This window comes from Tamandua tetradactyla, chromosome 1 (assembly GCF_023851605.1).
Source record: "Tamandua tetradactyla isolate mTamTet1 chromosome 1, mTamTet1.pri, whole genome shotgun sequence".
In the NCBI taxonomy this organism is placed as follows: Eukaryota; Metazoa; Chordata; class Mammalia; order Pilosa; family Myrmecophagidae; genus Tamandua; species Tamandua tetradactyla.
This window is the reverse complement of record NC_135327.1, coordinates 114,296,224-114,440,402: the sequence shown is the minus strand read 5'-3', so window position 1 is coordinate 114,440,402 and position 144,179 is coordinate 114,296,224. Positions and strand designations below refer to the sequence as shown.

The window sequence follows — 144,179 nt, the reverse complement described above, 5'->3', positions numbered from 1 at the left end:
AGAACTGTAAACTAGCAACTCATTAAATTCCCCTTTTTAAAAGCCATTCCATTTCTGGTATATTGCATTCTGGCAGCTAGCGAACTAGAGCACCTGCTTTTGCTCAACTTAAAGAAATTTGTAAGTAGCTAGGTTATAAACACTGGTATTCAGTGGTATTCAAATTGGGATCAATTGGTATTCAAACCTCCATATTTGAATCTCATTTTACTTAGAGGAAAAGAATTCAATGACAGGAAAAATATGTGATATTGCACACAACAGAGAAAATAGTTTAAATATTAGATTAGCCTTAATATTCCAGAACATAAAAGATTAAAAATGTGATTATGAACACATTAGAGTATGAAAAATCAGAGAACAATTTGTTGCACACATACAGTTCAATTTTTAGCCAGACCCAGCATCTTCTACAGAGCTAGTTGGTTAATTTATCCTCATTTATTTTCTTAATATTTAAAATGGGATGGATAATAATACTTACTTCATAATTATAATAATTAAATGTGTTAATAATTGTAAAGAGCTTATAGGAATTCTAAGCATATATTTAGAGTTCTCTGAGCCCCCAATAAATAAATCTGATTATGTAGTTTCCTAAACTTGAGTGTGCCATAAAAAATTTCAAACCTGTCACAAAAACGAAAAGGATTGACTAAAATATTCACTAAGTTTGTAGACCAGTAGGTAAATCAACAAAGGATGACGAAAGCTGAAGAGGCAAAAAAAAAACTAGTAAGGTAACATGGAGATGACGGAGAAAACAAACAATTTCTATATCCCATATGCTGCTATGTCCAACATGTAAAGAAAATTGTTTACCTTGCTATAATTTGCATAAACAGCAATTGATGTTTGTAACTTCTTTTATGGCATAAAATTTTCAGCTGCTTAAAGAAGAATATAGGAGTCTTTTTGAAAAGGAAAATAAATATTACTGTGTTCCAAATGAAATATCAAATAAAATGTTGAAAAGGCTTCCTATCAAAGAAACTATTTGTGCTCCATTTAATAGCCAGGCAAAAAAAAGCAAAGAAATGCCTTGGTGTTTGGAGCACTAAGAAATTTAGGTTTGCATTGAAGCAGGATAATTTTATAACAAAGTACAAAATGTCAGCTTGGACAGTTTGCCACCTACTATAATTACTTTTAAAAGAACATGCTAAAAAATTCTTGATAAACACAATTCCAGACAAAAGACCATACACATAGACAAAGTATTCAAAAAGAAAATAAGGGGAAAAATGATACTGAAGAGAGAGACATATAACAAGATTGGGAGAAAAGAGATCCAGAAGGGTCTTGAAGCTATGTACCAGGAAGCTCTGAGGACAAGGGAGGTTGCAGATTCTGGAAGAATAGAGGAAATTAAGATTAAGATACCACATTAAGATACCACAGTTTTACCATGTATAGAAGGGAGAGTTTGGGAGAAGGGACATATTTACAGACGTCATAGAGATGGGGCATGTATATGTTATTACAAAGGCATAAATAATAGATGACAAGGAAATGTGCACAGGACATAAATTCATGCTCATTTTAGAAAGAGGATTTCATTATTTTTAAAAGGTGAGAAAAATATTACCAAGAAAAACTAAATATAAGATATTAAAACTGGAAGAAACTTAAAGTATTGTTCAATTCAATATTATTATTTTAGAGATTATTAAAATGATGCTCAGAGAAGTTCAATGACTTAGAGTACAGAACTAGTTAATAACAGAGAAGAACTTGGATCCAGTCTCTTGATTTACTGGCACAGTACTCTTTCCAATAGAGCCCTGAACCTTTCACAGCAGAGGGCTATTTTTCTTCTTCACCCAATAACCCTGAGTAATGTTATTCCCAATTATCCAGCGTAATGAACAGGTTCATAGCCATTGTTAATATGTATCAACAAAAATTCTGTAAATAGACAGTATTAAAATATTTATTAAAACAAAGGATATATTTTTCAAGTATAAATACTGTTATTTAGCTGTTTATTGTTAAATAAAAATTAACAGTCACTGAACTTGCCAGTTGAGATTCATAACACGAAAAAACATGCTGCAGCTAAAATAATTGTAAACCCTCAACTTGCTGCTCATTTACTCCACAAATATTGATTAAGCATTAATTACCATATGCCAGTCACTGTGCTAGGAAACAATAATGCAATAATTAACGCAGACACCTTCTTTACCAGTGGTGTGTTCTTTTAGGGAAAAGTCTTCCTTTGTAGTTCCTGTGGATTTCAGTGGCATAAATACTTTCAGTATGACTTATTTCATGCTAACAGCATAACATTATGTACATGAAGTTGGGAAGAGTTGTACAGTAACATACTCTTAGGTGATGTTTCCAGTGTAACAATCAGTGTTTACAAGCCTGTGTGACCTGGCTCTACCACAGCCCTGGACCTGCATGGAACATCTTCTTTGGGGAGAGATAGATAATAAAACTAACAAGTGAACATGATATTACAGATTGTGATGCAAGTGTTGTGAAAGAAAGAGCAAGTATAAAAGTTCGCTGGGGAAGGATTTCGTGAGGAGTGGATATGGAAAGCTCTCTGAGGACTTGATATAGGCACTAAAGGATGAAAATGAGGAGGGACAGCTTTCAAGGCAAGAGGAAAGCAATATAGAGGAGGACAATCAGGAAAAGCACATTTTAGAAAACCACCAAACCGTCTGTTAGTTGATCATTAATTCAAGTAGGGCCCAGTAAATTATGCAAGACACTTTTTCTTTATCCACCTTTTAATTCAAAGTTTGCTGAAGTTGTAGCTCAGAGCCACTTTCCTCCTCTCTTTCCCACCAAAATCACTGGCAATGTTCCATTTTCCTGTCCTCCAAGAGTTCGGAAGAAGTGATGCTCTCACATAGATAAAGGATAATACAAAGCAATTGATAATTTAACGCACATTTAATAAGTGTAAACAAGAGTTCCAAGAGAGTGATAGAAGAATCCCAAGAGGAAAGACAACCTATGCTGTGGACATGGAACTTATGGCATGGGGGTAACTTCCCACTGACACTCAAACTGGGTCCTGAGGAAGGTTTAGAAGTTTTACAGATGGATATTAAAGGGAAAACATTCTAGGCAAAATATAGAGAATGTATTAAGTTAAAGGGGATAGATAATATGGCTGGTTTGGTGAATTTGAAATAGTTCAGCTGAGTTATTGAATGAGGAGTGGAAGGAAAGGAGGCTGAGAAATAAATGGGAATCTTTGCAGGAAAATATCTTTATTCCATGAATTTAGAAAAGTGGAATATTAACTCTGTTTATAAAGGACTCTAGTAATCCAGATTGAAACCCAACCTGATTCACCCACCTGGCTGCTGGTCCCCCTGATTCATGAAAGCCAGCTGAACTGACTCTATCCTTTTGTTTTCTGGGAAATGACTAACTACAAAAAAAAAACAATTCTTTTCCCATATCACTTAAATAAAACCCCACTCCAGTCTTTCTCAGCACTTTTTTAAATCATGACTGACTTGCAAGTACCCTTCTTTCTTTTTCTTTGAGATTCTTCATCATTGAATATACTCCCTATTGTAATAACCTGAATAAAACCACCTCCTTACTTGTCTAGTGCCCTTTGTCTTTGTCAACCCTTAAAATAAATTAGATTTTCCTTTATATTAGGTAGGTATAGTTGGATCTTACTTTTCACAAGCAGGAACCTTATTGGTTCATCATTAATTTTGGATTATTCTCATGTGTATTAAGTATATTCATAGATCCATCATATAAATTTTAATATTTAAGAAGTGTGATTCTGTGATTGTGTGTACAAAACAAAATGTAGAGTGATATTTGAGCCAAACAGCTGACTTAGGGTTTGAGAATATGACAAAACAGTAAACTTTGAAGTTTTCACTAATATTTTTAGCTCAATTATTTTCCCCAGGATCACACAAGTGATGTGCGATCACATAAATGATATTACTACCAATAATTTGAAAATTAGCTTTTCTTTTTCTCTTTTTCTCTCTCTTCCCCAATTTTATGGATTTTTTTCCCATATTAGGAACTACAAACATCTATAGCCTCCTCATTTACTGTCTATATTAATGTGGCTTTACTAGTCAACTGTCTTCATTAACCTAACTTCTTTGCTCTAGGAAATATTTTCACAGGAAGATGAAGTTGCATTTAACTTTGTTGTCTGTTTCAGGAGCTTCCTGAAAATATATTTACCTAGACTATTCAACTTGCCCTCTTCAGGATACAATGGCTGCTTCTGTGGGAAACAGATCCCTCAACTGGGGTGATCAAATGACTGATTACTCTTCAAAGACTTCCTTTAAACCCTTGCTGTCCAACAATCCTACATTAATATATCAGAAGTTTGCTCTGTCCTATTTAGTTACCCACATAGATTCATGTGTCTTTAACCAGACCCTCAAAATATTGGAAATACTTATTTTTGAACTCCTCTGGAGAGACTATTAAGATCTAGGACATTATCAGGCAAACTAATATTCTCCTTTTCTACCTTAACCAACAAACTTGGCATTGCTTGGGCAGTTATTTTGTGATTTTTTTCTCTCAGGAAGTTTTGTTTGGGCAGAAATTTGATATTCTAATCAACAATATGGAAAACTAAACTTTAACTCTTGCTGCATGGGCTTATCCCTTCCCGGTCCCTGATGCCCTCTTCTTATCCCCATTAGTACTAAAGGTGGCGTGAGTTTCCAATCACACATACCAGTTCACATTCTCTCTAGAGATTTAAAATAAAACTTCACCCCTTATTATTTCCAGGCCCCACTATGATCCTGAAATTATGCAAATAGAAAAAAAAACAAGGTTGTATTCCTACTGTGAAAAGCAATCATGACAGTTAAATTACAGCAGCCATTAACTACTTACTCTATTATTTCATTCTTAAAATGATGCAGCATATTTGTGAGGGGATACACAAATACTTAAAGAACAAGGAAACAGAAGGTGAAAAGAGGACACTTTAAATTGCTATTCATCTAGAAGTAGAAACAGGAAAATCATAACTAATTATTAAATCAAATCATGTTAAATCAGCACTAGATAGTGGTAACTGCTTAGTAATTTGCTAGCAGAGCAAAGCAGAAATTACCTAATGATGACAGCTATTTACCCAGATGAAAAGTCACAGGGAATTGGAGCTACTACCACACAGCATTAATCAGGATGGCCATCAGTAATGGCCCCTTCAGGGTACCAAATCAGTCATGATTATTTGGGGTGGTTCAAATTCAAAAGGTTGAGAAGTCAGCCAACATGGCTCTCGGTACCAGGACAAGCCTCTGCTGCTCACCCTTCCACTGGCCTCAGAATTTTATGAGTGGTTAGAACATGGTTTGACAGTTGCTAAACCCTGTGTGGACTAGCTGGGTTTCTCCTACTTAGCCGTCTTTAAGTGAAAATAGAGAGTATTGAAATGGCTATATTTTAACTCAGCCAAGCCCAAATGTCTGCTTCAAAATGTAAAGCACATCACCCCTCACTGTCTCCTTGCCCTTTATGCCAGTCCTAATGCTCAGCTCATCCCTGAGCCTGAAGACTTCCTGATGCTCATTCCATCCTGGAACATCATAGCAACCAAGAATTTAATACTTTTCTTACCCCACTTATTTACTTCTGGAATAAGTCTGAGATTGAGAGATCAATCTGGTACATGTATTAACAAACCATAGAAGTAAAATTTTAAACTTAATGAATTATTTTTAAAATCATGTCAAAATATCTCTGAACGTAAATGTTCTAGACATCAAAATGGTTAACCAAAGTGACTCATTAAGAAACGATGTACCCATTAATGTAGTGAATCATTGTTTATAAAGGATCAAATGAAATATATAATAAAACACAGCACAAAACAGAAAATACAGCCTCTACTCTCAGTGCTTCAAAACTATTTTAGTCTATGAAGAATAGCACCTTTTCTTTTTAATTAGAACAGGTCTCTAAACAGGTTGCTATGACTACAGAAGCGCTCCAGTGGTCTGTAGCATACACAGATAGCATGGATTAGTATTCATAATCTCTCATCCAGAAGGCTGAGAGTCCCTGCTGGGCAAAATGGGAAAAGGTATAAAAAACAGGCCAGTTAGAAATGGCTCATTGGTTCCCTTCAATGAGAAGAAACCCCAACAGATGGACTAAATCTTGAAGATGGAGGTGAGAGGACACAAGAGTAACCATTTTAGAAGTGTTGGTTCTAAGTAACAAATATTCCATAGCTACTGCTGATTTATGTATAAGTAAGGAAGCAGAGAACCAAAACAACGTTAAGCACATTAATCCAAGAACAGAAATCAAGAAAGCTTTATGCATTCACTTATGTTACAAAAAGCTTTATGCTTTTACAAAAATAATTTACACTCATTACAAAAAGTTGGGGAAATAAAAATATGAAAAAAAATGAGCATATAAAAATTGTCCCAGAGTGGGCAATGGTGGCTCAGTGGCAGAGTTCTTGCCTGCCATGCCAGAGACCCAGGTTCAATTTCGGTGCCTGCCCATGTTAGAAAAAAAATGTCCACAGTCCAATTAATAAATATAAACATTTTGGTATATATCCTTTCAACATCATATACTATATTTAATGACTATTTAAAAATCAAAATGGAAATTTCATTTTTGTTGTAGAGGGCATTAGATACTCTGAAAGACTCTTCTACTCTAGAACAACTACATCATAGATTAGATTTTTCATGCAATTAGGAGGGAAAAAATCACCAACTAGTTGCAGAGTTCAGACTCATGATGTTTTGACAGACAGAAGCATGCAAATCACCCTATGGTTGGATTTTTTTTTGGGGGGGGTGCATGATCTGTGAATCAAACCCAGGTCTCCCATATGGAAGGTGGGCATTGTAACCACTGAACTACCTGTGCACCTCAGTGGTTGGACTTTAAAAGCAGCACTGTGAAAGAGATAAGAATCATAACCCAGTATCAAAATGTTGTTGACTTATTATAACTCCTAAACCAAGCCTTTCAAAGGCACCTGAAGTTTCCCAAGTTAGAAGTAACACCTGTAATTCAGCACAAATAGACAAAAACCACTCTGCAAGAAAAGGCTCCAAACTTAAGCACATATGATTTGCATCTTAGGTGAAGACCAAGTATGAACTCACAACCAAAGATAATTTAACATATTAGAAAGTGTTCTAGTTTGCAAGCTGCCAAAATGTGATATACCAGAAATGGAATGGCTTCTAAAAAGTTGCTAGTTTACAGTTCTGAGGCTGTGAAAATGTCCAAATTAAAGCAAAGCTATAAAATGTCCAATCTGAGGCATACAGGGAATGATACCTAGGTTCAAGAAGGCAGGTGATGTTCAGGATTTCTCTATCAGAGGGAAGGCACATGATGAGATCTGCTAGTTTTCTTTTCACTGGCTTCCTGGGGCTTTGTCTGTTCTATTGGCTCTGTCGATTCTGGTGGCTCTCGTGGCTCTAAAGCTTTTTCCAAAATGGTTCCCTCTTAAAGGGCACCAGGAAGCAACCCCACCTTGAATGGGTGGAGACATATCTCCATGGAAACAATCTAATCAAAAGTAATCATCCACAATTGGATGGGTCACACCTCCTTGGAAACAATCAAAAAGCTCCCACCCAGCAATATTGAACGAGGTTTAAAGGACAAGGCTTTTCTGGGCTATAGAATAGCTTCAAACCACCACAGGAAGCAAGTCAACCTGAGTGAAAATCAGGAAAAAAACAATAAACAATGAACTGAGATCCCCAATCAGAGCTGTTTGACACTGAATATAAATTACCATCTATGTCTTTGCTATTTAAATTAAATATACATTTTGTTTACGCATATGATACATTTTGAATTATTATTATTATTATTATTATTATTTTTTGGCTTGTACACGTTCTGGGAATCAAACCTGGGTTTCTGGCATGACAGGTGAGCATTCTACCACTGAGCTACACTTGCACCACCCTGATATGGAGTGAAGGAGTGAAGTACATATCAAGAATCATTTTTCCCATAAATATTGATTTCAGCCACATTGTTTGAAAATATTACCTTCCTAATTCAATAAATTTCACAAATTTTTCAAAAGTCAGTTGACCATATATTAGTGGATGCATTTCTGGAGGCCCTCTTCTAACACACTGAGCTGTATCTATCTTTATAACAATACCACATTTATTACTATGTAAGTTTCCTTAAAACTTAAGGAAAGTTTACTCCCACGAATACCATGAAATGGGTCAGCTTATACAATGAGAATTTATCAGTTACAGTTTTGAGGCCATGAAAATGTGCAAATGAAGGCATCATCAAGGCGGTGCTTTCTTCCCAAAGTCAGCTGCCAGACATCCTTGCTCCTTTGCCACGTGGCCAGGCACATGGAACCATTTGCTGGTCTCTCCCTCCTCTTCTAGGTTTCATCACTTTTAGCTTCTTGTTTCTGTGGCTTTTACCCCCCTCTTTCTCTGTATTCATTCTGCTTATAAAGGACTCTGCTTATAAAGGACTCTAGTGATAGGATTAAGACCCAATCTGATTGAGGTGGACCATGCTTAACTGAAGTAATCTCACCAAAAGACTCCTACTTACAATGGGTCCACTTGAATGAATTAAATTTAAGACCATGTTGTTCTGTAGTACATATAGCTTCAAACCACCACACTGTGGCTTTGTAGCAAGTGTTAGCAAGTATTAAATACACATAGTGTAAATCCTCCAACTTCTTTACCAAAATTGTTTTGCTTTTATTTGGTCTGTTACATTTCCATAGGAAGTTTTAAGTCAGCTTGTCAATTTTACAACAAAAAGCCTGCTGGAACATTGAAAGAAACTGAATTTATAGATCAATTTGAGGAGAGGTAGTAGGTTAAGAATATTGAGACGTTCCCTCCATGAATTTAGTGATTTTTACGTTTATTTAGGTCTTTGTACATTTTTTCAGCAATAATTTATAGTTTTCAGTGCATATCTTTCATTAAATGTATCCCTAAGTACATCTCAGTTACCACAGACCTCTGCAAAGCAAGGACACAGTTCTGATATGCATGACTAAGAGAAGCCAGTACCATGCAAAATGAGGACCATCTGATTTTCACGTTTTATTATTATTGTAAAAACTATTTTTAATTTCAATTTTCCAATTTTTGTTGTTCATACTGACCTTGTATCCTACAACTTTGATAAACCAACTGATTATTTTTAGTCACATTTTTTGTAAATTTCTTTGAATTTTTTGTGTATATAATATTTTTGTGATTAAAAATAGTTTATTTCTTTTTTAAAATTTATTCAATTTATTTGGAACCACCAAAGTACAATTATGGATCGAAGTGATGAAAGGAGACTTCCTTTCATAATTCCTAATCTTAGAGGAAAAAAACATTCAATCTTTTATCATTAAGTATAATATTAGCTGTAAATTTTTACAATGGCTTTTCATTAGATTAAAGAAATACTTTCTATTCCAAGTTGCTAAGTTTGTACTGGGTCTGCCATTTTATAATTTGTTTTCACTTAGTTATCTCCATTTTTGCTTTCTCTTTCTTGCCTTATTTTGGATTATTTTAATATTTTTATAATTTCATTTCAATTATATCTATTGTCTTTTTAGTTGTGATTTGTGTGTGTGCATGTGTTTATGTGTTTGCTACTTTAATCATAAGGAGAATAAATGTAGTAAAATATTTTCTATATTATCTTGCATTTCCTGGCACTCTTCTTTCTTTTTATGTAGACCGAAATTTGTATCTGATAGCATTTGTTTCAACCTGAAGAGATTCCTGATTCCTTTATAATAATATTTTATGCTGTTTTTTAAAAACATTGTGTTGTAAGGCTCCTGGAATAATTTTTTCTCATTTTTTTGTAATAAAATGTTATTACCTTCATTTCTGATGATATTTTGCAGGTATAGAATGTCATATTGACAATTTTATTTTTCAGAGTTTCTTCAGCATGATTGCCTAAAAAGTCTGTTGCAACTGTTATCATTTGCTCATGCTAATCTCTGGTTATCAGCAATTTAATTCATATGATCCCTAGTGTGATTTCCTTAATGTTTCCTGTGCTTAGATTTCATTAAGCCTCTTCAATCTGTGGGTTTATAGTTTTAATCAAATTTTGGAAGTTTAGGATCATTATTTCTTCAAATAGTTTTTCCTGTTTCCTTCCTTTTCCATCATTTTTTAGACTGTAATTGCATATATTTTATTGCTTGATATTATCTCATATATTACTGATTCTCTGCTATTTTTTTTTGCCTTGTGTTATCTCATAGCTTCATTTAGATAATTTAAACTATTCTGTCTTCAAGCTCATGAACTATTTCTTCTGCAGTGTCAAATCTGATATTAATCTCATCCTTGGAATATTTATTTCCCATTGTGTCTTTTAATCTTGGAAGTTGCTGTGCTGGCTTGAAACTTTATGTACTCCAGAAAAGCCATGCTCTTTTAATCCAATCTTGTGGGTGCAGACCTATTATGGGTGGGGACATTTTATTAGGTTGTTTCCAGGAAGATGTGACTATGCCCGTTCAAGATAGGTCCTAATCTGCCTACTGGAACCCTTTAAGAGAATGAGATTTTTGGATAAGGCATAGGCACTTGGAGACAGAAACTGCTTAGCTAACAGTTAAAATCCAGAGTTTTCCCTGGAGAAGATCAGAGAGAACTCACAGATGTTTAGAGAGAGAAATGCCCCAGAAATGCTAAAAGAAGATCCACAGGACACAGAGAGAAAACCGCTGGAATCAGGAGCTGAAAGCAGTGACCCAGGAGGACCAGCAGATGCCAGTATGTTCCTTCCCAGCTGACAGAAGTGTTTCAGATGCTGCAGCCTTTCTTCAGAGTCCAGGTATCATCCTAATGTCTTAATTTGGGCATTTTCATGGTCTTAGAACTGTAAATTTGTAACCTAATAAATCTCCTTTGTAAAAGTGCATCCATTTCTGGTATATTGCATTCCAGCAGCTTCTGCAAACTGAAACAGTTCCATTTAGGTTTTTTAAATATTTTCCTTTACATCTTTATTATATTTACATTTTCTTTAACTCTTTGAATGCATTTATAGGTTATCATAAGCTATAATAATGCAAACACATTTTGTTATAGCAGCATTAGCAAAGACACCCTGTAAAAGCTCAGATAAATTGTTTGACTTATCCTTTTCCAGTGATTCTCTTGTCTACCTTGGGGTATGTTTTAGTTTCCTATGTTGCTTAAAGGAAAGACTATGAAATGTTTTGACTTAAACAATGGGAATTCATTGGCTTACAGTTTTGATGCTGTGAAGATGTCCAGATTAAGACATCATCAAAGTGAAGCTTTCTTCCCGAAGGCCTCTGCCACATGACAAAACACCTGGTGGCATCTGCTTGTCTTTTCTTACTCTTTCAGGTTGCATTGATTTCAACTTTTTGCTCCTTTGCTTTTCTCTACCTCTCTCTACATATATAGATATAGATACAGATATATAGTATCTATATATATATATATAGAGAGAGAGAGAGAGAATATACATATATTCATTCTGTTTATAAAGAACTATAGTAGTAGGATTATGACCCAGTGAGATGGGTCACTGTGCCAGTTTGAATCTGTTATATGCTCCCAAAAAGCCATGTTTTAATCCTGATTTAATCTTGTGGGGGCATCTATTTCTTTTAATCTTGATTCAGTATAGTGGAGTGGAAACTTGATTAGATTTATCTCCACAAAGATTTGGCGTGTTGCATTTGTGAATGTAATATTTTGGTCAGATGGAGATGTGACACCACCCATTCAAAGTGGGTCTTGATTATTTTACTGGAATCTTTTAAAAGAGGAAACATTTTGGAGAAAACTCAGGGCCGACAGAAGCTTCAGAGCCAATGTAGACTTACGGAGATTGAGATGGAAATAGCCCAGATGCTAAGCAAGGACTCACAGAAATAGCCAGAACCTGAAAAGAAGACATTTCTTTTTCCAACAGACACTAAGCTAAGAGATAAAACCCAGAGTTTTGTCCTGGAGCAGCTAAGTGAATGCCCACAGACGCTTAGAGAGGAAACCACTAGCATCAGAAGCTGGAAGCAATGGAACTGGAAACAAGGACCAACAGATGTCAACCATGTGCCTTCCCAGATCACCCTTCTTTGAGTCAAAGATGTCTTTCTCTGGATGCCTTAGTTAGGGCATATTTTTGTATTTTTTTAGAACTGTAAACTTGTAATTTACTAAATTCCCTTTTCCAAAGCCATTCCATTTCTGGTATATTGCGTTCTGGCAGCTTAACAAACTAATACAATCACCTTAACTGAAGTAGCCTCATCAAAAGATCTACTTAAACTGGGTTTACACCCACAAGAATGGATTAGATTTAAAAACATATTTTTCTGGAGACTCTTACTGGGGTCCTTTATAAGAAACAGAAATTCAGATAAAGAAAGAAAAAGCCACAGAAGCAAGAAGCTGAAAGCAACAAAACCCAAAAAAGAAGGGAAAGATCAGAAGATGCCACCATGTGCCTTGCCACGTGACACAGAAGTCCAGGATTCCCAGCAGCCAGCCTTCAAGAAGAAACCATCATCTGATAATTCCTTCATTTGGACATTTTTCTCAGCCTCAAAACTAAGCTTGCAAGCTAATCAATTCGCCATTGTTAAAAGCCAATTCATTACTTTGTATTTGCATTTCGGCAGCCTACCTAGCAAACCAAAACAGTCCTACTGAAGTTTTCAAATCTGTTCTCTCTCTCTCTCTCTCTCTCTCTCTCTCTCTCCACCTTCCTCCTTCCCTCCCTCCCTCCCTCCCTCCCTCTCTCTCTCTCTCTCTCTCTTTCCCTGTCTCTGTTTCTCTCTTTCTCTGCAACCCCTTCCTGTCTGATACTCTAATTCACTATTTCTAGCTCCCTCAGCCTCCTAGAATTTGGATCCCTGTTCTTCTCAGTTCACCTGGGCTTTGTGTGGATTCTTCTTCCTGCACTGTACTCGGGAAATCACCTCCACTGGGTAACCTCTGTCAATCACAGGGTCCACATCTTGTGTTTCTCTTTTTTTAGAGGTCAGGCCTCCCTCTACCACTGATGTCTACTGCCAGAAAACTATTATTTCACATTGTTCCATTTTTCTAGATGTTTACAGTGGGTAGCAATTGCCTTAGCAGTTAATCCTTCATGAACAGGAGCAGAAATCTGCTTATTGCTTTTGGGCCTGACTTCTAAGTTTTCTGATACTGAAATCATGAAGCCTGCTTTCAGTTTTGGCTTAGATAGCTGTCTTGTTTATAGCCCATAGTTGCCTTTTTCATTGCAATCCAATTTGTAATTGTTTGTTATTTAATAGATGAGTTGAGACAATCCACATTTATTAAAATAACACATTTGATTTTAGAAGTTTTGTTTTGTTCTCATGGTGTTTTTAATAAAGTCTTTCTCATTTGGTCTGTTTTTTGTTCTTGATCTCTGTGCGCATGTGTGTGTGTGTGTGATTCTTTTATATATATGAAGTTTGTTGATGTTCTAATGTGACCAGCTCTATAACTTTACATGATGCCATTAGTCTTCTCTTTATAGAATAATAATTTTGTAGTACAAATAAGGCTAATATCATTTTTCGTCTTCATTCTTTCCATCAGACTCTCCTCTTCACCAATTTATATTAGTAAGAATTTCTTTCTAAATTTGTTACCTTTGAAACATTGATGATGTTTATACTTACATTGCTTGACTTGCCCAACTGAGATAATATATTTTGTATTTCTGCTATTAGACATGAGGTAATATACAAAATTATTTAATTGCCACCTTATTTGCCCCTCCTCCTACCAAATGTTGTTAGACATGTCATCTCTACTTTGTTAGAACATACAACACTTAATTCTATTCTGTCTTCCTAGTTCCTCATTTTGGTTGTAATTCTATAATTGAATAAATGTACTCAATGCCCATTGATAGACTTTCAGCCATAGTTTCTTTGGTCATATTTTGGTCAGTTTCTTAAAAAAGGATCGTGGTAAATATTCCCTAAATCTTGAATATTCAAAGTAGCACGTCTGTGGCATTAATAGCTAAAGAGCAGCTTCATATGCTGTATTTGTTTTCCTCATGTATATTTTTTCATTGTCTGCTGAAGTTGAATGTTGCTGAAAATAAATCTAAAGCCACTGGACATTTTGCCTTTGCTCCTTATAAGAGATTTGATATTTCTTCAAAGTTTTCTTTCTTTTTCTAGTGTAGCCCTGTAATGTTGTTAGAATATGTCATGCTGTTAACCTGGGTCAATTTACCCTGGTGCAAACCCTTTCTTATCTGTACATTTAGCTCTTTTATTTTAATAAAGTCTCTTCTTTAAAAAAAAAGCTTATAACTATTGGTACTATTTCATTATTTTATAATTCTTTGAGGATTTCATACATGTAGATTTTTTTTTTTTTTTTTTTTTTTAAAGGAAAGACAGAGAGAAGGAAGGAAGGAAGGAAGAAAGGGAAACATCTTTAAACATTTTCTTGTTTTATTGTATTCTGTTTCTCCGTTTTTGTTACATGGGCTGGGGCCGGGAATCGAACCGAGGTCCTCCGGCATAGCAGGCAAGCACTTTGCCCGCTGAGCCACCGCGGCCCGCCCATACATGTAGATTTTGGATCTCCTTTGCCTATCTTCATTGCTGATTGTTTTATCTCTATTTTTTTTTACAGTTTTTCTATATTGTCTCCCTTATCTCTGCTTCCAATTCCATGTTTATTTCTGTGATGTTTTTATTCTGTTCTGTTTTATGTTTCTTCTACTTATTTCCTGAAATTTGTCAGTATCCTTTTTATCTCCCTTGTTGCCTTTTATTGGATACTCTAGAAAGCAAACTCTAAACCTAATCTTAACTGCTTTATGATCATAAGAAAAAACTCTTAGATTCAATTCCTGTGGGAGAGAAGAGAAGAATACAGGATTGGGCAGATGGAGAAGTCAAGCTTCAGTATAAACAAAGCTGTCTTACTCAACACCATAGTGCTCTGGATTTGAAATGGCCCATCACAATTATCATATGTTGGGTCTAAATGCTCAGGTCTTTATACCTTCATCACATTCAGTCATTGACTATGGGTTGCCCAGAGAAGGGTTTGACCCTTTTGCAGAGGATTCAATTATAGAAGGGCCTGACAGCTGAAGGTTGTCTGCAGACATCATTCCCAGAAGCTGAGATACCCAGAACTTCCTTGAAGGAGAATTTGGGTACCTTATCTTTATTTCTGCCACAATCTACCACTTCCAATGCTTAGATCCATTTCTTATATGTTTGGGGAACCTTTCATTCATGGTTCTATTGGAACTCTCTTGGGGGGAAAATGTAGAGGAAAAAGTTTAATGGTATTAAACTACAGCTCTCGACACGGCAGCTGGTCTTAGGACCATAAAAACACTTATTTTCTCCATTATCTATTTGTTCTAGATTTGCCTCACCCTCAGTTAATAACTCTGCTGGTCTTACTAGTTTATCTGGTAGTATGTTCCAAACACTCTTCCAAAAGTGACCTGATCCTCTGGCACCAGGCTTTTCTCAGAACTCAGTTGCTAAACTTTTCCATTTACTATCTTAATTGGGCAAAGAACTACCTAATTGGATTACCTGGGTGCCAATCATATTTATCCCTGCCTTTATTCTGTAACAGTATCCCTATTTCCACCTGACATTGGGGCCAATTACCTCTGCTATGATGATGGCTCCTCTTTTTTGACTGCTGGTGCATAGACACATGAAGCCCAAGTTGACCAGGGCACAGCCATAGCTTATAGTGTCCCATGGCAGGAGTATTTCCACCTTGATGATGAAGACCTCTAACCCTATAGGCTCAGAGTTGTAGCGATAAGAATCACAAATTTCCAAAGAAGAACTTTGTGACTGAAGGTAAGTGGGACCATCTTTTGCTGTCTAAACCCACATATCCATTCTACTGAGGATACTGCGCCATATAAAAGTCTTTGATTCAAAGTATATACTGTCTCTAGAGGATGGCAGCCCATTCTCAAGTATTATCTCTGAGTATGTACTTCACTGTGCCTTTATCTGGCTATTCTAATTTTTATCAGAATGGCAACTTCTTATGGTGTGGTATTCTGTAGGACTAGAGGATATCATAGGGAAGGGCTCACTCGTGCCCTTCAGTAAAATGGGTCCCTTGGTCTGATGCAATGTTGAGATCCTACACCAGTGGAGTAAATACTCCATAATTGGTTGACTGCTGGCTAGGACACTACAAACAACAAAGGCAAACCTACACTGGGAATATGTGGCTTTCCTTTCAGAACGAATTGCTAGTTATCCAAGGGTGGGCCAAGTCATTTTGTCTACTTAGTTATTTAGTGTCTCCATGCTGTTAGTTGGACATTAATGTGACCTTCACACTTGGCACCCACTCCCATGTGTCTATCTACATGCTTTTAGACCAGATTTCCTTATCATTAAAAGTTTAATATTTCTCTTTACAGTTTCCTGGCTATCAGTACCGCCCAACAGTCCATTTGTAGGTTTATTTCAATTCATCTCTTTGTCCACACAAAATAAGTGACCAAGTACATTGCCTGAAACTCTATTTGGAGGATTTCCACTCACTTCTGTCTTTTAAGGCCACACTTGAATGAGGTTATATTAGAACTGCCACACATTTGCAGCTTGAAGCTACATACTAAGCACACACAACCCATTGATAAACCAAGCACAAGCTTTAAATTCCTTCATTATCTGTTCATAAGGGATCCCTCAGATGGGTGTGATATGAAGGAAGAGTGCTGGTACGACAGTCATGAATATCTTGTAGGTCTGTGATAGTTGCCCATGCAACTTGCTTTTATTCTCTAGTCATGCTCACACTCAATCCCAGATACACTCTTTTCATATTATGATGTGTTATTGCTTCGTCAGCCCAGCCTTATGGCTTATCCAGCTCAGGAACGGCAATCCAAAGTGCATAGTCGCTTGATGTCTCCTGGTTAGGTATTCTGTATTTATATCAATGCTAGCCTTATGACCTTGTTAAATGGTGCATCTTCCAGTCTAGTCTTTCCCATAGAACTTAATAATAAGGTGGACTTTTCAACATTACATAATATATCCACCCCAGCATGCAAATTTTCTTAAGTTTTTAATCACTTCTTCCACTGTTTTCCATAGCAGGTTGGGTATTGACCTCATTTAGCATGGTCATAACATGCTTTCACTATCTCCTATGGGTTTTGCCAAGTTGTTAAATCCTGTTATTTCAGGAATATCCTCCCAAATCAATAAATTCTCCGTAATTCAAGCCTATGCTCTGACCCTTTGGATGAAGCATCCTCAGAATCCAGTCCTAGGTGTAATCTTAGCTGCTGAAGTTAGGACTTGTAGTGCCTTTGGGGTGGAAACCTTTTTCCCCCCTTTATCTTTTGCAACCCTTGCTTACTTATGCTATGATCTTGTCCTGGTTATAGCACTAAGTAAGTTCAGGATACACTCTAAGAAGAATACAATTGTCTTCCCAGGTGGAGCCATTTGCATGACTTTTTGAAATAAGTTATTACAGTGTTAGATTTCTCTCAACAATTTAGGTCAGCCACTATAAGGCTTATGCCTTATTTATGCTGCTTTTGACAGTCTTTACAAGTACAGAATTTTGTCTGTTTATTCTTCATTCTCCTTTTTGCTTCTAAATATTTTCCAAGGAGAGAAGTTGAAGATGCTAGTTTATGCAAACAAATTCAATACAAAGTTCACTATACTGTTAAGTATTAACTTGGTTTCAAGCAATTCAGTAACCTTCGAAAAATATGCATTTGTATGGATATTTGGATGCTTCCATTTACTGTCAATGATTATTGATATCAAGAATTTTTTATATTTAAAAATTTTGCTGAATTATCTGAAATCCCTAATAAAACCACAGATAGCCCAGGGCATCTAATCACTATTGGTGATATTAAAGGGAGATAAATATTTTATTTTACAGTCTTTGTGGAAAATCATATCTCATTATCTTTTAAAATTAGAAGTATAGAAGTTTTTTATTTAGTAATCCTACTTTTGGGAATCCACTCTATAGAAATAAAATATACATGTATGAGGTATTTACTGAAGCTTTTCTTGTGATGACATCTATAATATCCAACAGTAAAAGAATGGTTTAATAAATGACAGTATTTCCATGAGTACAGCATGCAGCTTTTAATAGGAGACAGTTTTACAGCTATTTATTGGAAGAACAATAGTATATCATTAAGTAAAAAAAGCAAATTGTAGAGTAGTGTGCATAATATGATTCAATTTTTGTAAATATAAGTGTACATTTTAGTTTAAGGACAGAGAATAAAGAAAGACAGAATGGGTTATATTATAGAATGATACTGTAGCACAAGTGAATAAAATAAAGCATACATTATTTCTGTAATTAAAAAGATAATAAAGAACATGTAATGGATAAAATATAATTATAGGGGGTGGGCCATGGTGGCTCAGCAGGCAGAGGTCTCGCCTGCCATACCAGAGACCTGGGTTCTTTTCCCAGTGTCTGCCTGCCCATGTAAAAAAAAAAAAAAAAAAAAATATATATATATATATATATATATATATATATATATATATATATATATATATATATATATATATATATATATATATATATATGTATAATTATAGGATGTATTCCAGGAACATTTCAGGGAATATTCAAGTACCTACTCCTGGGACTTTAACAAAGTACCAGTGAAATTAGAGGAAGAACATAGTTAGTTGGCTTTAAACATTAAGCCATCTTCTTCACTTTCCCTATTTCTCTGTCATTTTCTGCATGCATTAATAACCATCTGCTATACCCTCTTCAGCAAACTGACATTACTTGGGATGTCTCAAAACCATAGAGAACATAGTGAAATTAGCACACTTGATTCTATGGCTGGGCTAGGGTATTTGGATTATCTTTGTCTTCTTAGAGGTTAGTTAAAGCAGGAGCACAGTTCAGTCAGTATTTAGTGTGAATAAAGTTTCCCTTCTCCTTTAGAACTCTTGAGAGACATTCCAATTCCTCCCCACCCTCATGGGGAAGGAACCAGAGCATAGATTGAGAATTAGCTCCTCTTAGATAAAGGACTGGATTACCAACATCCAATTCACCATTCACGGCTTAAATATTTTGTTTGCATACAGATTACAATGCTAATGCCTTATTTTAACTTAACTGGAGAGATGCAGACCCATTTCCAGGAGGAAAAGTCAATGAAGTTTAGTTGTATGTGACTTTGTGTTCTAGATAATATGCTAGATATGTATTAGATAATATAATATAACTAATTTAGACAATTACAAACTTCAGCCTCCCCAAAGTCCAGTTCACCCCGCCCAAGCTAGTCCAGTTTCTCTCTTTAGTCCCATTTGTTCTCAATTAAAAAACAGAGTTATGTGGATACCAAGTGTATAGGCTCATTATTTAAATCCCACTTTCACCACTCATAAACTATTTGACCATGGCCAGTCACTTAGCTTCTCTGTGCTTCAATTCCATCATCTGAAAATAGAAAGAATAGTAGTACATAACTCCTAGGATTGTTTTAAGGATCAAAAACTATATGTTAAGCACTTATATGAGAGTCTGGCACTTAGCAAGTGCTATTTAAAACTTTAACTTTCATTAATATTCTCAACCTCAGAAATACTTATTGAGCATCTAGCTTGAGAAAGGTATTAAGCAAAGAAAAAGAAGGATTCCTATCAAAAAGAAACTCACAAACTCCTCAATCTCTTCATTTCTGCAAGAGAGTTTGTGGGTGAATGTACCGAACCAAAAGAAAGCAGGAGATAATTAAAAGGGAAAATGATATGTTCTTTTTTATTACACTAGTCCCCTTTTTTCTTGTTGGTCCTGAAATAGGCATGCATTATTCATTCTACCAAATTTTACTTGGGTATCTTAAAGATAGGTACCTTCAGTGAAATTCACAAATTGCATATATATTCTCATCTCTAATGCTCAGCTTCAGCTTTGTCATATCTTTTTGAAAATTGATGAGGCTATTATAAGATTTTCAGTCTCACCCAGACCCCAGTGACAAACTTCACTTTTACTTCCAGTTCATCATTCCACAGATGCAAAACCTTTTGCTTATTTTACATAAATTAAATATTTAGTTATTTGATGTTTTAGTTAATGTTTGCCTCTTGGTCCACTCCACATTCGTAAGTTTAGACTTATATTTTAGTTTCATAGGCTGCTCAAAGCAAATACCATGAAACGGATCAGTTTAAACAATGGGGATTTATTTGCTTATGGTTTTGAGGCTGGGAAAATGTCCAAATCCAGTCACTGTCAAGGTGATACTTTCTTCTCAAAGACCAATTTCCAGGGCTGGCCACTGACTATTCTGGCTCCTCTTTCACATGGCAAGGCATATGACAGCGTCTACTGGTCTCTTTCTTCTCTTTCAGGATTTGTTGCCTTTAGCTTCTTGCTTCCTTGGCTTTTTTCTCCTCGTGTGAATTTCATTCTCTTATAAGGACTTCCATAATAGGATTAAGACCCTTCCTGACTGAGGTGGGCCACACCTTAACTGGATTAAATTTGAGAATGCGTGTTACTGGGGCATATACAGTTCCAAACCACCACACTCTATTTCCCTTATTTCTGCACAATACAGTTTTAGTGTGCCAGTCACATTATTTAAAAGTGACCACAACAGTGATGATTTTTAAAGCTCCATAGTTCTTCAAAGTTCTCATGATAATAATGAGATTTTCACATAATTAAATTTGCTGAATGTCCTGAACTTAAATTTACCTAGCCCAGGACTCATCATAGGTTTAAATACTTGCTGAATGGAATTAGTTTGTTCATAGGCTCAGGATATGATGGAACTGAAATCTTTCTACCACCTCTCAAGGACACCTAAAAACATCTCACTATTTCTTAGTGGCATGAAAACACATCCATATAAACTTTGCTCACATTTCAGAAAAAACTTATCTAACTCTTGTTTGAACATGTCTGCTTTCTCCCACAACTTCCCTAATGCTATTTTAAATGTCTGAAAATACTTTCTAAATACAATGTTTCTTTCTGATCTCTAAGCCTTTGTGAATAGAATTCTTCAAATTGGAATGCTTTCTTCTCAATTTTGTTGATCTGACATACTTTTAGTCATGCATCAGGACTAATCCAGATACCTTCTGCTTTAAGTGGGCAGCTCTGTCGTCTCCAGAAAGAGGCAGCCTAAAGCCTTCACATGGAACATCTAAATACCAAACTTATCACATGGCCATAAGTGCTTGTTCACCCAAGTATGAGAGGACATGAGGCAATGTCCGGGCTAGGGCAGGATTTATCGACCAGGTTTGGGTTCTAATTCAACCACACTATAATCCTAGGAAATTTATTTACATTTCCCCACCTACTAAATGGAAATGATAATACCACTACTTTGACTCCTTCATACACGTATTTAAAGTGTTGGAACAAAGCACTTAGAAGTTCATGGGGAAGGAGAGAATGTCTATGTAAGAGTGAGAGTGATAGCAAAAGAAATACTTAAGTTATATATTTCAATTTGTGTTTACATGGTAAACTAAGAAGATTAGAAGAATCTGTGTTTACCTGGTAAGCTAAGGAATTAGTTCTTCTAATCTATATCTAATGAAGAACAATCTAGTTGGTTCCAACTTCCTTCTAGCTACTGCTCCATTTCCTAAAGAATTTTGTAGAATTCTACCAAGTAAAACATGAATCTATTTTACTCTTGGAAACACAGAGAGAGTCATTATCTGGGGTTTTGGTTAAGTCAATTAAAAAAAAAAACTGGGAAAGAGTTTCTACAAAAGGTATAAATCATAGAATTTTTGTGAAGATTAATTTTATTTACTTCTTTTCTTCAAATTTATGTTTGACAATAATCTCCCTAGTATTCCACGATGTCTCCAAACCTGAAGGGAAGCAGTCTTAACACTAAAATGCCCTACTCTGTAATCACTGAATCTGTAACTGCATAAGTATGTTGGGAAATACTGTAAAATTGAGGAAGGATAATTATGAGTATGACCAACGAGAATGGCCTGGCTTAAATAATAAACTACTGTAACTCTGTACAAGATATGTTCTGAAAGCTGAAACCCTGCAAATTCAGAAGGAACTGGTATTGTGCTTTTCTGCTTTCACTCACATATACACAGAGACACAGAAACAAAAAATAATTATGTGGCTTGTTCAAAATAATAAGATAAGTCAGGAGCAAATTTAAGAATATGAATAGAATAACCATGGCATCACAGGGCCATTTCTTATAGAGCAAGAAAACTCTTGTCATTTTTTAATTTCAGTGAATCACAAGTCTTCAGATTGGGCGATGGAACTCCTAGATCTAAAGAACTCACAGAACACTTCTCAGAGCAAACGCTAACAGCTTTGATTATTTTGCTAATTTCTTCAATGAATACAGTGTTCTTTTTCTACCAGGCACAAATTCATTTACATTTCCAGGCTCTTTGGTTTTAAGTGTTTCCTCTTTGTCATCAGAGTTAAAAATCTAGTTCAAGCGCTGACTCATAAACTTTGGAAAGTTTATATTTGAGTTAATTATGTTAAAAAGCAAGTTATTGGCACATGTAATCAAACTAAGAGAATGGAGAGAGTTGGAATAACAATGGAAACCCCTCTGCATCCCACCCAGGGCTCTCTGTCTCGCAATCTCTCAATCTCTCTCTTGTTTCTGTATGTGCGGTCACTTCAGATCTCAAGTCAGCTATCTCCCTAATGCTAACACCACAACCAGAGAAATTTATGGACTCATAACCTGAAATACTGAAACTTGAAAGAAAAGAGCGCTTTCTCTCTCTTAAGTTTGGAAAATTACTGTAGAGAAACTGTAGTTTGGCTTATCATGAGATATATCCTTATCTCTTTGGAGGAAGGTTGAACACTGTGATAGGCAACCCCTATTAGTACTATTTAGATAGGAAGAGCAGAATTTTCCAAAGGATGGGTAGCACTGACATTTGCAATATGAGGATTGTTGTAAATGAGATTGTGAATCATTAGTATTAATAGTAATTTTACCTCATTGAATGTTTTGGAGATCTGAACTTGACCTCCAAATCCATGGTTTTAAAAATAAATGAAATAAAATAGAAAAGTCTTTAGCACAGAAATGGCATTTTTATGTCATAGCAATAAAAGGTTCTGCTTCTAATACAACGCCATCCAAAATACCAACTCAGGTTAACTAACACCTTCTATGTCATGGGATTGTTACTTTGTAAGCAGGAAAGCCTCCAGAGGACCATAAATGTTAATCATCAACGTCAAAACCAGAACATCAAGACCAGAAAAGAGAAGTTTGCACAGTCAGTTGTCATTGAGTATTGTTTGGCTATTCACAGGTCATTAGAGCCCTGGGACAGTAGCATCAGAGTAAGATGGCTTAATTATAAGGAAAATATATATATACCAGGCTCTGTATTATGTCCTTTATAAACTCATTCTGTCCTCACAAAACTTTGAGAAGAAAATATTACTACTCTATTTTAGAGAAATGGAAAAGGTAATCTTCCTCAGGTCACACAACTGTTACATGACAAAAGCAGGACTGAAACCCAGACTCGTTTGATACTTCTTTTTAGCCCCTGCAATATTGTCTCATATAGGATGCAAGAATCTTATAAATGGTGCTCATAAACCATGTTAAGAGAAAATATGAAATACAAGTCAGCTTCTCTTAGGTTAATGCTCTGTTAAAATTCCTTTTCGAGACCCTTTTCCAAACTTGAAGTCAATTGCATTTTTTACACTATTATAATCGCCCCCCTTGTACTGTTGGAGGCAATGCTGTGAAGACATTCTACAACCACTTTAAAGAAATGTCTACACATCTTCTAAAGAGGGACAGGATGTAAACCTTCAGAGAAGGAACTGGTTCACAGCATTAGATATCACTACCCAACAAATTTACATCAATTAAAGTGCTCAACTATTAAAAATTGCTGTCTACTCTTTATCTGTTCCTTTAAGCTGTTCTAGAATGCCCATATCTCTACCCAGAGATTTGGAATAAAAGGATTTCAGAATTGTTCACCTTTCAACCTAAGATATGTTTTAAAGCCCTTGTTCACACTTTCCAATTAAAATCTTTTTTCAGTGTTTGCCCATCAACTGCCAATTCACCTATTTTGTGGATTGAGAACATTTCAATTGAGGTAAATCATTTAGATTGAAGGCATCGTCTATAGGTAGATGGCTTTTACATCTGTACATTCAGTTCCAATCTATCGCCAAATGCTAGTTCTATATGTTTAACAGTTTTCTGGTCATTGTCTCCTAAATGTGCCATTAGTTTCCTAATATTGCTCATCTAAAACTGAAGCTTTTCATTTTTCTTTAATGTACTTTCTTCACAATGCCTTTCCTTTGGATTATAACTGAAGCTTGGAAACTCAGAATTTTTACTCCCTATATCAATCAGTTGTCTATAATTTCACTATTTATATCCTCCCTCATATTCATCTCTTCTTTTTCCAATATCCACTGTCAGTTTTATTCATATGAATTTTATTAATGGATCACCTTTAATAGCTCTCAAGTAGGTGTCCTTAGATCCAAGCATTCTTTCATGTGTATCATCCTTCACATCACTGCTAGATTAATTTCACAAGCAACTCTTTGATCATGACACTCTGGAGCTTGAAACTTTGTGCTGGCTTCTCATTGTCAATGCAAAGCAAGAAAAGTTATTTGCCATTCACATCCAAGCCCAAAACTACTACTTAGTTTTTCATCACTTTTTTTCTCATATTATCCTTCATGCAAATTGAATGGTTCACTATCCCATAAACATAACACCTGATAGAGTGAATAGCATCATCTGAAAATATTCTGGAATCTCCTAGTTGCCTAGTAATAAACTGACATGGACTAAAGTTTTTCTCCCTTCCACCATAAGAGGTTGCACCAAAACAAACACCAACTTCCAGTGCCATAGTCACCTTCCTTTACCAGCAGGAGGAACTACTATATTCTATAGTTACCAAGGTCTCCAGAGGTTACATAAATAGCTTTCCCAGTCTTCACAAAAATTGTCAGCACCTAAGCTTAGATTCTTTGATGGCTGAGCCAAAATATTTATTCCCCTATCAGTAAGACTGTTCTCATACTTCTATCAAATGAAAGTAGATGTAGTGTGACAGCAATGATATATCTAGTAACATCTGACTGGCACAAGAATCCCTTTCAATATGATGTCAAGAAATTAGGAGGCCACATGCTTTCCCCTGGGACTTTGTGGTTTATAAGCTCCTCCAATAACTACTTTCTCAACAAATATATTGTGATGTTATGAAAGTTGTCCTCACCCACCTCTTCACACTCTTACTTTGCTTTTACAGTGTCCTCAAGCCTGTACATGCTCCTCCTAATACCTTCTGCCTTGTTTTAGTCCAACTTCAAAAGCTACTTTCTCTATAATGCCTTATTCCCTTGTTCTCCAATCATAAGCCTCTCTTTCTTGAATTCCAGTATATTTATACTTTTCAATAAGCACCCCAAACTGCCTTTATTATCATGATACTAGTATTGTTTTTTACAGGGAGGAAATACTGTCTTTCTAACCTTATATGTATCACCACACTATCTATATCAGAAGCTTGAGTACAGCTTATTCTTGATGCTACAAAGGATAACTAAAGAAAATAGCAGGAATAACTGCTTTCCTGAAGGAGTGAAATTGACTCCTACTGGTCCACAATGGGACCATCTGGGTCCACAATGGGACCATTCGGGATGGTTTTTCCACAAAGAATTCACTGATGATTTCTTATAATCTGAATTAACCCGGATGTTTTGTTTCTGCCTGGTCAAGAAATTAAAACTAATGCAAATGTTATTTTTATGCTCCTAAGAATAAAAGGTCATTTTATCAAAGGTTCGCTTTATTATAATATTTTCTTATTGTTATTTAAATTGGGGGAAATTCAGGATGGAATTTTACAACTCAGAAGCCTAAACACATAAAGAAATACTGACTGAGATATAAAAATATAATAAAACAATTATCTCCACATTATTTTCATGATTTTGTTCATTTAAATGAAAACAGGAATTGACTTCCAAAGCCTTTGATTATTTTGATAGACTAGGATGAATTTTCATCCCATTTGGCTCTACACAAATGACTGAAAAAATCACCACAAAATTCAAGAGCTGACCATTTTTGCAGAGAGAAGAGCATAAAAGGCAATTTCTTATGATCTTGGGGGAGGAAATGTACTTGAAATACAGTGAGAAAGGTACTCATGATATTTCTCATTATAAAAGGTCACTGCTCAGCTCATTCATCACTACTTTATGGAAGAAGCAGAGTAAATCGTGTCTAGGTGGGAGCAGTGCTGCTGAGAAGAGTTTTTAAAAAATACCTGGTGTTCAGAGGGACAGAGAAATTACTCAGTGAATTGCAAAATCTGAAATATATTGCTAGTGCTAAAAATCAGAAATATTGTAAGACGTGAGAGGAGAAAGAGAAATCTATACTGAAGGGTCTATTTTCCTCTCTTGTAAATAACTCCTCTTGCCATAAAGAGGACTTATTCATAAGCTTAAAAATAAAAAGGATACTATACCCATGGGTACATTTAGATTTCAATTCTTCATTAGGGGTCACTGGGGGATAATATAGAGACACAGTGGACAGTAATAGAACAAAAAAGCATGCATCTATGCATAGATATAGTTCAACATTTCAGACCAAGTAAAATAGAGTTTATTCACTCTACATGAAGGATAACATATCTAATATGAAATGCCATGTGTTTCATCATTATGAAATCATCATAATTTGAATCAGTGCATAATACTCTTATGGCATGCCTGATAACATGGCAGGTATCACTCTGAGGACTTTATATGTTATATCTCATTTATTCTTTAATCCTCTAAACAAACTCATGCAGAAATTACTGATATCCACTCCATTTAACAGACGAGAAAACAAAGCTAGATCCCCTGTACTCTCAATTAATAAGCGATGGAGTTGGGATGCAAACCAAGGCAGTAAGTATCATTAAGTCATGCTAGTTCTCCTACTTAATATCTTCTTTACATAAATAAACAACAAAAATCACCAGAAAAACAACTCTGGGCAAAATTTAAATTGGAAAGGAAATTCTAAAAGAGAAGTTAAAAAGAAATTCCATGAGTTCAAAAAGCATGGGTTACTAAAGCTATTATTTCATTACTTCTTTGATGTTTACTATTACTAAATTAACTGCATAGACGACAAACTCAGATAAATTTAACAGTAGTCTTAAGAACAAAATACAGGAAACTGTTCTCAATGCTCACATGCTCCTCAGAGGAAAATACGTTATACAAGCTACTCAGCCTCAATATGTGTCAAGAGGTTGCATACACATGAAGAAGGGAAAATACTGCAATGTAAACCTATCCTAAGTGATTGGTTCTGTAAAAATAGCTACAGCATTCTATGAATAATTGCATAGAATGCAATATAATATTCCACGAATATTATATCAATAATATTCCACAAAAAATTATACATAATGATGACAAACAGACCCCCAAACATTTCATTTTACCGAGTAAAGGGAAACACTTTCCAATTACTATTGGCACTGATTAATTTCACAGAAAAAGAAAGTGGGAAATATAACGTAATCAATTATTTCATATTAGTGTGTGAACAACAATATTAGCTGATTTTTTTTTTTTGGTATGCTATATGGTGGCTATATAGGTATGCTATATATTTCATTGTTTTTCCATGGGACTATCCTGTTATGGCAGCACCATTTATTGAATTTTTCAGGGGAGGAGGAGGAAGGGTGCATGGACTAGAAATCAAACCCAAGTCTCTCGTATGGCAGGTGAGAATTTTACCACTAAACTACCCTTGTACCGCCGGCTGAATTTGATTTTAACAAAACTGAATTCCACATTAACATTAAAATAAAATAGTTATTTTTATTGTCAGTTTCATAAAAATAGCTTGGTAAAATTATAGCATGAAGTTTTTGTGAAGAGTGAGTTGATCTTTACTTAGACAAAGTTTCTAAATACATGCAAGTATTTTAGAAGCATACACAGTTTCATTAATAAAAGCGGATTCTGTTATGAAACTAAAGCAGTTTTGGCAATGTCCACTTTGAGAACATGTGTTCAGAGGGGAGTAAATTGAACTTCTAAGTTTTCTAAGGCAAGACTGTTCATGATAATAGGACTTTTGCTGTACCACATAAACAACGATGATCAACATTCAATTGCCACCTTTCGTTCTTTCATAGCTAAGAAGTAAAATGGACAAAACAAGAAAAAATTATATTATTTTATTTTCATATAATTACATCAGTATATTTCTATTAGTGTTTTAATTTGTGGAGATGCGTATTCTGTGTATTAGTGATTCTAGTTATTGGGGAATTTTTGTATTAGAAAGGGGTTTATAGTAATTTCTTCAATGTCTTAATTTTCTTATTTAATTAGAAATAGTTGTATATAAGGATCCCTTCCCTCTTTTCACTGGTCTATTCTGCTTCATTTATTTCATTTTCTGATCATCCTAATTACAAATTAGTAAATTTAGTATCAGGTACTAAACTTTTTCAGACATATGAAAAACACAAAGCATTTGATCCTTTCTCAAGAAAAATATACCAACCTTGTCTGTGAAGTAGAATTTGATAATTTCCTGAGATATACCTAAACTGAGTATTTACATTCCCAAAGTATATCATCTTAATGATTCTGCTTTCAGGATGGCTCTTTAGCTCTATTACACCAACAGTCCACATAAAATAACTATGAGTTACAATTAAAAATATATGTATATATTAGGAGACAGATTCTGGAAAGGATTTGACATTGGAAGAAGGGAATAATTCTGGGAGAATTTTTCATTGTTAAGAATTTTAGCCTAAGGGAAGATACTGTTAGTGCCATGTGGGGCAGCTAAAATTTGGATAGAAAGTCCACAGTCTTACTGGCTTGAAGAACCAGAGAGTGAAGTTTCCAAGGAAGGAGAGAGTCATTGAGGTGCAGTTCCAGTTCTGTAGGTGAGCTATGCCCAATGGCTGCTGCCTGAGCCATACATGCATAAAGCAGCCTCCAAGCAGCACAGTCAAGGCTCCAAGACATAGCCCAATGCAAGAAATACCAATTTTGCAGTTTGAGTTTAGACAACTTAAATTCAAGCTAAAAAAGAAAAGAAATCACTATATTCAATATTCTCAAAGGATTGTAACAGAACTCAGATTCTCTACAACATGCCCTTCACAATATTCAGGAAACTATTGAAAGTAGATTGGCATGTGAAAAATACATAGAATTTGAACCTTTCTCAAGAAAAATATACCAGCTTCAAGATGATCAATAGAGACCAACTTCAACAGAGACCAACCTCAAGATCAACCAGATGTTGGAACTAGTACACAAGGATTTTAAAGCAGGCATAATACCTATGTCCAAAAAATAAAAGGAAGTTTGTTTGAAATTAATGAAGAAATAGGAAATCTCAATAGAGAACATATAAACTATAAAGTTGAAATAATCAGAAGTCTGAAACAGCCTCTTCATAAAGTCTGATCAAATCCCTGGGAGGAAAAGGCTTAACAACACAATGGAAGTAACAGAAGAAAGAATCAGAATCAGAAAACTTTAAGGTAGATGAATACAAATAATTAAATATAAAATAACTGTGAGAAAAAATTATAATAATGAACAGCACCCAGTGTCCAGATCTTGGTTTCTAATTGAAGGAAACCAGAGCTACTTGGAGAAATGTCTGTATGGTAGTTTGATGATATATTGGATGCCATAAAAGATATTGTTCTTTTAACCCATTTCCATGGGTGGGGCTTTTTGATTAGGTTATTTCAGTTGATACAGGTGGATTTGACTCCTTTTACTGGAGTCCTTTATAAGAGGATAAGGGAGACAGACGCTAAGACAGAAATAAAGCCCCTAGAGAAGCTGAGATGGAAGCCACTGAAGCCAGAAGCTAGAAGCAATGAAACCCAGGAGAAAGGAGAGACCAGCAGATGTTGCCATGTGCCAGGTCATGTGACAGGAGAGCTGAGAATTGCTGGTAGTCATTCTTTGGGGGAGAAATCATCACCTGTTGATGCCTTGTCTTGGATATTTTCACAACTTAAGACTGTATGCCTGTAAGTTAATAAATCCCCATTGTGAAAACCAACTCATTTTTTGTATATTGCATTTAGCCAGCTTTAGCAAACTAAAACCATCTGATTCTAGGACTATGCCAGAGAAAATACAAGATAAGTCTGAAACATCTTGTAATCTAAACAGTAAGAAAGTGTTAAAAAAAAATAAGAGATTGAAAACATGTCAAAGTGGCACAGGAACCAATCTGACATTATTCCAAATGGCCAACACTAAAACAATTTGAGCAACAATATAAAACAATATGGTGTTGGATTACAACCCCAAATAAATCTCTCTCTCTCTCTCTATCCATCTATCTGTCCATAATGATATAAATAATTTATTGGATAAATAAATTAATTAATTTCTTAGAGAAGAATTCCAAGTAATGTATGTAGCCATTTCCCACTCTAGGAAATGAAGATCAATCTCCCCACCTTTGAGGGTAGGCTAGACTTAGTATTTTACTTTCAGAGAATGGAGAATGGAAAATGAAAAATAGTACTTTACAATGGACAAACATGTTAAATGCTGCCATAATCAACACTTAAAGTTAACTGCAACATTGATATTGCATGGGTATCATATAATTTTGATATAATGTGATGAGAAGGGCACTTCTCTGCAGTACTTTCTTTTAAAACCCATAACCCCAGTTTTGTCATGAGAAAAACAATAGTCAAACCCAAATTTAAGAGCATTCTACAAAATTGAGGGCCACGCTACAAAAAAGTACTCCTCAAAACTATCAAAGTCATGCAAAACTGAGAAACTGTCATAGACCAAGGGAGATGAAAGAGACAAGATAACTAAATGCTAAATTGGACTCTGAAACAGAAAAAGAAAAATGAAACATAAGTAAAATCTGCAGCTTGTTTAACAGTCATGTACCAATGTTGGCTTTTTAGTTTTGACACATGAACAATAGTAATGTAAGATGTTAGCAATGGGAGAAACTGGGTAAGAGGTATACAGAAATTATTAACACTGTCTTGTAACTTTTTTGTAAGTCTGAAATTACTGTAAAAAACTTTTTAAGCTTACTTTTTAAATGAGTAGAACTTCACAGATCTCAGGGAGATTATTATAAGGTAAAACATGCACATAATTAGGTTTGTAAAAAGAGACAACTAAGAGTCATGGGCAGAAAAAATACTTGAGGAAATAATGGCTGAAATTTCCCTAATTTGTTGAAGGACATTAATTTACAGATTTGAGAAACTCAGCAAACTCCAAGCAGCAATAGAACACAGAAAACTACATGTAAACACATCATATTCACTCACAAAAATCAAAGAACAATTGAAAAATGTCAAAAGCAACCAGTGAAAAACCATTTAGTATACATGGATAACAACAATCTAAATTATTACTGAGTTCTCAATAGAAACACTGCTGGCCAGAAGAGCAGAAAAAACATCTTTAGATTTCTGGAAAAATAAAATCAGTTGGCCACCTAGAATTCTATACCCATGGAAACTATTCTTTAAGAATGAAGGGAAAAATAAAGACATATTTAGGAAATGACAACTAGGATAATTTATTGCCAGCAGTCCTTCGTTAAAGAAAAACTAGCTGAAGGAAAATGATACTGGTTGATAATTCACATGTATGGGAAGGAATGAAGAGCATCAGAAATAGTAAGTATATGAGTAAGTGCAAAAGGTTATATTTCTTTCTCTTAATTCTTTGAATTATATTTGATAGTTCAAAGCACTTTCGCATATTGTGGGATTTGTATCATATGCAGATGTGATATATGTGATCACAGCAAAAAGACAGAGATGGAGGTTAATGGACATATGTAGCTGAAAATCTTCCCCAGTCTTTCCAAACTTGCTGTAAAATATTTAATTCTCTGTTTAATTTCCTTTCTGCTTAAACTAGTTAGACTGGATTATATTGGCTGCAACTGAATCCAGAATGATATACCTCTAAAATTTATCTCTTAACCTACCCTCAAGGCAATATCCATTGTTACAGTTTAACTTTTTCTTTGCCAATTTCCATACATTCAAAACATTCTCATGCTACAAACCTTAAATTTAACCTCCTCCATAAAGCCTTATTAATATTGCCAGTCAGGAGGAGCACTGCTCTTTCTCGTTTTTACAGCATTTTGTTTATATATTATTTTACCCTTTCTTTTAAGCACTTATCTGCTACTATGAATGTTTTAAAGGCATAAACCATCTAATTACTATATATTACTGTATATATATTTTATATAGATAATCCAACAAACCATATCATTTCTTTTACCAAGCCATGTTCCAAATGTCCCCAGCCAATCCAAACTGTTCTCTGATAGCTGAGGTCCAGACAATGGGTGATTTTGTTCTCCCTTTTCTCCTTGGTAGCAATTGGAACAGCCATTGTGGCACGTATTTGAAGCACCTAATGAATAATTAGCTCGAGTCATTTTGAATAATGTCTTTCAACTCTGGAAAAAATACAAAATTGACTTAAACAAAGAAATAGTACCATAGAGACTGGTAGTCGAGGACACTTTTGCTCACCATCTATTTTTAGCTCTTTCTTGGTATTGAATGCCACACCCTTTTGCAGCAAACATCGTGAAAATGGCATTTAACTGAAACACTGACAGCCTGAAAAAAAAACTACAGTTCATTTCTTCTGAGGAGTACAGTATTTCTGGTACAATAAACATCTTTTTGTTTAAGCAGCGGTTTCTCTTGTTTAGATGAGAGATAGCTGGGTTTGTTACTTTTGCTTCCAGTTAAAGCATCAGAGAAATAGTGAACACTCTCCATGTACTACAGCAGCAAATATTAAGATTTGGATGCAATACTGAAGCTAGTCCCTAACTGGAAATGCAGTTAGTTTTCCTAAATTAGCCTTCAATACATATTTTAAGAACAAATGCACAAATTAAATTTTTAAAAAGGAAATATGTAGACATTTTAGGTATGAAATAAAGCAGTGAGGGAGATTTTAGAAAGCAAATGGAAACTTGTGAAATGCAACAATGAAGAGACTATTTTAATTACTTGGACCCTGAGTCGACCTTGTATCAGGATCAATGCACAAAAGTACATTTCAATGACCTTTATTCTGGACCAATTTTGACATGCTGCAAACAAAACAGAGAGAATCAACACAGATAAAGTCTATGAAAGTACTCTGAACAGTACCTAATACCACACAAATCAAAGAAGTCCATAACTGACATAAAGTAGACATGCCAGGGAAACAATTCCCAGGTAGTTTCACTTCGTGGGCAGCCAATATGACTCAACTTTGGGTAAGGTAATACAGTAGGTATCATCTTTTGGAATCTAAATTTGGCTCAATAATTTGATGAAGTTTTTAACATGTTCCTTGTTGGAAAGCTTTCCCCATTTATCTTTACATTTAAGAAACTTTCTTTATAGCCAGTTTGGTTCATTTGAAAACTCCTTTTCTGAAAAACTTTGGTTTAAATAGCAAAAGTACCAGCACTTTCTTCCTACAAAAATAGTATTGGTACCTGGGGCAGTTTATGTTATGCAAAGTATTCACTTTACGAGCCAAAATGAGAATCCTCATTTTAATACAGTTTCCAGAGGCTTAGACCATGGTTTGAACTGTAATCACCTGCAGGGGTAAATTTAAAGATCAAAAATGTCCATTTGCTTCCTTAATCCAAATCTGGCATTTTCTCTGCTGGAAACTGACTTTGATTTCCCCTGAAAAATATTTAAAGTTTCAGTGTATGGCTTAGCAAAACTTAGGAAAATATGATAATACAAGTTCTTTATATGCAATTTCATCTAAACAATAGCTTACATATAGGCAGAACTTGTAGTTCTTATGAATTAAATGAATCATTTGTTATTTATAAAATGTATGAGGCTGAGAAATCCTGGGTATTGTTGGTATTGGTGTACACCAATAGCATATTACTCTGACTTGTTTTAGAAGTGTCTCTGTGAACCCCAAACATTTAATATATATAGCTCAATAGACAAAATGTTTACATCTGAGCATATGATGTTACTGTGTATATAACCTGGATGACTATAAACAGTTTGACAAAAAAGTAACTTTCTCTAAATCTGATTCTTATTCCACTACTGAATAAACTCCCTTTCTAACTGAAACTGTGATAGAGGTAATAGAATGATGAAAATTAAATAAATCCATCTTGAAAAACATTACTCTCCTTGATTAAGTATGCCTTCCTTCTCCATTTATCTTGGCTCCTTGGTCTTTGCTGGGCTAATCTTTTTCCTTTTGTAAATCCTTCAGTTAACTTTCCAATCCAATATAAAAATGTCTAGATGTAAGATACTAGGAACAATATAGCATTAATATTTATATGTTCCATTTACACATTTCTCATGCTAAGCCTTTACAAAATTTATTCTAAAATAGTTTTTCACTATTAGTGAATGAAATAATCTCATTATATTTCATTATTAACATTTAGTTTTAGATTCCTAAGTTATTTAATAAAAAAAAATCTTTGAAATACACACCTCATGCTATTTTGTGGAATAGAAATCAATTATATAAGCCATTACATAGGTAGTATAGTCAGTAAATTTAAAAATAAAATAATTATGAATTAAGCTGGTAATCAAACAAATAATTATGTTCTGGTTGAAACTGTAAGTTAGTCATAAGTAGACCATAATGTGAGGAAAAATAGATTAATATCAAAACAAAGGAGCAAAATTACAAGGATGGCACAAAAAAAAGAGTTAGATTGATTTTACAATTACTGATATCCACAAGTTATACCAAAAAACAGAAGATTCTTTGCACCACATATGAAAGTGTCTGCACACTATAGGTTACGTCACAGAAGTAATTTGTAGGTACCTAACTGATATTGCAAGTACCAAAATACTCACCATATTGTGATCATCAAAGATTTCTTAGTTTGGGCTGAAAATTGGCTTTTAATAACTGGTATTATAAGGCCTCCTAAAGTGAGGATCCAGGTACAGCAAAGAGCAAACATAAACTAGTCTTTGGACTTTGGATTTCTAAATCAAAGGGTGTATGTCTGAGATGGAGTAACTTGTGTATTTCCCTGCTGATTCTGACAATGTGGTAGTAAATCAAGAAACTCTACATCAAAATGATCTCTATGGCTTCATTTGCTAGTCTACATCTCTGCCTGGAGGAAACTACTCAACAGAAAAAGTCAGAGGACTGGGCCCATAGCCACCCAGGAAGTATACTGCTTAGAAGGTCCTCTCTGCCCTTACTACTGTCAGGAGGCTTGGGCTAACTCCCCAACAGTAAATGAGGGAGTTATCAGCAACTCAACCTGAATTTCACCTCCTAAAACATCTGACATACAACTTAAAGGTCATCCTTCTCTGCCTATTACAATATTGGACAGAAAAAGTTAAAAGTAAACTAATTAGCAAATCAAATTGGAAAATCCAATACCAAAAAAACACATTTTTTTTTTCTAAGAATGAGCATTTCAAAGCCCTAGACAATTTGGCAATTTGGCAATCAGGAGAGAAGTAGCTGATTTCAAATGCAGTATCAAAATGCTCTCAAAACTCATTATGTTACAGAAAGAAAGGAAAACATGGACACAGAAAAAGTGTAGAGCTGTGAAAAATCATGGTATATTTGGTAAAATAACTACAGGCAGATCATATTTATGTGATATTTATTTACTAGCATCAGTAATGTTCAGCACACTATAGAAAATAATTGGAGGGGAATAGACTGGAAGCAGAAAAAACAATTAAGAGTCTAGCCCAGACAAGCGGTAAGTAAATTTAGAGCAGAGCTGTGATGGAGGAGATGGATTCAAGCAGTTATTTCACATGCGAAGTGATGAGAATTGGTAGCCATTTGGATGTGATGAATAAGTGGAATAGATATAGAAATAAGCTTCCAAAAGTAGCTAGTTTGGTGAGCACAGTTGAGAGTGACGTTACTAACTAATAGCAGAAAAACATGAGCATAAACCAGTTTTTGGTTTGGAATGAAGATAAAAAGTTATGTTTCAGGCAAATTGATTTAAGGAACTTAATTTTCATAAAGAAAAGTCATTCCTGGCATTAATATTAGGATAAAAATATAGGAGGGACTGAAATCACTAAGTAGAGATTATTGGAAGAAATGAGAGGAAGGAAAACACCAAGAAAGATAAGGGGCAGTTGAGGAAAAAAGAATGTTCAGAAATATCACATGACACCAAGAAAATACATGAGATAAAGTCTGAGAGGATATTATTAGATTTGTCACTTTGGCAGTTACTGGAAACTTTTCAAAAAATGTATTCTACTTGTTACAGAGACTATCAGATTGTTATGGATCAAAAAGTGAATTGGTGGTGAAAATTTCAGACAGAGTGTGTAGACTGTTCCTTCAAGATACAAAAAGAAGGGATGGATAGAAGAGAAGCCTTTGGGACAGTTGGGATCAAAGAAAGTAGAGTTTTAGGGTTGTATACTTTCTTTTTGCTTCTCTTGTTTAGTAATGGCTCAAGTTTCTTGCAAGCTAATAAAAAAAAAGAGTGACAAAAAGGAGATTAAAGATTTAGCAAGGAAAAGGATGACCATAATGTTGGTGATGCTTAGAAATAGAAGGAGGGACAAAAAACACAAAGAACAGCAAAAGGACTGATTTTGGAAAAAGAATGAATATTGTCTCTCTCTTTCTCTCTTTGGAAAAGAAAGAGTAAAGCAAAGCCTGGGAAAATATAGAGATACTTTTAAGGACAGTGTCATAGCTTAAGTTCCTGCAAAGCAGATGCTGAGGAAGAATTCAACTTCAGAATACACTTGAGGGATTGATAGTTGGAATATATACTTCCCCTAGCTGAGCTACGACTTCTACTCAGCTCCCAGGACATTCACCAGACTTTCTCAGTTCTGCTTACAGGAATAAGATAATGGAATAGCACCGAGAACACCCTGTGATCCAGTGAATCAGTGACTTCTTCCTCAAAAGACAAAAGTTTGAGAAGAGTTATGAAGACCCTGCACATAAGAGCTTGCACATCAGAATCTAAAGCTAATCACTAACACTGGAACAAGATGTGGTTGAGACAACATGGGACTGAGAAACTACTTGTGTCTTCCTCACAAAGATTCAATGTCATCACTGACCTCACAAGAATGACTCATATGGACATGACATAGTTTTTGACCCCTACCCATTTTATTCTGCCTATAAAAACCCTAACTCATGGCCCCATTTTGAACTGCTTTAGGGAAGATTCCTACAGTTCCTACTTGTAATAGATCACCTTCACACTGAGAGACATTTTCCTCCTTTGCAGTGCCGGATCAGGTGGGCCCCTTTGGGAAAAAGCACCATGCTACAGTAACAATTTGTTAACTCCACCCAAACCGACATGCTGCTCTGAGATGCAGCCCTGATCTTGTACTGTCAGCTGTGGCAGCTCCCGGGATCCTCTAGCTCCATGCCCCGCAGCTGTAGGGATTTCCCTGGAGGACCGAGGCTGGGGTTCAGGGCAAGGCTTCTGCCTTGGACGGACATTAGATGTATTTGTGTGATAGTGATTTTAAAGTTAAGACTTTCCCTGTTCTAGTTAAGTGTATAATTTTCTCTTTTAATCTATGTTGACTCAGTGTGTTGGCCTGCTCATAAGGAGCAGACTACTGAATTGGCCTGGGTTCATAAATGTGGATTCTGTGGGTTTGAGCTCTACCATCCATGACCCCAGATTTGTGGCTCCCTGTTGGATTTGAAGTTTGTATCTTTGAATTGGGCAAGTTGTTTGGTATTGTGGAGCTCCTTGTTTGCATGTTTTGTCTTCATGGTTTTTCTTTTTGCTTTTAATTTGGAAAACCTATTGACTTTAAGAAGCTCCTCGTTTGTATGTCTTGGCTTCATGGTGTTTCTTTGCTTTTAAGTTTGAAACTCTGTTGACTTTGAAAAACGCCTGTCTTGATGTTTTGTCTTCGTGATTTTTTGTTAGTGTTGCCTAGCCATGGGGAACTCTCAGGATGTAGTGGCTATGTCTCCTTTGGGTTGTATTTTGAATAATTCATCTAAATTTGGAGAGGATCCCTTTTTTAAAAAAAAAAAAGGAATTAATTTTCTTTGTAATGCTGCCTGACCATGGTATAAATTAGACAACAGTGAAAATTAGCCTAAAAAGGAAACTTTAAATTTCAATACCATCTTATAATTAGATTTGTTTTGTAAAAGAAATCACAAATGAGATGAGATGCCTTATGTTCAAACTTTTAAAAAAATCATATAATAATCATGAAACTTTGAAAAAGTGCAAATCTTTTAGAACAAAGCAATATATACTTGTGCTTTTAATTCCTGTTAAATGATTATAAAGTACTGTTTCAAAAATGCATTGGCTAAAGTGTTTTAAATATAACATAATTCTGACAAGCTTGATTTTGTTGGTAATTGTACGTTGTGAAATGTTTGCTTGAAGACAGTTTCCAAGATTATTTTGGTAACTTAAGTATGTAGGATATAAAGGATGTTTTTCTATTAAGAGGAAAAAGAGAGCAATTTTGCCCTAAATGACTGGTTGTTACAGAAATGAGAAAGAAAAAAATGCAGGACAAAACCTGAATAGATATAGTAAGTCACAGAAGGTTCACAGAAAAGGAAATTATGATCAAAGTAATGAAAGATTTGGTGAGTCTATCTATAAAATTTTTTAAAGTTTTAGTATCAAATAATATACTGATGCAAGACTAAATTTTGGCTTTTTCTGCTAAAGAAACAAGTTTTCTTGGGTTATTAGTCTGTTTATAATCAAAAGTTATACAAGTTTTTTTTTATTTTAAGTAAGCAGTGTAAAAAGCAAAAAAGTCTGTTTTATCAAAATAACTTCTTGTACTTTATGTTGACTTTATCATGTCCTTGGTTAAGCAAAACAAGTCTCAATTTAAAAGAACTAAGTCTTTTCCTTAGCTTTAGTTAATAAGGAACTAAATAATGTTTCAAACCTGACAACTTTTAATATTTTGTTTTCTCAAGGTCAAACCCTGAAAGATATCTTTTTATTCCAAATAGTTGCACAAATTTTATTCTTTCACCTTGTGAAACAGAAGTGCTAAAAACAGTTAAGTTCATTTAGTACATTATAAATTGCATATAAATATTTAGAAAATGTTATAAAAATTTAAAGATGTTCTGACCTTCTTTTTTTTGTTACTGATCTGCATATTAGACAACAATAATGCTGCTAGTCATAGTTTTCTGTTTTCTAGTACAAACATGAAAAAGTAATTGAACCTCTGTTTGAACTTGCATGTTTAAATCAGGCTCCTAGCCTGGTACACACTGTCTCTCCATTTGAGTTATTGACTAGAACCATTTCTGCAGCCCCTAAAACTATACAAGTATCAGCCACATCACCTGGACATGCTCCAGAAGTAGATGGGACCTGGTTACCAAAAACACCTTGCTAATACAGATAGATACCTGTAGTTCTGCCTGCTGGAAAAAACTCAGTTGCTTAATTTAGTTCTTTAGTGGACACTGCCTCCAGATTAGCTCTGATGCATAGTGCCAGAGGGTGCTATGAAATAGGCTGATAGAGACCTGGAGCCCCCTGTTCTGTTTCCTAGAAGACTAACAATGCTGCACTACAACAACTGCACAAAGAACATACCTCCTGGAGCTATGATTGTCAGAAATACAGATTAGAACCTAAAAAGACACAATTGGCACTAAGGCTTGCTCCTACGTGGAGATGCCATGTATAGCATAATAAGCTTAACACCCACTGCATTTCAAAGAAAAACCACTGCAGTGATTGGTATTAAGTGCTGTACCTACGAATATAACACCTCCTCTTTACTAGGTCATATGCAAAGCAATATTGAACATGTTAAAAATCTTAACAGAAAGCTCATTTTCAAAGTAGTTAATGAACTTGCTGATGAGATAAAAACAACTCTCTTAAATACTGTCTTTATTTTGCTTGCCATATACTTGTTTTCTTGTCACCTATATTGTCTTTGTAAGTTTATGTCTAAAGCATCCTTCAAAATGATAAAAGTTTTCTGCATCCATGAACAGCAGGACATAACTACAAAAGATAAGGCTTTAACTGATTTTCCTCATATATGAGGAATGCACACAAAATATGTCTCCTTAAAATAAGAAAAGTAAAAATGCAATGGGGGTATGCCTGTTTGAAATTGTTGTATACTCCAGATGAGCCATGTTCACTAATCTTCTTTCAATATTGCTGGGTGGGATCTTTTTGATTAAGTAATCTCCATGGAAATATGTCTCCACCCATTCAAGGTGGAGTTGCTTACTGGGGTCCTTTAAAATGAAACCATTATGAAAAAAGCTTCAGAGCCCACACAGCCAGAGACCTTTGGAGATACAGAAGGAAAAGGGAAGCTGTTTGAAACTAAAAGCCAAAGACCCCAACAGATGCCAACCAAAATGCCTTTCCAGCTGATGGAGATGTTCTGGACCCATTGGCCTTTCTTGAGTCAAGGTATTTTTCCATGGATGACTTAGTCTGGGCCTTTTATAGCCTTAGAAATTTGCAACTTAATAAATTCCCATTTTAAAAGCCTTTCCATTTCTGGTATATCGCATTCTGGCAGCTTAAGAAACCAAAACAGATTGTGGTACCAGAGAGATGGGGTGCTGCTGAATTGCAAATACAAAACACATCGTAATGGCTTTTTAGTGCATAAGGGGGAAATTCTGGAAGAGTGTGAGGCTCTTGATAGAGAAGACCTAGAATGTTTTGAAGAGACTATTAGTAGAAATGTGGATTCTAAAGATATCTCGGATGAGGCTTCAAACAGAAATGAGGATTGTGTCATTGCAAACTGGAAGGAAGGCGACCCCTGTTTTAAAATGGCAGATAATTTGACAAAATTGAGTACTGCTATTGGATGGAAGTTAGAATTGAAAGATGAGAATGCAGGATACTTAGCTGAGGAAATTTCCAAACTAAATGTGGAAAATGTAGCCTGGTTTCTCCTTACAGCTTATAATGATAAGTGACAGGAAATTCTTATGCTAAGAATTGAATTTTTGGGCACAAGAAAAACAGATACTGATGGTCTGGAAAATTCTGGGCTTCCAGAAAGGTAGATACCAGAGAATAGTGTCTCATGTAAGAATTTAACCAAATATGGAAGCAGTCAGCCATTTCAGAAAAAGCCAGAATTGGAAATGGAGTTATCCAGGAAAGATTTGTGGAAAGCCCTGTTGGGTATGATCTCAGTACACTACATAGAAAACCAACAAATTTCTTGTGAGATCTATATGAATGGAACCACTGCCTGTCTGGATTAAATGGGACAGAAAGGGGACAAATTGAAGAAAAAATAATTTCAAAGGAAGAACCATGGAAGCTAAGGTCTGGAGCCAGGAAATTTCAGGCCAGGAGAATAGTAGATCCACTCATGCACGCAAAGAGGGTGAGTTTGCCTTAGAGGCAGAGAGTGGGCTTTCTGCCTCGATGCTTAGCAAGAGTTTCATTGCCCCAGGCCCATCAATCAGGGATTGGGGAGAGCATGACTGTCACCCCACTGTTCTGAAGGGGTTGAACATGTGCCCGGGAGATGGTACAGAACCTGTCTGGAGAAGGTGGAGCTAGAAAAAGGTGGTCACCCAATGAGCCCCAGTGTTGCAATCCTCACCCCAGTATTCAGAGAGAGCAAGGTCACTGCATAGGCCTATGGAAAGGGTGGGATTGCTACTTTCTTATGGCCCAAGGACAAATGATTCTCAGAATTTGAAATTTAATGAAATTTGCTCTGTTGGTTTTAGGAACTGTTTGAGACTTTTGACCTTTGGATTTCTCCCTATGGCAATAGAAACATGTATCCTATGACTGTCCTTCCTTCGTATATTGGCAGCAGTTAACTTGTTCTGAGTTTCACAGGTCCAGAGCCAGAGAAAATTTTTGCCTTAGGATAGATCATACCTATAACTGAATTTGATGAGATTTTTTTTTACCAGTTTTCATTTGTTTTGTATTTTACTGAAATGGTTTAATGAATGTATTTATTTGGAATGAATGTATTTTCTTTATGGAAAGAATTTGTCTTTTGGGGGTCCAGAGGGTGAAACGTGCTGGTTTGAACCTGTTGTGCATCCCAGAAAAGCCATGTTCTTTAATCGTCTTTAAACATTGCTGTATGGGACCTTTTGATTAGATCATTTCTATGGAGATGTGTCTCCACCCATTCAAGGGAGAGTTGCTCACTGGAGTCCTCTAAGAAGGAACCATTTGGAATAAGCTTCAGAGTCCACACAGCCAGAGACTGTTGGAGATATAGAAGGAAAATGGCCCCGGGGAAGCTGCTTGAAATGAGAAGCCAAAGATCTAAGCCAAATGCCTTTCCAGCCGATAGAGGTGTTCTGAACCCATTGGCCTTTCTTGAGTCAAGGTATCTTTCCCTGGATGTCTTAATTTTGACATTTTTATGGCCTTAGAACTATAAACTTGCAGCTTATTAAATATCCTTTTTAAAACCCTTTCCATTTCTGCCTTATTGTATTTTGACAGCTTAGGTAACCAAAACAGGGGGGAATTTATAGTTGGAAAATATGTTTACCCTAGCTGAGCTTAGTGATCTACTCTTTATATTTAGATCCCTGGAAATTAATCAGACTTTCTCAGTTGTGCTTAATAGGAATAAGATAACAGAATAACATCAAGAACACCCTGAGGCCCAGTGAATCAGTGACTTCCTCCTCAGAAGACAAAAGTTTGAAAAGAGTTATGAAGATGCTGCATGCAAGAGCTTGCATATCAATACCTAAAGCTAATAACTGGCATTGGAACAACAAGACATGGTCGAGACAACCCAGGATTGGGAAATTGTTCATGTCCCCTTCACAAAGACTCAGTGTCATTGCTGACCTGACAAGAATGAATCGTATGGACATTACTTAGTATTTTACCCCGACCCACTTTGTTCTGCCTATAACAACCCTAACTCACATCCCCAGTTTGAAATGGTTTGGGGAAGATTCCTACAGTTCCTATCAGAGTGCACTTGTAATAAGTCACTTTCACACTGAGAGACATGTTTTTCCTTTGTAGTGCTGGGTCTGTCAGCCCCTCAGTGGAAAGAACCCTGCTTGTGATATCGGGATGGGGAAGTAAGCAAGGAAAGTATGTGTTTATGACCATGTTGCTGCCATGGGCATTCAGGGCTTTACTCTGAGGGATTAAATGAAAGAGTCTTTGGAACTGTTTGACCACAAATGGAAGATGGGAAACTTAGCTACTAACTTCTGTCTTGTGTCCTCCAACCCTCTGCTCCTCTCTCCACCCCATCCTTTTTCAGTTGCCTGAGTTTGGGCAGAAAAAGTTCCTCTGGCCCCTGAGAAAGCATTCAGACATGGGGTACTTAAAGTGGAAGCTGTTAGATCCTATCCGAATGGTTTTCTGCAGCTGCAGGGGAACTCATAGTTGGTTGGAAAGGATTTGGGGAAGGGCATGAAGGCGTTTTCTGCAGATGGAAAGGAGGAGGCTCTTCTTATAGGTAAATCATTGTGAATTACTATGCCTACCAGAGACACCAGGAGAATTATTGTGTGCTTCATCAAACATGCCTTATGTGCTCAAACCTCCTACCTCTGCATATGCAATTCTCTTCTCCAAGAATCTTTCCCTTCTACTCTGCCAGAGACCTACAACCACTGTTCATTCATTCATTCAAGTAAATCAGGACAAGTTGTGCCTCCCTACCCCTCACATACCCTATCCACATTCATACCCTCTTATGCCTTCCTTCCTCCTATCCTAAGTGAAGATCTCATTAACACAAAGTGAAGCAGTAACAAAAACTTTACACTTATGCTTTGAAGGCAGAGAATAATAGGCAGGAGAAAGTTTGACTTATCTTTAAGGATGTTTTATTCTGGAGAATGGAATAGATTTAAAGTTTCCTTAGGCTGATGGTTGGGCTCAAGTATCTGATACCTCTGTCTCTCTGTTTTGTAGGAGGGAATTGGAGAGACAGAAAAAAAGCCCAACACTCTTAGGAAAGAGGAGAAAGATATCTCAGAGTGTGAAGAAGACTCAAGGATGTTTATCCAAGATGGACTCTGTATAACTACTGGGATCTTAAAAAGGGAAGGAAGGAAGGAGATGTTTTGCAACACAGTCTGCACTTTGTGTATACGAGTAATTGATTTAAAATATATTTTGGATGAGAGTGTACCCATACACTTTCCTAGACTTATGGGTGGACATAATAAATTACTTATGCATTTAGCTAATTCTATGTAGTATATGTCTTATGGTTCAGGCACCATACTGTAGACAGGAAACATAGTGGTGAACAAGCAGATAACGTCCCTGACTTCATGCACTTTATGGTAAAAAATGATTGTAGGGTACCTTTACTGGGATACTTTCTCCAGCTTCTTGTATTTCACCTCACTCTTGTTTTGCCTCCTGTGTTGCTTTTTACAGCTTGTGTTAAAACTATTTTTGTGCAAATCTGGTCTCATCTGACAGATGAAGAACTCCCTGAAGTCAAAGACTTTCTACTCACATAGATGACTGACAGACAGACTGACTTAATGAATGAATGCATGCATGAATGAATGAGTATTAAAGGCAGGAGAGAGATGATTAAGCAAGGGAAGCATTTTATGTATGCTGTAGAAGTCCAAATATGGCTTATAGTATGTTTGTCCTAACCTGCACAGATATTTCCAGAGCGTGGGAAAAAGTTCTTTGCCTAAAGGAAGCATCCCTTTTCTTACTTTAAATCTTCAAAGAAACATATTTGATGATCAAAGCCATATATGTACCACTTATTCTGGGAACAGCATTACATTGAAGTTTAAGCTTAAAAAACAGTAAGAAAAAAGTTCATCTTTAGGCCAATGCTAGTCAGTTTGTGAGAATGAATATTCAAAGGAACATTCTTTAGCAGAATCCGAAGACCTTTTTGATGTTACAAAAGTGTGATTCTACAAGCAGTTATAATCCCAAAGAGTTCCTTAAGGACTAAAGCTGAACAGAATGGAGAAAAGGAAAAGGGCTTTGGACTGAGACAAATTGGCATGCTTACTGTGGGAATTTGAACAAGTTAAGTTAGTCTCCCTGGGTCTCAGTTTCATCTTTAAACTGGAATGTTAATGTCTTTTTCTAAGAGTCAAAAGAGGAGAGGTTAGGAGAGGGTGCCATGTGCATTGTCATGTGACAGAAAAGCCAAGAATCAAAGATCAGCAGCCAGTGCCAGAATACCACAGTCTTCTGGGAGAAAACATCACCCTCATGGGATATTGATTTTGGATTTATCCTAACCTCAAAGCCATCATTGGAGCAGAGAATGGATGCACACAAACCTGTATGGAATTTCACACTCTCTATGTCATGAAGGTCTGGAACCAAAAAAATTCTAATCTCAAAGACATATTTTAAAGACAAATCCAGGGGAACTTCCAAAGAAGATGGAAGAGTAGGAAGCTCAAGGACACACACCTCTAAAATCAACTAGTAGACAGGCATAAACTGTTTGAAATCATTGTTCTGGGTCTCCAGAGGCCAGGGGAGTACCTCATAGCATACGAGAAAGAGTGAGATGAAGAGACTGAGAAACTGTAGTACAAACTGTGTGTAACTCACTTCTCAGTGGCTGCCAGTTGTCATACTCCACTCTCGAGATGAGCCTTCTCAGAGCCAGTCCCTGGCTGGGTGCGGTAGACAGAGAGTGATATGGAATTCCTCCTCCCCAAAATGGGGGCAGGGGGTCATAGTCTAGTACTGTTCATGGTTTTTGATAGGAAAATTGTTAATTGTTGGGTCCTGGCTCTAAACTGCTGCTTCAGCCTGCCCCAGACAAGGACAGCCATGGCCATTGTTTCAACCACACCCCCAAATGGTGAAGGCAGTGGAGGTTTAAAGACACAAGGCCTCCTTAGGGATGTAGGGAACAATTTAATGAAGAACATTATCTTCTGGGCAGGCCAGGAAAGCACAGCACCAGAGACTGTCAAAAAAGTTTTTTGGTTTCTTTCTTCACCATCTCCCCACAGTTCTTTGGAACTGGTCTGCACCCCCCACTTTGTGTGTCCCTCAGGGAAATACTGACTTGGGAAAGTGCTTTCTGGGTTGACACTTTGCCCAGAATTTGCTCACCAGATAAAAGCAGCTAGAGGCAATGAAAAACAAAATAAAAGAAAGAAACAAAACAAAAGCAAACAGAACAAATAAAGGATTCCAAGCATGAACAGAGAAAAGGAAGCTTTCTCCTAGGAGTGAAACAATTGCACAAACAGGACAATCTTTAAAATTGTACCACATATCCATGGCAAGAATCAGATACAGAAGAACTGAATAAACCTGATCACTTAAACATAGGCAATACTAAAGCTCTAAAATAAGTTGAATCAAGTGTCAAAGAACAGTCTTAACACAAAGCCAATCAACAACAAAACTCTGTGTAAGAGAGAGAAACTGACCTTTAGAAGAAACTCATCAAGATAATCAGATATCTACATATCAGCAAAATTACAAGCCATATTAAGAAATAGAAAGATATAGACCAGCAAAAGGAATTAATTAAAGCTTCAGTGGAGACACAGAATTTTGAACAACTAATCAAAGATGTTCAAATAATATCCTAAATCAATTCAAAGAGAAGAAGAAAATATGGCTAAAGAGAAAAAGGGTATTAAGAAGAAACTGGGTGACAATAAAGTAGAATTTGAAAATGTTAAAAGAAACATAAAAGAATTTAGGGGAATGAAAGTCACAATAGAACAGATTAAAAATACGCTAGAGGCATACAACAGCATATATGAACAAGCAGAAGAAAGAGTCAGCAAATTAGACCATATGACAATTGAAATCTTACAGAAAGAAGAACAGAAAAAAGAAGAGAAAAAATGTATCCATGTCTCAGGGATTTGAATGAAAGCATGACGTGCACAAACCTACATGTGATGGGTGTTCCAAAAGGAGATGAGAAGGGAAAGGGGGCAGAAAGAATATTTGAGGATAATAATGGCTGAAAATTTCCCAATTCTTACAAAAATCATAAAACACACATCCAAAAATTGCAATACACTTCAAACAAAATAGATCTCAATGGAACTACTCTGAGACACATATTAATCAGAATGTCAAAAGCCAAATATACAGAAAGAATCCTGAGAGCAGCAAGGGAAAAGCAATTACGAATATACAAGGTGTGCTGGTTTGAAAGGATTATGTACTCTAGAAAAGCCATGTTTTAATCTTAATCAATCTTGTGAGAACAACCATTTCTCTTAATCCTTATTCAATAATGTAGGTTGGAAACTTGATTAGGTTAACTCCATGGAAATGTGAGTATGAACTTTTGAATAGAGGGAGATGTGATTCCACCCATTCCAGGTGCGTCTTGATTACTTTACTGGAATCCTTTAAAAGAGGAAGCATTTTGGAAAAGGTTTGAGATACCTAGAGAGACAGAGCCCCCACAGCCAGAGATCTTTGGAGATGAAGAAGGAAAATGTCCCCAGGAAAGAGTCATACAAGAAGCCAGGAGAGAAAACTGTAGCAGACAGCACCATGCTTGCCATGTGCCCTTCCAGTTGGGAGAGAAATCCTGAACATCGTGGGCCTTCTTGAACGAAGGTATCTTTCTCTAGATGCCTTGGATTGGACATTTCTATAGCTTTGATTTAGTTGGGACATTTTCACAGGCCTTAGAACTCTAACTTGCAACTTATTAAATTCCCCTTTTTAAAAGCCATTCCATTTTTGATATATTGTATTCCAGCAGCTAGCAAGCTACAACACAAGGGAATTGCAATAAGATTAAGTAGACCAAGTGCTAATTGCTCATCAGAAATCATGGATAAGAGAAGGCAGTGATATGATACATTTAAGGTACTGAAAGAGAAAAGCTGTCAGCTAAGAATTCTTTGTCAGGCAAAAACTTTCCTTCAAAAATGAGGGAGAGTTTAAAATATTCACAGATAAACAGAAACCGAGAGAGTTTGTTAACAAGAAACATCCCCTACTAGAAATGCTAAAGGGAGTTCTGCAGGCTGAAAGGAAAAGGTAAGAGAGAGGGTTTAGGAGGAGAGTGCAGAAAAATTATCAGTAAGGGTAACTAAAAGGGTAAAAGCAGAAAAAATTAAAAATGTCACTCAAAAATCAAAGGATAATACTGGTTGAAGTAAGTTTTGACTTTAGAGTAACAACACTGAATAACATTATGTAAACAGTGGATCAAAGAAGAAATTGCAAGAGAAATCAGTAAATTTCTCGAGACAAATGAAAACAAGAGTGCATCTCAAAACTTATGGAATACAGTGAACACAGTGCTGAAAGTGAAACTTACAGTCCTAAGCACCCACATGAAGAAAGAAGAAAGAGTTTAAATCAAAGACCTAACTTCAAACTTGGAGTAACTACAAAAAGAACATCAAACTAACCCCAAAGGAAGCAGAAGTAAAGAAATAATAAAGATTAGAGCAGGAATAAATGAAATTAAGAATAAGAAAGCAATAGAAAGAATTAGCAAAACCAAAAGTTGGTTCTTTGAGAAGATCAATAAAATTGGCAAACCCTTAGTGTGACTGACAAAGAATGAAAGAAGACATAAATAAATAAAATCAGAAAAGAGAAGGTGCAGGTATTACTACTGACCCCACAGAAATAAAAGGATCATAAAATGATACTATGAACAACTGCATACCAACAAATTAGACAAATTAGATAAAGTGAAAAAATTCCTAGAAACACATAAACAACCTTTACTGACTCTAGATGAAATAGAAGAACTCAACAGACCAATTACAAGTAAAGGGTACTGAGCCAGCCTCATCAAAAATCTTCCCACAAAGAAAGGCCCAGGTCCAGATGGCTTCACAGGTGAATTCTACCAATCATTCCAAGAAGAATGAATACCATTCCTGCCCAAACTCTTCCATTGAAAAGGATAGAACATTACATAATGCATTCCATGATGCCAGCATCACCCTAACATCAAAGCCAGATAAAAATACTAAAGAAAATTACAGACCAATTTCTCTAATGAATATAGATACAGAAATCCTCAACAAATACTCTCAAATTGAATCCAATAGCAAATTAAAAGAATAATACACCATGACCCAGTGGGATTTTTTTTCCAGGTATGCAAGGGTGGTTCAACACAAGAACATCAATTAAGGTAATGCACCACATTAACAAACCCAAGGGGAAAAAACACATGATCATCTCGACTGCTGCAGAAAAGGCATTTGATCAAATCCAGTATCCTTCCTTGATAAAAACACTTTGAAAGATAGGAATAGAAGGAAACTTCCCCAATATGATAAAGGGCACGTATGAAAAGCCCACAGCTAACATTGTACTCAGTGGTGAACGAATAAAAGCCTTCCCTCTAAGATCCATAACAAAACAAGAATGCCTACTGTCACCACCATTATACAACATTGTGTTAGAAGCTCTAGCTAGAGCTAGGCAAGAAAAAGAAATAAAAGGCATGAAAATAGAAAGAGAAGGTGATATGGATCCATATATAGAAAATCCCAAAAAATCTACAAAAAAGCTACTAGAGCTAATAAGTTCAACAATGTGGCAGGATCAAGTGGCAAAAATGAGTTGTGTTCCATGCACCAATAATGAGCAATCTGAAGATGAAATCAAGAAAAAAATGCTATTTACAAAAGCAACTAAAAGAACCAAATTTCAAAAAATTAAATCTAACCAAGTATGTAAAGGATTTGTAAACATAAAATTATAATACATTACTAAAAGAAATCAAAGAAGTTCTATATAAATGGAAGGGCATTCTGTGTTCATGGATCCGAAGACTAAATATCATTAAGATGTCAGTTCTACACGCATTGATTTATAGATTCAATGCAATCCCAAGCAAAATTCCAACAGACTACCTTGCAGAAATGGAAAAGCTAATTATCAGATTTATCTGGAAGGGTAACGGGCCCCAAATAGACAACATCTTGAAAGAAAAGAGCGAATTTGGAGGACTCACACTTCCTAACTTTAAAAACACATTACAAAGCCATAGTGGTCCAAATAGCATGGTACTTCCATAAAGCTAGATATATTAACCAATGGAATTGAATTGAGAGTTCAGAAATAGATTCCTACATCTATGTACAACTGATACATTGTGTGTATAATTAACAGTGCTGACATTTTTGTGAATGTGGTTGAAAGGGGAAGTTTGGGGTTGTGCATGATACTACACAGAAATTTAAAAGATCAAACATGGGATTGTATAACACAGTGAACCCTGTTGTGCATGATGGCCTATGGTTAATAATATAAATAAAAGAATGTCTTTCATGAATTACAAGTATATGACACTATGACAAGGTATTAACAATAGAATGGTACATGGTAAACAAACACCTAATGTAAATTGTGGACTATGGTTAACGATAATAATTCAACATTCTTTTATCAGTTGCAACAAAGGTTCCAAACTAATGCATAGTATCAATAATAGGGGGTATATGATTATGTTTATGTTGTATTTTTTACATCACTTTTCTGGAGACCTACCACCTCTTTAACTAAAAACAGATAACAATAATTCAGAAAATTATGCAAAGTGAAAGATACCATATACAAAGTACTACAATTTGTATGGCTCTGTTTATATAAAATGTAAATATAAATACATCTATAAAGACAGAATTATATTAGTGGTTATTTAGGGCTGGGGAAAGATAGAGGAATTGAGAGGTGACTAGTAAGTGGTATAGAATTTTCAGAGTAATGAAAATTTTCTAAACTTGATTCTTGTGATGAATGCATAACTCTGTGATTGTACAGTTTGGAAAGATGGAGGGTATGCAAATATATCTCAATAAAATGACTTATTTTTAAAAAAGCAAATGCAAAAGCAAGAAGAAAAAATGATTGAGATTTTTTATGTAGAGCACCTCATACACTGTTATACATAGTTATTAAAAATAATCCCTAGAATTTGTTTATTCCAAAGACATGTGAGAATCTTTTCCAAATATTCTGTTAAAATTCAGCACCAATTAGATGAGATTTCTCTGAAAATCTAATGTTTTGTAGGAAGTATAAAAATAAATAGTAATAGAAATGGCAAGGAATCACACAAAATAATGGGAGGCCAAAAAACAGCAAAATATTATTTTACTTGAGGGAAAAAGGGGTCAATTGTTAATGAGAAAATTTCAAAAGTATACTATTAGGGATATTTTCTTTAATATATATATATATATTTTTTTGCATGGGCAGGCATCAAGAATTGAACCTGGGGCCTCAAGCATGGCAGGCAAGAACTCTGCCTGCTAAGCCACTGTAACCCACCCTATTTTCCTTAATTTTTAATTAAAATCAATGGAACAGACATATTAAAAAATTAACTTACAAAATTTCTTTGAGGAAGAAAAGTTAACCAAATATTCCTGCCTCTATGATGGAAATTAATCCATAAAGAATTCCCATAAAGCATTAATCATATATCATCTTTCAAATCCCTTTTGAAAGGAACCAGGAAAATAATTTGCATAATAATTTGTATTTCCTCTGAATTACCAAAAAAATCAATCAATCCATGTTCATTTGTTAGAGTTACAGTTTTCAGAGTAAGTAGAGACAATCAATTTCAGTGTCGGGTGTATGTGAGAAAGCATCATGTATACCTAAGGAAAGATGTAGAATTGGTACCTGTAAGCCTTTCACAAAAGCCAAGACAATACCTTCTCTGCTTCACTAAAACCCAAGCACAAGCTTCTTCCCTGGCTGCAAGTTTCTTCATAGTGTAGTTTTCACACACAGCCTTTAATGCCATAATTCCATCTTCTACCAAGTGAAATATGCACAGCAGATAACTCATGAGTAAAAGCATTTACTCTAATTAGAGAAGTTTCTGTTACAAGTTACAAATTAGGATATTTAGTTTCCTAATTTAGGATATTTAGTATAAAGAAAATGTCTAAGAAATTGAAATAGTGACACTATAAACGCCATCATTTATCAGATTCCAAAATCCATTTTTCTTTCTAACTCATATGCTATTATAACTGGTGCAATCCTTAGGAATAATATGGAAATAAACTTGAAATTGGAGCCTTACATGTGCGCAAACTTATAATATAATCCAAAAATGAAATGCAAACTCCTCTTTCCTCCTCTCTGCTATTCCTTCCTAAAAGATAATAATTAATCAAAAGAATGTACCCTTTGAATAAGATGCACTGAAAGAGTTGTCTCACATGTTTGCAAATGTTTAAGAAAACATTTTTAAAGGAGTCAGAAACGTTCTCCTTTGTAATCTTACCCTCAGTCTCAGAAGGTTAAAACTTGGTCTCATTTTAATCCAGCAGTATATAAGAAACTCAGATTGGATGGGCAAAATTGACAATGGGGAAGGAAAAGTTAAATGCAGGATTCTGAGTTATGGGCAAAATTGACAATGGGGAAGGAAAAGTTAAATGCAGGATTCTGAGTTATGTTCAAACTGGAGAACATCAGTGAGACTAAAGCGCCTCTCTTTACTGAAGCAGCAGTTTGAAGTACTCTTGTGTAATATAATAGAATAATTGACCCAATTAGGGCCCTATTCATCAGAAATTAGATTTCTGCAGGTGCCAAGCACAAAGGCTTTTAAGGGCCTTCTCAGCCTCTCACTAGCAACATTCAGAAATTGCAGGGAGACCAAAACTGCAAAATCTGCAATTTAGTATCTTTCCTCAAGGTATCTGCTGAACCTCGGTTTAATTTTAAAAACAGATGAAAGGCGCCCAGTTTAGGGTCTGTTCCCTTGCCAAAACAGCCCTTTTTCCTATAAGCCTATAGCTGGCCATTCTCTTTAACCCAGCTTTAAAGAAACGCTTTCAAAAGCAACAACTGAAGCCTGTGATTGAATATTCACCTTTCACAGAGCATTTCATTCCGAAGTCTGTCCAATTCAGGTCGTCTTTTTAAGATTAATATTTTATTCACCATTTAAGATCAAAGAACCCAGAATGGCCTCAACCAAGTCCTTTAGATGCTTTTTCTTCAGATGCAATTCATATTACATAGTTAACAAATATTTAAAAGCTCAAAACCCCTAGGTCTGAGATTCTCAAAGAGCAACTCTAATGTCACTTCAAATTTTCCTTGGAGTGTGGGATAGGAAGGGTTAAGGCAGAGACCTTTCTTGAGAGATTATGGGATTGTTGATTGAATTTCAACCCTTCTGTTTCTGTGATAAAATGTTTGCTGTCTTTCCAACTGAAAACAAAAACATAATTACTCTCCTAATTCATAAATATTTTCTTTATCACCTATTATTATTTTAATTATATTATCTATGTGTTTACTTACTTTGATTTCTGTATCACCCACTAACATGCATGTTCCAGGGGAACAAAGACCTGGCCCTCTAATTTACTGTTGTGTCCCATATCTGTAGTGCCTAGAAAAGTGTATGGTACATGGTAGACAATCCTTATTTCTCAAATGAGTAAATAAAAGGAATTTCCTTAGAGAAATCTAAAAGCAGCATATTAAAAGTGTGCTGATTTAAGGGAGCCAACACCTCTGCTTTGGTCCAACTGCCAGAGAAAAACAACTCAAACTGGCTTAATGTTCAAAAGGAATATATTAGATCATGTAACTAAAGCATAAAGGGTTGAGCCTGCTTAAAGCTGGTTTGTTCCAGGCCTCAAACAATGCAACCTGGTTGGGACTTCCCACCATTTTTCAAATTGGCTTTCTCAGTGTTTGCTCTCAGCATTGGCTCCATTCCCAGGATAACCATGGTCACAAAATGGCAGAAGTAATTCCAGCTCCTACATCTCCTCTTATTCACATCTAATCAGAAAGAGCAAATCTGCTTTTCTGATAGTGGAAAAAATGTCTAGCAAATGTTATCCCATTGGCCTTGATTAGCTGACTCATGTTGTGTGACTTCCCTGAACAATCACTGAGACCAGGAGTCTATAATGTGTCATTAACTTGGTTTTGGTCACATACTTCACCCCTGGATCCTGGGGTTGAGCCAGCTTTACCCAAAGGACACAAAATAGAAGTGGGACAGGGAAAGTCCCTCAAAGCAAAATCAGGGTACTAATGCTGTAAAGAATAGTGGTGGCTAGAAATAAAACTAAAAATGCCAATCATAACCTTTAAAATCCAAATCAATAGACCCCCTTTAGTTCTTACTTTAATCAAACCCTCACCTCTCATTTTAGAATTGTCTCTTTTTTGACTTCTTTGTCATAACCCTTAGGCATTTTTCATGGCTGCTACTGGAGTATATTTTCAGCTACATTTATGCTACGTTCTATTGAATGTTGGTACACTCCAGAATTTTTCTTCATGCCCTTTCTTTCTTTACTCTAAACATGCTTTCACGGTGATTTACTCTACATCCACGGCCTCAACTAAACAGAAACCTGATGACTCCTAAACCTTCCTATGTCAGACCCTTCTCTAATAGTACAGGTACAATACGTCAAACTGTCTACAAGATCTCAACACAACTGAAATGAAATATATCCTAAGCTAAATGGCATATCCTCTTCTTTCCTCCAGCCCTACAGCCCAACTTCTCACACTATCTTGATTCCACTTACTAGGATCCAGCAGAGCCAAAAACCTACTTCATCTTCAAACTCTCTGCCCAACATATAGATACCGAACCCTGCCAATTTCACTTCTTAAATATCTCTCCAATTATTCCATTATCTCTTCTCCATCCCCATCATTATTGCTACTGCCTTAGATCAAATCATAATTTTTTCTTGCTTAGACTATGAGGTAAGCTTCATAACTGGTCCCCTTACTTCAGTCTTGCCTTTTTCCTCCCAACAATCTTCCATATTTTCATACAGAATATTTTAAAAGTATATCTGATCAAATTATTTCAGTTTTTCCCATTGCTTGCTGAATAGAAAATAAAATCCTCAAAGGACATAAAACACTGTCTCATGGCCTTGCCCAGGTAAAGTGCCAGCCATTGGTCATTATCAATCCTCAGGGTCTTTTGCCCACTTTCTGAATAAAACCCAGAATACTAAACTGATCTTTCCCAGAGATCTCTAAATATAGATGGAACAAATGATACACTAAGTAGTCATTTAATAAATGCTCACCACCTAGCTAACTGATTAATTTCAATGTATTAGTTTTCTATTGCCATGTAACAAATCACCAGAAATTTAGCAGCTTAAATCAAAATACACATCTTATCTCAGTTTCCATGTGTCAGGAGTCCAGGTAGAGCTTTTGGATCCTTTGCTCAGGGTCTCACAGGCTGCAATCAATCAAAGCATCAAGGAGCCTGTGTTCCTTCATGGAGCTCAGAAGCTCCATGATCAAGTTGTTGTCAGATTTCAGTTCCTTATGGTTGCAGGACTTATAGTCCCATTTTCTTGTCATTTGAGAGCCACTGTCAGCATCTAGAGGCCATCTTCAGGGCCTTGCCACATGTCCCCCTCTCATGTGGCAATTTCTTCAAGACCAATAGCAGGATCTCTCTGAACTCAGGGAAGGCTCTACTCTCTAGTCCGTTTTCAAATGCAATTAGGCCAGATCCATCCAAGATAATCTCCCTTTTGCTTAACTCAAAGTCAACGAATTATGGGTCTTAATTCTATCTACAAAATCCTTCCATCTTTGCCATATAATGTCACATAATCATAGGAGTGATATCCCATTTTATTCACAGTTTCTGACTATTTTTAAGAGGAGGGAATTATGTAAGGATATGGGTCATTCCGTATCATTTTCACACCCTATGACAGTTGAGTGCTCCTCAACTAAAGAATGCTTCAGATTCTTCAAGTCATATCACTAGACAATCTCAAAAATCATATGAGTGCATTGATTTTTGAGAAAGCAAGCCAAATGAACTCAAAGGTTGAAGTTATCTCTAGCAACCAATAGATTATTTTGTTAATTATTACTTGAAGTCCTGTGTTCATTATTTATTAAAGTCCATGCATGGTGATCAGGGAAATTACACTAATTTATAAGTATAGTAATGACACTTTTAAATGAGTACCATGTCTTTTTTTTTCCCACTTTTCAACACGCTTATCTTTATATCTTTATTCATAGCTAGAATGTGAATATTCTGGGTCAGTGAGGCCAGTGGGAGTATCATATCAGTGTTTACGTTTGAAGTGCCAAGATCTCAATATTTAATCAAGATCCACCTAAGTAAAGGGTTCTTTTTTCAAATTCTGTTTCTGTCCTTAATCTTGCTTGACCTTTGGATCTCCTATATCCCTAAAGGCGTGACAAAGACACTTAATGTTTCCTTAGAATACAAGTGACTATGTAATTTGGTCCCTAGTCCTTTGTAATGAGTATTTTCTAGTTCTTTGGCAGGCCAAAAAAAAGGAAATATATGTAGGCTTCAGCTCTGACAACTCAAAAATGCCTTGGAAGCTACTGTTTCTTCAAAATCTGTTGAGGTTAGTGACATAACAGAGTTATTCCTGAGCACCTTTGCTTCTTTGGAAAAAGTAGGCAAAGGTCTGTGAAATAACACTCCCCCTCTACCTAGTAGAAAAAAGCTGTACTCAGCCCTGTATGTGCTGAGATTCTGCATTCCAGTGGGCAGCAGAGGTGGCCTAACTTTTATGCTGTTCCCACAAAATATTCTCACTCAGCGTGCACCTGATGCAGTACCTACCTCAAAAGGAATAGAATAGTAAAAGCAGAGAAATGAACATAACACTTAAGACACCAACAATTTATGTAAGCAGTGGCTTCAGTGTTGAACTTGCTAACTCTTCAGATAGGCATGAAAGGCAAACAGAGACACAAAAAAGAAAACTCATAGAAATCCTAGAATTTCCTTGTAGTAAAAAGGCTGCAGGTGATTGGTTAAGGTCACATCTTCGTTACTTCAAGCCAGCTTATTATTTTAGAGAAACATCTTTGCAGATCAAGGTTTTATCCTATAGTATGTGGATATGCTTCAGAGATGCCAGGAAAGCCCTGAAATAACTAAGGGAAAATCTTCCAGTATGTCCATATAGCACATTTGTTACTTCACCCTCAGCACCTGGGGCACCTCAAAGGCCCATACACACTGCATGTACCTTATTTGTGTTTCTTTCTGTTTTGGTCAAAAAAAGTCAAGGCAGGTTGCTTTGTATTGCCCCACCTTTAAATAGAAAATGAAGCTCTGTCCCTATCACTTCACTTCCCTACATAAGAAGTTCTAATCACAGCAAGCATATCATGAGATTTGTAGTTTACTAAAGTTTACTAAAACTATTACTCTAAGTAATAGTTCTTACTCATTTGCATCATGGACACTTTTTTGAGAATATGGTGAAACTTTACACTCTCTATCCAGGAAGATTATGCATATGGAAATACAAACAGATGGAAAGTGTTCAGTCTTCAACTTTGAAGGAGAATACGTGGCTTTGGAAGGGCCCAGTAGGGAAGTAGGGATTGAATGATGTTTCAGAGTTCTTTATGGGACCGACAGGATCATATGTGAGGAACACAAATATTTGGGAAGGATAGAATGTGTGGGTCCTAACTCCAAAAGAAAATATAGAACACCTCCTCCATGGCTTTCTCTAGAGGAGACACTTATTCTCCCATACTCCCCAAACCACAAACCTGGGAAGAAGAGAAGTTGGCAGAATGCCAGCTTATCAACATATAATTTCAATATTCATATAAATGACCACCCCAAACCTCAAGACTCTTGGCTAATATCAACTTGACTTTCTTAGCTCTAGCTACCTTCACTTACACTCCTGCAAACACCTGTGTTGTTCTTCACTCAGAATATGTTCATGTCCACAATCTTAAGCCCAAATATCTTAACCCTGTGTATAGACAGCTAATCCCTCAAGCCATAAACCCCTATTACATGGGTACTTTAATCTCATTGAAACTAGGTTCTATAGGTTTCTTTCTAAAGAATGTATCAGACTGCTCCCAGTGTCCTGTTCCAACCCTGAATGAACATCTGATTCATTTATTGAAACTATCATGCTCAGCTCTGATTACATTTTCTTCAAACGTGAACCCATCATAGACCAATGGTAAAATGTTTCACCTTTTCTATACCAGAATGGATAGGAATCCAGAATAAAATGCTATTTTGTGGATTTGGACACTACAAATTTGTTTTCTAATATGAGTTGTGTTGTCAATACTACTAGAAGTGGTTTATCTGAAATGCCTATCCACTGTCAATTCCATCACAAATTTTTCTAAACATTTGATGCCTTCTGCAAATCCCTCATTCAAACCCACCCCTATAATTGTCAACAGAAAATCCTTATCTCCAGCCTTGTTAAAAAAAAGAGTCAAGCCATTAAGCATTATCTTTCTTAGAGTCTCTCCCCTCTACAAATTAAAGTTCATATACAACCAACCTTATTATTTTATTATGTTCTGACTCAAAGAATGAAGCAGCCCTCTTTCTCTTCAAAATCAAATATTCTAGCAAACATTCAAATCTTTCCTTACTTCTAATATTTTCCATAAACTTTTAATCACATTCAAATGTTTCTTAAGTAAATATATATATATATAATAAGTCTCCCCCGCCATCATCTTCCTCTAGCTGTTCAGTCTCTCCTCAGTTGGAGTAGGAAATAGTAGTGCATAGTAAGAGTGGGGGCATACTGCTAAAATTGCTCTGGACCTAAAATGAGCTTGTGTTAATGGTCCCTGGGGCAATGGGTTTCAAATTTCAAAGGCCTTGACAATTTTGAGTATCAGAATTGGTGTTTTGGAATCAGTTATGAGTCAGGAAGTCCAGAGCCATGACACAAAATATGAATTACTTGAGAAAAGAAGACTCACTTCTTGGCAGTGATTAAGTTAATGCCTATAAACCTCATTTTTCTTTTCTATTTACTGGGTTGAATAGTGATCCTCAAAAGATATGTCCACAAGGAATCTCAGAATGTGATCTTATTTGGATTAAGGATATTTGCAGAAGTCATTACAGTAAGGATTCAAAACGAAACCACCATGGATCAGGATATCTAATCCATGATACTTAACTCCAATAACAGCTACCATTAAAACAGACAGAAAAGGAGAAGATACACAGAGACACAGAGGGGAAGACCGTATGAATACTGAAGCAGAGACTAGAGTCATGTATCTACAAGATAAGGAACATCAAAGATTGCCAGCAATTACCTGAAACTAGGAGAGAAGCATGGAACAGATTCTTCCTCAGAACCTCCAGAAGAAACCAATACTTTCAACACCCTGATTTTGTACTTCTGGCCTCTACAACTGTAAAAGAACAAATTTCTGTTGTTTAAAGTTATCCGCTTTACGGTAATTTCTTATGGCATCCCTAGGACACTGTGGTGGTTTGAAACTGTTATGTACCACAGAAAAGCAATATTCTTTCAATCCATTCTTGTGGGGGCTGACCTACTGTGGATGGGACCCTTTGATCAGGTTGTCTCCATGGAAATGTGACCCACACAATTCAAGGTGGGTCTTAATCCTTTACTGGAGTCTTTGTGAGAGGATAAAAGGTGGTAAAAGCTGAGAGAGCTAAGAGACATTTAGAGAAAGAGAAACATCCAGGAAATGCTAATCAAGGATCCACAGAAGCTGAAAGAAAAAGCCACTGAAAAGCCAGAAGTTAAACTGAGAGAGATGGACCCGCAGATTCCAGCCATGTGCCTTCTCATGTGACAGAAGAACCCAAAAGAGGAAGATCAGAAGATGCCAGTCATGTTGTCTTTCCATGTTGCAGAGGAACCCAAGATGCCATCAGCCTTTTTTCAGAGAAGGTTTTGTCCTGTTGATGCCTTAATTGGGACATTTCATGGCTTATAACTGTAAATGTGTGAACTAATATACCTCCCTTGTAAGAGCCAATCCATTTCTAGTATATTGCATTCTGGCAGCTTTAGCAAACTGAAACATATTTTGGCACCAGAGAAGTGAGAGGCTACAATATGCAAATACAAAAAATGTTAGAATTGCTTTATAAATGCATAAGGGGAAGATTCTGGAAGAATTGTGAGATGTTTGATAGAAAAGGCCTAGATTGTGTTCAGGAGATGCTTAGAGAAATACGGACACTAAATGTATTTCCAATAAGGCCTTAGACAGAAATGATGAATATGTCACTGCAAACTGGAAGAAAGGCAATCCTTGGTTTTAAAGTGACAGAGAACTTCACAAAATTGAGTTCTGATATCAGATGGAAGCTAGAATTTGAAAGCAATGAGCTTGGATATCTAACTGAGGAGAATTCCAAACTAAATGTGGAAAATGAAGCCAGCTTCTCCTTGTAATTTATAGTAAAATGCAAGAGGAAAGGAGTAAGCTAAGAATTGAACTTTTAGGTACAAAGAAACCAGAAATTGATACTTGGGAAAATTCTGAGCTCTAGGAAAATGAGTCCCCAGAATATAGTGCCCCCCCCCCAAGAAGATTTAACCAAACATGGAACCAGTCATGCATTTCAGCACAAGCCAGGACTGGAGATGGAGTTATCCAGAAAGGATTTGTGGAAAGTCCTATTGTCTGATGTCTGGGACTCCTGTGCACTGCATGCTAAGCCAACAAGTTTTTTGTGAGATCTGTATGAATGGAACCACTGCCAGCCTGGACTAAAAGTGACAGAAAAGGGACAGATTGAAGGAAAAATATATTTTTAAATTGTAATAATAACAATTAAAGCCTGTGGTCACCCCCAAGTTTCACAGGACACACTGCCTTCATCTTTCCACCTTCTGAGAGGAGCTGAGGAGTTCCACGTGGAGGAGGGAAACATTCTTGGCCCAGTGGATGGTGTTTCTGACCCATTTCCCAAGCTCCATGTTTTCCAGCCACTTAGTTGAGTTGGACACTGAAACTAGACACTAGAACTGGATACTGTCATACTCATGATTGCAATTATCAATGTCACTTGCAATTCATTGGGATTTGACTTATGACACCCTCATGTCCCATATGTATGGGAGCCAGAATTTGAAGTATGCAGGATTTATCTTAATAAGTATTGTCCTTGTCATACTCTTCTTTTGCTTTTCCTGCTGTAATCTCTTCATCAATATGAGCTGGTCCTTCTGGCAGGACCCAGCCATGTCTATGCTGACTCAGACCTTTTCATAATCTTTATTCCAGCTTTTTCTGTAACTTTTCTTTATACAAGTTTAGTATTTTCCCAAGTAGGAAGAAGTAAAGGCCCAAGTCAGCCAACATCCTCAATATCCTTAAGAAATATGTTTCTCCATCAACTGAATCTTGGGGTGATGGGTTTTGCACTGGTTGATATCATTTTACAATTCACCCTGTCTCTCCTTCCTTTCTCTACATTCACTAGAGAAAATTTTATTAAGTTTTCTTAATATGCATGAGAAACATGGTCCTTTCAATTCCTAGAGAACCGGGCATTCTTTCTCCTCCAGGCCATCCCCAACATGCTATGCATGATGAGCTATAAGATTGGGATCTGGAGCAATATCTTCAATATAGTGGACCTGTGAGTCAATCTGTTGGATATGAACTGATCACAACCATACATATGATGATTATTGGCTTCAGTAAGAGTGACAACATGTAGGTTTGCCTGCGTGCAGTATTGGGAGCTGGAAATATTAAGCAGGCAAAAAAAAAATCTTGTTGTCTTACTGACCACAAGACTATTTGCTATAACTTGTGGTCCTGCTAACAAGTATGAAGGATTTTGTGGGAGTATTTTCACTATGACTGGAAACTCCTGCTAATAGTTGGCCCAGAAAAATCCAGGACATTCAAGTCTGAATAACAAAAGGAAATAAACATAGCATCCATCCCAAAATACTAAGAATAAATTGGGTAAAGAGACAGAAAAACTCTACATACAAACAAAACTCATCAGAAGCATGCTATCCAAAACAGATGATGACCACAATTCCACATTAAAAAAAAAACTTAGTGAAGATATATAAGGAAGGCCACAAGGCACAATTCAAGAACTCATGGAGGAGATGACCAGAAAATATGAAGTCAAGCACAACTCAAATTAGAAGAAAAAAATATTTTGAAACAAAGATTAACTGTGAGGAACATAACGAAGAATAGATATCATGGAGACTACAGAAGACTGTGAAGACACACAGAATGCAAATGAAAAATAGATAAATAAGTAGTAAAAGGACTAGAAGGAAAATTACAGATATAAAATACTGGAAAGGGGATCCAATACAAACAAAATTTGAATACCCAGGGAAAACAACCAACACAAATATAATTGAAGAAAAATCTCCAAAAATAAAAGAAAACAAATCTATAGATCCAAAAGAAAACTCCAAATCACAGGAACAATTGATTCTGAGCCATCAAGACTGAGACATGTCCTAGTAGAATTATTGGTCATATTTGTGAAGTCAAACAAAATAAAAGAGGCAAGGGTAGTCAGACTTTAGACTTCTGCACATTATCATTCACCATCAGAAAAAAATCAAAGACATAAAATGTGTCCCAAAAATTTTATATTCGGCCAAGCTGTCCTGAAAGTATGAAGGCTACAGTCAAACTATTTTGGATATTCAAAACTCAGTTGAGTTTTGAATTTTGGACATTCAAGAAATCATGTAATATTATTCACATAAGCCCTTCCTATAGAAGGTACTAACAGACAAATCCAGCCAAACAAGTGGTGACAGGGTAATAAAGTCATCTTCTATTCCTCTCTATTTCTTCCTTGTATTTTTTTCTTTTCTTCTCTTGCTCCCTCTCCTCTTTCTTTTCATTCTAAATATTATTATTATGGTCAATATTAAGAAATTATGGATCTAAGGGAATCAGACTCAGCACCAGAATGATCAACATTTCACATAAAAAAAATAAGATTTAGGATTTAGTAGTGCAAGTTGACATGTGTCTAAAATGCTAGATCCCCATCTGCAACTCCTCACAAATCCCTTCAGGAAGACCTCAGAATACATTCTTAGAATTACAGTATCAAAGCAACAGAAAGAAACAATCCCATAAACACTCCACTGATCAGACTATGTGACAAAGAGGTGGAAGAACAAGAAATTTTCAACCTGGTGAAAAAAATAATGCCAGTAGATGGAGTAACTGTGTCCTTAGATATATAACATGACAAATATTACAAATGGTTTGGATTCATTCTCAATTACCTAAAAGACAAAAGTTAAGTTTGATAATTTAACTTTATTGGAACAAGGATGTAGTTAATACAGGAAAGTACTTTTAATACAAAAGGCACATAGGAAAAAAGTATATTATTTGAGGAGGTCACATACTTATTTTCTCTGGACATATTAATAGAAGTTGTAGTAGTATCCCCTTTTTTCTGGTGTAGTAAGAAGGAATCCAGCATGGGGAAGGAACTTGAACTTAATTATTTCATAAATCCTTTTCTAACAAAACTCTTGTGACTCTGTGGAGTCTCCATGGAATCTGCTCATATTCCAGGAAACACACCCGAAAAAAAATCAATACTTTATATCCATAACATAGTTTTAGCTAATTGGTGGAGGGGCAGTACTGTACCTTGAGTTAACAGACCTGAACTCTATGTTTGCTTCTGCAAATCACTTTTAATATATGACTTTAAGAAGTCACTTAGCCTCCAGCAGTGAAGGGAAAAAGAGAAGTGGCACCCATAGCTTTTAAACACTTTTAAACTCTAAAATTCTTTTGACTAATGAAAGCTCATGGAGAAGCTCACACCGTAACAGAAGTAAATCCCCCATGGCTAAGATCTCAGCAGGAGTGGTAGGTGTAGCCTGCCACCTTCCCTGCCTTGCTTCCCAGCAACCCCACCTCCTAGGGTCACCCATTGCAGGAACTTCACATACCTACAGAAGTTCCTCAGAGTCATTTCAAAGCAAGGCTGGGAAAAATGGTTTCTTATCACCTCTATCTGGGATTTAATTTCTTTAAATATATAAGGTTTCATTCCTTTTATACATTTTCCTAGATTAATATTAGCATTCAGCTAAATCAAAACATTCTAGCATCAAACAATTGCTTAATATCCTGTTTTATCATTATTCAGGAAGATACGACAGAATAATTGAACGCTTGCTCTTTTACCTTCCTATTTACATTTTAATTAAGTAGATCTAAAATATTTTCTCCACTGATATATAGCTAGAGACTTTTTGTCATGTATGAATATTTGCCTTTCTAGATATCATATATATTTCATATATAATTGATAGCATATGTTATATTCAAGATAACTCAGAAATATTGCAGGTTTAGTTCCAGACCACCACAATAAAGCAAATATCATAATAAAACAAGTAACACAAACTTCTTGTTGTCCCAGTACATGTAAAAGTGATGTTTACATATACTGTGGTATATTAACTCTGCAACAGCATTATGTCTAAAAAAATGCACATACCTGAATTAAAATTACTTTATTTGTAAAAATGCTACCATCCCTGAGCCAGCAGTGAGTTGTAGTCTTTTTGCTGGGGCAGAATCTTACCTCGATACTATCAGTAGCTGACAGATCAGGGTGGTAGTTGATAAAGCTGGGATGGATGTGGCAATTTCTTAAAATAAGACAATGAATTTTGCCACATTTATTGGTTCTTCCTTTCATGAAAGAGTTCTCTGTAGCATGCAATGATGTTTGATGGCTTTTTACCCACAGGAGAAATTCTTTCATAATTGGAGGAAATCCTCTCAAACCCTGCCACTGCTTTATCAACTAAGCCGATAAAATATTCTAAATTCCTGGTTGTCATTTCAACAATGTTCACATTGTTGAAAGAAGAACAACAAGGTTCTTCTATACCCATCATAAGTCATTCCTCAACCAGTCAAGATTTATGATTACAGCAATTCAGTCACATCTTCAGGATCTACTTCTAACTCTAGTTCTCTTGCTATTCCCACCACATCTGAAGTTACTTTCTTCATTGGACTCCTAAAACCCTCAAAGACATCCGTGAAGATTGGAATCAACTTCTCCCAAACTCCTGCTAATGTTGATATTTTGACCTCCTCCCATGAATCCCTAATATTCTTAATGAATTCTAGAATGCTGAATCTTTTCCAGAAGGTTATCAATTGACTTTGCCCATATCCATTAGAGGAATCACTATTTATGGCATCTATAGCCTTTTGAAGTGTATTTCTTAAATAATAAGATTTGAAAGTGAAAATTACTCCTTGACCCATGGGCTGCAGGATGGATGTGCTGCAAGCATGCATGAGAATAACATTATGCTCATTGTACATCTCCATCAGAGTCCTTGGGTGACCAGGTGCGTTGTCAAAAAGCTGTAATATTTTGAAAGGAGTCTATTTTTCTGAGCAGTAGTTCTCAGTAAAGGCTTAAACAAATGTTTTAAACACATGTTCTGTCATCCAGGCTTTGTTGGCCCATTTATAGAGCACAGGTAGAGTAGATTTAACATAATTTTTGTGGGCTTTAGGATTTTTGGAATGGTAAATTATCATTAGCTTCAACTTAAAGTTAGCAGCTGCTAAGCCCCGAGTGAGATAGCCTGTTCTTTGAAGCTTGGAAACCAAGAATTGGCCTCTCTAGTTATGAAAGTCCTAGATGGCATTTTCTCCCAAAAAAAGAGTGTTTCCTCTACATTGAAAATCTGTTGTTTAGTGTAGTCACCTTCATCAGTTATCTTAGCTAGATCTTATGGTTATAACTTCCTGCAGCTTCTACACCAGTACCTGCTGCTTCCCTTTTTCCTTTTATATTTTGGAGATGACTACTTTCATGAAACCTCATGAACCCAACCTCTGCTAGCTTCACATTTCTTCTGTAGTTCCACCATCTCCCTCAGCCTTCACAGAATTGAATATAGTTAGGGACTTGCTCCTGATTAGACTTTGGTGTAAGGGGATGTTGTGGCCAGTCTGATCTTCTATCCACACCACTAAAATTTTCTCCATAGTAGCAATAATTCTGTTTCACTTTCTTTTCATTCATGTGTTCTGGAGTAGCACCTTTAATTTCCTTCAAGAACTTTTTCTTTGCATTCACAACGTCTTTTAATTGTTCAGTGCAAGAAGTCTGGATTTCAGCTTATCCCACTTTTCAACATGTCTTCCTCACTAAACTTAGTCATGTCTAGCTTTTCATTTAAAGTGAAAGACTTATGACTCTTTTTTTTGCTTGAACACTTAGAGGTCACTGTAGGGTTATTAATTGGCCTAATTCCAAAATTCATATGTCTCAGAGAACAGAGGGTCCTGAGGGAAGGGAGAGAGATGGGCGTGCAGAACAGTGAGAACACACATGACATTTAGTAAATTCACTGTCTTATATGGGTGTGGTTTGTAGTGCCCCAAAACAATTGTAATAGTAACATCAAAGATCATTGATCACATAGCATCATAACAGATACAATAATAATGAAAAAATTGAAATGTTGTGAGAATTACCAAAACGTGACCTATAGACATGAAGTTAGCTACACTGTTGGAAAATGGTGCAAATAGGTTTGCTCAATGCAGTATCTTTCATTTAGTAAAAACAAACAAAAAAAACCAGTATCTGCAATAATATGAGAAATGCCTGTAGGTACTTATTGTATGTATATAGGTGCCACATCTAGAATCTTTTTAAAATAAGATTATTAAATGTTTTTATTAAAACAAGGAATTGTTTTTAGCTTTTTCAACCTCATTTAAAGACATCACTAATTTTCAATCAAAAATATATAATGAATATACAAATGCCAAATGCTACTCTTAAGAAATAAGAACAGTGTAATATTTTGACTATAGCGAACTTCTGATACTTAAAAGACTAATATTGTGAGTATCAAAATATCTCAAGATACAATTTAGTTGGAAAATTGAGGTTCATGACATGGATGAAATCCCATCTGGAATATTCAAAGACATCAATTTGGAGAAAAGGCTTTCTATTTGCTTATTTTTGGCCTGAAATAAAATTTTAAAACTTAATTTATAACTCTGTAAAAGAAAAACTATACTCAAGCAATTACTAATAAAAGTAGAAAGAAGAAAATGCAGATAAAAACTAGCAATAACAAGAAATAATGAGATACTGATGTGTGATGGTTAAGTTCATCAACTACAACTTGGATAGGTTGTGGTTTCCAGTTGTTTGGTCAAACAAGCACTGACCTGTTTGTAACTGTGAGTATTATTTCATGGATTTAAATTATCAGTAAGTTGCTTATATCCTTGGATGATTGTATCTATGATCAACTTGAGGAGAGTGACTTCAATAATGAAAGAAGTCTCATCCAAACACTTGGAGACCTTAAAAGGAGAAGTGATGATTTCAGCAGTAAGAAGAATTTCCAACTCTGCTTCAGCTAGCCAGCTTCCCCTGGGGAATTTACAAGAAACTTCATCAGCATTCACAGTTTGCAGCCAGCCCTAAGGAATTCAGACTTGCCCATCTCTAAATTCACATAAACCAATTCCTATAATAAATCTCATAATATTTACATTATATATAATATATATGTATATATATATATATACATGGTTATGTCCTGCTGGTTATGTTTCCCTGGAGAACCCTGAGTAACATGAGGAAAACAAGTAATTACAGGACAATCATCTTTTTCCATGATAGAATTGATATCATTTCCTAAATGTTATCATCACAGTGTATCAGCACTTATCAAGACTTTATTAAAATACTCAATCTTGTTTAAAGTGAACAAATTAAATTATATATGGGACTACAAACAAAGCCCCAAAGAAAGCCACAAATGTCTGCCACTATCAACCTGAAATGTGTCTTAAGAGAAAACATTGCAGGATTTTATCCTCAATTCCACTATTGGGCTAAAAGACCCCTTGTGCTCCCCTCATTTCTTCTTTAATCATGTCTTAGAAGAGTGCTTTCCACTCTCTCTGAACTTCCTTATCTGCCTTACATGCCTTAGTCTTCTGAAATGTGGTGTTTTCATTCATCATTCAAGTGAAAATTCTCTCATTTTAGATCACAAATAGCTTCTCATACCAAATTCAATGGACACTTCTAAGTTCTATAACTAGACCTTGCATCAGCATTTTAATAAAATTTGAAAAGATGTTATTTTTTGTGCTTCTGTTTCTTTTGGTTCAATTTCCACACCCTTTGAGTAATTATTTTCACTTTTTTGACTGACTTCTCTGCCAATTGGCTCTAAATTACTGAAGGTTTCATGCAAGGCACTCATCTTCTCTCCCAGTTCCAAGAAATTCCTCTACTCCTATGACTTCAGCATTATCCTCCATATCACAATGTCTCTGATATTCCTGTATATGGCCTTTTATGTCCATCAGTTTCCAACCACCTAAATAACTACTCCATTGTCTACCTGGATATTCCATAGGCAGCCAAAATTAAAGGTACCAGAAATGGAACTTTAACTCATACTTGAAATCATTCCATATTAGTTTTAACTTGTTTTCATTCGATGCCCAAATTAGGAGCTTTAGAATCTCCTCAAATTCTCCTTATACTTCACCTTTTACTCCCCACATCTACTGGATTAGCAAATACTACTGATCTTCACACCCATTCCCCATTCTCACAGCAGGCCACCATGAGGTCCAGTCCCTGGCTAGCTGCAAGGGACATAATAATCCTCTTTCTCAAAAACAGTGGTGTGCATGGCCAATCACTGATCGCAGATTTTGAATAGTGAATTTGGATTGCTAGGTTCTGGCTCTGAGGGCAACAATTGTTTTGGCATCCTCTGGAAAAAGGCATAGGCAGCCATTATTTCAACCCCACCCTGGATAAAAGCAGCAGCAGCCATTGTTTCAACATGCCCTAGACTGGAGCAGAGGCAGTAGGGATTTAGAGACACAAAGCTTCCTCAGGAGTGTGGGGGGAAGTTAACTGAAGGCTGCATTTGCTAGGTGGACCAGGAAAGATCAGTTCTGGAAAGCTGTTTAAAAATATGTTGGCACCCTTCCTGATTTCCCTGGGCACTTTGAAGACGTCCTGCATCCCTCCATGGATCTTGTCTTTGACCAAGTTTTGGCTGGGAAAGACTAATGTGGGAAAGTCCTTTCCAAGGTGACCCTCCTCACAGAATTTGCCCTCCAAGAAAGAGCATCATGAGATAATGAAAGGCTGTAAAACATACACACAAACAACAACAACAAAAAACTATAGAGGCGGAGAGTCTGAGACAAAGGACTGTCAACTTCAAACAATTGGGAGAGGGAGATCAGTCTCCTGGGGAGCAGAAAAGACAAACAAACTCTTGTAAAGAGGGGAACTCCAAAACAACGAAGAAGCAAAAGCCCAGGACTAGACACAGGCCCAGCATGACAGGGAAAACCTTGCATACTGCATTTGCCTTGGGCAGATGTTCCTGATAGGAGGGCTAAAGGTCAAGGAAATTTATGTTTTACTACCAGCTGGTTACAAAACTACAGTCAGGCATTCCAGGGAGTAACTCCCAGAGTTGATATTTTAAAACATTAAAATGTACAGTGTGCAACCAAAGGATGCAAGGCAAGCAAACAGGAAATGATGGCCCATCCAAAGAAAGAAGATAAAAATATAGAAAACACCAATGAAGAAGATGAGAATGTAGACATACCAATCATTGTCTTTTAAAAATGACCTTAAAAATGCTCAAGAACATTAAAGGAAAATACAGAGAAAGAACTAAAGGAAGTCAGGGGAAAAAATGAATGAGCAATATGAGAGTGTAAGTAAAGAGAGAAATTTTAAAAAGGAACCAAACAGAACTACTAGAGTTGAAGACCATGTTATCTGAAATGAAAAATGCCCAAGAGCAGATTAGAGCTGGCAGAAGAAAGAATTAGTCAACTTGAAGAAAATACACTTTAAATGAGTCAAGCTGAAGAGGTGAAGGAAAAGAGAAATATTAAAAACAAAACTAGTCTAAGACAGCCATAGGATACCATGAAGCACACTAGTGTATGCATTATGGAGGTCCCAGAAGGTGAAGAAAGAGAGAAAGAGGCAAAAGGATTAGTCAAAGAAATAATGAGAGAACTTCACACAAACTTAGCAAACAAAGCAAACTTAGCACATCCAAGAAGCTCACAGAACTCCAAACAGATAATCATGGAAAAAATACACCCTGTCATATATTGATTACACTGCAAAATGCAAAAGATAAGGATACAGTCTGAAAGCTGCAGAAGAAAAACAATGTATTTTGTATAAGGGAGGCCCCAATAGATCGAGTTTTGAATTCTCACTAGACACTAATAGGGCTCTCTAGTACTCATGGAATGTTCTCCAGGATAGATCAAATGCTGGGATACAAAAACAGATCTCAATAAATTTAAGAAGATTGAAAAGTTTCAAAGCACTTTCTATGACCAAATGGAATGAAGCTGGAAATTAATAACCACTACAGAAACAGAACATTCACAAATATGTGGAGGTTCAACAACACACTAATAAACAAAGCAGTGGGTCAAAGAAGGAATCACAAGAGAATTTGGTAAATATCTGGAGAGAAATGATAATGATAATACAACACATCACAACCTATGGAATGCAACAAAGGAGGTATTTAAAGGGAAATTTACAGCTCTAAGCATATTAAAAATGGAGAAAGAGCTAAAACTAAAGACTAACTGAACAACTGAAGAAGCTTAAGAAAGAATAGCAAACTAACCCTAAAGTGCATAGAAAAAAAGAAATAACACAGATTAAAACAAAAATAAATGAGCTGGAGTATGAAAAGAAAGCAGTAGCAAGAATCAATAAAACCAAAAGTTGGTTCTTTTAGATCATCAAGATTGACAAACCCTTTGTCAGCTAGACTGACAAAGTAAAAAAGAAAGAAGATGCAAATAAACAAAATCAGAATAAGAGGTATTCATCACCATGTGTAAACTCAGAATCTTAAACTCAGAGTACAGGGAACCTAGAGATAAAGTGAAGCTAGAAAAGAGGGAGCGTTACCTAATACGTACAGACATGTTAACAAGGTAGAACTTGAATGGATAGAGGTGATAGCAATTTATTTGTGGGATTATAAGTAATAGTGCTGTACTGAACCTGAATATATGGAAAGAAGTTATTTAAAGCCATGTATGACACCAATTAGCACTACAAATATAAATAAGTTCTTGCATGAACAACTTCAAAGGTATGACACTTGCACTTATAGTTAATAAGAGAGTGGAATATGAGAAAAATTACTTATTGCATGCTAAAAACTATACTTAACAGGAATACCTCACTAGTACCACAACAATGATAGGAATAAATAATTGGGGGGAGTAAAAGCTATGGGTTTTTTTGTGTTTTCTCTTGGTGTGGGTGTGTCTATCTGTTATTTTTCTCTTTGGAGCAATGAAAATTGTCTAAAATTGAGAGTGAGGATGACCGCACAACTAAATGAGGATACAGTGAGAAACTGATTGTTTTCCTGGGGTGGGGGGGTGGGGATAGAATACATGCTATGTGAGTGTATCTCAACAAAATCTGCAGCTTCAAAATGAATGAATGAACAGAAAATTCAAGTGCTAGAGAAAATGTGGAGATGGTATACATATTCAGTGTCTGTAGGGTAGCAGAATGGTGCAGCCCCTCTGGAGAATAATGTAGCATATTCAAAGGAGGTTAGATTAAATGATTAGGCAATCCAGTTACTAGAAACATATTTAGAAGAACTTGAAAGTAGGCACTCGAATAGATATTTTCATACTGATATTTGTGGTGGCATTATTCATGTTAGCCAATGGACGGAGGTGGCTGAAGGGTCTATCAACTGAGGAGCAGAAGGAAGAGCTGTGATGTTATACATATGATGGAATATTGTGCAGCTATAGAATGGAATGAAGTCATGAGGCACAAGACGAGGTGAATGAACCCTGAGGACATAATGTTGTATATAACAAGCCAGAAACAAAATCGCAAATATCATATGGTTTCATTTAGAAATTAGTTATAATAAGAAAATTAGGACCTATATTGGAAGCTCTTACGGCAGTCACATCTATTCCTAAGTTTCAACGTTATTCTAAGTTCTGAGAAACTGTGCTCTATGTGTATAACCTGATATTTCCCTGGAACTTGGGGTACCTGTGTGACACCTAAACTCTGAGTTCGGATTCTGAAACACTGAAAGTCATCATTACTCCATACAGCAACTGTTAAGGAAGTAAAAAAATAGATCGAATTTCAACTAGAGAGATGAGCAAAGCTAATCTGGTTGGGAATAAGGTAAATAAGAATACAGGATAAAAGATAATATTGTCAGTATTTTAAAACTTCGTATTTTGTGTGTGACAAAAAAAAGATATAATTATTTGGTCTAAAATTTAAATTATCTGTAGCACACAATCTAATTTAACCTGTCCAGCCAGTTCATGGAGCCTAGAATATGGAATAAGATCTGGTAATTCTGTACAACTTAATGTAATACTCTGATATTTCCAGAGTATGTTGGGCAGATAATAAAAACATATTTGCAAAGTCCCTTGAACACTGGAGAAAAAACATGGAACAATTAAAATTCCCAATGCAGGAAATTCCTGATAGTCTCTCAACCATTAGGGACTCCTGAGTTAATAGACCAAGGCTTCAATCTAGAGGCTTGCTGTTATAAAACTTACTCCTGTAATGGAGAAACTAAGCCTACCTATAATTATGCCTGAGTCACTTCCACAGAACTTCTTTTGTTGCCCAGATGTGGCCTCTCTCTCTCCCCTCTCTCTCTCTCTCTCTTTCTCTCTCTCTCCCTCTCTCTCTCCCTCCCTCCCTCCCTCCCTCCCTCACCCAAATTCTGCAAATAAAGTCATTACCCTCCCCACTACATAAGATATAACTCCTGGGGGTGTAAGTCTCCCTGGCAATGTGGGACATGACTCCCAGGGATGAGCCTGGCTCTAAAATTATGGGATTGAGAATGCACTCTTGAACAAAAGAGGAAAAAGAAATGTAATAAAATAAGATTTCAGTGTCTAGGAGATTTCAAATAGAGTCAAGAGGTCATTTTGGAGGTTACTCTAATGCAAGCTTCAACTAGATATTGTAAATTTCCACAGTATGCCAAGCCCCAACCAACAGTATCCTGAAAATCCTAAAGAACACCTAGAGTTCTATCTGAGCTCTATAAATGTTTTACTCACTAAGTTAATTTTTCAGAAACCTAAAGCCACCAGATTATTCCTATCCCACATAAACCCTATACCCAGAAGTTCTAATCTCTGAACATTAACCAGTTGCATTTCCCCAACCCATAATGGTGACACCTGTTTTCAACATGAAGAAGTTATAATGGTCATTGCCCAAATATCTCTGAAGATTTTGAGAAGGATCAGATGAGACAGAGGAGTTGTAACAGAGAAGATAGGATTTAGCAAATGAGTATGACTACTGAATCATTATATTGATATTTCTTTTTAGATTCCAATATATCAGAACAGCTAGAAGGAAATACCTGAAAATGAGGAACTGTAACCCAAACCATACTTTTGCTCTGTAACTTCTTATTAAACCACACTGTGAAATTAATTACTTTTCTGCGTGTATGTTTTATTTCACAATAAAAAAAATGATTTTAAAAAATACACCTTGCAAGAAGTAACCAAAAGAAAGCTGAGGTGATTATACCAATATCAAGTATAAGAGACTTAAAGTCACAAGGAGGTATGAGAACAAAGATGGTCCTTAAATACTCATTAAGGTGATAGTTCAACAAGAAGATGTAACAATTATAAATATATATGCAACTAAGAGCAGAACCCCAAAATATATGAAGCATAAATACTGACAGATTTGAAGGGTGAATTTAACAGTTCTACATTAATAGTAAGAGAATTTAACTCACCACTCTCAATAATGGGTAGAACACCTAGTCAGAAGAAACAATAAGCAAGTACATGACTTGAATGATACACTAAAACTACTAGACCTAACAGATATAGAAAGAGAACTGCAGCAAACAAAGACAGAATATACATTCTCTCCAGCACACATGTATCATTTTCCAGGATATACCATATGCTAGGACACAAAACAAGTCTTAGTAAATTCAAAATTACTGAAATTGAACAATGTATAGTCTCTGGCCACAAAAGAATGAAATCAATAACAGAGGGAGAAATGGATAATTCAAAAGTATGTGAAAATTAAACAATATACTTTTAAACAGCCAATGGAATCAGAAGCAAAATTAGGAAATAACTTGAGATGAATGAAAATAAGTATATAACATGCAAAACTTATGGGATGCAGTGAAGGCAATGCAGAGAGGAAGTTTCTAGCTCTAAATCCTTATATTAAAAAAGAAAAAAAGACATCAAATTAGAGATATAACCTCAAAACTTGAATAATTAGTAAAAAGAACACAAACTAAACCCAAATTAGCAACAGGAAGGAAATAAGAAAGAGCAGAGATAAGTAAAACAGGAAATAAAAGAAGAGAGAGTAGCAACAAAACCAAAGGTTTCTTCTTTGAAAAAAGATACTACGAATACTATGAACAACTATGTGTCAACAAATTAGATAACCTAGATGGAATGGACAAATTCTTAGAAACAATTAAACAAAAAACTACCTACATTGACTTAAGAAGAAATAGTTGTCAAGAAACAATTACTAATAAAGGGATTGAATCAGTAATCAAAAACTTGCCAAAAAAGAAAAACCCAGGACCAGATAAATTCACAGAGGAATTGTACTAAACATTCCATGAAGACTTACCTCCAATTCTGTTAAAATTCTTCTAAAAAATTGAAGAAGATGGAACACTCCCAAAGTCATTCTACAAAGCCAATGTCACCCTCATACCTAGGATGGATAAAGATACCACATGAAAAGAAAATTATATATCAATATCTCTGATGAATATAGATGCATAAATCCTCAACAAAATGCTAGCAAATCAAATCCAACAGCATATTAAAAGAATTATACATCATGGTCAAGTGGTATACAATATTGGTTCAACATAAGAAAACCAATTAATATAATACACCACATTAATCAAATGAAGGAAAAAAGCACATCATCATCTCAATTGATGCACAAACAAAAAAGCATTTGATAAAATACAGCACCTTTTCTTGACAAAAAACATTTAGAACACTAGGAATAGAAGGAAACATCCTAATATAATAAAGCACATATATTTTTTTAAAAAAACAGAATTAACATCATATTCAATGGTGAAAAACTGAGTGTTTTCTCTCTGAGATTAGGGACAAGACAAGGATGCTCACTGCCACCACTGTTATTTAACATTGCATTGGGTGTTCTAGCTAGAGCAGTTAGGCGAGAAAAAGAAATAAAAGGCATTCAAATTAGAAAAGAAGGAAGGAACTTTGCCATATGGACAATGAAATGATCCTTTATACAGGAAATCCTGGAAAATACAAAACAAAGCTCCTAGAGCTAATAAATGAATTCAGTACAGTATCACAATATAAGAGAAACATGCAAAAATCAGCAATGTTATCTGTACACTAGCACGGAGCAATCTGAGAAGGAAATCAAGAAAAATTCCATTTACAATAGCAACTAAAACAATCAAATATCTAGGAATGCATTTAAACAAGGATGTAAGTGACAAATATACAGAAAACTATAAAACATTTCTAAAAGAAGTCAAAGAAGACCTGTGTTCATGGGTTGGAAGACTAAATATTGCTATGATGCCAATATTACCACCCAAAACAACATGTAAATTCAATGTAAACCCAATCAAAATGCCAACAACCTTTGCTGAAATGGAGAACTGAATCATCAAATTTGTATGGAAGAAGAAGGGACCCCTTGCAAGGAAAATTTGAATGGAAGAGGAAGGAAAGCTACCTTGAAAAAGAAGAATGAAGTTGGAGGACTCACACTTTCCAATCTTAAAATGTATTACAAAGTCACAGTAATCAAAACAAAATGTTAGGACAGACATATAGACCAATGAATGGTAGAATTGAGAACTCAGAAACCAATCCTCACATTTGTGGTCAACTGATATTTGAAAAGGTGGCAAAGACTACTTAATTGGGAAAGAATAGTCTCTTCAGCAGATGGTGCTGGGAAAACTGGACTTCTATTTGGAAGAAGAAGGAGGAGGAGAAAAAGACCTTAGGATAAGGAGAAGAGGAGGAGGAGGAGAGCAAGAGGATGATGAGAATGAAGAAAAAGAGCAGAAGGAGGAGGAGAAGGAAGAGGATGAGGAGAAGAAAGAGAAGGAGAAGTGTGGAGGAGAAGGAGAAGAAGAAAAAAGGAGGGGATAACTCCTACTTTATGCTTCATAAAGAAATTAACTCAAAATGGACTATCAACCTAAATATAAGAGCCAGAACTGTCAAACACCTAGAAGAAAATGTAGAAAAGCATCTTCTGGACCTTGTGTTAGGTAACAGTTTCTTAGAACTTACAACAAAATTACAAAAAAAGGTGCAAGCAACAACAAAAAATAGACAAATGGGACCTCCTCAAAATTAAAAACTTTTGATCCTCAAAGGATTTTGTCATAAATGTAAAACAACTTACACAGTGGGAGAAAATATTGGGAAATCACATATCTGATAGGATTAATATCTAGAATATATAGATAAATTCTTCAACTTAACAACAACAAAAAACAAAATAACCCAATTTAAAAATGGGCAAAAGACCTGAACATTCCTCTCTCCAAAGAAGGCATAAATATTGACAGAAAGTATATGAGGTACTCAACATCAATAACTATCAGAGAAATGCAAATCAAAATCACAATGACATTTCACACCCATTAGAATGACTGCTATTAAATAAATGGAAAGTAACCAGTGCTAGAGAGGATGGGAGAAACAGGAATACTCATTCATTGCAGGTGGCAATGTAAAATGGTGCAGGCATTCAGGAAGACAGTTTGGCAGTTCCTCAGAAAGCTAAGTAAAGAACCAATATATCACCTAGGAATTTCACCACTAAGTATATATCCAAAAGAATTGAAAGCAGGGAATTGAACAGATATTTTCACACCAATATTCATAGTAGCATTATTCACAATCGATAAAAGAGGGAAGAACCCAAGTGTCCATCAACCAGTGAATGGATAAAAAAAGTGGTATATACATAGAATGGAATATTATTCAACTGTATAAAGGAATGAAGTCCTGATACATGTGACAATGTGGATAAACATTGAAGACATCACATTGAGGGAAATAAGTCAGACACAAAAGGACAAATATTGTGTGATCTCACTGACTTGAAACAATTCAAATAAGCAAACTCATAGAGTCCAAATCTAGAACACAGGCTACCACAGAATTGGGTCAGAAAAGAGAATTGGAAGTTAAGGCTTAAAATATATGGGATTCCTACTTGGAATGATGGAAATGTTTTAGTAATGGATGGTGGTGATTGTAGCATAACATTGTGAATGCAATTAATGGTACTGAAATACGTACCTGAATATGATTAAAAGCAGAAATGTTTAGTTGTACGTATGGTAGCAGAATACCCTCTTTACAAAAAATTCATGGAATTACACTACACAAACAGTGAGCCCAAAGTAAACCATGGACTTTGATTAGTAGTACAATCATAAAAATGGTCCATACCAATGCATGGTGTATGGGAATCCTGTTTTATGCACGATTGTTCTGTAAACCAACAATTTCTCTAATAAAAATAAAAATTAAACTATATTAAGAATAAAAATAAAAATGAATTCTCATTGCAGCCTTGTTCCCACTCTACCCACACACATCTTGAACACACATTCATATTCGCCTGCTCAGATATCCTCCATTTACTATTCTCATTCCTTTTTGCAATTTCAATCTCTCTATTAGCCCTTCTCTTCAGCACCAATACATACTTATAATAAATTTTTAAAATTAAAAGTTTACATATTTTATCCATCTCTAAGTCCTTCTCTAGCTAGTGCTTCTTCTATGTTTACTCTTCTCTCTACTGTCAATTTTTTTCATTTCCTGTTTCCCTATTCCTTCTGCCACTAGCTATGCTAAAAATGTTCTTCTAATTTAGACATCAGAAATTTAGTAGAAATTATTTAGCACTTATCTTTAAGGAATAGTCATGGAATTTGATATTGTTGCTTTCTCTTTCCTTAAGCAATTTCACCTCATTGGCTTTCTTTATACAACTCTCCTTGTTCTCTACCAACTAATCTAATCTCAGTGTGTATGCGGTAGGGGTTCTTTCGGTTCCTACCTTTTGCATGCTCAATTTATTCATGGTTCCTTAACAAACACATCTCTTATCTCCTTCTGAATCTATACCCTCGTTCTGTGCAGACTTACCTACACCAATAACTTCATCTAGAGTCTTTTTTGCTCTAACTCCTGAATTGAGATCTATAGATCAGTCTTTGTTTTATAAGCTACTAACTTATATCCACATAAATAACTGATTACTGAACATTTCGACATGATAATTTCAAAAATATTTGAAACTCAGTATATCCACAAGTTGACTCATTATCTTTCCTTAAATCAAGGTAGCACTAAGGCCAAATAAAAATATGTTAACTATCTTAAATTTCTCACACTTTCTCTCCGTTCTCATCACCACAGAAAATGTTACCAAAGTTTGCCAATGCTGCCTCCTATCATTCACATTCACCATCTCTGCATGATCTCTTCTGCCTTTATTCAAGGCTCAATATCGTCTCACCTTGATCGACATGTAGCTGTCTTCTTAAATTCTCAGCCACAATCTCCTTGAATGACATAAAATAGAACATGGGAACAAAGACAGTGGAAATGAGCATCAATTAGGTTTCTAAATTAAAAGAGCACATCCACTTATATATGTTGATCATAATTTTAGAGCTAGAAAGAAATTAAAATATGACACAAGATTCTCAAAGAAAACACTGAAATGGAAAAAAGAATAAAAGATTTCTTTTGCAAGAAAAACCACAAATAAAGGTTAAAGTATATTCCTTGCCTTCTGCCTACAGATTCTTTTTTTTTTTGTATGAACAAAGGAAGTCTTGAGTTACAGCAAATTATGTCTACAATAGCATTACCCATATACCCACATTGAAAAGAGAGGTGGAAAAGCAACTTGATGGATCATCATTAATCTTAGGACTCCCATAAACCAAGAATGGATTGGACTTCTTTACAAGAGAGTGAGCTGAGGATCCTGGTTAAGGCTGTGTATATTGGAAAGCAGGTTTATCCAATTTTTGACAGCCAAGAGCAGGACCACTCTACGAAGTCAGTTTAGTTTTTGTTAATGTCTCGTGCTTATTTTGTCTTCTGCATAAGAAACAAAAAGCATCATTTGTCAATGGACAAATATATTTGTTATCCTCTTGTGGAGATCTAAATTCTATATGTAACATTCACTTTCTGTGTCCAAAACCCCAAACCTATAGGAAAATTTTCATCTCTAGATGGAGTCAATATCTCCAGTTTTCTTAAGGCTTTTTTTTTAAATAAATCAATCCATTAATGGTTATGGCTTTTGTTGAAAAGCAATGACTAATTATATTAATTAGAAGTCATTTAGGGTGAATTAAAGTTTGCATAAACAAGGTGGGGATAAAGAAAATAAATCTGGAAGTAGGCACTGATTCAGCAACTCAATGATATCAAGGCCAGCATCTCTTTGAAAATCTGTGGTTTCAAAAGGGCTTCAAAATGCCATAGCTCCTACTGCATCTGTCCCTTTAGGTACGTAAACAAGATTTCCCAGAAACACCCAAAGAAACTTCCTTTTGTATAGCATTAATTAGAACTGTATTACTTGGCCTTCCTCAGCATGAAGAAAGACTGAAAGAGCAAGGATGGTTTTTTTCCAGTCTTTTTGGTAGAGGTAAGGAAGAAGAAAGGAGAATGAGAACAGGTTTTGAGTTTATCAACCAATAGTATCTTACTACTCCAATTACCCACAAACTGATCAAGAAATTATTTTTAACAAAGGAGCTATCCAGATTTGTAAAATGCCTCAGTTCTCAGAAACATAATATTTAAAAATTTTACTCCTATAAAGAGGTTCTTTCCATCTTTAAATGGATTTCACAGTATTAGAAAAAGTTCATAGTACCCTGTCTTCTTAATAAATTAAGCCCATATAAGCCTCCATTTTCTTGTCTGTCAAATGAGATTTATAAAAGTGTCTACCTAAAAGGATTCTTGGGAGATTTGAATTTTTAAAATGTACACAAATTTGACTCTGAGGTTAAGTATTCAAGATTGTTGGGCAGACTATTTGTTGCCTACCCAATAGCCATTTGCCTTTTCTGTGTAGCCATGTGTTAAGCCCCCACCTGTCTTCCATATCAGGATGACCCTGTGACTAATTTCTGAATAGCGGTACTCAAGCATTGAAGTTTCTGAAAAAGCATCTTTTTAAAAAGTGCTGTATAGCGGGCACATTTTACCCTTCGTTTCTTCTTTTTTTCATGACTAACACCTGGTGTACCAGCTACCATCTCACAGCCAAAAAAGAGTATGATACCAAAGGAAGATCTCAAGCTTCTTAAAATTCCTTTCGGAATGTTTGCAGTAGTATATTCCTGTGCTTAGTGTACTACAGAAAATTATGAACTTATTTTTTGTTTTGTGACTTTGGTTTCACACAGATTGTTACCAAAGGCACAAATTCAAATGTAGGGTCTATAACAAATCTCAAAAAGGAGCTCACTACATCTACTGTCTTCAGAAAAAAAATCACTAGCCATTGAAATAATTTAAAAAATGCAAAAGGCTTCATTTATTTCTTCTGATGATGAGAATGTGCCTTCTAACTATATAATAAATTATAGAGAAAATGAAGACTATCATATTTCCTCCTCACATCAACTATATCATTTTTCTCAATGAAAATTACATGACTCAGCATCTTAGGGAAAATTAACAACACCAAATAGACAAAATTTACAGGAATTCATCTTTGGTCAGAGCTTGCCAGATGACACATAAGTATGTGCCCTTCTAAAAAAGACATAAAATGAATTCTGGGCCAAGAACCACATATTGTAAGCAAATTTAAGCCCAAAGAGGTTGACTAAAATATCTTCAAATCGAATATATTTACTTTATGTGAAAAATCGCTCCAAATATTTCCTTGCAAGTGGTATTTTCAATGATATAATATCAGTAAATACAGAAGAATAATCAATTGTGAGCTACAAATGGAAAATACCAATGTACTCTTTATTAAATTTCTCTTTTCACTTTTTTTAGTTTTATGATATTAATCTATTTGCCATTTTATGGCAAACTACTTTAAAAATCAGAAAGTTTTTCATCAAAAAACTCCAAAAATTAAAAAAAAGGCAATCAAACAAAAAAACCACGATCTTCACTCTATACCACGTAAAAGAGCACTACAAATTAAACACCAGTTGCTTGAATTCTTTCAATGAAAATCCTCAGATTTATGTGCATTAATTCCTTTCCAATCACTGTGCTTCCTATTTAGAGACTATCATTAATGGAGCAGTAGTTGAAGTGAACAGAATCAGGCAGGGGACATGGAAAAAATAATAGAGAAAAGACTGATCTCTGGTGTAGATAATGCTTATACATATAAGGAAGAAGACCATGGAATAGAAAGGGGAAGGGATGGTTGAAACCAAAGAAAGAGAAAAGTGAGGTGGGAAGGAGCATCAGGGTTTTGAAATGTTACAGAAGCCCAAGGAAGGAAAGTGGTAGCATAAATGGAGTGGCCTCCAGTTTTAAATACATCATAGAGATTAAATACATTAAAGCTGAAAAAAATGCCATTGCATATGATAAGTATATGGATATTTTTGAGAGACCTCAACAGATATTTAAGGGTAGGTGGGTGGCAATTTAGTAAAAATAATGCATTAAAGTATGATACATTAGAAAGGATATCAGTGGGAAAGAGAGAAAAAAGATCCAAGCTAAGGTAGTTATTAGGGTTGGATCAGGATAAAAGGGATTTTTCATAATATGGTACAGTTTTATGTCAGTTTTTTAACACTTATGCCTTGCTTCAAGTTCAGCTGTCTCCTCTTGGTGGTATTAAGCTGCATGCCTCAATGAGCATTCCCTTTGTAGAATCCTTCTAAAGTTTTACTCAAGAAGCATAGGAGCTGATAAACCATGTATCCAAGCTGGTTAGAATTGTTTATAAAGATTAAGGATTATGTGGTACTTATTTTTGATATTGTAAAAGAATCGTCTCTTTATTACTTGAATGCATGTAAGGTGATCAATGAGTAATATCTAAATGATAAACTGTTCCTCTATATAAGACTTCGGGTCTTACTTGGAGGATTTATGTTACAGACCCTTGAAATATGGCCCAGAAAAGGCAAGAAAGTAAAAGTCACTGAGGATTTCTCCAGAATACATATCCGCATTGTTGACCACACAGAGCACCGAAATAAATCCTTAAGAGTCTCCTCTTTTTTATCTCTTTGATTAGAAACAAGTTTGAGAACCTTCTCATAAGAAAGTTGAGGGTAGCTATTTCTTCGTGCTTAATCAAATCTATAAGTGGAATGGCATACACCATTTAAAACAAATCCCACATTTATACACAATGCATAAAATGACCTATTTAAAATGATGAAGATGGTTTGAATACTGATGCAAGATTGACATTAAGTTTTAGTTTATAATACCTGGAAACCCATTCCTTAAAAGTATTCATGTTTCAAAATGTGCACTTTAGTGGACAAAAAGGTTGGCAGGTTTCTCGTAAGCTGTGGTGTTATTTCATCAATCATGCTTTCTTATACTGCTGCTGGGATTGGCACATGCGCTACCAGTAAGCTTTAATAGTACATCTACTCATTTGAAATAGGCATTCAAAGCTTTTAAAAGCATCACAAGAGAATACAATACCTGCTATATGGATTTGGCAGCCTCTGTTAAAACGTTCACATTTAAAAATTAAACCACCAAACGCCAGTTCATTTATTAATCCAACTAAAAAGAATATATCTATGATTTTTGTCACTTCAAAAAGATAAATCTATTTTTATAATTGCTTTTAATACATTTTGAGTTTAACTGACAGCGTAGAACAAGAAAAGAATGCCATTTTCTGATATACTTATTAACATTTTCTAAGGAATAGAAAATAATGATCTATAATAATGACAGCTACCAGCTATTTCCCTGAGGTTTTTAAAGAATAATGCATCATTATTAGTTATGGGCAATGCTTTAATGTCTATTTTCTTAGGTTAGATAAATCTTATGGTGTTTGAAGGTTTATCTGACGTTTTCCTAACCCTATTCTTCATGTAAATTGGACTGAACATTTCACAAACTCAGCTCTTCTGCTTTCTCTGTGATTTGTTTGTTTCAGGTCATTCTAAAATAAGTTTTCTGCCCTGTGGCATATGGATTTATAAGAAGAAAAGATAAACATTAAAAAAAAAATACTGTGATGTCCATTCTTAAAGCCCAGCTATCTTAAAATAATCCTAGCACATACTTCTTTTTTGTTGTTACACAAAAATATAAAGAAACAAATTATTAGGTAGACCTATACAACAATGTGTACATAATCCACTTAAGACTACAGTTTGTTGAGAAGATAAAAAATAAATGTGATAAAAAATGATCATCTACACCTGGTCACTGTTGAGTGAAAGGGAGCAACAGAATTGCAACGCTGGGATCCCAGGCATAAAGAACTCAGTCCCATGAACACTGGGAGGTATGGTCACCCAAGTTAAAATTTACAAGGTACACAAGCTTATATGTGGTCTTGTTGATAGAAAAATATGAATGAGAATCTGAGTTAATAAGAATAAAGAAATAAGGAGCAGTGCTAGGAAAAGGAACACAGACATTTAAAATCTGCACTTAAAGGATGCTGCTTCCAAAACAGAATATACAGAAAAAAATGGTGATAGTGTACTTTGAAACAGAGAACCCTCAAAAAAAAAAAAAAAAACACTTTATTTAGAAAACATAGTAGCCTCAAATAAAAAACAAAACAAAACAGTATTTGAAAAGGTGAAAAGAAATTCTCTGGAGGCAGTGAATTATAGGTATCAAAGTTTTTCTTATAATCTCCTGGATCACAATGTGAGAGAAGCAGACACTCGAAGTAGGTGATGATGCCTCAAAGGTGGAGATGAACCGCCTGAATGTCCAATAGGCAATAGATGAATTTCTGACCAACAACAGGAACTGGGGTAAGAGTTGTAAGATTTGACCTCAATCTATATAACTAAAGATTTATTGCAAGTACTTAGGTAACAAAGAGTAAAATCTGAGCTATAAAGCCATTTATTATATATTGGTAAATATTTTATGTTTAAGAATTATGTCAAGAAACAAGAAAATTAAATGCAAAGTTTATGAAATTGCATTGTGAAGCAAGGAAAATTGGACCTCTCTAGTGAAATTTCACCAAAATAACATATTCCTAAATCTGGTAAATTGTAAAACCATAAAGAAGTACTAGAAGACTATACATAATCATAAGCATTGACAGTGATATGGCCACACATGTCAAATAAAATGACATCACAAGATGGTGATGACAATGATATAAATAGTATAGGAAATTAAAGAAAATTTAATTCGAAAAATAAAGCAATATTCTCAACTAGTGTCAGTAAAAAAACAAATTAGTCTCCATGAAATAAGTTCAGTGGAGAAGAAACATTAAAAACTCTCAGAATCCAAAGATAAATCAAAGAAATTAAAGTGATGCAAGAGAACTTAAAATATATGGAGACAACAAAGCTCCAATGTAAGATATGGACATATTTCCGAGGATAAAATGAAAAATTATTGAAATAAAAGTGTTAATAAAACCAAAATTAATGTATTTCTGATCATCGGGTAGAATTTGGACTCAGAAGTTTTTTTCAGAATACCCATACAGCTGTGTAAAACCAAAACAATATATCTGTTAACATCTGCTGGAAAGAACGGGGTAACTATAAATTGGGGAAGGCAGGATCTTAGAGAGAAGAGCCACTCAGGTAAGTGAGCCCAACCTTTGACTTGCCTTTCACATTAAAACATATGCAAATATGCAACTTAAGACTGAGAGGCTGAGATGTTGAGCACAAAGTATAGGGTTAGATGTAGAGAAACAAAATAGAGCTTTTGTTAGACCATTCTTAAGAAGCCTGGAGAAAACTGGAGCTCAGCATCTGTAAGGAGGAGAGACCTGGTTAACAGTCCAGGACTCTCTGGGAGTCCAAAGTTCTACACACTAGAAACAAAGGTGCAAAAGACATAGACTAGTCATCACAAGTAAGAAAGCCAAGCTTAGAATCAGCTCATCCTGTGACTGAATTTAAGTATCTGCCCTTAGGCTAACTGACTTATAGAAACAGAAATTATACTTCTCAGGAGAAAGATAATATCACCCAAAATCCAAAAATTAGTTCAGCTTTTTAACATATTTGGCAGTCAAACAAAGACCATCAAACAAAAAGGAACTAATTTTTATAAAAGACAGAAAAACAATAATAAAAACAGACCACAGGATGTTTAAACTTAGAGCAATCAGATGCGGCTTTAAAAACTGTTATTAGTATGGTTAAGAAATTAAATGACAAATTTGGAGATTTAAGCAGAGAATTTGAAACAAAAGTGAATCAAATATAACCTCTATGCAGTGGTTTGAATGGTATATTCAAATGATACATGCACATCTTGAGTTCAGGAACCTATGAATGTTACCTTATTTGTAAAATGGGTCTTTGCAAATGTAATTAAGTTAAGGATCTTTAAATGAGGAGATAATCCTGGATTATCTAGATGGATCCTAAATCCAAAGACAGTGTCTTTGTAAGAGAAAAAATAAGGGGACTTGAGACAGTCAGAAAAGGACAAGACAGACAGAAAGGAAGCCACCATAACCAGGGAGGCAAAAATTGGAAAGATGTAGTCATAAGTCAAAGAATGCCTAAAAGAAATTAGAAGAAGTCAGTAATGGATGCTTAGCTAGAATCCCTGGAGTGAGCACACTGTGCCCAATTTTGGACTGCTAGCCTCCAGAAAGATAAATTTTTGCTCTTTTAAGTCACTAAATTGTGGTAATTTGTTACAGCAATTTTAGGAAACTAATACACCCTGGAATTGAAACATACTTAAGCTACAAATTCAATGGTTGACTTTATCTTTGATTAGTCACAGATAAAGAGAGAATTAGTAAACTCAAATATAAGCCTGAAAAAAATGTACGCAGAATAAAGCATAAATGGAAACAAAATGGAAAACAGAAAAAACACATGAGATATAGGTGACATGATCAAAAGTATTGCACAGTTGTAACTGGGCCCCACAACAAGAACAGAAAGACAACTAGGCAGAAGTAATATTTGAAGAATAATGGCTTAGAAATTTCTAAAACTGATGAAAGACAGCAATCCACATATAAAATGAGCCCTAAAATTGCAAAGTAGTATAAATAAAAAGAAAATCACTCCTAATGTTTTATACTAAAACTGATACAAACTGAAGATAAAGAGAAAATGTAAATATACATTCCATTGAATAAAGTGACAATTTACAGTCTACTTTTCAAAAGAAACTTCTGCATTTCAAAGATGATGCAATGGTATCAAAGTGCAGAAAGAAACTAATTTGTGACTTAAAATTCTATACTAAGTAAAAATATTCTTCAAAATTGAAGATGAAATGAAGGCATGTTCAGAAAACACAAAAACTAAGCAAAGTTTTAAAAAGCAGACCCACACCAAAGGAAATATGATGGTGTTCTTAAACAAAAGAAAAATGATCCCAAACAAAATGTGGAGATTCAGGGATGAATGAAGGGCAATGAAAAGAATTAATATGCAAATTAATTTAAATGAATATTGACTATATTAAACAATATAATAATATCTTGTTTAACACACATATATATATAGATTTCAATACAAAGCAACAGCGGCATCAAAGTTAAGAAGTTGCACAGGATGATGGTGCCCATGCTCAAGACTGTGCCCTGAGAAGTAACAGCAGAGGCTTCACACAGTGGGGGTAAATGGCATTAAAATATTTTAAGATCTTTGATGGAACTGCTGAGAATGCTAAGTATTAAATTCTGCTGTTTCACTGTAATTAGGAAAACCATTAAAAGCAAAGCAACAAATGCAAAATTTCCAAGCTGAAGGGACTTGGGAGGAATGAAACAATAAAAAATAAGAAAGAAAATCAAATAGTCTATAGAAGTTTCATTACATATAAAAGAAAATAATAAGACAAAATATTTTAAACCCAACTATGCCCCTAACTATATTAAATATAACCAGACTAAATCAAAATAAGTATTAGCTAAATAAATAAAATACATAAAAGTATATAAATATTTTATATATAATATATATAAATACAGTAAAGAAAAATGGAGCAGACTAAATAATGAATTTCAGTAAAGACTGAATATTGCAAAAGCACTTAAGTGTAGGCTGTTTTTTAAAGAGGTAGAAATTAAAAGAAAGCTGGTATAGCTATAAATAAAACAAAATAGATTTTAAGGTAAAAATCATTACTATAGATATAGAAGATCACTTTGTAATGATAAAAATTTCAATCCTCCAGAAAGATGAATCTATTCTAAATCAGTATGTACTAAATAACACAGCTTCAACATATAGAGGAAAGACTGACAGAACTATAAGGCATAATAGATAAGCCCACATTTAAATATGAGATTTTAACAGACAATTAAAATTCATATATTAAATGTATCTAATAAAAGACAAAGTATCACAATTTAGATTTAAAAAGTAAACAAATCCAATTATATGATACTTTTTAAAGGGATATCTAACAACATAAGTAAAAAGGATCAAAATTAAATGAATATATTTGTCAGAAAGAAAAGTAATATTTGTGTTCTGCATATTTTTAAAAGTGAAGGAATAAAAACAGGGATGTAGAGCAGCCTAACTTCTACTTCTGGTAGAATCTATAAATGAGTTCCTGGTACCCACATGAGTAGGGAATTAGAGAACAGAAATCAGGGTTGAGATACAGAGCCATTCTCACCTTTCATCTCTATCCCCCTACCCCTCACACTACCACACCTAGTTAATTATGCGAATAATAGCTATAAAAGTAACATATGGTAAAAGTAGAATGACGAGAAAATATTTACAGACATAGTCCACCAATGATGATTTGTGGACAAAAGTCAAAAATTAAAAAATAGCTCCTCAGCAAACAAATGTAATTGGTGAACATTGTTTTTTAAAAATACATGTATTTATACCAGAAATTTTTCTAAGGACCCACAACAAATGAAGAAACATATATTCAACATAATCTACCAAGTCTCAGTAAGTACACAAGAGTCTGTGGCACTTGAACCAACACCACATTCCCCCCATTTCCCCACCTCCAGCTTAGGAGGACAGAAGCTCTACTCTGGGCAGCTGAGGCAAAGAAGACAGGGTTCCCTCTCCCTATAGCTCCCATTATAACGCTGGGGTATCTCCACAGAAGGGGAAGATTCCCAGAATTTCTCACCCCCTTAGCTTCAAGTTGTAGAGGTTAAATTCCTAACAGGTGTATCTGAAAGTCTGAGGGCTCACCTCCTCCACCCAGGCCTCAATCATAAAATGGAGGCTCTATAATAGCAGAGACAGACTGAGGATACTGGTGTTCCTATCACAGCTTACCAGAAGGATAAAGGTTCCACATTGGGAGAGACAAGCTGAGAAGATTAGAGTTTAGTGCCTCCACCCAACACTCTGCTCATAAAGCAGGGGTATCTTTTAGAGGGAAGTAGGCTACTGTCGCTCCCCACAACACCAGAGTAGTAGCTCAGAGATGGTGTCCAAGTGGAAAGAGATCAATAAGAACAGAGGACTCCAAAACTCTTCCCAAAGAAACTGACTTTATTGGAAGCAGAGTGTGGAAGAATTGAAGCCTAAGGGATCCCAAATCAATAGAGAGTACGGCAGTGCACAAGTAAGAAAAGAGAAGGGTGGTAGCTCCATGAGAAAAAGGAGGAAACCATAGGACAACTAGAATGCCAAAGAGAAATAGGGAAAGAGAGAGTTAATAAGAACCCCCTCCTACAACAACCAAGAGTCAGATACCTGTAAAGACTTGCCTCAAAACCTACCTCTACAAAGGAACCTGAATTTAACTGGATCAGACAGGGGAGCAATTTATGCCTCCAGACGTTGTCAAAACAACAGGGTAACTGGTTGACAATCAGTGGAAACTAACAACTGTGTGTTTACCAGCAAACATAGACAGCTTAATAGACAGATTAGAGAAAGAGACAAAGAGAGCCCTGCTGAAACCACTGCCATCTCAGGGTTTCTGCTCTTATGTCCAAGGCTATACCCACAGAGGAGCAACATCAGATATTTCACATTACAGGAAATAAACTGCATTAAAATAGTTCAGCTAAGTCACTAAAAGAAATAAATAAGAAAACCACAAAAAGGCAGGCTGCAGAGAGGGGGAGAGGGACATCAGTATCCAGAATTGCTATACTATACTACCTAAAATATACACTTTTTAAAAAGAATTATGAAACATATAAAGAAAGAGGAAAGTGACACCCATAAACAGAAAAACAATCAGGGAACAAAAACTGTCTGTGAGAGTACCCAGATTTCAAATTGAACAGATAACAACCTCAAAGCAGCCATTATAAATATCTTCAGGAACTAAAGAAAACTAGGTTCAAAGAACAAATACACATATGAAGATACTGTCTCATTAAAGAAAGAATGTCAACAAAGAGATATAAATAATTAAAAATGGAATGGAAATTTCAGAGTAGAAAAATAAAATAAAAATTCATTAGAGGTAAAAATTAACAATAGTAGGTTTGGTTTGAAGAGACAGAGGAAAGAAAGCAAAATAGAGGTAAGATTGACAGCAATTATGAAATCTGAGGAAAAGAGAGAAAAAAGAATAAGAAAAAATGAATAGAGGAGCAGAGAAATATGGACAGCCTTAAGTTCACCAACATATGTGTAATGGAGTACCAGAAAGAGAGGAGAGAGAGAAAGAAGAGAAAAAAACATTTGAAAAAAGTGCCTTCCCAAATTTGAAGAATATCATTTATCAGTGATATCAATGATCTCTATGTATAAACACAAAGAAATCCACACTTAAGCACACCATAGGGAAAATAAAACTGAAAGCCGCAGAGAAAGAGAATATTTTGTAAGAGGCAAGAGAAGATGATTCATTATGTGCAAGGGAACTCACAAAAAATAAATATCAGATTTCTCATCAGAAACGATGGAGATCAAAAGATAATGGAATGACATATTCAAAGTGCCAAAAGCAAAAAAATTGAAAAGAAACATGCAAAAAACTTTCAACCAATCATTCAATATGAAATAAAGGCATTCCTAGATGAACAAAAACTAACAGAACTTTTTGCTGGCAGACTCACCTTGCATATTATAAAGAAATATGAAAGGAAGTTCTTTAGGCTGAAAGCATTTGGCCCCAGACATTAATCCCAATACACACACATGCAAAGTGTGCCAGTAAAGGATATCAATAATTATAAAATAGAGTATAAATACATATTTATTTTCCTTTCCAACTTGTTTCAAAAGCAATTTCATAAAACAACACAGTATAACTTTACGTTGTTGGACCTATAATATCAAAAATGCAGTATTTTTGTCAATAGCAGCACAAAAGAGGTAGGTGGAAATAAAGTTGATAGGAGTAAGGAAATGACCTCAAACAATAACTCAAATCAACATGAGCAAAAGAAGAAAACCAGAAATGATAAATAAGAAGGTTGATATCACAAGTGCTATAAATATATACTTGTATGCCTTTCTTCATCCATATTCTTCAAAAGATATAATACCATAAAATAATTATAACCATGCATTGTTGAGATATGTATATAGGGGTACTATGTACAAGATTAATAGCACAAAAAGGGGGAAGAGAGAATAGATCTATATCAAAGTGAGGTTTTTATATCTCACTAGAGTGAAGATACTATAAATCTGAAGTAGATTCTGATAAATATACATGAAAAGTAAACCCTAGCATAACCACTAAGAAAATAACTCCAAAAAATGTGGTGACAAAATCATTACAGGAATTAAAACGCTACACTAGAAAATATTCATTGAATGCAAAAGAAAACCATAAAGGATGAATAGAGATATAAGAAAGATCGAAGACAGATAGAAAACTAAAAGTAAACTGGCATACATAAATCCAGCTACAACAAAGTAACATTAAATGTGCATGGCTTAAACACTCCAATTAAAAGACAGGTATTGGAAGAAGGGATTCAAAAAGCAGAAATGTCTAACAGTATTTTGTTTACAAGAGGCATACTTTAGATTGAAAGATACAAATAGACTTAACCTAAAAGGATTTAAAAAAAAGATATGTCATGCAAAAGAGAGGTAGAGAATATATATTAAGGCAAAAATTGTCACTAGAGTAAAAAGAAGTTTTAAAATGATAAGGGGTTAATCAATTAGGAAAACATTAGAAATTGTAAATGTATATACAACTTAACAACAGAGACCCAAAATACATGAAGCTAAGCTAACAGAATTGAAAAGAGAAACAGAAAAGTCAATAATACTTGTTGGAGACTTCAATATCTTCTTTAATAGATGGAATATGAGGACAAAGATCAGCAAAGAAATAGAAGGCATGAAATAACCACTAAGATCTAACAGACAACTATAGAATATTCCACCCAAAAACTGCAGAATATATATGCTTCTCGAGTGCACATGGTATATTTTTAGGAAGAGAACAGACGACAAGCCAAAAAGAAAAAAAAATGCCTCAATAAATGTAAATAGATTACAGTCATACAAACTGTATTCTCAAACAGCAATGGAATGAAATTAGAAATGAGTGAGAGAAAGAAATTTGGGGACTTCACAAATATGTGGAAATTAAACAATATGCTCATAATTAACTAATGCACCAAAGAAGAAGTCAACAGCAGGAATTAGAAAATACATTTAAATGAGTTAAAATAAAGATAAAACATACTAAAAGTATTAGGATGCAGCTAAATAGATTCATGGAGGAAAATGTATAGCTATCACATCCTATCAGTAACCGGAACATAGGAAACTGGCATACATAAATCCAGCTACAACAAAGTAACATTAAATGTGTGTGGCTTAAACACTCTAATTAAATGACAGGTATTGGAAGAAGGGATTCAAAAAGCAGAAATGTCTAACAGTATTTTGTTTACAAGAGGCATACTTTAGATTGAAAGATACAAATAGGCTTAACATAAAAGGATTAAAAAAAGATATGCCAAAGATATCATCATAAATATAGGAAAAAGAAAAGCAAACTACACTTAAAGCAAATTGAAGGAAGAAAACAATATTAGAGTTGAAACTAATAAAGTAGATATTAGAAAAGCAATACAGAAAATCAACAAAACCAAAAGTTTGTTCTTTGTATAGATCAATAAAGTTAACAAATCTTTAGCTAAACGCATCTTTATAAAAAAAGAGAAAACTCAAATTATTAAACTCAGGAATAAAAAAGGGAACATTACTATCAACCTTGCAGAAATAAAACAAATTTTAAGGACAAATTATAAACAGATACAAGCAAATAACTAGAGATGAAATGGAAAAATCCAAAGAAATGCAGACACTAAAAGAACAGATTCAATAAAAATAGGAAATCTGAAAAATTTAGAACAGGTAGAGATTGAGTCTGTAATCAAAACCTTACCCACAAAGAAGTCCAGCCCATATGGCTTCACTTTTGAATTCTACCAAAACTTTGGAGAGTTAATACTAATTCCTTACAGATTCTTTCAAATAATAGAAGAAGAAGTAATATTTGCTAATTCATTGCATGAGGCTAGTATTGGCCTGATATTAAAACCACACTAAGATATCCAAGAAGAGAAAGGTACAGAGCAATATCTATTATAATATAGACACAAAAATACTCAGCAAAATACTGTAGTAGCAAACTAAATCCAGCAACTTGGTCATCCACAATGACCAAGTCAGATTTATCCTGAGAATGCAAGATTGGTTTAACAACCAAAAATCAATTAATATAATACAACATATCAATAGAACAAAAGACAAAAAACAGATGATCAGTGCAATAGACAAACAAAAAACATCTGATAAATTTACAGTACTCCTTCTTGGTTAAAAACTTTCAACAAACTAGGAACTAAGGGGACTTCTTCAACTTAACAAAGAATATCTGAAAAAAAAAAAAAAAAGCACAGTTAAAGTAGTACTTAATGGTTAAAGACTAGATGCTTTCCCCCTAAGATTAAGAACAAGACAAAGATGTTATTTTCACCACTTCTATTCACTAGAAGTTCTAGTCAGGGCAATTAGACAAGAAAAAATAATAAAAAGCATCCAGATTGGAAAGGAAGAAGTAAAACTACCTCTATTCACATATGACATGACCTTGTATTTAGGAAATGTTTTTTAAAATCCATTAAAAACTAGAAGAGTTAATCTCATTAGCAAGTCTGCAGGATAAAAGAGGAATGTGTAGAAATTTATTGTACTTCTATACAATTGTATAAGCAACCCAAAATGAAATTAGGTAAACAATTCCATTCACAACAGCAGCAAAAAGAATAAAATTAAAGCATAAAGCTTATATTCTGAAAACTGACAAAGCATTGTTGAAAGAAATTAAAGAAGACCTGAATAAATGAAAAGTCTTTTCATGTTCATGGACAAAAAGACTTATTATTAAGATGGGAATATTCTCCAAATTGATCTAGAGTTTCAATGCAATCTGTATGAAAATCCCAGCTGGCTTTATTGCAGACATTGGCAAGCTGAAATCCAAGGGACTCAGGAATAGCCAAAATGATCTAGTGAGAAGAACAAAATTTGAGAACTCATGTCAAAATTACTACAAAGCTGAGTGTTGGCATAATTGTAGACATATAAATCAATGGAAAAGAAGTGAGAGTCCAAAATGAGCCTTCAATTAATTTTTGACCTGGATGCCAAGACAATTCAATGGGGAAAGAATCAACTTTGAACAAATGGTGCTGGGACAATTGGATATCAGTATGGAAAATAATGAAGTTCAACTACTGCCTCATGACATATCCAAAAAGTATACAAAATATATAAAAGATTAAAATATAAGAGATGATATTATAAAACTCTTGGAAGTAAATCTATGTATAAATTCTCAGGACCTTGCTTTTTTTAATAGGACATTGTAAAAACGGAACAGCTAAAGACTACACGAACTATCTCGATTTGCTCAGCTCCCACATTATCCAGCAGAGGACTGAGTCAAGTGGGAATCCAATGAAGCAGCTCCAGATTAACAAACCCATGATCCCTTGAGTGTCCAGGACATTTCTGCAGCTATAACAACTGCAAGTCTCCCAGAAAGAACCAGTTTAAGCTAATTATTGAAAAATCCATTGGCAAACATCCTGCTTCTGTGGTCTCTGAACTGGCTAGCCACCTCCAAAGACAGTCTGTCTGAAACTACCCCCAACATGCCCTACCCAACAGTCTCTTCTGTGAAGAACCGTGAAAAGAATGATCGAGAAGTCCTGGAGGGCTTGAAGAGACTGTTGGTGTAACGAGGCAGCTCAATTCCCAGATAGTCCAGATAAGCTGCTTCCTAAACCCCGATCTCTGAGCAGGTGCTATATCTTAGCTCTACATGCATGTTTGCTCTTGTTCAATGAAACCTATATTATTACTTTAGCAGCAAAGTCCTCTCATGGTTTTTCTTTTGGGAAAAGGTCTTTTGGAATTTCACTTCCTAGGTCTTTGGCTGCTTCATGTTTAACAATACCAAAAGCCCAAGCAACCAAAGAAATAATGGATTGATGTTATCAATATCAAAAACTTTTGTGCATCAAAGACACTGTGAAGAAAGTGAAAAGACAACCCACATAATGGAAGAAAACATTTGAAACTCATATGCCTGATAAAGGTCTAATACCCAAAATACAGATAGAACATTAACAATTCAACAATAAAAAGACAATCCAATTTTATAAAAAGGCCAAAAACTTGAATATAGAGTGTGGTAGTTAGATTCAGTTGTCAACTTGGCCAGGTGAAGATACCTAGTTCTGTTGCTGTGGGCATGAGCCAATAGTACGTGAACCTCATCTGTTGCTGGTTACATCTGCAGTCAACTAGGAGGCATGCCTGCTGCAATGAATGACGTTTGACTTAATTGGCTGGTGCTTAAATGAAAGAGCATAAGGTAGCACAGTCCAAGCAGCTCAGCATACCTCATGTCAGCAGTTGCAGCTCAGCCCAGGCCTTTGGAGGTGCAGAAAGGAATCACCCCGGGGAAAGTTGTCAGAACCCAGAGGCCCGGAGAGAAGGCCAGCAGAGACCATCCTGTGCCTTCCCACGTAAGAAAGAACCTCAGTGGAAAGTTAGCTGCCTTTCATCTGAAGAACTAACAAAATAAATCCCCTTTTATTAAAAGCCAATCCATCTCTGGTGTGTTGCATTCTGGCAACTAGCAAACTAGAACATAGAGCTCTCTAAAAAAAGCATACAAATGGCCAATAAGCACAGGAAAGGATGTTCAAAATTATTTTCCATGTGGGAAATGCAAATCAAAAAACCACAAAATACCACTTAATACCCACCATGATTGCTAAAACCAAAATAATAGATAATAGCAAGTACTGGTGAAGTTATAGAGAAATTGGAACACTCATATACTGCTGCTTGGAATGTAAAATGGTGCAACCACTTTGGAAAAGAATCTGGCAGTTCCTCAAAAATTAAGCATAGCACTGCCATATGAACCAGCAAATTCACTTCTTGATTTACACATGAGGGAAATGAAAACATATGTCCACGCAAAGCCTTGTACATAAATGTTCATAGCAACTTCATTAAAAAAGAAACAACTCAAATGGTCATCAACTGATGAAAAAATAATGTGGCATATCTTTGCAATGGAATATTATTCAGCAATAAAAAGGAACAAAAAATTGATATTTGCTACGATATGGATAAATCTTAAACTCTATACTAGGTGAAAGAAGCCAGCCACAAGATGCCATATATTGCATGATTCCATTTATATTAACTGTCTAAAATGGACATATATGTAAAGACAAAGTAGAATGGCTGTTTCCCAGAGCTGAGGAGGGATAAAGGAAATAGAGAGGATAGGTAATGGGTACGAAATTTCTTTTTCGGTGATCAAAATGTTGTAAAATTGATTGTTGTGATGATTTTATAACTCTGTAACTATACTAAAAACTATTTAATTGTTTACATTAAATAGGTGAATTCTATGAGAGAATTATATCTCAATAAAACTATTTCCAAAATAAGTTATAGAAGAAATAAATGCAATTTCCAAAGCAACTGAGAAAATCAAAGCACAAATCAGCAAGACAGCTTCAGAGACCTGTCAAAATGGATGATGACTAGAAACTAAGTGAATGGAAAAAAATCTCCGAGAATGTACAGTATAATGTAAGAAGTTTGGCAAAACTCCACAAGGCACTGATGTTCTTCTGGTCATTCAGTCACCACACACATGGATATGGGCTGAGAGGTTGTCCAGATTAGGAGTTCAAAATAGGAAAAGAAGAAACAAATAGCTTATATAAAATAGTTTATTTCATTTTGAATGCTATTTTTACATATAACGATTAAGCCTTTCCTATGATCTCTTCTTCTCTCTCATTCTCCATAAAAAGCTTTGATCACAAGCTTTTTTGGTCTCAACATTAGACTTTCCATTTAATTGTTTCAAATCAAAACATTTGTTGAGTGGCCACAGTGTGATAAGTACTGTGTTCAAGTTGCTATGGATACAGTAATTAATAGACAGGCAAGGTAAGTAGTTTTGCTATGCACCCATGCCTCTGTGGTAAAATAATATAATGTCATGGACATGATTTTTTTTTTAAGTATTTCATTGTCTGGATAAATTCTCATAAACACTGGAAAGAGTACTTGAAGCAATGTTAGAATTCATATGCAGAGCATTAACCTAATTTTATTTATGGTTGTGATATATAAGCATTGTCACAAAGCAAAATATCTAGAAAGGAAGACCATCTGAGTGACAAACTTAGAGTTAAGCTTAGTGTTGTCTTTGTTTTTGTTTTTTCAAAATGCTTTTCTGGATTTCATATAAATGAAATCTTATGAAATTGCAGATTTTGTAGGCCCACAATGGACAAATGTCAGCAATTTCATATTGTTTAACTGTATAATGAGTATGTGTAGTTGCATAGCATTCCTCTATACTAAACTATTTACTTTTAAACTGTTTTTTCCACTAAGTAATCCTTCCTTTGATCTCATTTATGATATTTATTATGGAAACTTCTCCAGATTTTATTCATTTTTCTCATACTAATAAGAATGAGGAATATTTTTATTTTACTAAATGTCTCTGAAGTCTTAGTTAAGTAAATCAGGTGGATTGGGTAAATCTTTAGTAATCTAGAGTTCACAATAAGTCCATTTCTGGAGAAAGGGTCATTAGGTACAGTAGTTACTAAAATATTTTCAGCAGAATGAACACAAGTTAAATCATAAGAAATACTGATTCTTAGGTTGATTACTATTTGAATCCTGAGGGAAGTGGAAGTGCTTCATAATTATAGTAAAAAATGGGTTATTGAAGAAAAAGGACACATGAACATGGAAGCTTTACTTAAAATAGTAATTGATAAAAAATACAATAATGTAAATCAACTATTAAAGAGAAAGATAAGATTAATAAATACATTTTCTAAATATTGCAAAGCTTAACAAGGCATGGAATACTAACAGAACATAATTAACAAATTGTTTACAAAGAAGGTTGCATTTCTATCCAACAATTGAAAGGTTGCATTACATCTTCTTTTATCTTTATTTTACTCAAGTGGCAAACAAACAAAAAGAGTCAGTATATTTTGAAAATATGAAAAGATTATTGGGAATCGTATTGACCAATACTCCCCAAAACATTTCCACTCAAGGTCAAATGATAATCTCCAGTCTCAAAGTATGCAAAGTAAATAATAGGCAGCAGTTGCTGTTCCTAGAATTGACTTTTATTTTACTGCGACTGTCATGCTTCATTTTCTAATGGTGACATTGCAATTTTAGCTGCAATAATCGTATAGTAATGACAGATGCTCATATAGGCCTATTCTTCTTCAAATGATGTATTTAAAGCCTTGAAATGTGTGTACAAGTACTGCCACTATCCTATCCGCTTTTGAAAATCATGAAAAAATGAAATGTTAATTTATGTTGGAAATGAATGAAGAAAAACATTTCAAATAGCTCTGAGAGTGCCAATAATCTATTAAAATCAAGTAGGAGAAAAAATTAAAAGGTGCCATCAACTCAGCTATTTATTTATTCAAAGCCAGTGTCTAAATGAGACAGAACTGACACCAGAGGCATCCAGCTACATATTTTAATGTCATATCAAATTTACTGGCGTTCTAAGTGTATAAACAATATATTTGCATCATATTAGTGACAAATGTCATGCTAATACTGTAGCAAAATGACTACAAGGGAATTTCATAACTTATTTACAGAATGTGTTTCTAGCTGAAAGGACTCATTTAGAATTGCTGAACAGCTAGAAAATTACTGGAACTTTTAACCTTGGTTAGAGACTTTTTATTTCATGGCAAATATGCCATTTATATTATTTACTGTAATGAATTCTTAATGTCCTTCCCATGTTTTATAGAGTCAACTATTTTAATTAGGTTCCTTTTCAAATTTCTTGATAAGAGCTCTTGGCTTTTGAACCTATTTTTCTGAATACTATGTATTGATGCTCCAGAACTGCCCATTTATGATTAATGGTTTTCTTCTTACTAAAATTTCCTGTTAAGAAAAGACAGGTTACAAGAAATATTGCAATGCTTTCCTTTCCACACTTGGGACACAGTTATCTTTCCTACTTATGGATAAATCTGTTCTTTGGTCTTCTGACCTTGCCAAATTTTCCTTTCTCTTTGCTGGGACATTGAAACATGAGATACATCCAGCTATCTTTCACCATGACACTGCATGTTCTTATTCTGTGAGAAATGACTTTTTTTCCATTAAAAAATTATGCAAAATCATTTATTCATACGGCAACACTTGTAAGGAAAGTATGAATTCCCACTGTATAAAACTCATCAATGTTATGAATGAACACGTCTTCAGTGATCACTCATTCCTTACAATGAAAATTCTGTTGCTAGGAAATAACAATCCTAAAGTCAATTTAGTAAAATCTACAGTTGGATTTCACACCAGCAAATTCATAGTGTTAAATAAAATCTATTATAGCACTTCTAACTTGGGACCTGACAGCAACATTCAAGGCAAAAATAACACTTTTGCTTTTGACTTTTAGAAGTAAATTCTTGACATATTATACAAAGTTACAAGGAGTTCTGAGTGACCGGTAACTAAGCATAGTAAATGTGACCCAAAATTTCATACCCTTGATTTTGTTAAATTTCTGGTTCTAAGAATGTAGGAAAACTCACATTTACATATATAGCCTGAGAGGTTTACATGCTAATTCATAAAAAACTATAAAATGATATCTTCTACTTTCTCTAACCTTAGACAAAAGAAAAGTTTTATAAATTTACTTCAGCAAAGACGGATTCTGACAACATAATGCTAGGAAAAGAAAATGGAAACTTAAAAAAAAAAAAGAAACCCTTCCAAAATCAAATCCAACATTAGAAAAATCTAAATAGAAGTAGGTGTCTTGCCCTCTATCACAGGTTAGGCAAACTACAGCCTACGAGCCATATCTAGCCCATCATATATTTTCATAGATAAAACTTTATTGAGAAATAGCAATGCTTATTTGTTTACATAATGCCTATAACCTACAGCTGCTTCAGAGTTAAGTAATTGTTCGCAAAGCCTAAAATATTTACTACCTGTGCCCTTACAGAAAAAATTTGCTGTGTCCTGTTTCATCATACCTTAATAATAATTTAAAAAATGATTTTGAATCCATTTACTAATAAGAATTTTGTCATTTAAACTCTTTTCTCATTTAATTTAATTTTTCTTTATCTGCTGCAATAAAATAATACACTACAAAATCCAATAGATGAAATCTCAAATGTATTAAAATGTGTATTTGAAACTGATAAATGGCAACACTTACTCATTTAAGACTTCTCTTTTATTAATACAGGATGAATTAGCAACACTGAAGAGGGGATTTTAAGAATATCTAACCTTTTATTTCAAAAACTTCTGTGTAGAATTTTTCTTTGATATAATTAATTGCATCGTCACATCACAATGAATTATTTTCTTTTATGACAATTGTTTTCTTATGATCAAATGTTAACTCTTTTTATTATATAGCTACTAAGTATTATGGTTGAGAACATAGTTTTCTCTAAAAAAGTCTTCAAATCTGGATAACATTTTTTTTAGTACAAAATTCCCCACATAGTTTTTTATTTTACATTGTAGCTGATTTCAACAACAACAGACAAGCTGAATACTTAGGGTATAAATAGAGTTTCAAATAAAATGAACACAAGCAAATCCTCATATTATAACCCTGATAATAAATTAAACTTGTGAATTTTAAATAAAAATCAGTGCTGTAAAACTTATTTTGCTATTAGCTCATATTGTCATACATTCTCTGATAACAGCATTCTAACCCTTTTTAGAATTGTTGTTCTTGTAAAACTCTAGGACTTTCCTGATCTTTGCTTGGTTAAAATGTGTGGCCTAAGAAAAAGTCCCCAATCAGCTAAACTTGAAGAAATATTCTCTTTTGGACTTCAAAAAAAAATTGATAGGATTAAAATTAACCTAGTGTTTTGGGGATTTTCTTTAAGTTATAATCTTCAGGAATAATATTCTATATAAAGAACCTATTTGGAGATTAAAATTAGGGATGTTAGAAAGATGTTTGATAATATCATACAAATTTTCTAATATTTTGGTATGATGCTGACCTAGATTGAAGCAGGTGTCCTTACCTAAGGAAGTAAACTAAATTGTTATTATTTACAATGCATTTGATGAATTAACATTGTTTAAAAAATAGCATTGTCTAAATATGTAAACCTATACCCTAAAAATGCCAATATTTAAGTATCTTTCTTGAGATTTTGGTGTGTCAAGGGACCTAGCTACAAGTAATACCACTTTCATTTTTCAGTGTTTGTTGTTATTTTGTTTCATTTTATTTTATTTTTAATCATTCACTCCATGTGTCAGCTTCCTTAGGGATTTAAGGAGGAGACTTGCACAAATCACTTTAGGTAACTAAGACTTCTTGGAAAGACACACTAAATGCACAACAGAAGTCATCATCCACTAGCTCCTACTTCTAACATGAGGGTTTGCAGCTGGTTTCATAGATAACCAGAAAAATCACTCATTAGGTAAATGGCACCCTGAGCAAGCTCGGGTAGCCTGTTTTCCCATGCTCACCGGCACATATCTAGTTATGAGTCAGTAGGCTGCTGTCTGGGATGGGTATAGATCACTCATGTTGGCCAGATTTGATGCCAAGCAGTGCTGAAGTTCCAGATCTCCTTCACATTTAGCCTACTGCTAACCTCTTCCTGCGCATGCACCAGGCCCTTTTTCAATTAGTTATAGTTTTACGATTAAAGTTACTGCATTATATTCTACCTGCCCCATGGTTGACAGTAATTTAGGAAGGAAAGAAATCACTAGGGTCACTTCTTAAAAGAGTAGTTGTGTGCATGGCATCTCTTGGCATTTTGTGCACTTCTCTTTCGGTCTCCTGAACACACCCAGAAACAAAGGATACCCAACAGTACAAAGATGCAATGAAATACATCATACTACACACTAAACAAGGGTAGCGTGTTTGAGAAATAAGCAAAGAGACCCTGCGTATGATTTTCTGGAAGGTCTGCTATAACTTCTTGGCAAAATCAGGTAACATATGTTTTTCGGATTGTAAAAGAGAAAACAATTATACATATCACAGATAAATTAAGTTCTGACAAAAACAGAAACATAGACTTTTCAATTTGTTTGCAGTTAATAGATTTACATAATTAATGCAGAAAATGAACACAAGTGCTGAGCTGTTAAGTTTCCATAATAAGGACTTAATTCAGAGCTTTAAGAAATTTACTAGTAAAATTAAATTGAATGAGCAATGTAAATGAACTGAAAATTCCATTAAAGATTGTAAATAAAACACTGTATAGTTGCAATTTGTCAACATGAATGAAGTCAGAAATTGGAGTCCAAAAAGAATGACAATTTGAAGTAGTCTTATTTAATGTTTATATTTAAAGATACACAATGAAAGGCCATACTTTTAGCTGAATTTATATATGTATGATACTGAATATTTATGCGTTATGACATTCAAAGGGATATGAATAAACAGATAAAACAAATGAAATTTGGAAAATAATTAACAATTAGTATGTTTTAACTTTGAAAGTTACCAGGAATCTTTAAGGCAGAAGACTATGAAATGTAGTGAATGTAGAAGGAGCTAAAATTCAATAATTATAATACATCCTAGCAAATGAAAGAGTTCTGTCAGTTTGATATTTATTCCTAATTATTTTATCTGTTGTGAAACTTTTATCTTCATTTCAAAAGATAACCGGTATGACCTCAAGGTATTTATCCATGACGTTCAGTATAAACATCTAAAGGGCATTTACAATCAGTGGTCGATGAACATTTCACCAGTTTTAGCATTTTAACAGAGTGAAGTAATCATCCACTTCTCTATGACTATTAATTCCACCAAACTGACAAGTAGTGATCAGCTCTTACCATTCAGATCAAATTAAGTGATGATATATCCCTGAAATGTGAGCATATTACATGGTCCCATCCTTGCCCTATGATCTTTTCATTTTAAATATACTCCTCTATGTGATCCATTGCCACCTTCACTGTATTTATGCTGATGACTCACAGCTGGGGAGCTTCACTTTGAATCTCTTCCCTGTCCTCCCGAGACATCCAGTCAGTTGCATACTAAACAATATCATGTGAATGGCTGACAAATGTCCCAAACTCAATTGGTCCAAACAAAGATCGTATTATTTTGTGGGGACTCCTTTTTTTTGAGATATAATTTATGCACAATAAAATTTAACAATTTTGGGTATACAATTTAATGGGTTTTGACTAGTGTATACAATTACAATACATAACATTTCCATCTCCCGTCTTTTGTAAGCAATGCCACTTCATATGTTAGGTAAGAATAGAATATTCCATTATTTACCCCAGCATTGTGCAATTGCCATATATTTAACTTTAACTTCTGCTATTAACCTTATAACGCATAACCAGTTTTGCTTTAAACAATGTTATCTTTCAAAGAAATTTAAAAATTAGGAAAAAAACTTTTTATACTAGTCTGAAGTCTTTTAGCATGTCTTTTATTGCTGATCTGTTAATAATGAATTCTATCAACGTTTGTAGGTCTAAAAATGCCTCTTTTTCACCTTTGCTTTTGTAAGAAATTTTCTGGGTATAGAATTCTAGTCTAACAAATAGTTCTTTGTATACTTCAAGTTTATTGTTTTATTCTCTTTTGGCATGGATAGTTCTTGAGAGATTATCTTTGCTCTTCCATACCATTAAGTTTCTCTTGTCTTCTGCCATTTGATTATGAAGTGTCTTGGTATGGTTTTCTTCATGTTTCTTCTGAGATTAAGGTTCTTTCATTTGTATGTTTATAATTTTTTTCAGATTAGAATTTGAAAAAAAATTAGCCAATATTTCTTCAACATTTTCTGTTTATACTTGTAAGTCCATACACCCTCCCCTTCTGCTCATCACACTCTCAAAGCCCTTTCTCTCCTTTCCTGGAATTCTAATTACAAGTATATAGGGCAGCTTCATATTGCATCACAGTTCATTAGTACTGCGTTCATCTTTTTAAGTCTTATTTATTTCTGTGTTTAATTTTAGATGTTTGCTATTACTGTGTTGTGATGGTTAATTTTAGTGTGAACTTGGCTGGGTTATGGTGTCCTATTTTTCAGTCAAACTCTGGTGTAGATTTTGCTCATGGTGTTTTGTAAATATAATTAGCATCCACAATTGGTTAACTTTAAGTAAAGATTACCTTGGATAATCAGATTGGGCCTCATTCAATCAGTTAGAGGTATTAGGAGCAAAGAACTGTGGTTTCCAGAAAAAAGAAATTCTTCCTCAAAGCTACATAACTACTCCTCTTCGAGTTTTCAGCCTACTGGTTTTCCCTATGGATTTTGGACTCAAGATTGAAAAATCATTCTTACCAGAATTTCCAGACTTCTGGCTGGCCCTACAAATTTTGTATTTGCCAGCCTCCACAGTTGCGTGAGTCAATTCCTTAAAATAAATCTTCATAATATATGTATACAAATATCCTGTTAGCTCTGTTTCTCTGAAGAAAACTGATTGATACATGAATATTCAAATTCATTAATGTTTTCTTTTCTTATTCCGTATCCACGCTATTCTTTATCCCAGCATATGCTTTTCATTGCTGATACTCATTTTTAGAAATACAATTTGGATCTTTTCCATGTCTCTCCCTATCATTGTCATAATTTCTTCTAATCTCTAGAATATATGGAGCAATTTCAAAGACCTTTTAAAAAATGTCCTTATCTACTAATATTGTCATCTTTGTGTATAATTTCTCAGTCTGTTTGAATTGATATTTTTCCTCAGTATGGATATTTCCTGGTCTTTTGCATCCCTAGTAATTTTTTTTGTATGCTGTATAGCAGGAGTCACACTTGATTCTTATTTCATTTGAGCACCCTCTTATTGCAGCACCATTTGTTGAATTTTTTGTTGTTCTTTTGTTTTGGTTTTTCATTTGTTTGTTTGGGAAGTGCATGGGCTGGGAATTAAACCAAGGTCTCCCTCACGGCTGGCAAGAATTCTACCACTGAACTACCTTTGCCCTCCTCCATCCCTAGTTATTTTCTATTGAATGCCTAACATTGTGAATTTCATATTGTTGGGTGCCATATTTTCCTTTTATTCCTTGAAATATTTTTGGATTTTTTAAAATCTGTGATGCAATTAAGTTGCTTGGAATCAATTTAACCCTTTCCGGGGCTTGGTTTCAATATTTCGGGGGCAGATTCAAAAAAGACTTTAGTTTAAGGATAATTTGGCCCAATTATTGAGACAATACCCTTCAGAAGACCTTACTCAATTCCCATGTGTGTGATGAGGTCTTTATACTCTAGCTATTGAGAAAACAAACTATTTCAAGCTGGTGTTAACACCAAAGATTGTTCTACTTACCTCTATCTTGTGGTTCCTATGCCCCTTCCACACCAGCCTTGATAGTTTCCTCACAAGTATACAAAGATCAATATTCAGCCAAAGATTTGAAAAGACTCCTTCACAGATATCCAGAACTTCTTCACTCTCTTTCAGCTCTCTTCTCTTGAGTATACTACCATGCAAATTTTAGTCACCTGTTTGCAATGTTCAACAGTGCACCCTTGGCATATGAAGCATAAAGCTCACAACATTTAATAAGGCATGTAGTCTTTCATTACCTTGCCACACTTAATATTTTGGGTTGCTAAAGCTGCTGCAATGCAATATACCAGAAATGGATTGGTTCTGACAAAGGGAATTTATTAGCTTGCACATTTACAGTTGTAAGGACATGAAAATGTCCAAATTAAGGCATCCAGAGAAATATACCTTGACTCTGAAGAAAGACCAATGGCATCTGGGGTTCCTCTGTCACATGGGAAGGCATGGTAATGCTTTCTCTCCAAAATGTCTCTGGGCTACTATATGTCCTTACTTCTTCCTCCCCCTGGACATTCCTGTCTCTGACCTCTCTCTAAAATGTCTCAAGGACTCCAGTAAAGATCATTAAGACCCACCTTGAATTGGGTGGGTCACATCTCCATGGAAACAGCCTACTCAAAAGGTGCCACCCAACAATAGGTCTGCACCCACAAGAAAGGATTAGAAGAACACGGTTTTTCCGGGGTACATAAAGTTTCAAACCAGCACATCTAACATCTTTAGATTTCTCTTTCACCAACAACATGCACCCCTCTTCTCCACTGCTAGTAACATTCTCAAAGTACTAGCCATATATTAAACTTTAAAACACTTGGCTTCCTAATATCTTGAGGCCTATATTTTGATTATTCTTTTCAATTCAACCTCCAATGTACTGCCTTTATATCCAGTATCTTACCTCCAATGTATCACTGTAATACTTTGTTATAATTATTATTTTTTCCATGTTCCTCTCTAAACTAGAATCTCTTTAAGTAGAATAAAAAGATGTGTAATATGCTGCAGATATGAAACTTCTTCAGTAAGTCTAAGATGTATTCAGACTATATACATCTATTGCAGGAAAAAAATGGCAAAATATAATAGCAGTTCCAACTTGACAAGACTTAAGAGATGGTAAACCAAGACCGTAAGCATTCTCTAGTTCATATTTTGAAAACAGAAGACATGTCAACTTTAATCTATTAGATGCTAAAGTTATCAACTGAGGGAACTATGTCTTACTGGTCTTTGTAATCTAAGTGTTCCCTCTACCCAGCACAGTTCTTGGTATACAGTAGACCAATATTTGTTGAATGAATAAATTATTATTTAATAATTAATAGGCAGGTATTTTTCAGAAAGGTAAATATAACACCTTTAAGAATAAAATGGATTCCATTCAATAAACTTACCAAATAATAACTGTGGTAGTTAGCTTCAGGTGTCAACTTGGCCAGATGAAGGTGCCCAGTTCTGTTGCTGTGGACATGAGCCAATGGCATGTGAAGCTCCTCTGTCACTGATTGCATCTGCAGTCAGCTAGGGGAAGTGCCTGCTGCAATGAATGATGTTTGATCTAATTGGCTGGAAGCTTAAATGAGAGAGCTCAAGGTAGCACAGCCCAAGCAGCTCAGCATACCTCATCTCCATACTCGCAGCTCTGCCCAGGCCTTCGGAGATGTAGAAAGGAAGCACCCCGGGGAAAGCTGTTGGAACCCAGAAGCGTGGAGAGAAGGCCAGCAGAGATCACCCTGTGCCTTCCCATGTAAGAGAGAACTTCAGATGAAAGTTAGCTCCTGTTCTAGTTTGTTAGCTGCTGGAATGCAATATACCAGAAACAGAATGGCTTTTAAAAAGGGGAATTTAATAAGTTGCTAGTTTACAGTTCTAAGGCAGAGAAGATGTCCCAATTAAAACAAGTCTATAGAAATGTCCAATCTAAGACATACAGGGAAACATATCTTGGTTCAAGAAGGCTGATGAAGTTCAGGGTTTCTTTCTCAAGTAAGAAGGCACATGACGAACACAGTCAGGGCTTCTCTCAGCTGGAAGGGCACATGGCGAATACAGCATCATCTGCTAGCTTTCTCTCCTGGCTTCTGGTTTCATGAAGCTCCCCAGGAGGCATTTTTCTTCTTCATCTCCAAATGTCACTGACTTGTGGACTCTCTGCTTCCTGGTGCTGCAGCATTCTCTGCTCTCTCCGAATCTTTTTCATTTTCCAAAATATTCCCTCTTTTATAGGACTCCAGAAACTAATCAAGACCCACCCAAATGGGAAGCAACACATTTGTCCCAATCCAGTTTAACAACCACTTTTGATTGGGTTATATCTCCAGGGAGATGATCTAATTACAGATTCAAACATACAGTATTGAATAGGGATTATTCTGCCTTTACAAAATGGGATTTAGATAGCAACATGGCTTTTCTAGGGGACATATATCCTTTTGAACCAGCACAGCTACCTTTCCTCCGAAGAACTGTACATTTTTAACTAAATAAATCCCCTTTTATTAAAAGCCAATCCATCTCTGGTGTGTTGCATTCTGGCAGCTTTGGCAAACTAAAACAGTAACTTAGCTATGTGATATCAGGGAAATCAGCAAGAATACTCTTTGTTCAGAAAAGATTTATATAATCAAGGAGAAAAAAGCAGTGATCGTTAAGAAATCAAAGAGAAATTCTGTCAACTTCACAGTCCTGTTAAGAATAAGCCTTCACACTAGGCATTCCTTTCTCCTTGATTTTGGTTACTTGGAGTTATTCATTAGTTCATCTTCATAATTAATGTTCCAGTTTTAATATATTTGGACACTGGAAGAAATTATCAAGTACATTAGAGGGCACTTGCTATGTATTATCCTCAGTGACTTATGAGGAGACTGAGGTCCAGAGAGTTGTCCAAACTCACACTTAGTGTCAGAGATAAGACTGGAATTTAAATAAGATAACTTTAAAGCCCATAATTTTTACCATCATGCCATACTATCTTTTATAATTAAAAAATGTGTGTGTGTGTGTATGTGTGTGTACATATATATAAATTACATTCTTGGGAAAGGCTAGAGCACCATATTAGGACATTGGCATATCAGAGTAAAGGATTTTTTTGTATTTGAGCTTTTTCAGCCTGTCTGTTGTCCATGCATCCTAAAGAAAAATCTGTATTATTATTATCTCTCCATATGCCCCAATCTCCAAGAAAGTCCTCCCATTTGTGAGAAAGGCCTATTGGTAAAATAGACTTATACTACTGGGCATAAAATTAAGACATGTTTGTCAACCTAGAGCCTCATTCTTAAATATGTGTGGAAGAGGAAGTAGCACCAGCAATTTAATGGGAAAAAAAATCAACACACAGAAGAAAAAGTCTGAAATAAAAGAACCAAAAAACTAACTTGGAATAAACAGAAATAAAAGTCAGAAAATTGGAAGGGCTTGAAAATTAAGTTACTATTAATTAGTATTAAGAATGATAAAATTATAATAAAAACTACCATTTATTGAGTATACCCTATAGCTAGGGATATTTCTATGTACTTCATAAATATTAAGTCACTGAGTATCAAACAGACCCCTGTGAAGAAAGTATGACAATCATCTACATTTTTACAGAAGAAATTGAGGCAAAAATCCATTAAGTAACTTTCCCAAAGTCATAAAGAAAATAAGTGACAGAGAAAAATCTACATCCATAAACAAGAAAATAATGCAATTTCAAAGGAATAGTCAGAGAAAGAAGCAAACCCTGGTATTTCCTTTATAACTGATGGAATAAATGACTAAATGGAATGATTGAAAAATAATTAAATGTACATATATATAGAAATTTGAAGTAAAGGTAAAAGTTGGACAATAAGAGAGAAAACTTAGAAGACGCATAAGTTAATTCTTGTTATTCCATCTGTTTAACCAGTGTCTTAGAAACAGAATATAAGAAAAAAAGGAGCAAAGGAATGAAAGATATAATAAAGGGATATTTCTCAAAGATAAACACAAAAGTTATCATGAAAAAGCTCCTAAAGTCATAACACAATGAATGACAAAAGACCCACACCTAGATCCAATATAAAAAAATTGAAAATAACTAAGATAAAGATAGTATCTTCGAAACTCCATGGTCCAAAACCAAATTACCCAAAAGGAAATAAGAATCAGACTGATGTAAGACTTCTCATGAGCTACACTAATTACAAGAAAAAAAATGCAGTGACACCTGGAAAGCTGTAAGGTAAAGTAATTTTGAAAAAAATATTTTAAACAGTACTATTAAAAAATATATTGAAAATAACATCAGGTTCAGCCTCAAAAGGACTAAAAGGCACATATCTCCCCAATACTTGTTTTTCAAAAAACAAACAAACAAAAAACTTTTAAGATATATCCCAGCAAAAACAAAAGGACAATGAAAGAAAGAACACAATTTCACTAAGAAACAGTGAAACTGAACCAAAAATGCAATGAAAGTAGCTTCCAGGAAAGTCTAGAAAGCAGTTGATCTAAATCAGAATAGTCAGTCAATGAAACATCCTTAAGAATAAAATGGATGACATTCAGTAATTAGTCATTCATTGCTTCATCTTCATAACTAATGGTAATGAAGAGTACAATCCTCTAATATACATATTTTTTAAAAGGGAATTTGAAATTCTAGAAATAATAAAAATGCTGTAGGAACAAATCATGGCCCACATATACAAACTTATAAATTTTGCATACTTTTGAAATATCAAATACAACAAAAGAGAATCTATTTCAATGTACAGATTGAAGCAGTATCTGTTGAGCAGAACAGGTTTACTGACATAGTATTGATTACATTTCCTTCTCTAAAGGTTCAATCACAATACTTGGTCCTACCATGAAGAATATTTCCATACACTGAACCCTGTTTATTATTTTTAAATCTTCAGAATGAACCTATAAACAAGAAAATTATAATTATTAAAGAGACAATAGACTTTATCAATTCTGATATTGTAAAAGTAACAGCACAGCTGGCAGCATTTGGGGCACAGAGTTGGGAGAGAGATGTGCTCAGGGTCTGCTCACATAGATGTTTATCAAGAAATACCTGGAGTGGTTGGAACAAGTTTCAGCAGATGGTTTAAAGCTATACGGATAATCAATAAAATAAATAAAACTAATGTGTATTTTGAGCTTTTTAAAATGAAGTGAGAGTAAAGATGGGATAGTTTAAGTGAAATAACTTTTTCCTCTTTCATAATTGGGAGTCAATATTTTCTAAATTTTATTTGAAATGGAGCTATTTACAATATGGTAGCCACCAGATGAACTAAAACCTGAAATGATTTGTTAATTTTTCCCACGCCTTGTTCAGAGGTTGTGGACTTGAACTCCAGCAGGCAATGTAAGTGAAAAAGCCACCTGTGAGGTGTGACCATAGCACAGGGTCACTTGCTGCCACAGAAAAGCAGTCCCCATGCTGTCAGACATTCTAATTGTGCAAAAGAACCTGGGTATAGTGACATTTGCATGAAACCTTCAGATTCTGTGTGTCAGTGTGCCCCAGAAAAGTCATGTTCTTTTCCTAATCGATCTTTGGAGGCAGACTTATTGTTTAGGGTACAAACCTTTGATTAGATTGTTTCCATGGAGATAGACCCACTCAGTTGTTGGGTGTGAGCCTTTGATTAGATTACTTCCATAGAGATGTGACACTCCCAATTGTGGGTGTGACCTTTTGATTAGATGGAGATTTGACTCTACCATTCAAAGTGGGTCTTGATTAGTTTACTGGAGTCCTTTAAAAGGGAGACATTTTGGAAAAGCACAAAGGAAGCTCAGATGCACACATTTTGAAATGCTTGGAGTGCTAACAGAGAGCAGATGCCTGGATGCAGCCATTTGGAAATGCAGAAGCCCCAGGAGATGCCAGGAGCTTAGAGAGCCATTTGAAACCAGAAGCCTGAAGAGGAACCCATCAGACAATGTCATGTACATTCCCATGAGATGCTAAGCAAGCCAGAACCCAGACTTTCGCCTCAGAGAAGTTAAGTAAGAGCAGACACAGACATTTAGAGAGAAAGCCACTGGAATCAGAGTCAGAAAGCAACAAATTGAAAGCAAGGTCCTTCCCAGCTGACAGAGAAATCCCAGATGCCATTCAGACTTTCTTAAGTCAAGGTTTCTTTCTCTGGATGCTTTAGTTTGGACATTTCTATTGCCTTAGAACTGTAAACTTGCAACTCAATAAATTCCATTTAAAAGCCATTCCATTTCTGGTATATTGCATTCCAGCAGCTTTAGCAAACTAATACAGAGAAGGGGATGCTGCTGTTTGCAAGCACCAAACATACTGGAATGGCTTTTTTAAATGGATAAGGGGAAGATTCTGGAAAAGTTGTAAGCAGCTTGATAGAGAAAGCCCAGAATGCTTTGAAGAGACTATTGGTAGAAATGAAGACTCTAATGATACTTCTGTTAAGGCCTTAGACAGAAACGATGTATGTGTTATTACAAACTGGAAGGAAGGTGATCCTTATTTTGAATTGGCAGAGAATTTAGCCAAATTGTGTCCTGATTTTGCATGGAAATCAGAAGTTAAAAGTGATGAGTCATAATACTTAGCTGAAGAGATTTCAAAACTAAATGTGGAAAGTGCATCGTGGCTTCTCCTTGCAACTTATAGTGAAATGTGATAAGAAAGAGATAAGCTGAGAACTGGGTACAAAGAAACAAGAAATAGATGGTCTGGAAAATTCTGGGCTTCCAGAAGAGGAGAGCCCAGTGAATAGTTAACCAAACATGGAAGCAGTCAGCCACTACAGGAAAAGCGAGGATTGGAGATGGAGTTATCCAGAAAAGATCTGTGGAAATTCCTATCATCTAAAGGTTACAATCTCCACATATTACACAGAAAACCATCAAGAGTGTTGCAGGATCTGTATAAACAGAACCACTGAATCTGGACTAAAAGGGACAGATTGAAGGAAAAATGATTTCACAGACAGATCCATAGAAGCTAAGGTCTGAAAACAAGAAACCTCAGGCCAGGAGAGTGGGCACACCCATGCACTTGGAGACAATGAATTTGCCCTAAAGGCAGAGGATAAGCCTTCCAATTTGATGCTCAGAAAGACTTTTGCGACCTCAGGCCTCAGAGAGGGTGGAGTGCATAAACCAGGGATTGCAGGGAGCGTTGCTGCCACCTCATTGTTCTAGAAGTGTTGAGCATGTGTACTGGAGATGGCAAAGATCCTAGGTGCTCTCCCAAAGTTTGGAGAGGGTGGAGCTGAGAGAAGGATGGTCCCCTCAATGTACCTCAGTGTTGCAACTCTCACCCTAATATTTGAAGAGAACAGGGATGCTGCAGAGGCCCTTGGAAAGAGTGGGACTGCTGCTTTCTACAGTCCCAAGGGTAAGTGCCTCTCAGACTTTGAATCTAGTGAAGTTTGCCCTCCTGGTTTCAAGAACTGTTTGAGACATTAGATCCCTGGTTTCCTTCCAATATCACCCTATCAAAACGGGAATATGTATCCTATGACTGTTCCTCTTTTGTTTGTTGGCAGCAAATAACTTCTTCTGAGTTTCATGGGTCAAAACCCAGAGGAGAATTTTGCCTTAGGACTGACTATGCCTATAGCTGACTTTGATGAGATTTTATACTGTTTCTGAATTTGTATGCTATTTGTATTGTTACTAGAATGGCTTTGTGATGTTGTAATGAATGAATGTATTTTGCATATGGAAAGAGCAATTATTTGGGGAGTCCAGAGAGTGAAATGTGCCTGTTTGAAACTTGTGTACCCCAGAAAAACATGTCCTTTAATCCTATTTCAACATTGCTTGGTGGGATCTTTTTTATTAAACTGTTTCCATGAAGGTTTGATCCATCAACTGTGGCTGAGATCTTTTGATTAGGTGGTTTCCATGGATTGAGTCTCTACCCATTCAAGGTGGGGTTGCTTACTGGAGTCCTTTAAGAGGGGACCATTTTAGAAAAAGCTTCAAAACCCACACAGCCAAAGACCTTTGGAGATGCAGAAGGAAAACACCCCAGGGAAAGCCATTTTAAAAGGAGAAGCCAGGAGAGAAAGCTATCAGACTTTGTCATGTGCCATCCCAGCTGACAGAGAAACCTGGAACATCATTGGCCCTTTCTTTGGAGTTAAGGCATCTTTCTCTGGATGCCTATGTTTGGACATTTCTCTGGCGTTCGAACTGAAAACTTGCAACTTAATAAACTCCCTTTTAAAAGCCATTCCATTCCTTATTTATTGTATTCCACCAGCTTTAGCAAACCAATGCACCTTAGAACTATAAACTTGTAATCGAATAAATAAGCCAACCCATTTCTGATATATTGCATTATGTCAGCATTAGCAAACTAAAACAATCAGTTTCTAATTTTAAGAAATGTTTCAAGAGTCAACATTGTGTGAGACAAACAATCTGTCTCTAGGCTATAGCTAGCCAATGGCCACCCATTTTCCACTCAGGTTAACATATATGGTCTTCCCTATAAATAAGGTCTGAAGGTATTAATGTATATTGTTATTCCGCATTTACTCAGGACTTGAGACATGTCATAGTTGTTAATGTGGCAGTTTAGAGAGTAACTAAACAAGGAAGGTACCTATCATATGCTGATTAGGCCAGTATTTAAACTTCAAGGGTCTACCTGCACCTCAATTTTCTGATTTGATCATGGAAAATAAGGGCAGATTTTTTAATCTCTTAGAGTTTTTGTGACATCCAATAAGAGGATATATATATATTTAAATGACCAGTCGCTAAACAAATATAACACTATATCATTATGTAACTGCCTACCCCCGGCCAAAAATAAATTCTAAATTCCTAGAAGGTAGAGACCACTTCTTATGATTTTGGCTCCAAATATAATAAAATGCCTTGACTACTGTGCTAGTTTGAAGAGAAAAAGCCCCCAGAGGAGCGGAGAGAAGCTAGAAGATGAAAGCAAGGAAACCTGGGAGCGAAGGACCAGCAGATGCCGGCCAGGTGCCTTCCTATGTGACAGAGGTACCCCAGGTGCTGGTGGCCTTTCTTTAGAGAAGGTATCATTGTGTTGATGCCTTAATTTGGACATTTTCATGGCCTTAGAACTGTAAATTTGTAACTTAATGAATCCTCATTGTGTAAAAGCCAGCCCATTTCTGATATATTGTATTCCAACAGCTTTAGCAAATTGAAGCAACTAAAGTGGATGATTAATAAATACATGGTGATTTGTTGCTCTCACTACAAAAAAAATGTGCTATTTCCCTATAGTTTTTAAAAAGCTATCACGCTGCTTAGCTTCTTTGTATCTTATGATCATAGTTCTTTAGAATGAAAAACAAAACCATCTTATCAGTTATACCATGCCATGTGAAGACAATGCAGGTATATTGTATTTGTAACCTAATAAATCCCCATTGTAAAAACCAGCCCATCTTTGGTATATTGTATTCCAACAGCTTTAGCAAATTGAAGCAACTAAAGCAGATGATTAATAAATACATGCTCATTTGTTGCTCTCATTACAAAAATAATGTGCTATTTCACTCTAGTTTTTAAGTTTTGAAGTCATGAATACAAGTAATTAAAATTGAAGTGAATTATCTCTCTGCTCATCTTTCCTTTGGATTCAAAAATAGCATAGAAGGTCCAATACAAAGATACACGAAAAATCACAAATTGTTACCTAGATATTTTTGTATTTGGAAAAGGCATTTCATTCTGCAAAGGAAATAAAAAATTACACCAACCTAAAAATTTCAGAAATATATGCCTAGATAGTTAAAGTTACAAAGGAAAACAAAACAAAACAAAAATTATCTAACATTGTTAAATGGCATCAGAAACAGATCAGACTTGGTGTGGAATCAGTTTTCTTCACGTAATTTTATAGAATTTGATTCCTCAAGTGACTAATCTAACCAAGGAGCCTAAATTTTAATGAAAGGTAAGACCTTAAGTATTTACCGAGTACCACAATCCTACCATTATGATCAAAAGCATCTACACTCAAGGGCATTCTATTTTTATGTTAACTGTTTAAAATCATTGCAGTTCTCTTAACCAAGGAAATAAGGTAGACTCTTAATTTGATTTCAAAGATCAAGGTGAAGGAAATGCATTTAGATTGTGATTCCTAACAAGAACATCCAGACACTATCTCAATCCCTATCAAAGACACACTTGAAGTTGTGGCAAAGGGATTGATTTTCTTTGAGCACAAAGTTAAATTCCATGGAGCTGCCCATACGCTAAGATAATGGGTGGATAGTATGGTATGGCTCAAAATCTCTTTTTTCCAAGCAAGAATAAAAAGAAATAAACTGGGGTGATAGGGAGTGGTGTGTGTCTAAGTCTGTAGACAAAGGGAAGACAGAGTAAATAAAAGCATAAGGAAGAGATGGAGTGGATTTCAAAGCTACTGTGTAGAACCACCATAACATAAGAACTAAAGTTTCCAAATCATCTCTCCTTACCTTTTTGGACATTCATTTCCCCTTCAATCTACCCTGGAATTGATCATTTTCTCAGCAATATGCGGAAAGAGGCTATCTTGCTCATGAACTGCTCTAAATGTCTATAAGAGGAAAAAAATATTAGCTATGACTTTCTTGTTAAGTTGCCAAAAGCACACCAGGGCTTTTAAAAATGTCATTGCCAGGCTTTCGACTCACCCTCGAGACTTTTTAGTGCAGTGATAAAAGAATACGCTGTATCACATTCATCATACCTGATTCTATTCAACTACACAGGGGTCTAAAACATCTGAAAAGAAATGGTGGGTCCCAATTGAGCATTACAGAAACTTAAGTGGCACAGAGAAGGCAAAGGAACCACAGAAAGTTGAAAGGTGAACATTCATTTTCTGCTTCCAGTGGGTCTAATAAACTTCCATAGTTTAGATAAATAGCTTTTTTTAAATTTTACATTGATAATATTTGCACATAGGCTTGATATCATTTAAATAAAATGTAATTAAAATATCCTTATTATGTACCATCTATTCGTTTTAAATGAAACAAAAAGACAGATGGTTTGCTGCATGCCTCTGAGTCCATGCGATAGCTTGATTTGGCACAAAAGGTATCAGTTGCAGGAACACTGAGATTATAAATTTATTAGTAAAAGAAAAGATATATGAATGTATGATATAACAAATAGAAAGAGAAAATAAATATTTTACTATACACTGAGCATATCAGACCTATTATTAAGCTGTTTTTAACAACATCCTCTTATGTTGTTATTTTTCAGGTACAGCCATTCTTTGGAATCCTATTTGATGTGCTGGCCTATAACATTTGACCACACTTACAGCACAAGTGTAAAATCAATTTTCTGTTCTTCCATTTATCTCTGCACTGATGTTAGTTGGCTCTCTAATGGAATGACTCTTCTGGAGAGGTAGTTATTTTACTTCAGAGTGGCATTTCAGAAGCCTTAAATGGGCTGAAGAGATGGCATGTGACCTTTAGGAATATTTTAGTTCTACATTTCTTTCAAAAAGAACTGTTTAACCCTGTGTATGTTATTACTGTGCAGACACCTCTTTTGTTCCTTTTTTATTCACTTTACTGCAGGAAAGTTTGGCTTTCTTCATGTCAGAACAATGTGGGAAAATTCTTCTTATTATAAAAATTTCTTATATTTTTACCTCCTACTTCATTTTTATCTTTTCTTAAATTAATAGCCATTTATTTAAATTTACAGCGGAAAATTATTTACAAAATATGAAGTTTTAGTCTCTTCCTATGATTTCCCTGAATAATTTTAGATATATAATATTTAGATATTAAATATGATTAGAAGTCATTTCTTCAGTTGGTTTTCTCCTATAAGTATACGTTATAAAAGTTAAACATTTATTAAAAACCATTGTATAAAAAAATTCTCTCTTCTAATAGATTAATCTCTGAAAATTTTTATTATCAGTACAGGTAATAATACTTCCGAAATTCCCTTCGATTTTCCCAAAAGGCAACTTTGAAGAAAAACTCTTTCAAATGGAAGGAGGAACTTTTAGTATAAAACTTTAGAGTTAGAAAACTTATACCTTGGTATGTTAATTATGAATCATAATTGTTTATATTCTTCTTCAAAATGTAGATAATTTGCAATGACAGAGGTCATGGAAAGTGGTTTTTTGACAAATGACACACTTTAGAAATACATTTAAGTCATCCTTTTCTGCTCTTCCAGGAAGTTTTCATGTGCACTTTCATTAAAAAGTCATATAAATGGCTCCATTCATATCTAATCAGCACATGATGGCACACTGAAATACTCTTGTGTGTATCCTGTCATTATTTGTTAACCACAAACCAACTTTGATAATCAATGGGGAAAGGTATAGGTGATCCCCAGAGATTTATAGGAATTGGTACATCAGTAAATAGACTCTCAGCCCATCCCCTACCCCATCTCATCCCCCAGACAAGATGTTTCATACGGGTGAAAATTTTCCAAAAACCTCAAGGGTACCCTTGAAGAGGAAAACAAGTGGGGCCAATTGAAGTAGGTTGCTCCAAATGATGAAATGGAAGGAAATTGTTTACATGGTGACAGGGAGATGGAACTCGCAGTCCTATGTCCCAAATGTCTCCTTTCCCTTTGCCTACCTCTGACAAGATCTATCTTACAGCTCTATTCTAAAACTGGGAGAATTTTGGTTTCTTTTCAGTAAGACAGATAAGCAAACAATGTGTTTACAGGTGGTGAGCTGTAGTGGGACCAGTCCACTGGGCCCACCCAAAGTAGCAGTAGCATTCAACAGGAGATCCACAAGGCTGATGAACCTTCAGAAACCATACTTGGGACTTTAAGTTTAATCTCTGCAAATACAGTGGTTTATTTTATGGCAGCAACATTCAACCTGAGGGGTATATATATGAACAAAACAAAAAAAAAGATATGCTTCACTGAGAAAATATGTAACTATCAATGGGTTTTTAAAAATATATTGTGGTGTACACAGGTGGTTCAGTGGTAGAATGCTTGCCTTCCATGTGGGAGACCCAGGTTTGATTCCCAGATATCATGCAACCTAAAAAACAAAAAGAGATATATATATATATATATATATATATGTATATATATATATATATGAACTTGTTTTTCTTTTTCTTTCATCAGCACTTGGCAGCTATATTCTCTTTTCTTCCCACCTTGGTAATGCATTCTACAGCAGAGCTGATTTCCTCACCATCATCTTCTCATGGATGACCAGGGGTAATCTTTCATATCGCGCTTAAAACAGAGCTGAGTATCTGTACTGCAACTTTTAGTTAAACTAAGACAATAGGTTTGAAAAGAATTCTGTTGATGCCTTGAAGTTTTTGACCATCTGGGTCATGTTCAACTTACTTGTAAACAATAAAATCAATAGTGGCTTAAAGCTTGGAATGGTAAAACATGGAACTCGCCTCAAATATCTGAATTTTGATGTCTAAGGTTATTTACAAATCAGTGCTACACAAAATAGATTGGAAAGTACTTGAGAAATCTCATTTATAAAATAGTATTTTGAATTATTCAGGTTTGTCTGTTCTTTAGAATTCTGGGTGTTAGAGAGTTGCACTAACAAGTTTCTAAACTTTTATGTCCAAGTAACATAATTCTATTTGGAAAAAGAATTACTTTGATAACCATAATAACTATGGCAACTTTACTAAAAGCCATCAACATATTCATTCATGAGAAGAGTATAGTAACGTTAAAATAGGAACATTAAATATTAAATATAAAAATTTTAAAGTAGCTCATGGCCGAGTAGCAAATATTAATAATACACTGCTCCTGCCTGTAATTAGAGTCTTTTAAAACAAGATTATTTAAGAATCCTATTTTATTTTATTATTTCTAATTAACATTAGCATTCATTAAGGTTTTTGGTCATTATAACTGGGACCCCTGCAATCAAAAGTGGTAGGGCACACTACGGGTTCAGTCATTCTGATGGTTTCATTAGATATGAGGGCAGGATCATTTTCTGCCACATTGACTGCTTCATCCTCAGCTCCAAGAATAGACCTCACACATAGCAAATGTTCACTACAGAGCCATAACTAAATGAACTTGAAATCCAATATGGCCAACTAAGCAATGCTGTCTATTCACAAAATGGCAAAAAAAAATATATATATATATGGGAAAAATTAAGTTGTCTCAGATTCAATCTGATAGGATAAATATGGCCTCAGGTATATATCCTGAGGCTATATATATATATGTCCTTTATACAGATTTATTATAAGAAGCTTTAAACAGCTATTTTCCCTACTTCTTATAAATAGAGCAAAAGTTTCAGTGTATTCTCAAGTATATAGATTTGGAAGTAATGGAGTAAAAAGATCACTGTACTTTAAATCAGAAAGCTTAGGTCTGAATCTGACTCTAACAATTACATTAGAGTCTAATAGTCTAATAGTTAGCATAGCTAAAATTTAAGTAATTGCACATCTGTCCTCTGAATTCCTGGCCCTCTTCTCTCACTCCGAAAATGCCTGAAGCTCTCATCTCTGTGTATTCCCCCTCAACTCTTCTAAACAATTTAAGCAAGTTCCTTTATCACTCTGGGTCTCAGTTTGTCAAACTCTTAAAATGGGCTTGTTAGTACCTATTTCACAGGTAAAGATCAAATGAGAGAATGCAAATGACAAAGGTTTGGAAAAATTAATATTATATCCTTAATTTATTGATTATGTGTTATACTGATAGACTGTATGTGCTCATTTATTGATGTCTCATTGATATTGGAAAATCTCAAATATATTTTTAATGCAAGAAAAAGCTTTAAACAGAATAAAGAACTGTTTTCTATTATAGAGCATGTGGAGAAAAAAACAACAACCATCTGAAGATCAATATCTCCTTAGAATTATTTTATATGCTATCCAAATCGTTCTTCCAAGATTTTTAACCAGCTGCTATTAACAATTTATACCCCACACTTTCTACTGGTGCAGTGAATTTAAATTCAAGAGCATCACAGATATTGTCTGCATTTCCTTTCTTTTTTCTTTTGTAGTATCCTAAAATATGTGAAAGTGCCATTTGGCCAAAGTAGCATTTCTAATCTCATTTTTTTCTTTGTATAACATAGCCCTTATGAAGCAAGTAAGCCCTGGACAGAAAATTGAAAAATGCTTATCTGTTTAACCAAAGCACAAACCTTGATCGACAAAGTCAGAGACATTACCTTTCATGATAAAACACAGGAAGTCAAGCCTTCACATTCTGGAGAAGTTGAGTTTCAGCATTTGCAGTTGCTGGAAATCTAAGGAGCTCGGTGACACAACAATTTTCCCAGATATACTGAGATTTGGATCATTAAAGTTGTTTATTGTATCAGCATAATGTCCTACTTCTTGTTGTATTATTTTTTCTTTTCCTTTTATGAAGATAATTCAAATGAATGGGACATGTACTTATTAGATGGCACATTATAAACTACTCAAGAACCCAAGTAATGGTTTAAAATTCAAATATTTACATTTGTTATTACACTTATAATTATTACAACTACATATTCACTTATACTATATATAAATTGTTACATTTATAATATTACCCATTATTCTAAATGGTCCCTTTTAAGAGTCTATACAGGTTTTTAACTAACAGTCATAAACCTTACAACAACATACATTTTGCTAAAGCTTTCTAGAACCTGGAAAGACTCCAATATTTGGAAACTCTCCATATGGAACATATACAAACACTCACACACACACATCCACATGCACAGATTGTTCAAAGGCAAATAAGATGAAGAAAGCAAAAGCAACTCCATGGAACTTCCGTAAATTCCTTTAATTGCTAAGAGGGAAGACTAGATTTTGTATAAATGTGTTGAAGCAAGATGGATGTGGAAGGGATCGTTGCTTTGCATTGTGTCTTTAATGTACACATCAAGAATTCAAAAAGCAGCTATAAGCATGGTGATATTTCAGTGCCTCTATTCAGCACAAAATTTGTATAGCTAATATAAGTTTGATAGTCTGGGTTTTTTCAATTTTGCTGGGAAGTCAAGGAGATTCCCTAAAGGGATTTCTTGTAGAAAGTTAAAGACAAAAACTTGCATCTTGGGGCTCCTGAACTAGAGTACTTTACATTCGTTCATAACTTTCAGGAAAAGAAAGCTTTTTATACTGTATCTCTTGATGCATCAAAAGACAGATGTTGTGTCTAAAAGAGCCTGCTGTAATCATAGGTTCACTATTTAGTTTATGCACCCAGATAACAATTTGATGGCCTTTCTGGGTATGTATGCCTAAGATTTCGATGTAATAGACTTTGCTCTAGCTGACTTCTAGTGTGGACCAGGGTTTTGCAACATTGCTGTTATTTACATTTGGGGTCTGATAATTCTTTGCTGTAGGAGGCTGTCCTGTGTACTGTAGAATGATAGCAACAACTCTGGCCTCTTCCTACTAGAAGTCAGTAGCATCACCCAGTTGTGACAACCTAAATGTCTTTAGATGTTGACAAATGTTCCCTGGAGTACTACACCGACTTCAATTGAGAACCAGTGATACGGACCCATAACTTTTGGCTTAAAAGACACAACAGTCTAACAAATCATGGACTGACGCAGGTATCAGAGGGCTGCTGTTACCATTAGTTGGCTGTGAAACATTGGATTGAAATTGGAGCAATAATGCTCTTAGATGGCTAATTAGTTAGAATACATCTTCAAATGACCCTGATTTGCTTTATAGCTTTTCTCTTTAATATATTGATTGGTTTGTTTTAATTGTGTTAATGCGTCCTTGCAATGAAAGATACATTAGAACAAAACCAACTAGTCAATTATTATATAGTCAGACATTTTCAAGGGTACAACGAGAAGTCAGTCACACTCTTTAGTACAGGACAGCACACTACTGAACTATGAAACATGATATTGTCAGTACATTTTATTCTGAATTTTACAGATGGTTATAGTTGTGATTTGCCTTATTTTTTAAAAAACTACCAGAATCCAGTCCTATGTTGTAGTCAAAAAGAAATCTGCAAGAAATGACTAAAGTCATTTCTTTAAAATATCCCCAGGGATGAAGAGTTAGAAGAGTTAATGTACTCAATGCATCATTACTTCCCAACCTCCTTCAACAAAGAGCAAATCAGTTATTGACGTACTTTTATTTCAGCACAGTATAATAAATAAATGTACATTATACATATAATCTAAACACAATTGAATAAGTAATTTTGTTTCTAAAGCAAATAACAGAGGCACCTATCAATCAGTTTAAATACATTGTGTTATAAACAACCCTAGTGAAGAATAAAACATAACAGCTGAATTTGTTGTATGATTTTACAGCCTCTCCAGAGAGAACGGCCTGGGAACTGCTGCCACCTGTTGGTCGTAAGTTACAATATACGAGCTCACGGCTCCAGCTGTTTCATTAGGAATTTTACCATGGCCATTTGCACTTATCAGTATTTATGAATATAATTTTTATTGCTTGGGACCTAACGCTTTCTTAATATAGTTATTATGCACATTATTTCACAGTTGTCATAGAACTTAACTTGTAAAAGTTGCTCCAAAAACTATTAGGATTTTTAAATACAGTCATATGTTGCTTGCAATTAGCTAGTTTCAACAGGCAGACAAATAAGATGTGGTGTCATGGGTCATAGACTAAATCTACGATATGCTTTTGATATTCATTATGGTTTCTACTGAATTGATCTTGTTAACCTGCACAACTGTGATAATACTGTTTCACTGAAGGAAATTGTCAGACTAACAATTCAACTATGGAAAGAGATACAAGGTTGTAAACAAATTAGAAGCACCAAAGTCATATTCATTTCTAAACAATTTATCATTTATACCTTACCATATGGAGAGACTTTCTTTATAATGCAAATAATAGAAGAAAAGTTTTAGTGCATGTGTCAGTTTGAATCTGTTGTGCACCCCAGAAAAGTCAAGTACTTTAATCCTCATTCAATATTGCTGGGTGGGAGTTTTTTTTTCATTGTTTCCATGGAGATGTAACCCACTCAATTGTGTGATAACTTTTGATTAAATGGTTTCCATGGAGATGTGTCTCCACCCATTCAAGGTGGGGCTGCTAACTGGAGCCCTTTAAGAGGGAACCATTTTGGAAAAAGCTTTAGAGAAACCAGAACTGAGTCCACACAGCCAAAGACCTTTGGGGATGAAGAAGGAAAATGCCCCAGGGGAAACTTTGTGAAACAAGAAGCTAGAAGAGAAAGCTAGCAGACATCGTCATGAACTGCCAGAGAAACCCTGAACTTCATAGGCTTTTCTTGAGTGAAAGTAACTTCTTGTTGGTGCCTTAATTTGGACATTTTCATGGCCTTAGAACTGTAGACTGCAACTTAATCCCCCTTTGTAAAAGCTGTTCCATTTCCGGTATATCACATTTCAGCACCTCACTAACTAATACAGTGCACTACTTACAAAACTGAAGAGATGCCAGAATAAGACACTTATAAGGAAAGCACAAAGAAAGACGCTAAATGTCAAATGGCCCTTTGGATCTGTTTCCATCTCTGAATGAAGACATTTACAATAAATTGGCTGAAGTTAAAGGAATCTAATTTCAAAATGTTATCAACCATTTTAAGGATGCTGCTTTTGAATACTCAATATGTATTTTTAAGCATATACTATGGTAGGTAAGTGCTCTGGTAGGTATTAGAATCTCTCTTAAAGCATTAGCCATCAAAATGTCACTTCTATTTTTTAAAAAATATATACTTGTCCAAATGCTACTCCATTTTAATTGCTGATGGTTTGATTAAACTCTTTTACCTTTATTTATAAAATAACTAGCATTTATAAGAATTATAAAAGCACAGCACTTTATAATCTGCCTTGCTGTGGGAAAGGGTTGCAAAAAGGAATGGAAAAGAGTTTCAAAGCTTAACAGTGTCCAGAGAGCAAAAGCAGTGAATGGTGTGAAAAGATCATGACAGACCTAGCTCTTAATGGTGATTTAACCAGTTACCAGTTGGATAATCTTGTTCAAGCCTCTTAAATTTTCTAGGACTGTTGCCTCTTCTGTTAAATATCAGGACATTTACAGGGAGGGAGCAAGGACTCAATGATATTTAAGTTACTTTCAACCATAATATTCCATTATTCTATTTAAGTCTTATTAGAAGCTTCACATTAAAAAATTCATTATGGTCATTAATCTTGTCATACTCTCAAGAAGTCTAACACCCTCCCATCTAATGCTAAGCCTAAGGGACAAGTTGAGACTTGCATCAAGTGTTAGTTCATGTAGGGCTTGTGATTCTTTAAATTTGCACAGTTCTGTCACTTTGGGATGCACTAGATGCAAGTTATTTATATTGATTTATTTATTCTTTCAAACTAGCATTCAAATACTTGGCATCATAACTAGTGATGTAAAGATGAGTAAAAGACATCTCTTGCCTTTCAGTAGGTAGCAATATAGTGTAGAGGTCAAACAGAAACAGATAATAAAACCCGGCAATGGTAGAAGTATTCACAAGAAATAAACATAAGAACCACCTGTGATGGTTAGGGTCATGCATAAACTTGGCCAGATGATGGTGCCCAGTTGTGTAGCCAAGCAAGCACTGGCCTATTATATGAGGACATTTTGGGGATCTTAATCATCAGTCTTGTTTATTGCATCTATGGCTGATGACATCTATGATCAACTAAGGTGGGTGTCTTCCACAATGAGAAAATCTAATCAGGTGGATTTAATCTGATCAGTTGAAAACTTTTAATGGAGAGGTGATGACAGCAGTCAGAAGGAAGAACTTTCATCTCTACTTCAGCCAGCCAGCCTCTCCTGGAGAATTCCTGGAAAACCTTCATCACAGTTGTCAATGTGCCGCCTGCCCTGTGGAATATGGACTCGTGCATCCCTGTTGTGTGAGATACTTTTATCAAATCTCATATTTACAGATATCTCTTGTTGGTTCAGTTTCCCTAAGGAACCCTGACTAATACACCACCTAACCAACCTAGTCTTAAGGTGAGTGACAAAGAGGTCAGAGAAGGTATCCTAAATGAAGGAACCATCCAAAATGAGTTTTGAAGGATGCCTTAAGAGATGACGAGGAGTATACATTGAAATGATTGACATAAAACAATATACATCATGAGGAGCAATGAAAATAAACACAAATGAAAACACAGTTAAGGACAGCAAAGAGTTAGAAAAATCATGCAGAACAAATATATGATAATGTGTTTTGGAATCAAATAAAAATCATTAGAAAGAGAGGAGATGATAAATAGTGAAAATATCAACTTTAAAAAGAAATGAAAATAAAGAGAGGAGAAACAAATAAATGTTCAAATGTAGAACATTTGTATATGTGTCTGAATAAAATGTTTTATTCATATTAAAAAAGACTCAATAAAAATTGATATGCAATGATTAACATCAAGAAATACAGCATAAAAATAAGTGAACTTCAAGAATAAAGGAAGAACAATGTGGGCATTGGCACTGTAAAGTAAGTCACCCATATGGAGGAAAATCTTAGATCTCAAACTTTTCCATGACAACATTCAATGTCAGAAGACAGTTGACACACATGGGGCTGAGGTTAGGTAGCCCCTAAGGGTCTTATTGTCAGGTACAAGTTAGGGTCTTCACTGAAATGTGAGTGACCATAAGTTGCTATATCTTGCATCTCTTTTTCCTCACAAGGAAGCATTAGGCCTTGTGCCATACACTACATTGAAACCTCATGCTCTGACTTAAGAATTGTGAGTGAAGTGCACAGAAAAAAAAGACTCTCCATTTGATCCATGCTGAAAAGCAAAAGTAGGGCACGCAACACTCACAACTCAGCAGATCCAATGGGAATCTGAGGGTTGTTGGCAGATGAGAATGCTTTATGTTGCCCCTGGCAAGCCCTAATAGAAGAATCACAGTGGAGTTCCTGGGTCCTTTGGGCTCACTCACAAAGTCCCTGTGCTGGTCACTCTGCTGCTCTTCCTTCAACCAGCACCTTGAATTCAAAGAAATTTTACTTTGAAGAGTTTACTGAGCATAAGGCAATTTTAAATGAGTTAACAATGGCACTACATGTTATACTGGCAGTAAATTAAAGTTGAACTGCGGAGGCCATTGAAGATCCACACAGAAGTGGCACTAAAGTGAAAAAGACAATCCTCTTGGAAGATAGAATATGAAGCAGTATATCTTAAGGTTTATTTTGCTTAAAAGTTGATATACCCAGAAACTGGGCTTTTCATGGGGTTCTGGAGCTAATTGTCTGATCAGACAAGGACAGTGAAAGAACAATAGTGGAACACTGGTGATAAAAATGTTCAGGAAAGAGGATATGGATATATTTACCATACTGAAAGCTCCTCTCATTTCAGTACAAAGGAAATTAGGCAATGGCTTGAAGCCTATGGGATTTACTGGTTTTCACATATAGGGCATCCTCCACAGTGACCAGTTTTGTAAGTGTTGAAATGAGATACTGAGAAGCTGGCTATCACGTAAGCTAAAAGACAAATGGAGTTCTACCCTTGTAGAATGTAATTTATGATTTGTAGCAGAAACCAGAATACAGTAATATTTTTCCATAAATTGAATTCACATGCCTAGGAAAAACTGAAGACATGGGGGTAATATCTATGACAAATGTAGTCATTGTTGCCATTTGTTTGGCATAATTTTTACAGGGTTAGTGACAGGAGAGGAAATCTCTCCCCCTTCCCCATTATTCTCAAGTCACTTGCCTCTCATCCCATCTTTGGCCCCTCCTCTGTCCACCTGGGTACCACTGCTTAGACACATGGTCACTTCCTGAGTAATGCCCATGCTGTCAGGGCAGCTGATCTGAAGATGTTCCAGCATCAGATAAATGTGGTGCCCCAAACTACAATTGCCTGAACCTTGAACAAACACTGCTCTTCTCTTTCTAAATGATCGGTCCTGTCTCCCATAATAATCCATGCTGGAAAATAAAAAAGTATTTGTAAAGGCCCCTCAAAAGACTGGGGGAAAAACATGGAAATTTTAAACTTCCCCACTTCTGGAATTCTTGATATTCTCACAATTAGGGACTCCCAATTTAGTAAATCAAGCCCTTGATCTTGGGGCCTGCCCTTATGAAACTTATTCCTGCAAAGGAGAAGCTAAGCCTACTTATAATTATGCCTGAATCCCCAGAAAATCTCTTTTGTTGCTCAAATCTGGCGCTCTCTCTAAGCCAACTGCTCAGGTGAACTCACTGCCCTCTACCCCTACGTAGGGCACGACTCCTAAGGTTGTAAATCTTCCTGGCAATGTGGGACAGAACACCCGGGGATAAGCTTGGCCCTGGCATCATGGGATCGTGAAAGTCTTCTTGACAAAATGGGGGAAGAGAAATGAAACAAAATAAAGTTTCAGTGGCTGAGAGATTTCAGATAGAGTCTAGAATTTATTCTGGAGGTTATTCTTATGCATTATATAGATACTCCTTTTTAGTTTCTAGTGTGTTATAGAATAGCTAGAAAGAAATACCTGAGACTGTTGAACTGTGATTCAGTCGAATGGATTCTTGATGATGATTGTGCTAACTATGTAACTTTTAGAGTGTGAACATGTGATTGTGAAAACCTTGTGGTTAACACTCCCTTTATCCAGTGTATGGGTAGATGAGTAAGAAAATAAAGACAACTAAATAAATAAATAATAGTGGGGGATAAAGGGATATGGGATGTTTTGAGTGTTCTTTTTTATTTGTTTAGTTTTTCTTGGAGCAATGAAAATGTTCTAAAATTGATTGTGGTGATGTATGCATAACTATTTGATGATACTGTGAGTCGCTGATAGTATACTTTGGATGTATTATCTGATGTGTGATGTATCTCACACATCAGATTGCACACAAAATTGCATTAAAAAAATTTCACAATGTTAAAAAACAACAGTGAACTCTATCATATCTGTATATAAAATTACATCATCTACCAAAAAATAAACCACTAGCTTAATTTCAAAGTTATATTTTCACCACAATTTACTTTGCTTGTCTAATACCATTATCTAGCATTTCCAAACTAATACTAGACAACATTAATGAAAGTGGTAATACTTATGCTGCTTTTAACATTAATATTAAAATTCTTCTAATATTCATCATTAAGATAATGCTAAAAAATTAAAATTGAAAAAAGATTATGCTCACTTTAATTTTTAATAGGAAATGTGATCAATTACCATCAATTATAGTAACAACTATGAATTATGAGCTATAAATGCCTTATGTGCTATACATAATGAGTACTTATTTTTGCCAGACAGTATGCTATAAGGCTTTTAAATAAATTATATAATATAATCATTATATATATTTATTTATACATATATTTGTGTGTGTGTATATATGCAATTATATATATATTATATATATAATTTTATACATATATTTTATATATATATAATTATATATATATATATATATATATATATATATATATATATATATATATATATATAATTTTTTCCCCTTCCCTTATGGCCTGCAATGATTAGCTTCATGTGTCATCTTGGCCAGGTGATGGTGTCCCGTTGTTGGGTTAAGCAAGCACCGGCCTGACTGTTACTGTGAGGATATTTCATGGATTTAATCGTCAGTAAGTTGATTGCATATATGGCTAATTACATCTACAATCAACTGAGGAGATTGCCTTCTACGATGAGAGAAGTCTCATTTAATCAGTTGAAGCTGTAAAAGAAATAGTGATGATTTCAGCAGTCAGAAAGGAGAATTTCCATCTTTACTTCAGCCAGTGAGCTTCTCCTGAGGCATTCATCAGAAACATTCTTTGAAATTCCCAGCTTGCAGCCTCTTTTACAGAATTTGGACTTGTGCATCTGTCCAGTCACATGAGATATTTTCTTGTAAAAATATCATAATAGTTACAAATATCTCTATAAGTTCTGATTCCCTAGGGAACCTAATATGTGGCCCTTATTTTATGCTACACATACCTTCCTTGTGTACATTTAACATCCCCTGCATTCTGGATTCTAAACTGCTGGAGGACAAGGATTATATCCTAGTATGCATCAAATGGCCTTGCACTTGATTTTGCTTAACAAATTATCATAGCCATCTTTATGACCTGCACTTAACTCAGTGCAGAATGGAATATGATCTCCATTCTGTAACAGTGTTATGGTGTTTAACATTGGACATTTATTGCATATACTGTGTATGATACAGACACTATACTAAGTGCTTCACATACATGTTTCATTTAATCAGGAAAAACACCTCTATAAGTTAGGTACCCTTATTATTCCCATTTTACAGAAGAATAAACTACGATTTGAAGAGTTAAGCTATTTGACCAAGGTTGCACAGGTAGTATAGAGCAAAACTTAACAAAGACTCCAGACCCCTTACCAGGCCACTGTATTGTTAACGGGAATTTCAGATGAGTTAAAGACATTGAAATTATAAAAAAGCACAGCACAGATGTCACTGAACTGAAATGCCAATGTTTTCAGTATTAATGGCACATCTTTTGTCAAAAGTTCCATCACAGTAAGTATGGTCTACTGCAGTGTTTCTCAAACTGTGATTGAGGGCCAGTTTTTTTTTTTCTTTTAGACTTTTAATCTATTGTGAACTATTCTATAAAATACAATAAAGCTGAATTACTAGAAAAATGTAACTTTTTAAAAAACAAAAAATTAATAAAAGTCATACTCTTTATTATCAAATATATATCTATATACCATGATGGAACCAGAGCTAATATGTGCTCCTGGAGATTCTGGGGCATAACCTATGCAAACAGCAGAGCGACAGAGAAAATAGTGGGACTCTTAGAAAATAGCTTCCCCAGGACTGCTGCCAAAACAGACCTATTTCTTAAACTTAGAAATCAGGCAGGTTACTTCACTCTTTGATGTTAAGTTTTTGCCTCTGTTCCCCAGACATTTCTCTGAACAATGTGGTCATGTTGTATGGAAAACTAAAGTCAGGAGAGATTAATCAATCTGTGTGGGGAAAAGTGATGAAGCATGTATGGATAGGAGCCCAGGTCTTTTAACAATCATCTCTTTTCCCACTGATGACTCTATCTCAAGTTTTCAAAAACTTACTTTAGAAAATAAGCCTTTTCTTTCTCAAAGGGGTCAATATCTCAAATGTAAATCTTCTTCACTATGGGAGATCTCTAGGCACAGTTTTAGGTACCAGATGCAACAGACACACACGCAAATAAAGTCCAAGAATATCCTGATCCTTTATATCCTTACATTCTAATAGAAAATGGCCAAGCAAAAAAATAAACAAACTGTAAACTAATCATCTAACTTCTAATGATAAGAAATGCCATGAAGAAAACAAAGCAGGGCAATGTGATAGAAAAATGGCTTGATGCGGGGCTAATTCAGCTAGGACAGTCATTAAAAGAGACCTTGAGACACTGACAATTGAGCAAAGACACAAATGTTGAGATGGAGGTTTTTGACAATTTGGGGAAGGAGCCTTAAAGCAAAGAAAATAGCAAATGCAAGCAGTCTGGGATGGGAAGATGCTTAGAGTACAGATATTCAGTGTGCTTCTCACCTAATAGACAAAGGATTAAGTGTAGGAGATGAAATTATACCAGATGTTTGTGTGCGGAGCAGGTAGGAAGAAGAATTGTATTCTAGTTGCAATGGGAAGCAAAGAATGGGTATGATCTAAGTTTTTAAAAAATCGCTTTGTGACTACTGAGGGAATAACGGGAGAAAAAAGGGGGATCAGGGGTAACAGTTAGACAACAGAACTGATGGTGGCAAAAATAAAGTTCTTGCATTACAAATAGTAACCAGATCCAAAATATGTTTTGTAGGTAAAGCCAATGGCACTTGTGGATGAAGTGGATATGGACTGATTTGGGAAATGAATGAATCTTGCTTGCCTAGACCACCCACATGCAAAATAGATCTAAGACATTTATCAACTCATCACGATTGATCTCTGATATTTATATTTAATTAGGATTATTTAAGTAGAAGTATGTAACTAAAATGTGTATCTGTAAGATATAATTAATTTCAAGGATTCATATTTTGAAGTACTTTACTTGCCCTTTGAAATATACAATACTTTAGCGTTTAGCTTCTATAAAACAATGTATTGCAATGTACCACTGATGGTATGAAGCTATTTATTTCTGTGGAAAAATGTTATAAAATTATCCAGTAAATGAAGGAATGACCCTTTCTTGCTAACCTTTTCCACTGATTTTTCTTTCTTAGGATTATATTTTTTGTCTACTTTCTCTCTCTCTCTCTCTCTCTCTCTCTCTCTCTCTCTCTCTCTCTGTCTCTCTCTCTTTCTTCATTCATTCAACAAATATTTATTGAGCACTTCCAATGTTCCTGTCAAGGTGCTAATATCTAGTGATAAAAAGTGAACAAAGTGAGGAAATAGGGATAAAATGCATTGCCTTACACCAAGAAGCGATGATCTAGTGGAAAAAAAGATACATACACACATACACACACACACACACACACAGATAACAGTTCTGAAAGCCCTAATAACTTTAATTTTTCAGCAATTTTCAAAATTTGTGTCAAAAAATTTCTAATACTGTACATAAAAAATAAGGAGAAACAAAAAATTTTAGGTTTTACAATTATGTAATGTTTAAAACCTATATTATCCAGTAAATTTATGTACCAAATATACCATTTCATATTATATATGTAATAATATGTACCAAATGTAATATGTATTAAAGGTATACCATTAATGTATATGTTTATGTATATGTAAAAACATATGTATACCCTATCAGTGATTTTAAAGCAAAAATGATTTAGTTAGATTCGTAGAACACTTTTGGTGATTGCCTTGTAGGGTCTAAGGCACCCTTTATATGCTAAGCTACCTAAGTGATTCAGAAAATACTCATAACTAAATACAAATTGAAAATGCTTTGAGATGAAAGATGTATTCCTTCAACTTTTAGAAAATTCACAAAACTCAAACTCATTGGATTTTCTTCAGATTTTATAGTCTTTCAAAAATAAAAGTCCATATCCTTTTATTCTAATGGAAAGAATTCGACAGAAAAACAAATAGTAAGTATTAAGCAGCTATTAGAAGCAAAAGAACATCTTCCTGTCTGATTGACTTCAACGTTTGCATGCTACTGCCTATACTACGTAGTTCTTTGAACACATAAACCTGTGGGGTGCGGGTGGATTTAAGTCCCTAACTCAAACTATAAACAAACAAACAAATAAATAAATAGAAAAGAAGGAAATGGAAATTAAAGCAAATTCATCCCCTGTGGGGAAAAAGAAAAAATGAAGCAATAGGGGAGTTTTAAAGAAACAGCTTTACATACGCCTGCATTGATTCTTACATAGCTTTTTAATACCATTTCAACATTTAGAATTTGACTTTAATGTGAATCAAGAAGAGTAAATGTTTTTCTGAGGATAAATGTCTTACGCATTGGGTAATTGAGATACATTTGCATTTACAACCCCAATCAATTAAAAAAGCAGCAGCATTTCCTAACATCAAGGATACGAGTATCTGCCACAGTACATTTGGGAAGGAACTTCTTCCAGGACCTTGATAGCACAAGTATAGACAAAATAAATAAATCTGTCCGGAAAACAAATTACCTACACAACTTGCCCTCAGTGGCAGCACTTGTGTTCTAACGCAGGTCCTTTGCTCCTGCGGACTGATCACCACGGCCAGGCTCTGTCCCAGCAGTGCAGGGGATTGACTGAAAGGCGTATTTACATGACCGTCTCACCTGGGGTCTGCCGTCCAGGCTCTCGCCCTCTCGCCCCATGACAGCCTGCTCCTCAAATCCTCCCTGACGGCACTATTTGTTAATAAAGTCTTAAAAAAACAACTGTCTGAAATATCATAAAGCTATTTAAAGTTCAATTAATTTCACTTAAAAAAATAGAAATAATACCTGGGCTTCATTCAAATCTAGCTTCTTGTGCTTGTCAGTTTGAGAATCTGTAGAAGGCATGTGGCAGTCTTTCAGTTGCGTTTCACTAGATCTTCTCCACATAACATGTTCAACCTAAGAGCTGCCATTTGTAGCTGAAAAATGTAGCACCTTTTCTTAATTCTTAAGTCCTAAGCTTTGAGAATACTTATTTCTCCTTGATTTTCTCCATATTCTATTATTTTCCTGAATGTTTTCAATTATTCTAATAATATCATACTATACCATGTAGTACAGTTAACTAGAGTTTTCTTCTTTGCAGTCCCAATTAATAAAGCCTGGAAATGAACGAAAGAATACCCAGAGATGTGCATTTTTGATGTTATAGATTCTTACGGAATCTCCAATACTGTTTTATCCTTTCCGTAAGTTTATTTTTCCCTTAGACTACAGATGGATTAAAGCAGTTATAACTCAAATACTATCTATCTTTTGGGTGAAGAGATCTGCTATTTCTCAGAGGGAGTTTACGTAGGTGAAGAAGAAAGTTTTCTACTTCCCTTTAACCTCTTTTGCCACCCGTTTATTCCTTCAAACTTTCTCCACTCTAAAATCTGAAATATGTTCTTTGAACCACAGAATATGAAGAAAAGGGCATAGAACATTTGTAATGGTACCAGAACTTTTTGCTAGATATTCCTGAGGAAAGACAGGAAAGGGTATAATTAATAAAACCACTTGTTCCACAAATGGAACAAATTATGATACATAATGCAGGTCATTAAATAGAGGAAATATTTCCCTTCACTAAAGACAGTTTGGGCATAATTACCAGTCTCATGTCTTCAAAGTGGTTTGGGCAAATTCCTACATCAACACAGAGGGTTGAGTCACAGATCCCTATCAAGTCTTTTCAATTTCATGAGTCTCCTTCTGAGACAGATGAAAATGTAAACACATAAAGATAGAAGTATATTTTGAGGGACAATAAAATCACCTAGTTTTTTAAAAAATTCCCATTGCAGTATATTTTTTATCATTTTTTTTTCTCATGGGCAGGCACCAGGAATTGAACCCAGGTCTCCAGCATGGCAGGGCAGACTTCTGCCACTGAGCCACCATTGTAGTATATTTTTAGCTAAAGTTATTGAAAATATTATACAGAAATAATTTTGCTCATTATAGCTGACTCCAATTATATATGCCATTAAGACAAAAGATGCTTACTGTATTCAAAACAACTGCAAAGCTCATTTTAATTTCTAACAAAATCTTATGCATTGAGTAATTCAGCACATTTTACAAAGTAGGAAATAAAGAGCCAGATTTTCTGGTTTTATAACACCCTGATTCTAAATTGGGAGCTTAAGTGAACCACAATCTTTCTGAACGTTAAGGTAGCATTTCTCTGTATTTGAAGAGTGAAAAGGTAATGAGAAGAGACTGAGATGTGTGGCTTACAAGTCCCATTAGAACTTTCATCTTATTTTATTGAAGATTCATTTAATTGGTGGCCTGTAGTAAGTTTATAAGTTGTTAGAAAATGAATTTCAGGAGAGTACTTAATATTTCAGAGCACCTTCTGAGTAGCATGCACTTTACTGTATCATCTCATTTAATAAACACAGCAATGCCATGAGCTGGTTTTATAGGGAACAGTTGGAAAGGATGATTCAGAGGTCTCTTTCCCTCATGTGAGGCTGCGCACCTAATGAATGGCAAAGTCATATTGGATTCTGGTCTGTAGGATCCAAAGCCATTGAAAGTACTAGTTATTATTAAATTCTGCTAATGGTTTACAATGATGATTTAATGTCTAGAAATTATCAGAAGACTCTTTAGTTGGTTGATCTATTATCATATTTAGATTCACAGGAGTGTAAAGAGTCAACTATACATAGAATCATGGAACTAGGAAGGGGAATTTCATGTATCAGGTAGAATTAAATTCAGCTGAAAAGAAGGGAAACTTTCAATGTAGTAGTGACATGGACAATACAGAAATTCATTTCTTTTTCAAGTAAAGAAAATCTATAAGAAGACAGCTCTTTCGTGTGGATTCTGCATGAAATGTTCAAGGACATGAACTACTTCCACTCACTAATTTGCTCTCTGTAGGTGTAGTCTCTCTTCTTCATGGTTCAGAATTGTTGCTGACCTCCAGCCATCATGCCAGGCAGCAGAATGAAAGAAGAAAGGGGCAAAGAAAAGCTCATCCTATCTCCTGAAAGACCACTTGAATTTTCTCCTAAAATTACTTCTTATATCTCATTTTCCAAAATCAAATCATATTTCCCAACTATGCCAATTTGAAATTATTATGTACTCCAGAAAAGCCATGTTCTAATCCTAATCCAATATGATGGAGGCAGCCATTTCTTTTAATCCTGATCTAATATTGTGGGATGGAAACTTTTGATTAGATTATTATCTAATTATTATTATCTATTAAATGTGACATGCCCAATTGCAAGTGTGATTTTCTGATTAGATGGAGATGTGACTCCACCCATTCAAGTTGGATCTTGATTAGTTTACTAGAGTCCTGTAAAAAGGGAAACATTTGGAGAAACCTCAAATGCAGACACTCAGATAACAGTTGATTCAGAACTGACAGAGAGATGGATGTTTGGAGATGCCTGGAGTGCTGACAAAGAGAGGAGATGCCTAGACACTGGCAGAGCCCAGCAGACATTGCCATGGCTAAGCCAGTGATAACCTAGAGTTGTGTCCTGGAGGAGCTAAGTGAAGGTCCACAAACACTTAGAGAGCAAACCACTGGCATCAGAAGCTGGAAGCAATGGAATCTGGAATAAGAACCAGCAGATGTCAACCACATGCCGTCCCATGTGATAAACATAGACCTTTCTTGAGCCAAGTTATCTTTTCCTAGATCCTTAGTTTAGACATTTTTCTGGCCTTAGAACTGTAAACTTGTAATGTAATAAATTCCCTTTACAAAAGCCATTCAATTTCTAGTATATTGCATTCTGGCAGCTTTCGCAAACTAAAACATCCACCTTGCTAGAAAACTGAGGAAACATAATCTTTGGCTAGTTGCAATATATTATTTAGGAAGAAAGGAACAACGGATATAAGGAGGCAGTGAGAAAAGTCTGCCATATTTGAGAAATAAACTGATAACTGATATGTTAACGTAACTCAGAGGGAAAAAAACCTTTATGCCACCTTTCCAACATACATCTCAAAATCCAAGAATTTTACATTAATTTGCATTCTATCCAGGGATTAATATTCAAAATATTTTGAAACAGTATAACATAGACACCATGCAAATGAGATTCATGACAAATTATAGTGTATGCCAGCTCTAAACAAACAGTTTGGTTGTACTGCTGCATACCAGGCCAATAGAAGCCCTGGCAGCTTCCTTTTAATCTATGCTCATAAGATCATTCACAAGATGAATGAACTAAATCCCAGAGGTTTGCCTTAAATTAAGAGAAAGAGAGAGAGGGGGATTTGTAATGGATTCCAATATGTGGTTCATCTAAATTGCATGGGTTCAGCCAAATTCAAAATGTCTGAGCCAAATGGAGATGCTAAAGGATGCCAAGAGGATTTGGCAGGGCCATGATTCTTTTGCCTAAAGAACATAGGAATTCTGGTGTTTCAGTTGCTAATGCTGCTGGAATGCAATATACCATAAATGGACTGGATTTTACAAAGGGGACTTTTTAGGTTACAAATTTACAGTTCTTAAGGCCATGAAGATATCCAAATTAAGGCACCCAGAGAAAGATACCTTGACTTTGTAAAAGGCCACTGCCATCGGGAACACCTCTGTTAACTGGGAAGGCATGTGGGTGTCTTTGGTCCTTGCTCCCAGTTTGCTTTCAGCTTCTTATTCCAGTGGCTTTCTCTCTCCAAACATCTGTGGGCCCTCATTTAGCTTCTCCAGGGCAAACTCTGGATTTCATCTCTTAGCTTAGCATCGCTGAACATCTGTCTTGGTTTTCTCCAAAATGTTTCCTTCCTAAAGGACTCCAGTAAGCTAATTAAGTCCCACCTTGAATGGGTATGGTCACATCTCCATGGAAACAACCTAATCAAAAGGTCCCACCCAGCAATAGGGGTGCCCCCACAAGATTGGATTAAAATAACATCACTTTTCTAGGATACATAACAGTTTCAAACCAGCACATCTGGGAAAAAAAATAAGTCTTACAGTAGTTGACAACCAGCTCTCAAGACTAAGATTTTGCAGCACCTGGGGAGCAAAGATCACTCTTTGTCTCCACTGTTTACTCCCACACTATACCAGGAGGCTGTGCCCCTAATAAAGAGAAAGTGTCAAGGAGCCATTAGGAAAGAGCACCATTCTCTTAGGACCAGGAATCCAAGAATCATGCAGGGGAAAATGGAGGCAAACAGCAGTGTGCAAGACAATGTCCATGAATTCCACTTGGAGCCAGAGGTGGAACCCTGAATGAGTTTGGTATTCATGGAATTCTGCAGGTTAGATTTGAGCCAGAATGAAACAATTTTGTGACCAACTTTAGTTATCTCATTTTATTAGTGGTTTAAATTTTTAAAATCTCCTGTCTATACATCTACTTTTACTTTTAAGGAATCTTGGCTAAAATTTTAGGCAGGTACAGTGGCCCATTCAGTTCCTTTCCAATCATAAGACACAGGCATGCTGAAGACCCCAATGGTACCAGAGAGGGATTAACAATGTGCGCTGTTGTTTGATTATGCCAATGTTACTTAGATTATCGTTGTAATTCACCAGAGCATGCATTCTCCAGAAGAGTCTTTGGACAGTGAAATTGACCCCCTGTAGGATTAACAGGCTGGGTCCTCATTGCCTTTGAGATAGTTCCAAAGCAAGATGCTGCCCTTTCATCCCTCAATCCCTTTAGAGTGTGCCCTCTATGAAACCTGTGAAGCTCTGCTGTTTGTTTTGGCAAGTTTAGAATCACACATAATGTTAAATTTGCTTAGGCAAATCTGTCAGAATGCAGGCAATATTCAGAGAAATTAAACTTCTGAAAAGTCAATTTTACCAGTTTTCTTTGAGAACTAGACCAGGAATTCTGCCAAATAAGTTGCGTATTATTTTTCTGCATAAAAAGAAGAGTAGATTTAAAAGATCATCAACCTGACTAAAGTCAGCATCCCATACCTTCAAAAATGAAAGTCTAACATCTGCTTTCAAAGATTCACTAGGGCAGATTATGCTGACATTCACTAAAATGAAGGGGAAGAAGGAGAATAGAGGAGTAGGTAGAGATGAATGTAATAGCCCCAGGGAAAGATATGATCCTTTAGGACTAAAGGAGAGTATTTTGGTGGGTCCTTCAAATGACTACTGCCTTCCACCTTTGAAGTGCCACTGGGAATTTGTAGGACCTCAGAAGAAAATGGTGTTTGATAGCCCTAGGAAGTAAGACTCTAGGTCCTCAGTTCCTAAACTGGACAAACTTCTCATGCCCAAGCTTGATTTGCAAACAGTAAAGCCAGACCATGTGGGCTTGGACATTAAGCACCTGGCAGTGGATAATACGGGAGAAAACTAAGGGGCCCATCCCAAGTGCTCTGGTTCTACTCTTGAAAGGAGAGATGTTCAAAGCAAAACAGAAATTCAAAAATTAGATAACTTTTCAACCTGATGAGTGGATCAGTGGTGGATACCATTTGATTTATTTTGTTTTTAAATTAAGACTTGACAATTCATATAACCACAAGGTAGGTTAAAAATTATAGCACACAAATAATAAAATATCTCATGTCAATATGAGTACATTTATTTATAGTCTGCCTCACTTAAAATTTGATTTAAAGAAAATGTTTCTTTTTTTAACTCTCAAATTGTGATGAAAAGTGTTAGTGAAGACTATAATTCCACCTAGGTAATTATTATTTTTGTTGATCATATCTAAGGCTATCATTTTATGTGTAGCCAGTTGACTTTCTCTAAACTAAAATCAAACATATAAAACTATATACATATATAATTATATAAATAAATAAATATATATATATGTAATTCTTTGTCATGTAATTTTATATACCTATCATGTACTGATATTGTTGGGGTAGAGGTATTTACCAGAAATAAATAATTGAAGTAATTAGACATGTACTTTATTGTTTTATAATTATGAACATTCAGGCATATTAAAAAAGATAGAAAATAGGAAACACCCATATACTCATTATAGTTAGAGTTCAAACCTCTCTGTCCCATTCCTAAACTCTCTAGATGGCCTCAAAATCCTGATTTTAGTACTGAGAGTCCCACAGATATTTTTATAGTTGTACCACAGGATTATATATTCAAAAACAATAAAAATAATTGTTTTACATGTTTTAAAAGTATGCATATACATATATGTATGTATATGTGTATAAAAATATACATATATGTATATATGTGTGTATATATTATGTATGTATATAAAGTCCTGAAACTTGCTTTCTGGCTCAAAATTTCATTTTGCAACTTAACCATGTTAATATAAATGACGTTAGCTTATTCACCTGTTGTATACTATTTCATTAGATAAATACCATTCTCCAATGGACGGTAAGTTTTATTGATTCTAAATTTTCATACTATAGCTATTCTCTTAAGCAATTCTTATGTATATCTTTTTGTTTATATGTGCCACACTTTCTCTATGACAGATACCTAGAAATCAAATTGCTTATTCTTTCCTAAATATTGCCAAATGCTTACCACTAGAATTATAAGAGACTTCCTATTTTTACACATCCTTAACATTTTGGTATTGTCAGATTCTAAATATTTTCCATTCTGATGGGCAGGCATGGTATTTCATTGGGGCTTATATTAATTTTCCATCACTGCTGTAACAAGGTACCACAAATTTAGAGGTTTAAAGCAATACAAGTTTCTTTTTCTCGAACTCTGGAGATCAGAAGTCCAAAATGGACTTCACTGGGATAAAATCAAAGTGTTAGCAGTGCTACAATCCTTCTGGGGTCGGATCTGTCTCCTTGCCTTTTCTAGCTTCTACAGGCTGTCTGCATTCCTTGCCTCATGACCCCTTCCTCTATCTTCAAAGTCAGCAGTGTAGCATCTTCAAATTTCTGACACTGACTTTTCTGTTTCCCTCTTCAAACTATAAAAAACAAGAAAATCCAAGATAATCTACCATCTCAAAGTCAGCTGGTTAGCAGACTTAATTTTATCTGCAAACTTGATTCCCCATACCATGCAACCTAACGTACTCAGTTTCTGGGGACATCTTGGAGCAGGGGAGAATTTTCTGCCTACAAGAGGGCTTAATTTTTTATATTATCATGAGTATCATTGAGGTTGAATATTTTCATGTTTATTAACTATTTGAGTTTGATCTATGAAAATCGCCATTTTTTACATTGAATTGTTTCTTTATAATGACCTATAAAACTTCTTTGTATTTTCAATTCCTTCATAAATTATGTGTATTTCAAAAACATCTTCAAGCCCATGACTTGTCTTTTCCCTTTCTTTTGGTGTCTGTAATTCAGAAGTGTCATTGCTAAAGTTGTTGTTTCTTTAATAAAGTCAAGTTTATTGTTTTCTGGTTTATATGTTTGTTGGTCCAAAAAACATATATTTTCTATATTTTATTTCCTGCTTGTTTTAAGATACTGTATAGAATACAAATACTTTCTGTATATTAAATTGATTGTTAGGAATTTATTATTCTCCCTTGTTAGTTTTAATAGTTTGTTAGTAGATTTTCCCAAATTTTATAGGTAGATGATCATATTGTCATCAAATAAAGAGAGATTTTGTTTTTCCTCTTTCCAACCCTTGGACATTTTATTTCTTTTTTTTTTTCTTATTGTGTTGGAACTTCAAATACAATAACGAATAAATCAAACATTTAAAATTGTATCTTGAGTGTGATGAAACTTTTTCTAATATTTTATCATGAAGTTCACCTCTTCCTTAAGATTTTGGTAAATAACTTTTAGAAAGTTAAATAAAATTCCCTTCAATTCTATTTTGTTAAGAATTTTATCATAAATAAGTGTTGAATTTTATTAAATGATTTTTCTCTATTGATCAGCTGGGTTTTCTATTATAAAACAAGTTTAAAAGTAAATGTAGATTAATGACTTTTTTCAATATACCAGTATAATTGTATTTTAGTTCACATTGATTACATTTTTAAGTATCAAATAGTAAAAATACTTATACACATATATAGTCATTGAAAAAAAATCTTTCTGAAATAGATTTCACATTTCTTTGTCTTTTTAAACAAAATTAATTAAAACTTATGGCAGCTTCTAAATTATTCATGATAATCATTATGAACAATACTTAATATGCTATGCTACACAGAGTAATACTTTTAAATTGTTTTTCTTCCCCCAGGTTTAAATCTCCTGTCATCAGACTCCAAAGCCCACTTTCAAAGTCATCTTCCAACTGCCAGGTCACCCCATCTCATTCTTTGAAGATTTTAGCTCCTGGCTTACTTTCACTCTCTTTAACAAGACAGCTGTCATAATTCCTGCAGAGTTCAGTAATCATATATGTTATGCTTTTCATAGTCAGCACTCTTAGTTCCTTGACCTAAGAATGTTTCTTAATACATAAGTAAAAATCTCTTCATTCTTCCTTAGAAAAGGCCTTGAACTTGTCACTGTGAAAAACTGGAACCTCATCCTACTCTCAATCTTAAACAATCAACTCTCCAACAACAACCTCCTATTATTCTAAATCTCCACTTCTTGTATTGTACCTCCAACAATTTTTTGACAATGAATTAATGTGTCATTGATCCCATTACATTTTTGTTCCTCCCACCCTCATGCTCTCCTTGCTTATCTTGAATTGTGTCAGAAATTATCATTCCCTTGAACATACCATCAACTCTTTTGTGCTTTTGGTGTCAATTACTTTCTTGTTTTTGCTTCAGTCATTGAATTCAACTCTTTATCTACTTCTTACTTGTTTGTGGCATTCTGGCAGCTACAGATAATTTCAGGAAATGTACTCACACTACTCATAACCCCAGAATGATCATTCATTAAATTCATACTCACTAACCTTAAGTCTTTAATGCTGCCCAATCCAGCAATTCCTATATGTATGCTTCACCATCCATTCACTCTCCCACTTTGATAAATGATTACTTCATTTCATCTATTCTTTTCTCAAACTTCCAATATCTCCTTTTCCATTCTTACTCTTAAACTAATGGCTTTGACTTGCATTTACTAATCAGGAAAAAATTCAATCTCCCAAAAGTTCCTGTTATCACATTAGTTCAACTAACTACATCTGATGTATCTTTCCTGCCTTTTTACCTGCTCCAACTGATGAACTGCCAATGTTCTTCTTGAAGACAAAGCTTCCACTTCTCCATTAGATCTCATTGCCACACACTTGCTCAAAAACATTATCCTGACAATCCCCCATTCTCTCTGACTAAGCATTGTTGTTTTTTCTTTTACTGGATTTTTTCCCATTACATGCAAATGTACTAATATTTCTCCCATTAAAAGTAAGTGATTTGGAGGATTCTGGGAAGATGGAAGAATAGGAAGCTCCATGAATCAGTTCCTCTACTACAGCAACTAATAAATAGGTAGGAACTGTCTAATCAACAGTTTTGCAAGTCTGTGGTCCAGTGCAGCATCCACAGAAGGACAGGAGAAAGAAGCTGGTAAATTATAGTAAACACTAGTGAATTGTACTCTCCTTGTGGTGGCTACCATCTCCCATCCCCCAACCTCATGGCAGACAGAATACGGTACTGGAGCAGCTTGCTGGTGCCATAGTAGTGCAAAAGGCACAGCTCCCCAAGATCAGGGATTATAATGTCTTAACATAGATCACCACTTTTAATTAGTTGCTTCAGATTACTTGGAGCCCAGCTCTGACGAAAGTCATTGTTCCAGCCTGCCCTGGACAGAGGCGTTGAAGGAGAATTAAAGACAGTATGTTTACTCACAGCTGTGGAGGACAGTTGAAGGGCTACATTTGCTGGAAAATTGCCAAATCAAGAAAAGCACAGATTTGGGGAATCTATAAGTTCCTGGTACGTTTCCTGGCCCCTCTCTCATTCCTTCCGCAAGGAAATTTGGACCCCACCAGCACTCATTTTGTGGGTCTCCAGCTTTATCTCAGATGAAAAGTCTAACTTGGGAAACTCCTTTCCAGCATGCCATCCCTCCTAGAATCTTCACTACAGATTGAGACAGCAAAATCAGAATAAGAAACCCAATAAGAATTGGGTGACCTGGGACAGAGGCTTCCTGGCTTAAAGCCCTGCAGATGAACACCTGAGAGAAGAAGGTCTGTTTTCCAGGAAAGTAGAAGGCATATTCATATTCCTGGAAGAGAGGAAGTCTTAAAGCTCCTAGCAAGCACTAGTCCAGGACAAGGCACAGGCACAGGAAAGGCAGGGAGGACCCTACACTTTGTATTCACCTTGTGCTGACCTTGATAGAAGGGCTGAACTGTGAAGGAAAGCACCAGCAAATGCTAAGTCAATTTGGAAAGACAGTGAAAACTGTTTTTTGCTTAGGTTTGCTTGATTTTCTTAGTTCCTGAAACTCAAAAATATCTCTGTCATATCACTATTTGGATGTGAACTGAAGAAACAAACACCTCAGGGGACAAATCCCAGAGTTAACATTTTAAAATATTAAAATGTACAATGTGCAATGAAAGACTGCAAGACAAAGAAACAAGAAATGTTGGCCCATCCAAAGAAAGGGGATAAAAATTCAGAACACTTCAACAAAGAAGATCAGACTATGGACAAAGACTTAAAAATAAAAATGATCTTCAGTTTGCTCAAAGAGATGAAGAGAAATACAGAGAAAGAATTTGAGGATATCAGGAAAACAAGAAGAGAACAATATGAGATTCTCAATAAGGAGAAAAAACAATTAAATAAGAACCAAACAAAGTATTGAAGTTGAAGACTAAACAAACTGAAATGAAAAATTCCCAGGAATCCAGGAGGGATTTAATAGCAGGTTGGAGATGGCAGAAGAAAGAATTAACAATCTCAAAGATTGCCTGAGTCAGGCTGAGAAGCAGAAAGAAAAAATAATTTTAAACAGTGAAAATAATCTAAGACATTTCCAGAACACGATCAAATGTACTAATATATGCTCCATGAATAGACCATATCTTAGGTCACAAAACAAGTATCAGTAAATTTAAAAATATTGAAGTCATGCAATGTATTTTCTTCAACCACAGTGGA

At 35.2% G+C, this 144,179-nt stretch overlaps 2 long non-coding RNA genes across 5 annotated transcripts; both read right to left on the bottom strand.

Moving 5' to 3' along the window:
• Positions 1-27,951: 27,951 nt before the first annotated feature.
• LOC143686071 (uncharacterized) lies at positions 27,952-35,066 on the bottom strand. 3 transcript variants are annotated; one of them, XR_013176877.1, is made up of 3 exons: positions 34,979-35,066; positions 32,365-32,562; positions 27,952-28,240 (listed from the first exon to the last, which is right to left on the bottom strand). It is a non-coding gene; the product is annotated as an uncharacterized LOC143686071 (long non-coding RNA). The 3 variants fall into 3 exon arrangements; XR_013176885.1 differs by lacking the exon at positions 34,979-35,066 and adding an exon at positions 32,604-32,723 and having other exon boundaries at positions 32,365-32,516; XR_013176880.1 differs by lacking the exon at positions 34,979-35,066 and adding an exon at positions 32,639-32,723.
• A 1,851-nt stretch (positions 35,067-36,917) lies between these two features.
• On the bottom strand, positions 36,918-122,998 carry LOC143686061 (uncharacterized). Of its 2 annotated transcripts, none has more exons than XR_013176871.1 (4): positions 122,909-122,998; positions 120,253-120,444; positions 115,532-115,632; positions 36,918-37,037 (listed from the first exon to the last, which is right to left on the bottom strand). It is a non-coding gene; the product is annotated as an uncharacterized LOC143686061 (long non-coding RNA). The 2 variants fall into 2 exon arrangements; XR_013176874.1 differs by lacking the exon at positions 36,918-37,037 and adding an exon at positions 78,550-78,599.
• Positions 122,999-144,179: the final 21,181 nt, after the last annotated feature.